At 43.3% G+C, this 111519-nt stretch overlaps 4 protein-coding genes across 12 annotated transcripts; 2 read left to right on the top strand and 2 right to left on the bottom strand.

The window, feature by feature from the left end:
* Positions 1-2974: 2974 nt before the first annotated feature.
* Positions 2975-53543, bottom strand: USP45 (ubiquitin specific peptidase 45). Of its 8 annotated transcripts, none has more exons than XM_064707232.1 (18): positions 53462-53543; positions 44692-44801; positions 42452-42621; positions 40234-40337; positions 39747-39847; positions 30935-31080; positions 29594-29689; positions 27359-27489; positions 17997-18084; positions 14613-14694; positions 13538-13629; positions 11493-11549; positions 10331-10474; positions 8393-9059; positions 6597-6694; positions 6119-6205; positions 5524-5677; positions 2975-4138 (listed from the first exon to the last, which is right to left on the bottom strand). In XM_064707232.1, exons 2-18 carry the CDS (start codon positions 44789-44791, stop codon positions 4005-4007), a joined length of 2451 nt encoding a protein of 816 aa, XP_064563302.1. In that variant the 5' UTR covers positions 44792-44801; positions 53462-53543; the 3' UTR covers positions 2975-4004. The 8 variants fall into 8 exon arrangements, with proteins under 8 accessions (XP_064563302.1, XP_064563304.1, XP_064563305.1 ...); XM_064707234.1 differs by lacking the exon at positions 53462-53543 and adding an exon at positions 53037-53059; XM_064707235.1 differs by lacking the exon at positions 53462-53543 and adding an exon at positions 52608-52619.
* Positions 53544-55721: 2178 nt separating this feature from the next.
* On the top strand, positions 55722-58262 carry TSTD3 (thiosulfate sulfurtransferase like domain containing 3). Its single transcript, XM_064710085.1, has 4 exons — positions 55722-55846; positions 55952-56107; positions 56328-56487; positions 57846-58262. Exons 1-4 carry the CDS (start codon positions 55768-55770, stop codon positions 57907-57909), a joined length of 459 nt encoding a protein of 152 aa, XP_064566155.1. The 5' UTR covers positions 55722-55767; the 3' UTR covers positions 57910-58262.
* A 2825-nt stretch (positions 58263-61087) lies between these two features.
* On the bottom strand, positions 61088-76778 carry CCNC (cyclin C). Of its 2 annotated transcripts, XM_064707229.1 has the most exons (12): positions 76645-76778; positions 75626-75732; positions 72056-72140; positions 71741-71810; positions 70241-70292; positions 67661-67716; positions 66357-66392; positions 64871-64962; positions 63671-63738; positions 63310-63389; positions 62273-62391; positions 61088-61616 (listed from the first exon to the last, which is right to left on the bottom strand). In XM_064707229.1, the coding sequence occupies exons 1-12, from the start codon at positions 76674-76676 to the stop codon at positions 61562-61564; spliced, it is 852 nt and encodes a 283-aa protein (XP_064563299.1). In that variant the 5' UTR covers positions 76677-76778; the 3' UTR covers positions 61088-61561. The 2 variants fall into 2 exon arrangements, with proteins under 2 accessions (XP_064563299.1, XP_064563300.1); XM_064707230.1 differs by lacking the exons at positions 72056-72140; positions 76645-76778 and having other exon boundaries at positions 61427-61616.
* An 18029-nt stretch (positions 76779-94807) lies between these two features.
* PRDM13 (PR/SET domain 13) lies at positions 94808-101832 on the top strand. Its single transcript, XM_064710084.1, has 4 exons — positions 94808-94948; positions 96593-96724; positions 96823-96943; positions 100367-101832. The coding sequence occupies exons 1-4, from the start codon at positions 94808-94810 to the stop codon at positions 101830-101832; spliced, it is 1860 nt and encodes a 619-aa protein (XP_064566154.1).
* Positions 101833-111519: the final 9687 nt, after the last annotated feature.

Genomic DNA, 111519 nt, shown 5'->3' with positions numbered 1-111519 from the left:
TAGTATAAAAAAGAAGGGTCCAGAGAAGCAAATGGTGAAGTTAAGACATTTCAGCCTTTTAATGGATTTATAAACCACTCTCACCTGCTACCACTTGAAATGCACAGGCAAGAGCACTTCATTGATGCACACAGAGGGTGCAGATGGGCAAGGGAGGAAGGTTTGGCAGACTGCATGGATTTAATTTTCTAAACAAAGGCGATTACAGCATGTATATTTTGGGCAGCAAAGTTCAGGGTTTGTTTTTCCTTCCCCTCCATTTGTAGCCATCTCTTAGGAGAACAGACTAATGCAAACATGATGTCTGTACACATATTGTAGACAGGTTAGCATAGTAAATCTCCACATCCTTTTTTGCCACTTTTGGTGTAAATGATGTATAAATCCAAAGATAACAAAGCTCTTTCTTATAATCTGTACTAACTCCTTAGCTGATAGAGCAGTCTTTGTTGAGGCCTCTATTCTAGGGAAACTTGTAGGGGGTTCCAGTTGTCCATATACGTAAATCAGGTGCTTCCCATAGGTGAGGTTTACTTACAGATGAGTGAGGAACTATTTAATTCAAATCCTTTGTAATTGTTTTATGGGCACTGTTGTGTGACTGCTCAGCAGAGCTGCTCAGGAGTCACAGCTTTGCTCAGAGGTTGTTATTGCAGCCTGCAGGCAGAGCCAGTGGGTGCTGGGGACAGACCAGACTGCAGCTGCAGCAGCTCTTGCAAGCTCACAGAATAAGGGATGAGATTGGGAACCACTACATCATGCTTAAGGATCAATGAAAGCAAAGACATTGACACGGAGGCTTATGGAGACCCCAAAAACATAAAGAACAAATGGAGCTGATGAAGAAAGCCGTGGTGCCCTTGTGACAAGGGTGGGATGAGGGGAAAGCCATTTTGGAGCTCTGCCACATGAAGACCCAGGCTACTGCACTTTCTCAGGGTGGGGGACCACAGAAGTGTGGTGAAGCTCTGTAAAGAGTACATGCTGTCAGCCTGAAGAGATTTTTGGTTGGTTGCCGGTTTTTCTGGTCTGTTTGAAGGGCCTGGAAAGGCCCGGAGTGGCCTTGGGGCAGCCCGCGTATCGAAGGACGAGAAGAGGCTTCAGTTCTTCTTTCGGTTTTTATGTTTATTAATTGTTTATCTAAAGATTTTCTTTCAGCCCGACAGAGGTCTGCTCAGCAGCCAGCATGAGCACACTGAGCCGTCCTCCGGGGCAGCACGTATCTTTATACCCATGGTTACGTGTACAATATTTATCATTTTCCCAATACCATTTATTCTTATTACTCGGTGCACTTTCAGTAATGACCAATCCCAAAGTGCCACCATCACCACAGAAGATGGAGGAAAGAAGAAGAAGAAGGAGGACAGGACACGCCCCAATTCCTCCATCTTACTTCTCTAAACCCCCTGTACAGAAATCCTAAACCCTGTGTCTCACCCTCTAATTAACCAATCCCTTCACCATTCACCCCAGTGAAACCCTCCTGTCCTCATACAGGTGTCGTCTCCTGTGTGGGACCAAAGTCCAGCCACCAGACACTTCTGGAACATTCCAGGACTCCCGAGCCCCCCAAGGGTGGTCTCGGTGGCTCGGCATCTCAGTCCTGAGATCCTGAGATCCGACAGTTGGTAACATAAGACATTTTAAGGAGAGTCTTAAACTTTCAAGCCCTTCACTAAAATTCTGAAAACATACAGCTTTTCAGTAGCATTCACACATCTGGTAGTTGCAGGAAACTGCCAGTTCCTTGACTCTAGAATCATGTTTAACATTGAGGATATACATATAGGATGTATATCTCTTATAGAGAGATGTATAGATATATATCTCTTGTTTTCCCAGAATGCTTTGAGCTTCTTTTCCAATTCCTGATAATTATAAGAAGTCTTCAGTATACACATTTATGTAGTTTCTTTAGAGCCAAACTTTACACAAAATAACTTTGGTCTGTGTAAAGGACACTGTGACTTGCATCTAAAATTTTGTGTGAAATCTTGCAATGGTCATCAGTTTGTTCATTTTGAAAGCATAACTTCACCTATTTCCTTCATTTTTAGAGAATGCTTCCTTCTATCATATTTTCATACCTGTTCCTGACTCAAGGCTTACAGAGTTCCTGCCAACATAGCTTTTTATTTCAGCTCAGCACACCTCATCCAGGAGCAACAGTGATGGCTATCCTGAATAAAGGCATTGACTCTTTTTCATGGCACTTTCTCTCCATGTTCTATAAAATATCTGTAAATAAATGTTTCCTGCCAACATCTTTTATGACATTCTAGGCAGTTACGTCCACTTGGGAAAATTTCAGCAAACAGCTTGTAAACTCCAGTTCAAAAGGAGTTTAAAGATTAAACTAGTTAAACAGTTAAAAAGATCACCCCAGAGGTTCTCTCCATTGTGACTATCAGTTTTATGGCCCAACAATCCCTAGTGGCTGCACAAGAATGTGCAAGTCATGTGGCTGTTAGATACACCTCAGCAGTTTGAGCAAATGCAATTCTAGCAGGTTGTGCCATTTTCCTATGCAAAAGAGGGAATGCAAGTGGATGAAGCTCTGAAACAGAAGTAGAGAACAGGAGAGTCAGGCAGGTAGGTGTGACAACATGTGGTACAGACAGTAATAGGGACAGCATGTCTTTTCATTTAAAAAACATTACCATAAATGACAACAGTAAGCATATATTAACATTTTTTCTCTACCAAAGAGCAAATCATACAGGATGGAACTGTTACAGAAGTAATTTGTATTTAAGTAACTGCTTATTAAATAATTTAATTACCACATAACTTCAAGCAGTCATCAGGCCTTGACCTTAGAATGTATCTGTTACTCTCTGGGATGGAAATGAGAAATCACCAAAGGAAGTAACACCTCAAAACAGGGCAGTCACTCAGTCTACAGAAACCAGTTCTGCCACTAGCACTCCTGCTGTCCCCCACTGCTGACAAAAGGGAGTCCAGACATGTATCAGTGGGTAAAAGTCATCATTTACTGTCCAACTCACACACACAGTGCAAAAATAATTTATAGTTTATTACTCCTGTGAGAAAAGTATTCAGGAACAGATAAACAAGTTCATGTTTGGAGCCAAAAGTTACAGAATTTACTGAATTACGCTTAAACTCTGTACATACACAAGCTTATATGCTGTACATTGTCATAATTGTGAAGTTGAAAAATTACTAAATACAGAAATTATTTGCAATTCTCTTCCCTAGAAGGTAAAATTACAATATCTATTGATGGATTTATGGTGTGTGCATATATCTCAGAGGATAGTTATGCACACCAAGTACATATTTCTATTGAAACAGGAGTACATTGCTATACCAGTGCCAGTTGGAGACAACTGGAAGGGTACTGGGTATCTGAGGATTCACTGTCACTATTCAGAAGCCCTGTTCTCCCAATCTCTTCCCAGCTCTTATCACAAAGTGCACTGCAGCACTGCCCACAGACAGCTGCTGTCACGCCATTCTGGAGGACTCTGCCTTCCAATTACTACACATGGAAGTGACACAATTTGACAGGCTCTTGTTTGCAGAAATCTTAACAGCTGACACCCAGCCCAGTGATAGGAAGGGTCTGGACTGGATCAGGAGAAGTTGAACACTTTGCATTGTTACTGTACACCAGCAAATCCAGGCACTTAGCTCTATCAGTATTTCTATTCTCAACTGTTCTAGAACTATGGGCGAAAGCTTATCTTTATTATAATCAAAAACAAACTCTCCCTAGACCTCAGCAGGATAGGACATCATCTTACATTCTAATGGTACAGCATTTTAATGAACCCAGGAATTTTACATGTTTGGCAAAGTGCATACTTTAAGAGAATCATTCAGATATTTATAATAGTTTAACTGAACTTCAGAGTCAAAATATGATAAATTCTCTACAAGATAAAGGCACAATATTTACAGGTACTCTTACCACTGCAGCTTTAAATAAGATAAACTAAATAACACTATCTTCTTTGAAATTAAACTGTTAAGAATTATAGTAATAATCTTTCATAAAAAAGTAGATATGCTTGTGCATTTAGTACTCTTGATTCTGGAACCATCTGAACATGGGCATCACTAACGTACACCCACTGTCCTCCTGATGCTCCCATGGCTTCTTTCAAACCTGAAATGCAGAAGCAAAAGAAATTTTTTTCTTGTCTTTCACAACATCATCAAGCAAATACAGCATCTATTTCAAAAAGCAAGAGAAGCTTCTCATGTACCAGAGTAATTCATTACTCAGATACAGTCTGCTACTCAGTTTGAAACTTACATATCAAAGAGCACTGTAAGAGAAATTGGTGGAAGACAATGCCTAGGAATGAATGCTGCCATGGTTTCATATTTTTTAAGAAAGCCTAAGATATTTCCAGTACAGTTTGCTGAGTTCCAACAGGAAGTTATACTAGCACACAACCAGTTCTGACATAGAAAAAAGGTCTTACTTTAAAAGCTGACCGGTGTGAAATTAAGAACATGAAAAGATCTAATCTGTTCTAATAATCATTGCAAGATAAACATAAGACTGAAGGAAACTTTGATTTCATGAATAATGTAAAATATTGTCTTTTTGAAAAATGAGCTTCAAATGCAAAGTGATACTACACAGCATAGAAAGGACAATGCTTGGTTCTCACCTTCCCCCAAGAAGGGAAACAGTAAATATATTTACCTAACTTTGACAGCTTAACATATTGCTGCTGCTGCAAATTCTTCACTAACAGATTCTGTCCTGGAAACTTATTTCACTCTTGTCCTAGGGTGACTTTATGATGCTTGTATCCCCAATCATCTGTTCTGCATATCCATCAAGTATTAATAAAAAAGAACTAGTGTGCTGTTCTCAAAATGCCAACAGAAACCCTACACCAAATCTTGTATCTTCCATGAAAAAGATTATTGCTGTTCACATTAAACCAGAGTATTCCAGATTTTTAAGTATTAAAAAATTCCCATCCTAAAATATCTAAGATACAAAAAATCCTCAAATATTCAGAAAATGTAATTTAATTTAATGTAATGGATTTGATTGGTGTACTAAAGCATTTTCAGATACCAAATATGCCAAATAATTAAATTTTACCAGGCACAACTATTCAACAGGATGTATTATTTTGAGTAGGAAAGAGAGGAAAGTTTTCCCTCAATTATCTGTTTAACAGCTGAATCAAAATTCCATTATTCCCTCAGTTCTATATGGCACTAATAGCAGAAGTAGGATATGCAACAACAAAAAAGAATAATTAATAGAATCACAGGTTGGTTTGGGTTGAAAGAAACTTCAAAGACCATCTAGTTCTAACAGCAGTGCCATGGGCAGGGACACCTCCCTTAGCCCAGGCTGCTCAGAGCTCCATCCAGCCTGGCCTGGAGCACATCCTGGGACAGGGTTCTACAACTTGTCTAAAAACCACAATTATTCTCAGCTAAAAAACTATTTGCTATAAATCCCTGTAGACAGTTACTTTTGGTTTACAGTAAAGGAAAGGAAGCTCTGTTTGTACGTACCCAGAACAGATTTAGTGGCAGAAATGTGCTCCAGCAGTTTCTTGGAGGATGTCCTGACTTTCACATACGCTGCATAATGACCCCCTCTCATTGAGCCACTGTGCTCCACTATTCCATACAGACTGTACAGCACTCTTGCACCGTCCATAACGTTCTGCATTCCCAGAAACACAAAACAAAGGTCAATTATTTCACAGTAAATTTTACAGGCATGTTAAGTAGCTGGCAGCAGTATGATTCCAAAAGAGGCAAACAGCCAGCCACAGCATTTCCAAAAGCAAAATACCTCTATTACAACTCAGTAGTCTTACTAATTTAGTTACCATAGAGATGGTAATACTTGTCCTTAATGCTGTTATGTACACCAACACCACCAGGGCACCACAGCTTAACTAACATCAGCTAACATCTATGATATTCTTGATATGAATGGGATTGTACACAGTTACAGTTCTGATATCAAGACACTATTTGAAAAATTCACTCTACAATTTAATTAAAAATCATCATTATCATAATCATCATCAATCCAATTTAACTTTGGTCAGGACACCAACTGCTGAAGTACAACAAAAATAAAGACTTGAAATTGTACCTTGCAAGATGCAGCACAGAATGGTGCCAAGTCTAAAATCAATGGGAAATCCACGTGCCTGTTTACTTTCCGTAGACTCAAACCAGCCTTCAAAAGAAAAAAAAAAAAAGCAAGAAAAACTGTAAAATGAATATTTTACAAGGTAGCTTTTTTAAGCTAAGCTGTATCATTATACTGTTAAAATTAACCAAATACAAGAGTAAGATTTTAACTAATTTAAACCTTCTTTGTTATGTTTCCAATACAGTGCTACATGTAACATGATGGACACACAAGGGGTTTCCCTGGATACATCAGGATGGCTAAATGTAGTCTGAAGGTGTTAGAATAATCACAACAAACATAGCATGTTTCAAACAGTGCTTCTACCAGGTCTCCATCTAAAAAGGCAGTATTGGGATCCACAATGACACTTGAAGAACCACCAGTTATCCACCAGTGGGGCAGAGGAATATACAAGAGGGGTCTGGCCCCTTACCTGGTGGAATCTTTTCAGGTGGAGAATAAGAATAGCAGGAACTGAAGAAATCAGCAGCTGTTTCCGAGCATTTGTGTAGACACCTTCCACCTTCTTTTCTGTATTTATGAATATCAAAATAATATGTAAAGTGAAGGCAGTCATACGGAATTTTTAAAGTACTTTCTAAACATCTGACAGAACAGACCTATGCTGTGATGGTTTTGTACTTGTTAAATAAAACACAAGGAAAATTTTGTGGAGTAACAAAAATATTTTCTCATTTTTCTAGTTATTAATAAACATAATCTGTGAAATCTGAGCATTATTTTAGTCATTCTTGTGCAAATCAGATCAGAAGCTGGAAGCCTGTCCACTATCTAGGTCAGCTTGCACACTGAAGAAGATGAGATAACTACATCTTCTGTTACTATAGCAGCCAACTTTCCTGTTAAAACCTAAAATAAATGGATGATCCCTGCATAAAAACTGGAAGGCACAAGTCTCTTTATCTGTTTTAATGCCCTAATCACTAAGAGTTGAGTTTTCCATTCTTCAGCTCTTTCTGCATGACTACATACTTTACACTTTTTAAGAGAAAGGTCTGAGGAGGGCTGTCTGCTTCAGGAAGCTTCAGAACCTGCTGGATTCAGCACTCAGGACTGGGATATGTGGCCTCCAAACCCCCTATGGTGCAGAAGGCACAGAACACAGGGTGCTTACCAAAAGTAGCACAGTGAAAACTCCACAGAAAAGCTCCACAGTAAAAGAGAACATACCACTAGAATTTGGTTTTGCTGAAAAAATTAATATACTGCTTTTACATATGTTCAAAAGGAAATAGTTCATATGAGGTATAATGGAGCACTTAATGGTTGATTGGGTGACCTCTTATGTCTTTTGTTTTAGAAGGAAAAAATAAATAATGAGTAGTTGTGAATTGATTTTGCTTTTCCATGGTGCCCATGGAACCAAAGTGTTATTTATATGGCACTTATAGTCCAATGATGATTAAAGGTATGGCTATAAAATACAAATAATTTTTCTGAATTTACTCATGCTTAAATTTTATCTCTCCAGGTATCTATAAATGCACAGCAAACAGGCAATTTTTTGTTATTATATGAACTCTCTTTATTGTATTGACAAATTATCAGAAGAGCTTAATTTTTTTATTCTTCTGAAATTCTATATATAAAGAAAGCCCCAATCCTCCAGTCCTTCTAAAGTGTTAAGTTTTCATTAAATTTAAGTTGTTTTTCTTATTCAGTGAACTCTAATGGTCTGCTTGGGCTATACAAGCATCGAGGAAAACATTGTCATAAGAAGGTGCTTCTCTCTCATCTCCATTCTTACAAATTTTTGGAATTTTATTTCTCTCTTCATTGCAACTCTCTTTTTTTGCCTCTTTTTCATACATAATTACATTACTTTCCTGAATATGTAAGCTACAGGAGCCGAATCTTACAGCATGTATTTCAAAGCTTTGAGGATTGTAAGGAACAGAAACAGCAGCAAAGATTAGCATTGAGCAATGCATATACTTGGTTTACAGTAATCTATAAATTCTTTATCTTGGATAGAATAAAGCTGAAAAATTAATTCTATGTTACCTCTACCATTATGTTCTAACATAAAAATTAGTCCTGTTGCCATTGCCTGGTGAAGTTTTAAGTTGTTACAATTTTTGTTTGGAGAGACATTTTCTATTTTCTATTTAACAGCGGGGAGGCCCATGCTGGAGCAATGGAAGAGCAGCCAGCACACAGGCTTTGGGAGGCAACGCTGGAAATCATCCAGAGGTACAAGCACTTTACCTGTGGAGTTGGTTTTCTTCTGATACTTCTGTTTCCTTTCTGTGCAGCTCTCACATAAAAGCTTGTTGTTCCCCATCAAGAGCTCTACAGAGGTGAACTGGTAAAGGCAGGACTGAACAGAACATTCCTTTGAGCTAGTTATGTAGCTTTGGGAAAGTGTCTGGAAAGCATTTTGAGGGTTTTGGGAAAGAGAGGATTTGCCTACTGAGAACATGGAATTATTTGATAAACCCAATGCTGGATCTCCACAACTTGATTTTTTATCTTCATTGACAGGATCGCAGAAGCTAAGCTTGGATATGGAACTGGAAATCATCTCTTCGGGGCTGTCGCTCGGCCTGTGCGGCGTTTTAGGGTTTAAGGGGTTCCCATGCCCACCAGACACGCTGCTGGGGGGGCTCAGAGCTGCTTGCTTGGAAGCACTTTCGCTTTCTGAGGCCTCACTGTCGGCATCAAAGCTGCTCTCGGAGCGGCTGGCTTCCTTCTCACTGCCCTCCGTCTGGCTCCCATTGACAGCCGCCTCTGCACAGGGCTCCTTGGAGAACAGCACACCAGAGCCACCCTCCAGCTCCAGCTTTTTGGCTTTTTCCTGCATGATAACAGGACTTCTTTCTTCTTCCTTTGAGGAAGCTTTTCTGGCAAGCCGTCTCTCATGGTTCAATTGATTCTGTAAATGATGGCATTATTATTTCAGTAATAGAGGGGAGAAACAGGAAGCAGAATTGTAAGCAAACCAATCTTTCACAACATGACAAATGCAAAGCAAATTATTGGGGGTTTATATTGTTCTATATTCTCCATCTCTCATGCCTAAGATAGCTGATTTCCTTAAGAAGCTTTTACACTAACTTAGGATTAGAAACCTACATCCCAGTCAGCTAAGTCAGCTTATACTTACTGTGAGATCAATACTTCTCACAACGAATTCATTTCACTTTGTGACAGCTGCAGATAGCACATCTGAAGTGGTATTCACTTAATCCAATTTAAGCTTCTAAAAGGTCCTCAAGTTTAAGTTACTCCCCTGACCTCCCATGAGAGGCCTTAGTTGACGAGCAGCTCCAGAAAAAATTCAACTTGCCTTATGGGCATTTGTCATAGAATTAACTAAGGCATCCCTAGGAGGATGTTTGCTGATTTCAATATCATCTGAAGTTGACTTTTTTTTCAATCAAGATTGCAAGAAGAAGTAAAAGATTGCTTCCACAGAAAACTACTCCTATAGATTTAGAAAACCAAACCCACAAAGCTGCTATAATTTTAGGTGATTTGCACATGTTCATGACTCCTTTCTTGCCTTCTTTTGTTTGGCTACTTCCCAAAGGAAACTAACAACTTTCCTTCCCCTTTTTTTTCCCTTTATTTGAATTGGATCAAAATTCCAGTGGTACCAATGGGAATCCTTCCATTAATCTCAATGGTTTGAGTTTTAGGCCTTTTCTTCTATAACAATCAGTTTCTGCACTACTTCTTTCCATCCTTCCCTTTGTTTCTACCTCATGTCCTTTTTCTACTTCTCTCTCATTCTCTTCTCCTATCATTCTTTTACATTTTGTGTTTTATATGTTGTATTTTATACACTGTATTTTTTCTTCACATGTGTTTAATGTGTTAGGACTTGATGCAGGAGGGTTTTTATGGTACTCAACAGAGCACAGACCTTGCAACAGTCCCAAAAGCAACATGAACTGAAACTAGCCTGCAGATTCTTTTTCCTTATAAACAAAACCCTGTAACTGAAAGCTAAATGGTTACCAATGACTGTCATTTTTCATGCTTCTAATGATGACCTAAATATTTTAAAACAAGTCCATGTCAGCTATATGCATACTAGAAAATCCCACTGACATGTATGAAAATTCCTTAGAAGTTCTCAGTCACCCTAGAAACCTGAGTTAACTCAGGATGACTGGTAAGTGTGAGTAGTTAAGTTCTTACCTTATCTTTTGTTAAAGTGTGTTTCTTGACAATTTTGGGTTGATTATTCAGAGTACTGATAGAAGAACAATTATACTGACCAAGATCTGCCTCCTGCACACTTTTACTTTTACCTGTTCTTCCCAAGGGCACAGGTTTTGCAACCTAAGAAATTAGACAGGAAATTAGGAAAGGCAACACGTCCATTTTGTATTCCTTTGCAACCTACAGAAAAGATGAATGCACGTGGATTTTTTCCAAGAGTGACCTACATAAAACCAATTAAATGGCCCCCTGAATTGTGATATAGGGCTACTTTCTAATTTTTTTTTTAATCATGAACTCACTGTCAGTGTCTCTGAAGGTTCAACTGAAAGCTACAAGAAATAGGAATGATACAGAATTTCTGTATGTAATATAACACAAAATAATCTATTCTACTATTGTGTAAGCACATCCATAGCTGTACAGGATGTGATGAAGAATTGGTTATGAAAGAAACTGGTGTCTGGAGAAAAATACATTTTGTACAGAAATAAATGTTACATTAATTACTCTCCCTTAAATGTAGATGAATATACACAGGATGGAGGAAGAACCACTCTCAACCCACACCCACTACTCTCAAATGAAAAGCACAAATCCTGAAAACATAGCTTATGCCTTCAAAGGAACACAGTTCCTCTGCAGCTAATGGAGGTGATCCATAAAATGCTGAGAACTCCAGAATAAATAAATTCAAATATCCATTTTTAAAGTGTCTCATTCTGTAGGTAAACATCAGCCCAAGGGACTCAGGTTCTCTAGATACAAACCAATAGGTTAGAATCTGACTCTCTGGACCTCCAAAAAGAAAAAAAAGGCTTATAATCATTCTATTTATATAAGTACATACTATTAAATTAAGCTAATCTTAGATCTATATATTCTGTGGGTTACTATAGGCATTTGATGCAAGTTTGGACTAATTTAAAGATATATGAACTTATGACATTGTATGCATATATATATAAAAAGAAAATCATATAATGAATAGATGGATAACAGTACATGTCTTTATGGACAAGGTTACATTTTTAGGCTTAAATCAAAACTATGTGTATACAGATAAGTATCTTCATAAGGCTATTAAAAACAATCCACTGGAAGCAACAGGTACTTTAATACATATTCTGTTTCTTACCCTCTCCTCTATTATAGGAAGTGAAAGATCAATGAAAGGTTCTTTTACTGTTGAAATCTTGAAGAAAAAGAGAAAATGCACTTAAACACAAAGAAGACTATATGGGTTTAGTACATAGCTCCCTTTATTTAATCAATTTGTTATCAAAAACTATACAACAAGCTAATTACTTACAAGATGTATGAAACTACAATGAAGAACTTCCCATTAACTTAAAAGAAAATTATTAAGTTAAGTCTAAATTTCTTTCTAACACCACACAAAACTTCAGCATGTAAGGTAAAGGGCAAGGCCATCAGTCTGGGCATGAACTGACTTGAAGCAGTGTGGTGCTCACTTTCTCTGAGCTCCAGATGGAGTTTCAAGTGGGCCCCTGTGGTACCCTTTTGCAGAAAGCTACCTTCTAGTGTCTCCTGATTCTGGACACTTCTGCACAGGTGCTCGAGCTGTTATGCAGCAAGGACTGGTTAATGACAGTTAAGTGACAGGTTCTAACCTCATGCTCTCAGTCAAGATTAAGTCAGCCTTATTGGTTACAGTCAAAAGCTTTGTTAAATTTTTTGACACCATGTACTAATTGGTAAAATAAATCCAATTACAGAGGAAAAGGGACTTGAAAAAAAACCAACCTCTTTTTTTGTACTGAGGTTTCATTTTGCCATATATGAGCTGGAAACATCTTACAAAGCATACCTAAAGACAATCTCTTCCAGCACTTTCCATCTGCCTTTATCACTAAGTTCCTCAGGCTCTCTCCCTTGCTGTTCTCGAATTCCTTCCAAAACTGACTTATCTTACCTCTGAAAAGACTGTGAAAAACAAAACCTTAAAAAAGGAAGTAAAAATCATGTTGTACATTTAAGTCACAGCCATGCCATCAGTTACTGTCACCATGTCCCTTCTCTTGTATTTGTGACCCCATCTTCCACCTGTGACACTTGGTATGGACTGCAAGCTTAATTTACCTGTTGTGCCAGGGACTGAGGAATGTTTAGGTTCCAGTAAAGCAATAAATGGGATCAAAAGCAGGCAGCTCTGGTGACTGCCTGCCTGCCTGCCTGGTGAGCGATGTTCAAACAGGGGCTCCTCTAAAGTGTCGCTTTGCATGAACAAACACATATCAAAAATATCTTGCCAGTGCAGGCAAAGGAAAATGAATGCTAAACTCTTCCTCAAAGGGCTACAGCTAGCATATTCTCAAGTCCTGTGCAGGCAGAATATAAGAAGCCAGCAAAAATAGATGAGACATGCAATATACATACAACCTCTATTTTTTATATGGTCAAAGTTCTTCATTGGTACTAGTAGCACATTGAAGAGTAATCTGCACATCACACACAGGGAAGTTTACCTGGCACTGCAGGACTGTGCTTAATTTTTCAGATTCATTAATTTACTTAATCTCTATAATATGAAATAGAATGTTTTAAACCAAACACAAATATAACATTCAATTTAAAAAGTCATGCAATTAAGATTTTTCTCTGTCAAACTTAAAAGAAAATTATAAGGATCATGGAAAGCATTTATGATGGAATGTCAGTAATATTAATTATGAAAGGAATATACTGTTCATTAGGGTTATTATGTTAATTATAAAAAATACTTCAAAGAAAAAGAAGTAATTTTAGCATTTTCCCACTCATTCTAATTCAATGTAAGTAATTTCCAATTATCAGGTGTATCCCAGAAGAGCAGGCAGGAGGATTTATGTTTTAAAATAGGTGTTTCAAAAATATCAAATAATACTGGTGTGTAACACACATGATTATAGAATTTGGAACCTCCAGCCTTAAGTCAGATGTAAAATCAAGCCCAGTACTTGAATCCTTTTTGAATTCAAAGGATCCCTCTTCTTACGTCAGGGAGGATAATGCTTTAAAGAAGGAATAAATAATTTCAAATGAGAAACTTTCAATAAAGTCTTGTTTTTACAAACAAACAAACAAGTATAAAATTGGCAGCACAATTTTATACTTTCAAGACAATGTAATCAAACCAGTATGTGATCTATTCCACATCAAACCAAATTCCAGAATACCTACATTTTCACATTCCTCACACATGACAGTGCTAGTCAATTCACCAACAAAGATCCTATCTATGAAGTTCATCTTCACACCCTCTCTTCCATATGCTGAAAAAACATTGCTTTTTTTAAATGTGAAAAATAACACATCCAATGCCACACTATAAGTACAACAAAATTCTTCCCAAGATATATTATGAAAGCACAATTTTAAACATATTCAAAATGTTTTGAACACAATACAGTAACCAATACATCATATACTGTGTTATCTCAACATTTAAAAATATTTTAGTGAGAAGGTTCCCTTTAATCCTTCCCTTCCCCACCTTCTGTAACAGAGTAATAATATTGCGTCTCTTAAGAAAAAGCTTTTTATATCTCAGTTTTCTTTTGAGTAAATAATATTGCATTGCTTTGATATAGACACTGGGGTAAGCAGAGAGATTCTCACCCTTTCAAAATGGTTTTTGCAACTATAAAGCTCTAAAACATAACAAAATCCTTTTCTAATACATCTTTATGCCTTAACTTTTGCAGATTTGGGAAGGATAACTTACAAAAGATCTTAATCATTAGGACTTTAATTAAAATAAAATCCCCCAAATTAGAACTACTGAATAAACAAACATGAAAAAAACCACAAAAACCTCTTCTTTTGAAAAAAAAAACCCTTCTTTAGAAACAGCTGCCTATCTTGACTTTGTAATTGTATTTAGAGTGCTCACAGTACCAGTCAACTGAGAGGAATCAGTTTAATTTATGGAAAGTGGCCTCTCTGAGTATAACGTAATTATGACTATGTAACAAATATAGAGCAGGCTATTTTAGAAAACAAAATTAAATACTACTTATTATTAAGAGTTGGCTTAACATTGGGGAGCCTTTCTCCTGGATACACAGATGCAAGCCAGCACACACTAAGCTCTCTGCACTTTAGGTCCGCACTAGGCGGCACTAGAGTAACACAGAACAAATAAAGCCTGGCCATCACAGCACTTCAGATCTCCTGCTCCCAACAGGCAGTTCAGAAAAAAATGGTATTTAAAGACTAGTGCAGTTTCAGAAGTTTTCAATAAAGCGTTGCATACCTTTGACTTTTCTTCTAGTTTCTTCATCTGCTGTCTTAGTAGTTGGGTTATTGAATGCCTTTAAGATACCAGTTTGTATACGCTAGAAGTAAAAATAAAACAAGGTATTTTAAGTGTAAACATTCTAAAAACTAGTCATATTTGATTAGACTATATCTTGTCTTATTTCCATAAAATAAATGTAATTTAATATTGTAAAACTATTGTTGTTATTCACCAACAATGTCAAAACTCGATGAGCTTAACTTCTGTAGATAATCACCCAAAAATTTCCTTCCCTTAAAAGGGAACCATCATAGGGCACCTCACAGGTTACCAAGAAACGATGAGATTTTCAGTGAACTAATGCTATCAATCTCTCCCACTGCAGATGGACTTACATTGATTGACAAGGATACAAAATACTTGGAAGGCAGTTAAGAGCCTTTCATTAGCCAAACTTCAGTGACTGTGTTTGGGCAGTATTTTTATCACTTCTGTTTATTTTCTAACACTGCCAATTCTAGAGGTATGTAAGAAATCCTTAGAAGAGAAAGAAAACTTCTTATGAATTCATGTAAATGTTACTAACTTTTGTTTAAAAAAAACCTCCTAAAAACTACAGTTTTGAAAGAAGGATGAGAAAGAAGCAAATTCATTAATGAGTTGTAGCTGCCCCTCCAGACAGGGGGTGCTTCTCCCTGTTATTTCTCAACTGCCTGGAAGTGAAGAGGCATTGTATTCCTGGCAGCAGAACTGCATGGGCGGGTAGAAAAGCCCAACCTCTGACATGCTGCAGAGAGGGAAGCAGGAGGATGAATCAGGTCCCCTGACTCCAGCTACTAGGCTTTCCCTTTTCCTGGCACATGTCCTGTCTCTCTGATCCACAGACTCTAGCAACATGTATGAGTCTCCCTTGTTGGTGTGCAAATGACATTTATAATTAAATACTGAAGTCACACTTAGGGTAAAGTACCATTCTAAGAGACAAACACCAAACCTTCTGCAAGCAACTCAAACCCTCTGTCCTAACAGGAAAAGATTAATAGATGGCTCTAGTTTCCAGGCAGCAAAGCACACTTCCAAGCAACATATCACTGTAGTGTGAGGATGACAGACAGTGTCAGAGGTTTGGTTTCCAGTTCAGGCACCCATCAGACCAAGTCATACTCCGACCTTATGAGTATGTGACCTGGCTTGTGAATTAACTCCCGCTGCCCCGAGCTCAGCTTTGTTCATCTTAAAGCCAACAATATACTAAAAGGATTAATCAATAGGTAATTCATGAAGTTGAGCACCATAAATGGGTTTAGGGCCATAAGCAACCCTTTTGTTGGGATTAGCGCGTTGAACCATTTATTTAGGTCAAAGAAAGACATAGTCTTTGAATGGGCAGGGTGCTGCGGACAATGGCAGCAGACATTAATCAATTAGCAGCAGGGTTCAGCCACTTCAGGCCCCGGTGTGAAACCATCTCCAGCCCACATTGCTGGGGACACAGACACTATGTCATCTTTATTGTTATATGGCCAAGCTTTTAGCTGAAAATCCACTTGTGTACACTTCCTAACTTTTTCCCTCAGGAATACGAAAAAGTTCAGCACTGGTGTCGGACACAAACACAAAACCACACAGAAGAGGCAAAAGTATAACAGGATTTTGGTTAGCTCCTATAACTAGTGTTATGTTATGTATTGTATGTATTTCTCATCAAAGCTAAAAGTTTAAAAACAACTAATCCTGGCAGGGATAGGGGAGCAGGGATGGCCGGGCTGCTGCCTGTGCCCAGCTGGTTGTCTGCCATCTACAGACCTGAAACATGGGATAATTAAAAAACAACAGAGAGAGGGAGAGGGAGAGAGCTTTTACCAGTACTGTCGGTGGCAGAGCACCCTGAGGTGATAAAGATGTGTTTGCAGTCATGCACCATTAGGGCAGCAGTGGGATGTAATTGCAGGGCAGGGTGGCACCCACAGCTCTCTGCCTGTTGATGGAGTGGCAGAAATACTACCCAAAAACCACTGTAAACTCTTACCATCTTCCATCACTCTTTTGAGTTAGGTAGTGTAGCTGTCACTGCTCTCCAATAATAAATGATTTAAAAGGCAAATGCTAATGCAGGTTATTGCAATGATGGCACATCCACTGGTGAAGCTGACAGGAGACTGACTTGAGGGGAAAGCACAAGCACCTCCTGGAGAAGCAGCTTAGTTGTTGCAATAATCCTGCTTTCTGTGATTCCTCCTTTGTCAAGAAAACATAGTTTTCACCTTTTATTACATGAAATAAAAAATAAAATAATAAAGTTTCTCTCTGCTGAAAAAATGTAACAACTGTTTTCCAATTGAAGTCAGCTGCTTCTGCTGTGTGCCGTGTTCAAGACATGATTTTCTAAGCATGAGAGTCAAGGTTTGACTGTTTCTTCTTGCACTTCAGTTCTGTTTATAGTCAAGAATGCTGACAAGACCAGTAAATATTCATATTCTGGCAGGATGGGGATTTGTTCAGCTCTACTGTAGTGTCAGGAACCAGGCTCAGACACAGCTTTACATCTTATCTGTGAGATAATTCAGCTCAGGATCACAACATTCATTGGGTTACTAAATGAAAGGGAAGAGGAAGTACTCTGGCCAGTACAAGATTTAAGGCCTTCCTTTAGGGGAGACCTAGAAAAGGCTATTTACCACAAAGCATCATCTGAAAAGAAGACTAAGTCAGACAGATTACATCTGATCTGGTCAAAATAGCAACCAAACACTCCCTTTCTTGCATGAACAATGCAGGAAGCACAAATAATTAAGGAAAATAAATAAACAAACAAAAAAACTACACAGGGACATTTTCAACATAACAAACTGCTTCTATACTTCACATACTTGGATGTAGATTTTAAGCAATGAAAAGCAGCACCTTATTGATAAAGCAAGGAGTTCTTCACACTTTCAAAAGATAAAAGAAACTTTGCAAGATTTTCCCCTCTCCCCCCACAATTTTCAGTGAAAATTTTTGGTTAAAATTATGGGCAGGCCCTTAGCTAAGAACTGCTAATTTTTGATCCAAAGCTTTAAAAATTCACTTTGTCAGCTAATGCAGAGGTCCTACCTTTACTTTCTTCATGTCTCAGACATCCTTTTTTTCATTTTTTAAAAGGCAAACAACTTGGATTTCTAAAGTTATCATGTTCTACTTACCATGTTCCTCCTACTAACTGAAACTTTGATTCCAATCAACTATTTTAACAAATCAACATGAACATAATTAAATATCTTTAAAAAAAATATTTTCTCAAGATAATGAAAATAGACACTCCTGCTTCAGGAAGTACATCTTTAAAACATTGGGAACATGAAGAACATTGAAGCAATGACTAGCAGTTCACTTTTAAAAGGCACACAAAGGCATTACTTTTGTCTCCTCGATCCTGATTGCATCCAACAGATAGTGCAGAAGCTCCTGGCTGTCCTGCTGCTGGAACCCCTTGAATCGAGGAGCCCTGTGAAAGAAACAGTGAAGAATTTTAAATTATCTTGGGAGATTCTTAACAAGACAATGTCAACATCAGACACTTTGCTGGGATACAAATAGATACAACCCCTGCAGAATCTCATGGGGCTTTAGGAAGCTCCTGGTGCAGTAGGCAATTTCTCAGCAAGGCTGCACTTTGACCTGGGTTGCAGTTTGATTCTATGGAGTAAAGCTTGACTAAAATACAGATTTGCCAGTAGTCTCATCCATGCTAGCAGCCCTTTCCTGACAGACTACACCAGTACTTCTGTACCACTACTCATTCATGACATTCCCAATGACATGGAAGAGAGAGAAAAAAGATTTTCCAAGTACTTAACCTCCTTTGTTATCCCACCCTTTTCTCAATCAAGGAGAAATCTCAAATGTGCATGAACAGTCCTTTTAGACCACCAGCAGCATCCACATCACCCCCAGAAGCCAGAAGAGGAAAAACATCAGTTTCTGACTACACTCCCATTTACACTGGTGATCTTCTTGGCAACTGCACAGGAGTGATATTGCATCAGTTCTGAGACAGCCACTCAGTAATATCAATCACTACTATTCAAGCACTGTTGAATTCTTTTTTACTATTCACAGCAGCTAAATGTACTCTAAATATCACATTTTTTAGGTGTAGATTACATAGAAATAAGAAAAAATAAACTTATGAGTACATGGACAGATCCTTCAGGTGATCCTTAAAGACAGATTCTTCTTACTACAGCCAGAAGGCTCCTAATTAACAGTTTGGATCTTCAGGAGTTTGCAACTCCACATGAATGAACAGTGTTCACTATTAACACATCTCTGTTCACACTGTGTAGCTGACTGGCCAAACTACACCTGGCCTTCCAGGCAGGTTACCCTTTAGATCTTTAATTACAGTCTTGAACTACTTAATCTAAAATGAGATTCCACAGAACCACAAGGGGTTGGAAGAGACCATTGGAGGTCACCTAACCCAACCTCCCTGCCCAAGCAGGGTCCTCTAGAGCAAGTTACTTAGGATTGCAATGGGTAGGTTCCTGAATTTCCAGTAATGCCACCAAAAGGCAGCTGTGACTCTTGCTGCAGTCTGAGGTGAGCACACACAGGTGTAACCTTGTGCACCCCTTCCCAAACCTAGCACAGGGAACAAGGGGATTTGTGGGATCTCAGCACCTCAGGACTGAGGTGCCGGGCCACCGAGACCACCCTTGGGGGGCTCGGGAGTCCTGGAATGTTCCAGAAGTGTCTGGTGGCTGGACTTTGATCCTACACAGGAGACGACACCTGTATGAGGATAGGAGGGTTTCACCGGGGTGAATGGTGAAGGGATTGGTTAATTAGAGAGTGAAAACACAGGGTTTAGGATTTATGTACAGGGGGGTTTAGAGAAGTAAGATGGAGGAATTGGGGCGTGTCCTGTCCTTCTTCTTCTTCTTCTTCTCTCCTCCATCTTCTTGGTGATGGTGGCACTTTGGGATTGGTCATTACTGAAAGTGCACCGGACAATAAAAATAAAAAGGATTGGGGAAAAATGATAAATATTGTACACGTAACTATGGGTATAAAGATAGGTGACTGTCCGGAGGGCAGCACAGTGTGCTCATGGCTGGCTGCTGAGCAGAGCTCTGTCGGACCGAGAGAAAATCTTTTAGATAAACAATTAATAAACATAAAGACTGAAAGAAGAACTGAAGCCTCTTCTCGTTCTTCGATACGCGGGCTGCCCCAAGGCCACTCCGGGCCTTTCCAGGCCCCTCAAACAGCTGAAAACCGGACAGGGATTAGCACAGCTCAAACAGGAATTTTATGCAACTGGCAGAGCAGGCACAAAAACCAACCGCTCACTCAGCTCCTCAACTTCATTAAACACACACTGAGCCACTTTTCACTCTGAGCTGGGGACTGCATGCTGTGGCCAGCCAGTACACAGAGCTGCAAATACCTATTGCTATTTCCCCTGGCACAATGATCTCCCTTGCCCAGCAGAGCTCTTCAGCTGCTCAGGGTTTTGAGGGTTGGTTAGAGAGGCTTCCATCCCACTCATACACTAAAGCTGCTCAGATCTGCCTTAGAAGTTTGTGCGCATGGACAGGAGAAATTACAGAAAACACCCCAGATGTGCAATGTGCCCACAACAGTAAAATGTAAAGCTGGGCAAGGTGTTGGGGCACACCTTGTTGGGCACAGGCAGGAGGTGATGCAGGGTCTCAGCTCTGAACTGCTCCCTGCAGGCACTGTGGGGTGTAACTGGAGAAGGACTGAAGGTGACAACTCAGATAGCTAAGGTCAATGCCTAAAATTAAGTGGAACAAATCTGGAGCTGCATATGCAAAACAACATGTTCACATTTACAAATAAGATACTTTTACATTTGCACTTTATATCTAGTTTTTGATACAAAGTTGACAATATTCCTAGTTAAAAATGATTTCATGATGCTACTGTACTGTGAGGCTCACTATAAAATCTGGATTCAGTAGAGTGGGTGACTTTTTAAGCGTTCTTTTGAAATTGAATTTTTTTTCATGAGCAAGTCAACATCAAAAATTAATTTCAAATTTTAAAAATTGAAATAATCTTTAAAATTAAATATTTTGCTTAATATCCCTAAAATACCATCTTTTCTTCTATTAAAATCACATGTTTGATTTCTAATAAATTTGATTATAAATTGCAAATACATTCTGAAAAGCACTGAAACTTTATTTTGGTTCCAATAAAACACTCAATATACATTAAAAAAATAAATAACATATGTAGCTGTGTGCACATTTGCATGCATGCACAGTTTCACTTTTCAATTTGCCAAAACAGTTTTCTCTCATTGAATGTCCAGGAATCTAAAAAAACCCAGATGCCAAAATCAGTTCAATTCTGAGAAATCTCGTTAGTTAGCCACAGTATTATTATGAATTTATGAGAAATTTCATGTTTTCCTGAGGCAGTGAGAACCAATGAGTATATTCAGCCCATCTCCTCCAGGACAGGCACATTAATAGCTCCACTATAGCAAGAAAACCTTCCACATATACATTTTCTGGATCCTGGTACTAATAGGGATTTTTTTTTTTTTTGGCAACAAAAGCAGGACCTCTTTCAAGAGATACTATAATAAAATGGAAGAAAAATTAATTATTACTTGACAAAGGAGCAAACAAAAATTCCATCACTGTTACAAGAAGGGTATTTTTCCACTGCAGAGACACCTCACAGAACTAAATCTTCAATGCAAATCAGGATAAGGCCCCACACATACTTCTTGTTACTGCAGTGTAACGTCCCACTGATGAGTATACAAAAACCATTTCAGGTGCAAATTAATTTACTAATTTGTATTTCAAAGTAAAATAATTTGCCTGCATGTTCCACACAGTTTTATTAGCTTAAATTAGAGAGGAGGAAATTAACTCAGCCATGGAAGTTTTTAATTTTGGTTTGGTTTGGGTTTTTTTTTTTTTTTCATTTTATTAGAACACAGTGCATTTACAAGTACAAGATTATTTAGGCTTCTCAGGGCCTGCACTAAATTTATATGCCTGATTTTAATGGATGATGGGAATGTAACAGCTACCTCTTTAAAGGTGAATTGGCAGGGAAAGCGACTTGTAAAGATTCCCTGTAAGGCTGAATCATTTACTTGGACTGACAAATTATGTCACTTTTAACACTGCTTAAAATATATTTAATCTGTCATTCACGTACAAAGCATGCTATGTAATGTTGCATATAATTCTAAATATCTCATGTTTTGGGTAAAAATATTTGAAATTAGTGCATTTGTTTGGGGGGGGGGGGGGAACCACAAGAGGAAATCAAAAAATAACAATAAAAAGAAAGGAAGGAATTTTACACTTCACAATGCATTTACTGAAAACTCCCTACACTTATAAACCAGTATGAGAGAAGAAAAAGGAATTAAACCATGCTGATACATAGAAATCTGACAACTAAAAGATGTGTGCTCTCGTCTCCTTGAAAATGTGCTTCAAGCAATATCCTTGGCGAAAGTGGGGACTTGGAGATGGTTGGTTGAGTTGACCGCTCACAGATGTGCTGACATATGGAAGCCAGTGCCAATGCAGTACAACCTGTTGTACAGTGTCAGCAGGATAATGACAGAACAGGTTGAACTCCTGCTAAGGGCCAGAAGTGGTGAAGGACAACTGTGACATCTCATCCACTAGCCTCTCGCTGCTCATCTGGAGACCAGTTAGAATTGCTTGACTGTCAGTTAAAGAAACGCTTTTCATGATGATCTACTTCCTAGAATGCCCTAATAACAAAAACTACATAGTAACATAGTATTTTAAAGAAAAAAGCTAATAGTTATGATTCCTATATTATATTCATTTGAGGGAAAATAAGCTATGCTTAAAAAGCAGAACTGGGATACAATTAAAGTCATTCAATCATACTGCACAGAGCTGACATTCTTTTACTGTTTTTAATAAAAATTTTCTCCAAACTCATCCTTTCAAGAATTACTTTGTGCAGAAGATAGCCTAATACCTTGGATAAATTTAGAAACAACAATAAGCACTTGGAAGCAGAAAACAGCAGATACTATTTGATTTTTGTCTGCACAGGAATCCTGTGATGCAGTACACACACTACAGAGTTCTGCTGGGTAGGAGGTGCCTGGGAGGAGCCCAGTCAAACAAGGGCTTGCCTCCACATGTAAGAAACAGATAACACCAGGCACAACTGTGCTATCTCAAGGGCATGGAGAGACAGCGCTTTGCTCTCCTATGGATGCACTGGCCAATTCATTTCATCTTTTTTGTCTCACCTTCCCCCAAAAGGGAAAATAAGATACATCTACTTGCACCAGATCTATTCTTTCTTCCTTTAAGTCCAGCTAAGATTTCCAACAGCACTCTGGTCTGACAGCAAGTTCCATAGGTTAGCCCCATAAAATACTAAAAAACTCTTTTTTCCCCTGGCTCTAAATCTGTTGCCTTTCAGTTTCACAGACAGCCCCCTGAACTCTTCTGAGGGCAATTAAAGAAGCACAGCTAATTTATCATTCATAGTCTTCTCTTGCTGTCATGTCTTCTTTTCATGTTCTCTCCTGCCTGAACTCCCAATGTTCCCAATGTCCCTGTTGGCATGAATGTTTCCTATTTTTGTTACCCCTCCCTAAATTCTGGTTAACCCAAATGGAGAATACACTGCCAATGTACCTAATAAAATTACTGGTTTTCTTCTTCATTTTGTCCATAAACTCTGTTTACACAGCTCACCAATACCACACACTGAAAATACTTGTGTTCTCCAAAATGCTGCACAGGTCTTCCTTCTGAGAGGAAGTGAACATAAAGCTCAGGAACATGTACAGATGATTGCTGCCAACACACACCTTTACATGCAATTTGTCTATTTTGCACTCATAAACTTGTTCCTAAATTAAGAAAACTCTGACAAAGTTTACTGAAAAAAAAAAAAAGGACATACAATCTCTCAACTGCTGCTGCCCAGAGAAGCTGTAATCTCCTCTGTCAGAGCTCCTCAACATGACACAGCACCACCAGCAAGGCACATGGAGGCATGACAAGGACACAAAATAATCCACAACTACTGGTAAAGGAAACAAAAATGTGTGTTCTGCTGCTATTATACTTACATAGTAAAAGTCAAATGGGAAAAATAAACAAGCAAAAAAATCTTTTCTATGAAAATTATTTTTTGGTATCTTCTTATACAGTTTTATTTAAAAAGAAAAGGCTCAAAAAGACTCCTTAATGAGAAAAATCCTCTTTCCTTTATCTCTTATCTCTTGTATAACATTACCTTAATTTTCCTTAGCATTTCCTCACAGAAGTGATAAAGGTGGAATTGTTTAGGTTTTTCCTCTGAAATTATCATTCTGTTAATATCAACAGTCCTAACCACACATGACCTTCATTCTGCCAGTCCCACCTCTGCCTTCAGTTCTACTTTCTGCAGATGAGAAGGAAGGATGAATAATGGTCTTTGGAGAATGAAGACTATGTAGATTTTGTGAACACCAATAAAATCTTTGTTAGGGAAGTATTTTTTCCTTGCATGGTAATGTAGCAATAAAATACTACTATTAATAATTATTTAATGGAGGTTTGAAGCACCTAAATTCTTGAACTCCTTTCTGGACTTATCACTTACATGCTTCAGCATTTACTTGCTACACAAACCTAAGAGTTCTTCCACCAATAAAATTACTCAATCATAAAAAATTAAGGTAAATAAAATTTATGTCCTCTTAATACATCAGTGTTGTGTTAGTCACTAAGTCTCCAGATAAGTCAGAAGTCTGCAGCCCTGATATTCAGCACAGTGGAAAACCAACAGAAGGGCCCTGTAGCTATGCTCACAATCTGTCCTTGCAAAACATCTGACAGCTGCAACACTAACAAAATTAACAGTGGATGAATTAGTACCAGACGCTAAACAGTTGCTATAGAAAGACTCATCCACTTCTTTCTTCTTCTCCCCTTCTTCAACCTGGCTACTCCACCACTTGATAAAATTAACACTTGGTATCATTTTTTTCTTTTATTATTTAATAAAAAAAAGAGCACCACAAATGTCCTTTCATACACAAGATTATGACCATCAAGCCATGATCTCTTCAGACACTTAAAGAAGCAGTTTGCAGCTGAAAATGACCGTGTTCCAGTTCTCTTACTGCTCTTGAGCAGTGAACATGTATCCACTTGCAGATTTTGGGATCCCACTCAGGGACAAGCCAGAGCTGCAGCTGAACAAGGCAGTGTTTGCACCCTTCTCTGTCCTACACTATCTGTACAATCTCCTTCATAAATTCTTTACTGAAGAAAGGTATGGTGACCTACTGTATACTTGCACTGAGACAGCAAGATCTGTGATGGGGAAAGAATGAATTTATAATAAAAAAAAAAAGAAAAAGAGTTTGTAACTGGAATCAGCAAACCTTTATGTAATCTCTATATAAACCCAAAACATTACTATCAGAATAATAGTGCCCTTCCCCATGTCCTTCTCCCTGGTAGCTGTGTCAGTGCAGTTCTTCCTTTTACACATTCATCCAGTCAACCCTTTAGGAAACTTGTTGTTTGAACTTTGCTTCTTGAATAAAAAGAGTTTGTGCTAATGCAATATGAAGACTACGGGTAGTGCCTGCCTCTAGGATTACTTCATTAACACAACCTCTTGGCAGCAGTCAAGAAGCAGTTTTACAGAGAAAGCTGCAGTAACACAGACTTCTTCCTAGCTGAAACTCCTGCAGTCTTGCCCTGCTCTCTCTTGCATTTCAACTTTGATGAAAAATAGAAAGCCAACTTTAAAACAAAAGAAAGAAAAAGGCTTTGTAAAAATGACATGACAGAACACTGCATTCATACTGTTAAAGCTAATAAATAGTAAATGTATTCAGTTTGCAAAGATAAAGATTTCTCATTCTCCTACTTTCACCACTGCACACTGCTGAATATTCTGAAACTCTCCCTTTATTACTTGTGTCACAAACAATAAGAAAACAATCCAAAGACCAAAACCTTCTGTCATACCTGTCCAGCCCCTTACTGGCCTTGAACATCTAACTTCTCACTAACAGGATGTGGCTGACACTTCTGCTGTTGATAGTAGAGCTATACTAGAGCTAGTAAAGGATTTGTATCTAAGTAGTGCTCTGCAAAGATAACGAAAGTAAGAAGTAGGGATGAAGGAGAGCGACGGTAGGAGCTAGCAGATATTTGTCTAAATAGCAAAAGTGTGCTGACCACATTAAAATGCTTCAATTTTAGCTGCTAGTTAAAGTGTATGCACATCTTAATGATCAAAAGACAACAACAGAACAACCAGATAGATGAGATTTAATACTGCCATCGCTCAATGACTACAGACACACAGAGCAGACACAAAATGCCTGTCACTTCTAAAAATAGCATCCCATCTGAACTGCACTGCATTGTGATTATTTCACAATCAATTTGCTAAGGTGGGCTTCAAAACATGTTTTACATCATTTTTTCCCTTCAATCCTTAATACTAACTGGGAAAAAACTACTAGTGTTATTTAATAATTTTCCTCCCATTTCTCAGCCAAATTTAATTCTTGCACTCACATTTTTTGAGAGAGCCTTGAAACACAAGGAGGAGTGAGAAAACAATATCGTTTTCTTCCCTATATATTTTTCTTCCAGGTAGATAATGCTAAACAAAGAACACTGCTGTTTGACTCAAAAATACTGTAAGGTAACTTTACACACATTTCCTTTTACAGTTCAAAGAATCAAAAGGAAGACAAGTACAACAGAAAAAATATAATATTAAATTTCTGAAGCTGAATTTTGAGGATAAATAAAAAGCAATGACTTGTTTCTTTACAGAATTAAATTGTGCCTGCTCTATTCTAAATGCCTTTGTTTCTTTTTACCATATTTTAAATCCATTCCTGCTCACTAAGGTTGTCCTGGAACTCCATGGTAGGAAGCTGCAACTTTCCTCCTAACTGCCATGCTGCAGAATGCTTTAAGTTTGACACAGCAATAAGGTAGGAAATAAATTATAACACAACATTGCTCTTTTTTAAATATGAGATTCATATTTACCATCTTCCAGCTACTCTGCTTCTACAGATTCTGTTACTAGTAAGTCAACATTTAAATACTTGTATCAACTTTTAAGTAGGTCTTCTACAGGTGTTTTTAAAAGCAAGGTTGCTTGCATCATAATTGTAAGTACCTACAAAGCACCACTGTAAACATTTTCCACACCAAGAAACAGGAGTTTCTTTAGGGCTTGTAAGCTCTTTGCAATCTGGAGCCATATGCCATTTCAGTACTGCTTCAAGTCCTTACTTGTTAGACCCTTTTTAATTTTGAATTAATGCCAAGGTTAGACATCATAGCAGAAGTTCCCCATTTAAAATCTTATTCTTTTTTACAAAATACCCACATACACTTCGTAGTGTTAGCACAGCTTTATGCTAACAAACAACAAAACCAGGAAGGTAGTCCATTTTCTTCAGTTTTACCATGCCCCCTTCTGCCCCTTCACACTCAGTTTGGAGCCCACTGAATGCCCATGGTTATGAACTGGGCCACACATGACACAGAGAGCAGGTACAACCCTGGTGTGCAACAAGGAGTCCTTCAACTTTAAAACATGAAGGAGCTGCTTTCTGGACTGCCTGGTTAAAATCTAACAGTTTCTTTAGAAAGGACAACAGACATTGCATGCTTAGGAACACATCACTGGAAACTAAAATTAAAAAAATAAGTGAAAGATAAGCTTGAGGACACAATACATACTTCTGACAAAGCTGGCTGAACAGCACTTTGGGAGACAGAGGACCTTTTCCAGCCTCTCTCATGCTGTGAAGGAACAAGAACATTGCTGAAGTCAAAGGTCCCGGGCTGGACAGGTTTACCACCAAAGGATCCTTCAAAAACAAAGGCAAATTACACATCAGATTTCAAAAGTAATGACACAAGCTTCTTTCAAGTTACTTGATACATGATAAAGAGCAATGTAACTTTCAGTCTTAAGAGTATTTCGGGGTGGTTTTTTTAAATGTTGATGTCAACCATTTGACTGAAATAATTTAAGAGCAGGCTTATTATTTAAGGAGTAATCGTTGCAAAACCAAACAATTATTGGTGGTAACCAATAACTTTGGTAACAAGCATGCCAATGAGCTGGTCTGGTTCTCACAAAAACAAGCAAACTTTGTACCACCTGCTTTACTCCAACCTCCACATGCACTGAAATTCATCTGGAGAGACAACCCAGGTGACCACCTCCATGGGCCAGTGTAAGATTGTGCTCAGTGGCTCTCTGCTACCCAGCCTTAGGAATGGGACATCCAGCTTCTCTGATCTGTGAGCCACACACTGCCATTTCCACACATCTGGCAGCCACAGAAACACAACCTGTTCCTCCACAAACCAGGTGCTGTGAAGGTACCAGCAGTGCTTCACAGCAAGAGCTGATGGCAGATCCCACAGCACCCTGTGGCACTGGGAGCCAGGCACAGGCTGCATCCTGCACAGCCCCTCTTGGTATGATGTTCAGCCCAGCCAGCAGGTTCTGGGTATGGAAGGTTCAAGCCAATCAAGCCAATTTTAAAGCAGAATTTTAAAATCCTGCACTGCTTACACACCACTTGTTAAAATGACCACAGATCCCAGCTCTCCCTAACATGCTCCAAGGCTCCTATGTGCCCCCAGTGCTCCCTACTAGCTGGCCTGACTCTCAGAAAAACAGATTACAAATGCCAGATAAACACTTGGAGAGGGCACCTTGTCCAGAAAGCAGATCCACACAAAACATAAGCGATATGGATACACACAAATATAAAGTATTTGCTTTATATGCACTATCAAAAAGTGGGAAAAGGCCCCTTACCAAACAAGAAGCTGCAGGTTTCTGCATTACTGTTAATTAGACTACTGCAGCCCTCTTATTCAATGCCAAGTTCTGCACTGGCATACACAGACCAGAAAACACAGTCTTTGCTCCAAAGACCTTATTTACATTGTAAGCATTGAAATTAAAAATAAATCTTTCAACCTTATGGCTGTGCAAGTTACACATCAAGCATAAGCCAACACCCCACTGGCTCACTAAGCCTTTGGGCAAAAACAAGCTCCAGCCCTCTGCTGTGGCTCAGGATAACTTTGTGAAGCATGTTGCTGCTCTGAACTGCCACTGGAGGAAATAAAGACAGCAATGCAGTGAATTGCACACTGTTCTTGCCTGGAGGAGCTATGAACATCACCTACAGCAACACAGTGAAATCATCATCATTTCAGAGGTATCTGAAACAGAATACCACTCCTCTACCCTCACTGCCACCAGAAAGCTCACAGCAAACAGCAGGGAAAAGAAAGGAAAAAACTAAGAAAAAAATCCTCTGTAAACTGTTTGCTTCAGCTAGCAGAGGGAAAGGGGTATTATCTTTATTGCCAACAACATATAATGAAACCCCAAGTCTCTAAGACATGACCAGAACAGCAGAATATTCTTTGGATAATAGCCACAGGAGACACTTTCCCATATGCCTACAATGAGTTTGAGGACAAATTTGTTCCTCACTGAAATTTCTCTTCTCTCATTTTAATCCCCTGGCCTGTGAAGCATGTAATAAACTTTACAGACCTTATCAATGAAGGGCAGGGATGGACTGGAATAAAACATTTCACAGACACTTTCTAGAGCCAAACAAACTATTTCCTGTATCATACATTCATACTGAAGAAATTAAATGGCAAGTAAAAATAAGCCAGCTGCTCTTTCTTAAGGTAAAGTATTATTTGATACTTCAATATCAAAAAATGTGAAAGGAAGTAATTCCTCCTCCTTCTCTAGGGCTGAGTAATGATTTCTGTAAAAGAAACCAGTTCACAGGTAGCACAAACCCACTAAGCAATTAAAATGCAAAAGAAATGGGAGAGTAACAGTGTGCTTTTAATGGAGATGTGATTTCCTGTCCTCCAGCTTCTTCCCACATTTTCCCAAATTTGTATTTCTCAGTGCACACTTACCAATTGAGAATCTGAAGTATGACAGATTTTTAACTTTGTTCCTTTCTCCTTTATCTCATACATCAGTTCATTTAGTACGTGAGTCTGTGCCAAGTTCTTAAAGAAAGAAAAAAACAAAAAAATGTGAGAAACATGCTGATCATTCAATTACAGAGTTTCTTTAGTTATATATTCTAGATTCAGGGGTAGACCAAACCAGATACACTTCATAACATGTAGCCGAGGTTTAGATACAACCACTAGAAAGAGCACTAAAAAATTCACTAACTTGACTGTTTCTAAAATTTTATTTATTTCCTTTTCTGTAATTTCGAAACAGTTCACTAGTAATAAGTTTTTAATTTATATTGAATAACAAGGTTTTTTTGTTTTTTTCTTTTTTGGATGAGGACATTATTATCAGAGACCAATTGCCTCTTTTAAACACTGCAGTCCCTCTCACCATGCCCCATGAAGCACAAAGGCTTTGGCACAATGAAAAGTATTATCCTTCTGAATTTAGGAAAGAAATCAACTCAGCATATCTCATCTTTGTTTCTTTATTTTTGGTCAACTCTGACAGCAGATCACTTAAGCTTCTGTGATGCCCTAAGTATGGACAGATAACAATTTGCAGTTTTACTCTCTGTTTGATTAATTTTGCAATCAACATCATAAACACAAGGTGAGGTGTGCCAGTGCAGAACACCTTTGCAGCAGTTTTCTTTCACTTGCTCACTCCTGCCTGCAGACACAGAGATGTATCTGCTCAGCTGACAAGCAACAGGATGGTGCAATATAAAACCCACTAAGGCTGCTGCTTTTTTTGAGGATGTTGGATTGGTTGTGCACTAAACATCAATAGATGTGTATTTGTATAGCTCATTCCTCTTATTGTAGTCAGAAAAAAACCATAATCGATGAAAATAATTTTATAACTGCATCCATAGCAGGGCTTTAAAATCATGCCAATGAATAGTGCAGACATTTACATTATGCACACAGTGCCACTATTCACATCACCAGTATGGCAGACAACCTGCATTAGTCATGACTAATAATGCTGAAGTTCAAATAAAACCATATGCTACAGTACAACCCACACACGTACGCAGTGTGTAAAACACTTGGCATTTTCACTTGTTTCATTACTGTGCAAAATGCCAGTGATCCAAGAATTCTTTTTTATTATAACAGGAAATACTCCTTGGATAGCACGGAGTAAAAACAATTTGAAAAGGACTTTCAGAAAGCAGAACGAAGACCTGTAATACACAAAACCTTTTCAGAAGCCCATAGATTATACAGACTTAGTATTTCTGAAATCTATTAAGAGAAAGTGGCATGATCTTTCCATCTTACCTGCATGACAGCATTAAAAAAGCAGGTGTTTCCTAAATTATTTATTCCTTTAACTGGAACTGATGCACCATTACCAGAACTTTTTCCTTTCAGTATTTCACTTGTTTCACTGTTTTCTTCACGAAGACGTATGATTTTTGATGAACCTATAATTAAATTATAGATTAATATGACCACAGAACTGCATAGTTTAATCAATTAAGTCCTTTCATTATTATGTTTATTAATTTTAACATATGTGGAAGATACCTTGATAATACTCCAAGCTGCTGTACGCAGTCTTAAAAACAAAAAAACCAAAAAAAACTAGACATAACAGATAAAGGCCTGGGGAGTAAAAAAATGCCCTCAACAACTTATATCCAACAAAACCTTCCATAATAATCATACTGTTCTATAAGACTGTAACTTCCACAATTAGACAAGCAGTAAGTAAAGTGAGTTATTTATTAACAATAGGCAGCTGAGATATATGTTCATTATAACCATCAGAAACACCACCTCAAGTCTGATTTTTGGTGCATTTGAAAGGAGGTAGCCCAAAGTTACCACTGAATGCTGCAAGTCTTTATCAACTCCAGTGTTCTGTTCCAACTGCCTTGTCAACAGCCCAAGGCTCATGATCCCTACATGTGCTACTCAACTCACCTCTCTTTGTCACAGCCTGAGGAATTACTAATACAATCCAAGTACATACAATGCTAGTGTTTTAATTTCAAGTAACAAAAAATTGCTAAAACTATGCTATAACATCCACATAATTCCTTGTTTCCCTTATTATTTAAATAGATGAGGGACAGCAAAGTTAGACAGTCATTAACTTGTAGCCTAGAGGTAATGGAAAGACTTGAGATAACAATATTTAGCCTTGAATTCTACTAGCAACTTTCATACTGTCATGGTTGCAGGACTAAATGTGAACATTACTGACATCTGCAGTGTCTTAAATATTGATTAACAATGCACGTCAATGTAAACGAGTTATGGACTTAATAGATGCCAAGAACTGTGATGCTACAATCTCTGTCTTGACATATGAATTCATGTATTTGTTCTAATGAGTTTCACATTGAAGTCTCATTAAAGTGTTCTTGAGAAATAACTAACAGACCTATTTACGTTAATGAAATTCTCATGCCAAAAGGTTCTTTTATGTACGCTCCTAAATACCTTTCTTGCTTAGAAAAATGAAAAAAAATATAATTAAATTAAAAAGAAGTTATTAAAATATCTATTGTATCTGGCAACAAGGTTCTAACGCAGTCTGCCTGCACCCTACAGTGCCACTGAGGCACAACTGTTCTTCCAAATTGTATCAGAGTTTTTCAAAACAGAGTTAGAGGTGCTTTGCTGTTTAAAAACATTTTAAAATGTTCTTGTTAACAGTGCTTACACAGCTTTAAATTACTCTCCTTTCCATTCAGGTGGAAAATTAAGATGGTACAAGGGCAAAGTAAAAGATGGAATTCTCCTTGAAAAAGCAGACAAAGTGGTTTTGAATATAATAAACAACAAGCAAGCTGCTCACACCCTAAAGAGTCACTGTTTTATGGGCTACATGAAGCAACACCTTTTAGCTGGCATGATTAGAAGGGGAATGCTACAGTGTCTGCAGCTCATCCACCCACAGAGCTTCAGAACAGCCACAGCATGGGAATGGGAGCTCCAAGTCATCTGCAATTCAAAGGCACAGCTCTCTCTCAGAAGTTTAATATTATCACTGGAGATGTTTTCCCCTCAGAGAAGTGGGCCATCCAGAGCAGTGCTGGGGAAAAGAGATGGTTAAAAAGAGAAAAAAAAAAAAAGATGGAAAAAAAAGCCAAAATTGTGGAAATAATTTGTGTATTAGTATACCACAGTTGTTGCATTTATCCATCGGCATTCAAAAACATCTGGGACAGCATCTTAAAGTAAACAATGTTCACAGGGCCATCTGGACAAAACTGCAGGCAAAAATTAAAGCATAAGCATATGGAAAAGCAGATTTTTCTCTTCCCTTTAGCAGTACAGGATGACAAATGTCAAACCTAGATCTGTCCACGCTTCACTGTGCTATGCTTTGCAGCACCACCTGGCTCTCCTTGCACAGCCACCAAATATGGACAGCACTGCCACAGCGGACCATATCTGCAGGGCAAACTCGATAAAAGCATTTCACTTCATGGTTAAATGGCAGCTTCACACAAGTAGCAAGGTTCCATTTGCTGAACCTTACATACAAATTATTTAAGGGAGGGAAAACAAAGCCAAGGCATCCAGCTTTGTGATGAGAGCTGGGTGAATACGCAATTACAAAACACAAGAAATGAGAACCAGACATCTGATTGCCATGAAGCTGGATAATTAGGAGGATATATAGGGATAAGGATATATGTATAGGGATAAGAAGAAGTAGTAACAAATTGGAAAAATGCCTGGATGTTGTATCAAAGTTAGGAACCTCATTTCATTCAGAAGGTTTTAATTACTGCCTTTTGATTTGTTAATAATTTTAAAAACACAATCCACATGACGTTTTACTGTGTTCTTTGTACCTGTGAAAAAGTCCTCACAGAAATGTGATGCTTTGCCATTACAAACATTACCTGCTGCCTTGCTTATAACACACAGATATTTTTAAGTACATATACAGAGCCAGAGGAAGGACAGCAGTTTTTAATTTAGCTCTGCTCAATGTCCCCAACTCAGTGATAAATGACAGACAGGCCTGAAGCTGAATGTTTACTTGACATGTGAAGAGTTGGTCAGTCTTAACAGAACATGCTGGTAATGACTGTGATAGCTAATACTTCTACAGACTGGGGCTGGAGGGTCCTTCTGCAAGATTAACCCAAGGCTACAAGCATGTTATTAATCAAAAAGCTAATATGTAATTTTTTAAAGTGCATTTGCACTGAACAACTGTTTCATGGACTCTTGCTGACTCAATCAACGGGCGTGCTTTTGGGTATGAAAAGTGACTTTTAAGCCAGTATATATACAAGGATCCCAGCTGAAGGATTCCATCAAAATGGCTGCCATCTGCAGCTGCCCACAAGGACCGTCAGCTCCTGGCCTAACAGAATAAAAGAAGTAGTCTGAGTTATTTGTCCACACGCAGTAATATTTGTTATAAAGGACCTTGTTCATATTAATGAGAGCAGGTTGGGTGAAAAGCACAGAAGTAATTAAATTCAGACAGATTTCTGTCATTAGTTAACTCTTTTAGAGTTAACTAATTAATTAATAATAATCAATTAATTATAATTAATTATAATAATTATAATATAATTATAATTAATAATAATTAATTCTTTTAGAGAATTGACATGGTAACCCTTAAGCTCTCTGCCTTTCCCAGGTAGTGTGGACATCGGCCCTAGGCAGGCTGTCCTTCCCCAGCAGGGACAGAGAACCCACTGTGCCTGGGGCTCACATTCAGACCCTGCCCCTCTGTCAGACTCTCCTGCTGTTCTGCTGCAGAGGTGACCTTTCTGATGCAGCCATACAAGGAAAACTCTCACCTAAGCTGTGCCTTGATCACCAGAACCTTCTCTTCCTTTGACAAAGTCCATCTGGCTACACAGACACTCTGCCAAAACCCCTTGCCCAGCTCTTCATCCAAATCATCAAGCCCTACTGATCATCTCTCCATAGGCAACAGGTCAGTGCCCACCTCTGGTGCCACCATGATATCCACCTCCAACCCTCAGACAGCTGCTTCTGTACACAGACACAGCCTCAAGTTTCTGTACACAGACACAGCCTCAAGCCTGGCAAAGCTTCCCAACACCACCCTGCTCTCCCCCATGCCAGAAAGCCCCCCTCCCACCAGAGCCCTGGGAAGAAGGGCAGCAGAATCTGCTCCTCTGCTACAGCTCCTGCCTGCAAAGGGAATTTCCCTTTCTTGCTGCTCTTTTCTTCAGCTTTTCTTGTGCCTGCTCCACTCACCTGTGGTCCCAAAAGCTCTCTGGAGGCAGGGAACACTGCTCTGTCCCACAGCTGCTCAGCACCAGCCTCTGAGCAGTGACTGAGACTCCTAAGCCAAACATTAGCATGGACAATGACTCATTCCACAAAGCAGAGCCACTTACTGCACCAGGTGTACAAAAACACACGGTGCTGACACATCCACTTGCAAAGGGAAACTTATTGTGGGTTCCCTATCAATTTGTTTTGCCAGCATTTCCAACATTTGCAGCACACATGGACTTCTGCACCGTCTCTGCTGAAACTGAGCTCTGCCTGGGGGTGCAGATGGCGTGAAAACAAGAAGATAAATGACATCAAGGTTTTTTTTCAGCCAGGGGAGCAGGGGAGTAAGCACTATTGCTCATCTTTTCAATGCAACTTTTTTTTAAATTAAAAATAAGGGTTCCAGGAATACACACTTTCATTCCAAGGTCAAGCCTTTTCTATTGAATACAACTCTGGTACTTCAGCTGAAGGTCTTCACAGTAAAAGCAAGGTTAACAGACTGTCTTTCTTTTACCAAGTTCTCATCACACTGTATTATAAAATCCTACTAAATTGTCTGGCACTCCTTTTTTATCTAAAAAATTTAGATTTTTTTTCAACACTGTACCACAATTAGAATCCAACCTTTAGAAAAACAGCCTGGTTTTCTTCTGAAATGGTCACTAGCTATACATTTTAAAAGTCAAATTTCGCCACTAGTGTTACAACCCTACAAATCAAAGATTCTAAACTGTAATTTCATTTCTCTGAGTCTTGCCACAATGTTATAAACTAGAAAAGACATCTGCACAGTGTGGAAAAGCAACCTATTCAAGGAGTGCTTTTGATCCTCTGTGCTCAGATGACTTGTGTTACACCTCACAAGCAAATAAGTACATGGACAGGAAAGGTGAGAATCTGTGGTTAAAACTGACAGAATGCCTAAAAATTTTTTTTGTCAATGATTCGATTTTCATTCCTTTGCAAGGAGCTTACTAGAAAGTAAGCAGATTTGAAAGAAAATTTCTGACCAATACCAAAAAATGTCTTTTTGCCAAAGTGTATTTTCAGATTCAGAGAATCAATACAATCTGTTTTATTTTGCTACTTCATTTCAAGTAGATAGAATGGTCTTCTATGACTCCAAACTACATGTAAAAGTCACTTAAGAAAAGAATGCCATTTTTTTCAATATGATCATTTGTCAATTGCTAATATCCACAACAGAACGCAAATCTGCAAAGTTATTCATCCCACTACCAGTTTTTCCATACAAGTCTACAACTCTCACATGTACTGTAAATTTGTATCTATTTTTATACATTAGTTACAGCCATCAAAACAAAAATCAAGCTGCTAACTTTCACTTACTGGCAAATCCAGGCAGCTGAACTTACCAGAAAAACCCCCTTCCTCTGCTTGCCCCTCCCAACAATAAATTTAACTACAACATTTGAGAATATATCTTCTCCCTTTCCATTCTATTGCCACACAAACCAATTTAATTAACTGCACTACAAAAAGTATGTGATCTTATGTTTCCACCAACATATAATTTGGCTTTTGTAAAGGAAAATACGCATAAGATTCACTTTTAAGACAGCAAAACAATTTGTTTTCTCCAGTAAATGAGCAGACACACAGATTGCAATGTCTCAGCATGGTTCCTGTGTACTACATGTGCATTATGCCCATGTGAAGCTCACAAGTGTGCCACACAGACAATACTGCACCTGCCTTTCTGCGGCAATCATCACGGCCTGCTAACCTTCTCCACAAAACAAATTTCTGGGTGGTACACCCTAGAAAGCAATCTTGCTTTTTTCTTCCAGCTTGTGCCCAACATGACCTCTTAACCAAACAGACTTCTTTAAAAAAAAAAGGGGGGGAAAAAAAAAGAAAAGAGCAGGCATTGCTGGGTACAACAAACCATAGGATCAGATGTGAAAATCACACAGCTGCAAGCATTCTTTTGGGAACCCAGCACTGGGATTTATCTCAATCGCTTAATGTAATTACAAAAGTCAGTCATGTAGTAGTAATGTAATTTGCACATTTTTACAGCTGAAGTGAAGTTGAATCTTTATGAGAGGCCGAGTGAAAAGCAGGGATCCTGCTGCCACACTATTCCACCACATTAGTACCAAATGACAAGCATTTTGCTTTTGTTTATTTTCCAAGATGCATTAATTAGGAAATCTATATAACCCTCTCTCACATGTTTCAACTGACCATTTTATCTTTAAATGAATCCTGCACTTTTGAGAACTGAAAAAAAATATCCTAGCAGCCTTGTGCATATTAGCAATTGACAATTCATGTTCATACTGCATTTCTACAGAAATTTCTACACAATGCTATTTGAATTTTAATGATGCACCATGCCAACTAGCTGTTACAACAGAAAGAAATGCAGACGTAAGATGAATTCTTGTTACAGTGCCACATTCTGCTATGAGAACTGTCTTCACTTTGACTGCTTTTTTAGAAAGAAATGGCAAAGCAATGGGGAAAAAAAGCACAAGATTGATTTTTAAGCGAAAATATTAATTAACTGTCAGTTTTACACTACTTTTTTTTTACAAGTTATTTATCATTTTCTTAAAATTAGCTTATGTTTTAAGGTGTGAATACACAAAATGAATTTTAAAAATCTACACCTACTAATAATTTAAAGAATGATAACAACACTGAAAATATCAATGGAACATGAAATAAAATGTTACACTAAAAAAAATTTAACCAAAACAAAAGTAGAGTTAATTTTCACAGTAATATATCATGTCCTTTTGTATTCTGGACAACAGCATGAACTACATTTCAATTTCAGATTTTATTTTTTCAGAATACCTAAAGGTAGCCTAATTTAAAGAAAAGAAAAAACCATAGATTTCTGTAGGGAAAGTACCAAGTCTGTCATTTATAAAAATGAACCAAGAGTGTCAATTCTGGTTGGGAGTTCCCTGTCATGCACACCAGTCATTTATAAACACATGGCTGTTTTCCAGCCTCTCCCAGCAAAGAGCCTGGCCTAAAGCAACAGTCCTGGGCAAAGAGATTTTCTGTCCTTTTCTTGCCACTCAGGAAAACCCAACAAATCATCTCTGGGCCAACATTCCCAGAGCTTTCAGGAATGCAATCCAAACTGCTCAACACAGACAGACTGGAGAGGGTGACAGACTTTCACCTTTAAAACATCACTGGAAGTACACACACACACTTAATGCATTAATCATGCACTGGAGCCTCAACCCTTTCCCAGAATGGAGCAGGAGACGTGGCTGCCCTGCAGGAGCGACCCTGGCACTCTCAGACCTCTTGCTGCCAAGGCAGGCACCCTGCAAGGCTATGTCTAAGCCCTAAACAAAAAAAAAAAAACCACAATTTTGGTACCAGTTACAGCAAAGTTTCCAGTTATATCCGCAAACATTTACATGAAATGTAAGCATCTTCGAAACAGAGCACCAAAATTAAACACAAATGCATATACAGCAGAAACATATGCTGCTCTGCTCTGCTATAAATATGCTTACTTTTCCTGAGTTAGTTTGGAATTTTAGTTGCTTAATTTAAGACATTTCACAGAAAACTTCTAAACTTCTTCATCTGAAAGCTTTAGATGCTTTGAAGTTTCACAAATTTAGAATTTAAACCATGAGGCACAGAGTTGTATCACTCAGAAAGCCTTATCCAGCAGTACAATAATGGAATAAAATTGCTTTCCTTACATTAACTGAAAAAAAACCACCACAGCATTTTCATCTGCAAGAAAGCTGCAACACATATTAATCACACATAAATTTGAAACTAAATCTGTGAATAAAAGTGAAACCACATGCTGTATATTCACTGCTCCAAGAAAAAAAGATGCAAAAGGCAGCAATATATCAATTCATTAAAATTGAATAATTCAATATACAACCCGTGACTAGATCAAAATACTGTATTTTTAAACAGACCTTCATTTTTTCCCTCAAAAAATATGTAACATCTCTTAAAACTGGTAGGTGCACATTTACCTAGAAGAATACTTAGTGTAATTCTGTATGGCAACTATTATCCTTTCTCACTTCTAACTGGTTGATTATCTCTGTTAAAGGATGCAACCAATTGTTTTAAAAGTTTACTTAAGGTGGGTTTTGAGAATCAAATGTGGAATTCAATGCACTCCCAAGTCCCAAGCCAGAAATGCTGCCAAGTGTGTTACAGCAGGGATGAATAACACCAACATTATCAAGAGTAGAGGGCCACACATATGAAGTTCTATCCACTGTCACATATATTGAGAAGGTGTAGAATGCTCCTAGTATAAGAAAATAATTTAATACTATCTTATTTTAATAGGAATGACAATTCTATCAATTAAAACCAAACAGTAAAAATGGACATTGCATCCAACAGCAGAGTACAACAGAAAATCCACTTAAATCTAGGAAACTGTGGAGAACAAGTTTAAATCAGAAAATTTTAAGCTGTTATACATCCATACCAAGAAAATTAAATTCATTTATAGTGAATGTAAAATGTACACTTTGATATATTATTATGTGTTAATTTGTGATTAATTTATTAATTTATATGGCCTTATCACATTTAAGAAAACAACTCCTCTAGGGTAAACTTTCTTTGTTAAATACAAAATTCAGAAAAACTACCCTATAGCATCCAAAATATTTTTAAAATGTAATCATACATTTTAAAAATAGAAAAAAAGGTGACATTATGTCTTGATAGGTATTACTTCCCCAAGAAGTTCTGCAGTTATAAATTACATCATGGTCACATTGTACACAATTTTTCAGCTGTATTTTTAACATGACTCAAAATCTGAAATGCTTATTATTATCTCCAGATAAAACTATTTGTGCAAACTTACTTGGTTCAGCCCTGGCACCATGTTTTTGAAGGAAGTCAACTATCTGAGCCAGAACCTTTTTGTTGCAATGCGTTGACAGCTCTTCATCACACTGATAACACCTAAACAAAAGAAGAAACAAACTGGAATTCAGGGCTATCTGCATGCACATCCCAGCTCTAGCAAACCTCCCAAACAACCTTACACAAATTACTTAAGCTCTCAGTTTCAATTTTTCCCACTAAGAAAATGGAATAGAATTGAATTCTCTCATCTCATATATGCTCTTCTATAGATCAGTCCCAATTCACTGTGGTCCTTATAGATTTAAATAATTTCAGAGAATACAAAGGACAAACACATATTGCCTCCAGAAAGCCTACCTTTCTTCTACAGAAAGCATTCATTTTATCTGTCAGAATCATTCTTTATTATGAGAAGACACTGCTTTCAGTTATGTGAAGTCCTAGGAACAGGCACACACAAACACCTGCACGCTGACTCTCACCATATGATCCATGTGCTGAGGTTGATAACGATGCAATGAGGCTCTGTGCGTGCAGTTTGGAAGTGTTTCAGAGAATGCTGGCCTTCTGAATTCTTACTACATCCCTAAAAATGGACACATCAACCCAGTAAGGGGCAGGAAAGGGAAAAAGAAAAGATGTATTATTAGTAAATACACTACAAAAACTCCACTTTTCAAAACTAGACATGAAGCTATTCTGCTCTACTTATTTATCATTTGTAAGGATTGATTTAACATTCTCATCTTTTCTACTTGGAAAATCACTTAAAAATATAGAGAATGTTTGCTCTAACTGAATAGAAATAATTCCTAGCTTTTGGATAAGTATTGATTAAATATCAACATACAAAAACTATAACATTCACAAAAGAAAGAATGCTCTAGTAATTGTGAATGAAACAACTATGTAGCATATTTGGTCCAGAATATCAAGGAAGACAACAGCATAGGTAACCCTCACTGCTCAAGAATGTCAAATGCATTCCAGACAGCAAATGAAAAAGGTACATAAAGTGCTTTGTACTACAAAGCTGCTCAGAACACACTATTTATGTACAGCAATTTCAGGAGAAAGCATTAAGCATTTGCAATGGTTCAAGAATGAAGAGAGTGGGACTTAGATTCAGCACCGGTCTCTGAACAGGCATTAAGTTTTAGAAGCTGTTAACAGCATGAACATGAAGAAGCACACAGAATTAACTCCTTTTAAAGGCCACCTTAACAGAAGTTTTTCAAGCAAGATATATGAGTCTTCCTCATATAGATCTAGTTAACTATCTTCTGAACCCTGTGAATAGCATGTTTCTTTGCAAAATCAAATCTCTTCATATTATACTGGTAGGAGCTGGTTTCTATAGTAAAACCTACTGAAAGTAGTTTTCTATAGTGAAATCTACTGAAATTCCAAGAAAATCATGACATGCTTTGTTCAGGCAACTATTGGCTGAACTGAGCCTGATACTGCCCATAAACTGAATTTTGCTGTATCAAGCAAATTTTTTTCTTTACTTCAAACCCAGGGCAGAAATCTGTGAAAGCCCTTGGGGTCAGGACCTGCCACTTTGAACTCTGAGGCCATGGTCTGATATTATAACTGATCCTTTCTAATGGCTAGTAGCCACAGGAGCAGCATTCTCACTCCAGCACAGTCCTTTCTCCCTGGCTTCAGTCAAATCTAGTAACTGAGTGTCCACAGCACAAGCTCATTCAGCAATATACATGTTTGGTTTCTCATTCATTCCTATTTATGGGAACTCCTGCCAGAGCAGCCAGCTGAACAGATGCATTTTGCAGCCACACAGCTCCCAGAGCCAATTCTCTGTAAGTGGCAAGAGGATGCAGATAAGAACAGAGAAAAGGCAGGGCCATCACTAATTGTGATGCCACACTGCACTGCTGTGGGAACCCAGAACACCCCTCTGGCTGTCCAGAATGGCCAGGACCCCTGCCAAGGGCCTCAGAAGCCCTGGCACAGAGTCCCAAACACCTGTGGTTTTGATTATGGCCCATGGAGCAAACTACCAACCTTATATGAAGCCATAACAGCTTAAGTAGAATATTAGTGAAGTTATCACAGGGTGGAAAATTAGATTTTAGGTTTTTGGTATGGGGGTTCAGGAGGCAAGATGGAGGGAACTGGGCGTGTCCAGCCTTTCTCCTTCTTCTTCTTGGCCTCCATCTTCTGCTGTGATGTTGGTACTTACAGTCTACTCACTGTCTAACACAGGTGATAGGTACTGGAAAGTAATTGTAAACATTGTATATGTAGTTTTTAGTATAAGGACATAACACTGCCCCAGGGGCAGGCAGTGTGCCTGGAACTGTCCTGCTGGACAGACCCCAGCAGGGCAGGAGAAAACTTTTTATAGATAAGACGCAATAAACAACCTTGAGACCGAGAAATGAAGAATTCCAACTCATTCGTCAAGCGCTCGGGATGGGAAAAGAGATTTTTAACGACTTGGGGTCACAGTGACCCAGAAAGGCCTCGTGTGACACATAAAGCTAACCCTAAACAGTGCCAAAAATTAACAGGAACATGAGGCCGCACCCCACTTCCCGAGGAAGCTGAAGCAGGGACTCTCACAACCAAGCACTTGCGTCACACTGTTCCTCTGTAATGAGATGCCAAACAGACAAGGATCCCCAACACATCCTTCAGAAACTGCACCTGTGCAAACCGAGCACACGTGCTCACCTGGAAGCCACATTTGAGACACAGCCAGATGTCTGAAGGCGCCGCGGGCTCGGCGTCGCTCAGCCTCCTCTCCCTGAGGCACTCGGCGCACACGGACCACACGCTCTGAGCCACCGCTCTCTTCACGTGGGGCACGTCCACGGCCTGGCTCACGTGCTGGCAGGTGAGCCCTGCAGGGAACAACACACACGCGCTTTTAGACATCCGAAATAATGGCTAGGGAAGAGAGCACGTGGACACTGAAAGACCGTGATCTTCAATTAATTCAGCACCAGGAAAAAAAAACAGCAAAGAATTAAAGTAGGAAAGATCAGCCAGCTGCGCCCCACATACTGAATTTTATGAAGGAATCTCTTTTAGTCTTTCCGTAATGGAAATTCTTTTCAAGTCAATAAATGCCACCTCTTAAAACCAGATAAACTTGTTCGTACAAAAGTACAAGGATTACTTTTGTACAAAACTAATTTCCCTGGTTTTTGACAATAAAATAATAGATAAATCTATTTTTGCATATAACAACACAGACCATTGACCTTTTTCCAACCCATAAAGAAAGATTTTTCAAACACCCATGCATCCGTACTACAACTGTTCATTCTGAATGCGAATATCAACCATTCTTCTCTGTCATAATTTTTTGCAAAAATTTCACTACATCACAGAATAAGCTAAGTTTGAAGTAACCTCTGAAGGCCATCTTGTCCAAGCCTTCACTTAAAGCACTGCCAAATATTAATTTAGATCTGTTTGCTCATGGTTTTGTTCAGCTGAATGTTGAATATCATCAAGGACTGAGGCTTCACCAACTCACAAGAAAATCAGGTTTCTGTCTGACCACCCTCAGAGTGAATATAAAATAAACTTCCTCACACCTAGTCAAATTTTCCATGCTCTAAATTTGATCTGTTGCCTTTAGTCCTCTCATTGTGGACTTCCTGCAAGAATCTGGTTCTGCCTTCTCTGTAACTACCATCAGGCAATCAATGAAAGAAATTATACTTTCACTCCTTTGGCTAAACAAAGACATTCCCCTCAGCCCCTCTTCCCACATCATGTTCTCAATCTCCTCAAAAATCTGGAGGGGGTGAACCACTGGCCTCATTGGCAAGCCAGCCTTTCTTGTAAGAGAGAGCCCACAACTGGGCACGGCTCTCCCAAGGAAGTCCCACAAGCGCTGAAAAGATGGAAAGAATCACCTGCCTGTCCTGCACTCTCATTTATACAATCCTGCCTACAGCAGGCACAAACAGCACAGCTTGGTTTTATTCAATGTGTGCACTAGGACCTTGAGGACCTTTTCTGCAAAGCTGCCTTAATCCCCACCCTGTAATGGCATGTGGTTATGCCCAGGTGCCAAACTCTCCACTTGCCATTGCTGAACCCTGAGAAGTTTCTGCCTGCCCATTTCTCCAGCCAGTCTAAGTCACTCTGAATGGCAGACCTATCCTCCTGCTTATCAGCTGGCCTCCTCAATTTGCTGCCGTGAAGAGATGGCAAAGCACAGCTTTACAATGACATCACGCAGTTTTCTCAGCAGTTCAGATGCATTCCATCTGACCCACGGACTTGTGTGCATTCAGTTTGTTGAACAGTTCTCAATCTTCTGCTCTGGACAGTGTTTATACCCTAGAGTCTGCCACTAAGGTCAGGAGCCAGGGAGGATCAGGTGCAGAGCTCACATGTGAAGACAGATGCAAAGGAAGAATTGAGTTCCTCAGCCTCTTCCCACATCCTGTGTCCCTAGAACCCCTGCCCCCTCATGCAGCAGGTTTGCACTCACCCTAGTCTTCATTTTACTGCCACTGTATCCATAAAGGCTCATCTTACTCTTTACACCCCTCACCAGACCCAATTCTAACTGAAGTTGCTTTACCTAATCCCTAATCCTGCACACTCCAGACCTCTGCAAAGGCAGCCCAAACCTGCCTCCACCCACTCTGCCATTCCTTCTTCCCTGTGAGCTCAGCTGGAAGCTCCTTGTTCAGCCACACAGCCTCCTGCCACACATGCCTGACCTCACATGGAGAGGTTGTCATCAAAGATCAAACAACTCTCCAGCCCTTCAGGGAAGTCCTTTAGTGTAACAACTGATCATGTCATAAACACTTGACTGGGGATATTTCTGTTATAAATTCAAGCAAGAAAAGTATTTCATGGTACCAATGATTTGTGGCTTTCCTTAGTCAACATGGAAGCTATTAGCCCTCAACCTCAGGACAAACATCCCCTTATGTACTTACCTGAAATATCATCTGAAGAGTCCTCATCCTGGGGCCTGTTGGGCCTTTTGCTTCTCTTCGGCTTCTCAGGGTTGGTTCTTGATGGATCTTTCACCCGCATCTGTTGCTTACTAGGAAAGACAAACAGAGGCAATGTTATTGGTTATTGAAATGTTTCACTGAATGCAGCAAGTTTGAACTCCAAAAGCACAAGATCCAATCACACATTCAAACATCACAAACACAGTTTTAGGCTTGGTCTAATGTCAGCTATTGTGTAACAAGGAGTGTTATGAATGTGTCAGGAATGAAGTCTTAGAAATGTCACAACACCAGTTAGACTACAGGACACACTGAACTGTAGCTGTAAGAAAAGGGGACACTCACTTCTAGGCAGAGGTGTTAAATATTTGAGATACTGAGATTTTCTTTATTTTTGTTATTGCAAAGTAAGTTATTACAACTACAACATACCAGGAAAACTTCATCAAAATAAATGTTTCTCCTCCTTAACATATATCCCTCATGAAAGGTTTCAGTCATTATTTACACTTGCACATTCCCTAAAGGTTTTTGAGCAATTTCAAACAGTGTAAGAAAATAAAAGTCTTCCAAATCTGATTAAAGTGTTCTATCCTACAATGGATGACTGACTAGAGAGCAAACTGATCCCTCTGTTAAACACTGGAGAATCCATAAAGATGAAGTCTCCCATAGGAAATTTGTGCCATTAATCAAGAAGTCCTATGAGGAACAGAATTAAAGCAAAGATATTTGCCAGTAAACGTTAAAAAAAATCATTAGAGATTTCAGCACACCAGTCATTTAATCAAAATTCAAATGTGAATCCACTGAAGGACTGTAGCTGTGCACCACAGAGACAGCTGCTGGGGCTTAGTTTACAGTTTGTCTTTTAATGGTGGGGTTCATAAAAACAGATTTTTGTTTCCACATACAAAGCATATGAATGAAAATAGTCAAATACACATACATTGCAAACATGTGAGTAAGCCATTCTGTTCAGAAATAAAATGACATCTTGTTGTGTACCAGAAACAGGCCAGTAATGTCACCAGAGCCACCAGGACCAAAGATTTTTAACTGTGCTACTGCATTTAGGTATAGGAAATTTCTAAAATGCCCTATATTTGGGAATTGCAAAAGGTGTACTCTTACTACAGATCAATCAGTTAAGTTTGCCAGAGTTCAGCAAGTTTGTCTATTTAAGATTTTTTAATCCTTTCTGTATATGTATTTAGACCTTTGTATTACTCAAGCTCTGAGAAACACAGGAATCAACCAGTATACTGAATTCAATATTCCCTCTCCTTACTTATCCACTAAGCCAATCACCAGAACAGTCATCAATATTGATATTAGAGCACCACCACCAGTGACACCTGAACAGCCTTCCCTGAAGGAAAGCAGGCAACCTGTACCAGCAAGCTCCTGTTTCAAGTTCTACACATTTGGATAGACATCCCTGCATCTGCCCTACATCCCTACATACTGTCAGTGCTGGAGGTTTTCTGCATCAACCTACCAGTGAGAGATTTGCTTTGGACAAGTCACATTTTTGTATAGTATAAAAGAAATCTTTACTCACTGCTTCCTTGCATCAACAGCTTCATGTTTCCTCAAGCCTTCAAAACAGCGCATTTTTTTTTACAAAATGCTACATTTACAGAGAAATTAGCTTATACTATATTAAATACCATGATGTTCTTAAATTACAGATTTCAATTTTTCCTATACTTATCGTTATAAAGCCTAGACATGCAAGTAAAAGGCACCACTGAATTCAGCTTTGCTGATTTCATGGGTTCACAATATTTAGACCTTTCTTACTGTTTATACAGTAAGAAATGTCTAACTATTCCAGCTCCTGACTATGTATGTTCAACAGATGTTAGCACACCTAATGTCCATCAACATGCCAGCCATGTCCATCAACCTGGCATCCCCAGAGCATGAGGAGGCTCAAACAACTTCAGCTGTGTCTTTCTGCCTTGGCAGCTTCTCATATATACCCAAGTTTCATGTGAAACTACCCATCACCTCTTGTCACACTGCCACTTAACTGAGCACAAGACTGATCAAGACATTCATCAAACAGTAGGGCCAACAGAGCTGCTGTGAGAAAACACAAGACATTACACTAAATTATGCAAAGAGTCAATAGCAAAGACAGCAAAAATGTCATCCCTAAAGGAACATAGCTGTGTTTAGGTGATTTAACATTGACATAAACTATCTATGAGTTCATTTCAGCATAACAATTTTGATCTCTTTGGGCAGATTATGTAAGACTGTCCAAAGCACAGACTTCACCCCAATGAAAGTCATCTTTGTATCAGCACACTTAGAGAGCTCCAATAAATAATTCCCTTGTGTGAAATCCTGTGGCTCACAGCACAGGTGACATGACCTGGATCAGGGCAAGCACAGCCCACTGCTGGACCCATCTCCTGGGGACCCTGAGGACATGGGGAACAGACAGTGCCAGCTGATAACCACAGTGACTGAAAGCATGGCACTTCAAGCCCAGGCTAATCAACATGGCATTAGAATGAACACTGCATAAGGAGCTGCACTCCCACTGCACAGCCCAGACACTTTCCAGTCTCCTCTCACTAAGAGCAGGCAGAGGAAAAGACAACACGGACCATTAGATTAATTACTCTCCATGGACATACCCACAGACGGACACCCATCAGACAATGGTTACTGACCTGTGAGCTCTTGGAAAAACCAGAGCACATCAAGGACTCAGACAGCCAGGGTTTGTGCCTGATTTTGAAAAGCACAGAAGTGTGATGGAAAGGTAACAGCAATTAGCTACTCCACGTGATCTACGATGCAAGTGTATGTGGAGTACTGCCCTTTTCCAGTACATTCAGAGACTGAAAACATTACAAATTAAAGACCCCATTTAATAAAAACAATCAATTTCAAAATCAGAATGCTTATGACAGGAATTTGATTATTATATTTAATTAAGTTAAACAAGGAAGAAACTTAGGATGCTTCAGAAATATTTCAGTTTGTGGGAAATAAAAGATTTGAGTTTTTGTTGGAATGGAAATCCTGAACAAACAGACTCAAGAAGGCATAAAATATAGCTAAGAAAAAACCAAAAGGGATGATCTACAGCTTATTGTTGGCCATAGGCACAAGCCATTCAGGACAAGCAGGCAAAAGAGAAAAGAACAATTTAGACAAAATTAACTTGACACACTGAAGATTAAAAACCATGGTAGTATTCCCATGATTTGCCTCTTTCCAACCCATTCTCATTTTATTAAATATGTCCAATGAGATTTTTCTGTCTACAGCCACCAACTATCCCAAAGGGGAAAGACTCTCCTCCTTTTCCTATGCAGAAAGAGGTCACCACAAATCTTCCCTTGAAGTTTTCTTTTGTGATGGAAAAACAAATATATTTAAGCTTTTCATTTTGTACACATAAAATCAAGTCATGGTGCACACGATATTTCACCAATGAATCTGACAAATAAAAAGAAATTGATTTTTGTGATAGAAAAACCTGAGTTGAGGGTATGTTAGTTCTACTCTCATCTCTACTTGGCACACAGTAAAAATCTTAAGTAGAAACTATGCAGTTTCCTTGAGAAAAAAAAAACAAAAATAGAAAAAGTTAGATTAAAAAACCGTAAGCTTTTTCCTTTTCAAAAATTATTTTGTACAAAACTAAGAACTAATCCTTTCCAAACACGTTCAGATTCTTTGAGCTCAGCATACAAGAGTTTGTAGTGCAATCATCACCATCACTAGCTATTCTCAGTTGACTTCTTACTTCTTAAAAGACTCCTAATGTCAATCTTGCTACAAAAAGCTGATTAAGATCAAAACCTCCTCACTCGACTGCTCATTTGCACCATTCTAGAAAGAACAAACCACTTCAAAAGCAGCAGAATGATCTGCCCATCTAATTTTAAAAGCTTCAGATTTGACAGAGTGCCAAAAATCAATCTGCTGAATTTGTTAAGTTAAATCTATGGTGTGCCTAGACTATTTTAAATTTAAGTTATGCTTGCTACAGTCTATATTTAACAGCATTAATATTCCTATATTTAGAAATTTACCCTCTTCATAAAGTATATATTTAGATACTTACAAGAGCTGAATGTTGTTCCTAAAATAAGAAACTGCTATTTTTTAAAAAATTACATTTTACAGTAATTCAGTAGAACTAAGACCAATAAAAGTTACAAGGCCAGCATGAACTAAAAATCACTTTTCCTTGGGAAACCAAACCAACCCAACCAACCAGGTTATTCCTCTTCACAACATTTTTATGCACGAGAGTTGGAGAAGCAAACTGCCTTCACTGTCTGCACTTCCCAAAACCTTCTCCTATCTTGACATCTTGCACTTCTGACTTGGAAGATGAGTCTCTCCTCCTAGAATGTCTACAGTTCACTTACTAAATGTTGAAATGTGTCACCTTAGTGAGTCTTCCCATGCTGCACCTTCACCATGATGCTTATAAGAAACACAGACCAGACCACCAGTATGTTAGAGAAATAACCTGCTGCACTGATTAATATCATATCACTGCTTCCATCTGCCTAGATCCACTTTTCCCCTCCTCTTATAATTCGGGTGCAAGCTCTTTCAGACAAGTGCCACATTTTCTTCTTATCTGTGCAATACCTATTACAGTATTTTTCTGATTCTTAATTAACTAGGATTACAGTTGCATTACTAGAATGCAAACAAGATAAAAATTATGCAAAACTCACCAGCCTATCTAAGCATACTGACCATATGAAATGTAGCCAAGTGAGTCTACAGAAAATCTCCAGGTACTATTTTGGATATGGGCAATACTCTCCCAGTAGGACTGCCCATTAGCTGTGAAACCAGTATTGTTAATTATTTCATCAGTGAGCTGGAATTCAAAGAAGCTGGGGCAAACACATTTACCTCAATCCCTTGATTCATCTGAGGTAGCCTAAATTCCAGCAGTGTCACTACTTGTTGTCAAACTTTCAAGTTAAAATTGTATCATTTTACGTTGCTAATGCAAAGAAAAATTTGGGTCACACTGAAAGGGCAGAGCACACACTGAATACTGGGGAAAATTAGCATTTTCATATGTGTCCTAGGGTGATGTTATGATGCTTGTATCCTCAGTCATCTGTTCTGTTTCTGCTGGATATTATGTTCTGTGCCTTCAAGATTGGCTCTGAAGAGTGAATGTTTTGGTTTGGTTTTACTATCAGCTGCACCCCATGGCTGGTGGGACACAGACAGGGCAGTACATAGTGCAGCTTTTGCTTTTTGCTTTGGCTTTTTGCTTTGCTCTTGCTCCTGCTTTGCTCTTGCTTTTTGATTCTGCTCATTAGTTAGTTTAGCTAATCAGTACAAATTTTTCCCTGGACTTTTTCCTTTCCCTTTTTTGGAACCACTCGAACCTGCTCCGGACTGGGACCTGGGAACACCGAGAGCTTGCACCTTGTGGCTGCAGCAGCTGCCCCAGCACTGGGGGAACTGATACAGAGCAACCACCCCCAAGAGAGACTTTCTGAATTTATCATCTTTTTCAGAGCGGTGAAAGAGTGGTGTCGTGTGCTGGGGGGTGCTGTGCCTGTTAAATAGACAGGTTCCTTCCACTTCTCTCTGAGGAATCCTTCCCAAACTGGTTGTGGGGAGGGGCCATGTGGGTTTGCTTTCTGGAGGGGCTCCCTTTGGAGGTTTTCTCCCAAATTTGCCCTAAACCAGAACAATATGACTTAACAGAACTGCCCAGCTGTAAACAGCAGCCTTACACCAAAGGGGAGAAGGAACACCACAGATGTGCAGATTAAGTCCAAAGATGCTTCGAAACACATCTGTGAAAGGTCCCTGCATGGATCAGTAATGCCAGACCCTCCGCAGAACTGCTACATGTTTTGATGTACACTGCAAATTGATACATTTCGGACATCTGTCTGAGCATTACCTGTGGCATTTCGCCTTGCTGGCCACTAGACCAAGTGTCAGGCAATCAAAAGAGGCACCACATCCATCACGGTGAGCAGCTGGGCAGTGTCACCCATCAGCAGGCCAGGCGGCTCAGCGCTCTGACAGCCACTGAAACCTCTGCAGAAAACAGGCCCCCGCTGCCTGTGAGAGCACTAAAAGGACCAGAACTGCTGACTGGTAGTGGCAGCAAAGCTTCTTCCCCTGGAAAATGTCATCTGAAATTCTGAAAGCATCATCTCCAAGATGTCCTAGCCCAAAGGCACATCACACATCCTACTCTGTCACTGGAGCTCCAACGCCAATCCTGACGTATTACGGTCCTAAAAAGGGTGAGACACTGATGTACTTTTGGAGCAAGGAGTGAGATGGAGGCTTTGGACTGCTAGACACAACTTTTCAAGTGACAGTAAAAATCTCACTTTCAATAATCCACTTCAGCCAGCTGCTCATGCTAAGCACGTTCTATCAACTTTCATGTTCATATCATCTACAATTCCCCTCGATTTCCTTCTAAAACCATCTGCCACAGAAAAATTACCTCTAAGGATGAACAGAAGCCAGATATGTACAGAAGCAAAACTGAAAAGACTCTGTACTGGGTTTATGACTAGAGTATTTTAAAGCTCTTAGTGGGTAAAAAAAATAGCACTTTGATGACATATTTTTTGCTAGTATCTTACAACAAAGTTTTATGGAAAATTTCAGGCAATATCCAGCCCCATAAAGCAAACTCCAACTTTGGTTTATGTTCTTTATCCCACATTAAATGTTTGGGGTTTTTTTATAACATACCAAAAGGGAAAAACATCTGGAAAAATGCATGTGTGGTCCAACATTGGTTTTTCTAGAAAATTAATCCTTTATTAAAAAACCCCACCTAAGTACCATTAAAAGAGCCATAGCTTGTAACTAATGATGTTGGCTTGCAAGGTAAAACTTTGTATGCAAAAAGGCAGTCAGATGACAGAGACTGTGCACTCCCATAATATAAACAACAACATCACTGCACCATCACCACAGAAAATCTGAGGGCATAAGAACTGAAACAACTGGAAAGTAACCAGGGAATTCACAGTACCTTGCTAGGATAACCATGTGGGCAAAAACTAGGGAAAAAGCACTCCAGAAAATAAATGGCAATATGAACAAAGGATGAACTTTGGAGAAATGCTCATTCTGTGAATTCAAAGAAATAAAAAAGGATCTGTGTTTGAAGCATGTGTGTGAGACAGAAGGCTGAAACCCACACAATACAATACTTTAAGCTTAGGCTCCTGCTGTACCTCCACCTAAAGGGCCAAGCTGGAGAAAATAAAGGAAAACGAAGTTCTCGCTGCCCATAACTTCCCATCTATTCTGGAAGGGTGTTGTGGCAGCTGGTTGATCAGTGAGAAGAGATAAAACAGTAAGTTACTACTAGTCTGAGCTCTTTGAAAGTCCAAGTCTTGCCATCAAGAACTAAAAATTTAATTCCATTTCCTTCGCCACACAGATTGCCCCAGTTTGCTTTGATGGCATGTGTGAAGCGGAACAACTTGTCCTCGATCTACAACTGATGCTCAAAACAGAACCCCTGAGACACTAGCTGCAGTTCTGTGAATCTCACAGAAATAAAGCTACAGAACACCAGTTCTTCAATATTTCATGAAGAAATCTGACAAAATATTTACAAATGTAGTAAACACGAGAACAATCTCACAAAGGCATAGTCTGCTTCAAGCTTGCACATGCTCGTGTCATTACTGTTTGTTTTACAAGCCAGAAAACGAGAGCAGAAAGAATCCTTTAAATACAGGTCTGTTCTTTATGCTTGTATGAGAGGGTTATTTCATGGAATTGGGAAATACCTGTAGTTAAAGATGACATACAACTAGAATACAGTGCTACACCTGCAGCTATTGCCATATGCTTCTAAGTTCTTGCTGTCATCATTCTACTGCACCTACGTTTAATAATCTGTTGTGCATATCCTGTTTAATAGTGCAAGCAGCAACACAGGTACAGCAAGGGCAGGACAAAGTCCTAAAGTAAAGGACAAATGACAGCAAAATAAAGAAAGAAAGGGGGAAAAAAACCCCCACAGGAATAAAAACAGAGAATCCCAATAATAAATAAAACGCGGAGAGTGGCAGCTATGGGTATGGAATACCACGTCTCAGGCTAACCGCGAGAACCGACACCGGGCTGTCCTTTACTTCCCGGGCACGGCGCTTGAGGCCGCGGCGGCCGCAGGCCGGCACACGCAGCGCGGAGCCGGGCGGCCACGGCAGCCCCGCGCCCCACGCCCAGGGACCGGGCCGTGTGCTCAGCCCGGCCACAGGCGCTGCCACCGACCGTGCTCAGTCCGACACACCGAGGGACGCGCTGCGGCTCACGGAGGCGGCCCGGCGCTGCCGCTCTCGCGTCTCGGCAGGGTTAACCCGCTCCACACCGACAGCGGGCGGTCGCCACCAGCAGCTCCTCGCCGGCGACCCAACAAGAGCCGCACGCACTTGGCCACCAGTCCGGCGGGAGAAACGCCGGACAGCGCTGCCGGCAGCGGGGAGGGGCGGCCCGCCCGGCCCGGGGCTACGGCGGGGCAGAGCCCCCTCCCACCGTCCCCAGCCCGCTCCCCACGCCCGACCGGCCCCCCGGGACGCGGCTCCGCAGGCCGCGGGCCCGGCCGCCGCCATGGCGGGGCCGATCGGCCCGGCCCGACCCTCGGACCGCGGCGGAGGCCCCGCGACCCCCCCGGCTGCGCAGGACGGGCCCGGCGCCCCCCGCCCGTGCCGCCCGCCCCCTCCCCGCGCCCCGCACTCACGGAGCGGCGGGCGGCGGCGGCGGGCGCGGCGGCGGCAGGAAGCGGCGGAGGAAGCTCCGCTCCGCTCCGCCCCCGGCCTCGCCGCGCCGCTCCCCGCCCCAGCCGCGGCCCGGGCGGCTCCGCACGAGCGGCAGCGGGGCTGGGGCTGGTTCCAGGGCACAACGCGTGTCCCGGGTGGGAAGGACGGGGGGAAGCGGGGCCGCGCGGGAGCGCACCGGGCCCGCTGAGAGGCAACAGGTAGCGACAGGTCTGGCTGCGAGGCACTCTGGAAACTCAGGGCAAAGGCTGGAGTGACCTTCACTTCTGAGTTTTGCTGAAAGAGCTGGAGATGCTGCGCTGGGTTTGTGCCCGTGGGCAGCGCGCTAAGAGGAGCTTTGGCAGCGCGCAGGGCTGTGGAAAGTCGTGCTCAGAGGTTATACAGCAGGGTCTGGGCCCTGAATTTTCGAGGCAGCCACAGTGGGAGGGTCTGGAAGGAGAACAGCATCAAATGTGCATGTCCCCACCGAGGGCACGCAGAGTAAAGGATGTCCAGCACTCGAGGGAGGAGCTACTGGAAACTGGGTTGAGTGCCGCTGGGTTTCAGTGTGGGAGGTTGTACAGAACTGGAAAGTCAAGTGAAGAAGAGGTGAAATGGAGGGAGAGTCCCAAGAGGTGAAATGAAGGAAGCTGCTGAGGAGTTGGCTGAATGCAGCCATAAAGACAAAAGGAGAATTGGATGTGCTGCTTCCCTCTTTTTCACCAAGCTGCGAGAACTTACTAAGCTTTATCTGTTCTGACCTCAAATTCTCTGAGTTTTTCACAAGCTGGCTAGTGAACGCTTCCTATTTCAGCAAAGTGTGTTCTCTCTTTGTGTACATAGTATGATCCAGGGTCAAATCAAAACCATGAAAATGCTTCTTCCTGTGAATAAGTATTTCATATGACAAGTGTTCTGGTGCTTCACATTGAACGCTTATGGTCCTTATGGTGATACATGCAATAAGTGGAGATTAACTGTGGTCATTATTTTACTACAGATAAAATATACAGCAAATTATACTTCAGAAGATAATTTCTAGACATAGTGTATTATATCCTTACCTTGTGGGAAATGGAAAATGCATTAAACCTGAATTCATATATAGATATACTGCTTCAGACAGACAATTTGCAAATGCCTGTCAAGGAGGCCATATGGAGAGGCTGGCAGAAGGGCAGCTAGTGAACCAGTTATATGTGCCAAGTTCAATTTGTCACACTTTACAGTACCAAGAAATATTTTGTTCTCCTTTTGAAAAGGAAAACTCCAATTAGTAAATATTCAACAACCTACTCCTCAAAGTGCATCTTTTATGAGAAGATCCAGCATGCCTGATTTTAAAGACTAGAATTGCTGGTATGTAACATAACTACAAAGGTATGCAGTAAATACAGAATACTGGTTTAAAATATGTAGAACAGAAGGACCCTCATTTCTCCACTCACATAAGTCTTGGCCATTACTCCTTGTGGCTAGAATACTGAGCTTCAAAGCTAAAACTAGGGTTTCAGTTCAAAACCGAAACATTCAAAACTGAAACCAGGGATCATCGACTTATAGAATATCCTGAGCTGGAGAGGACATACAAAGTTTGAGTCCAGCAAACTTTGTGTACAGTAGAGGAAAATTACACACCATGTGCCTCTGAGTATTGTCCAAACACTGCTTGAACTCTGGTGGGTCTGGGGCCATGACCACTTCCTTGAGGAGGCTGTTCCAGTGCCTGACCATCCCCTGGGTGAAGGTTTTCCTAATATCTAACCTAAACCTCCTCTGATGCAGCTTCATGCCCTTCCCTCATATCCACTCATTGGTCACCAGAAACGAGATAGTTGCCTGGACCACATCTCCTGCAGCTGTAAGGGGACAGTGACAGTGGTGTAAGTGATGCAGGCCAGTGCTAAAATCACCTTTTCTCCTCGACGTCACACTCAGAGCCTGGCATTTTTAAAATTTGATTTGGCTTCAAAATTCCTCATCTCTGTTTCATCGTCCAGCCCTTGGTATTTTCAGGCGTCTCCACAGTTTGGGTAGGCCGGCAGAATTTACCCTGCCCAGGCCATGCAGGGTAGATGCCGGATGTACCGAGGCCGGAGGCGGTGTCTGTGTGACCGGGCAGGTGCCACGCGTGCCCACCCCGGCGGTGCTCCCCTCAGGCGACCGAGGCTGCGGCCCCCGCCCCTGCGGAGAAGGCGGTGCCTCCTCCCCGCCGGCGGGGCTGGGCCGGGCCGTGCTGGGCTGGGCTGGGCTGGGCCGGCCGGGCAGCCGCCATCGCCAGGCAGCCGGCATGGGCCCCGGGGGCTGGTGGCGGGCGGCGCGGGCCCTGCGGGTGGCGGGCGGCGGCTGGAGGCGGGCGGCAGCGCCCGGTGAGCGGGGGCGGGCGGGGATGGGTCCGTGCGGGGATGGGCCGGCCCCCGGGGACGGCCCCTGCGGCTGCGTTCGGCCGGGCTGACCGGCTGTGCCTCCGCCAGGCCCCACCTGCCGCCGCCTCTGCGCCGCCTCTGCGCCGAGCCTGTCCTACCAGGAGCTCAAAGACCTGAAGAAGGCCAACGTGCTTCACATTGACGTGCGGGAGAGGTGGGAGATCGACAGGTTTGGAAAAATCCCCGAGTCCATCAACATACCGCGTAAGTTGTCAGCGCCGCTGTGTGCAGGCGCCGGGTGTTCCGTGTTCCTCCTGGCTGGAATGCTCAGGTGGTGGTGACTGAGCAAAGAGGAACGCTGCTAAAAAGCTGCTGGCATGTAATGAGGCTGAACTTTTCCTCCAGAGGGGTAGAAGTCTTGTAAACCATGTAAACCTGTCTTTGGATGGAGAATAAACAATAGCTTGTTTTCTGTATTTCCCAGTGGGTGAATTAACGGAAGCTCTACAAATGGACCCAACGGATTTCAAGGAGCAGTATAATCAAAAAATGCCATCCAAGTCAGACCCTGTGGTTTTCTCCTGTTTGGCAGGAACAAGAAGTAAACAAGCACTTGGTTTTGCCATGTCCTTGGGTTTCAGCAGGTATGACTTTGTGTGTAAATATGGGATTAATGCTGCTTCCCCCATGAAGCAGAACACGTACTCACCTTGTGTGCAAGGGTAAAAATTTACAAATGGAATATGAACAAAACAATTGGTATTTGAGTTAGACACCTCCTTTTGTCTCCACTGAACCTGGAGATGCCATTGGGTGTTGCAGCAAAGTGAGGTGTACCACCCTCTGAAACAACCCTTGAGCAGCTCTGCACATGTGCCACTGGTGACACAAACTGCAGCAAGACCACACTGCCACTGAAGGGTCCTTCTGCCTCTTAGGGCTCCCTTGCTGAGATGTTTCTTCCTTAAAGAGCTCCATAAGCACTAGTCCTGAGATGCAGGAAGGTTGTAAGGGCAGAGAACTGCTTGCTTTGGTAGTAGTACAGTCTTAAATAATAGTTTGAGAAACCACACCCTTTGTTGGATTGCAGTTCCACCTTTACAGGTCACTGTTGCCAAAGGATGCCTTCACTTCCTGTAAAGCTTTGGATTATTTGCCAGGAGTAAAGCAGTGAAGGCAATAGCTGACAAAACAATGAGATGATGATAAAGTGAAATGCAGGATTTGGTTTGCAGAATTGTTAAACCTATCTTTGGAAGGTGTCTCTCTGTCTTGAAGAATGCATATAAAATTTAAGACATTGGTTATTTGCTCATGTTTTCACTGAACTGCAATTCAGGAACAAGAACACTTACATTAATTCTAGTCAAAAGTATGGAAGCATGTTCTTGTTTCAGAGTGAAAAATATCCTCCATTACCTGTTTTTCATGATGCCCAGTTGAAGGAGTCAATATTGTTTTGCATAGTGGATTTTTGTTTTACAGAGTTTAGTTTTGCACAGGTTGATGTCAGACCTATAGAGCATGTAGGTTTGCAAGGAAGTAAAGATCAGTGTGCAGGGTTTATTTGGTGACAAGTGAAGTATTAGACATAATAAATAGATGTGTACATCTCCCACTGCTAAGACTCTCTTCTCACTCTTTTAAAAAAGAACTGGCAACTGTTTCATTGATCCAGCTACTATTTCTTTCTTGATGTTTGAATTCCAACATTGTAGTATGGAAGAAAAGAGTTACAGAACTCACTGCATGAAAGCAGTCTTAGAGTAAAAGGAATGTCATTCTGGCTCATTGAAGCTAGGTACAAATGTATATGGTTGCAGAGAATTTTTGTGTCTTCTCTTTATTTTCATCTGGGTTTTGTAGGGGTTTGTTTGTTTGTGGGGTTTTGAGTGTTTAGTTTTTACTTTTGGTTTTGGGTTTTTTTTTTTTTGCTATGTTCCTCTTTAAGAGACAATATTGAGGACTCTCCTTGAGAAAGGTATCTTCTGCATGTTTTCAGAGCTCAGCATTATGGTGGTGGCTTTGATGACTGGGTAAAACATGAACCTCCAGAAAAGAAATGAAGATGACAGCCCCACCCCTTACCCAGTCAAGGCTTCAGGATGGTTTGGAGGTTTTAGTAAACCACATGCATTCTGCTTCCATAATAAAGCTCACTCCTGGCTCCTTGTGTAAATGGACATTCACCTTCAAACAGCCATGCATAGCAACTGCTTGGTTTGAATTATACCCAAAGACTATGACACAAACAGAGGACATTAAATTGCTCAACCTTTCAGCCTTTATTCAGGTTATGGTTTTGGTGAATGCATGTGAAGAGAACCTAAGTGCAAATTGTGTTTACTTTTTTGTATAATGTAGTTTATGACTGTTTAAACTAAGGATGATAAGGCAAATAAAATTATTATTTCTCAAATCCCTGTGTTGGGAAGTTGGTTTAGAATAGTCAAACTGCAGATATTCTAGTATCAAGGGGTCAGGGGGACAACAGAAACCTGCTGCTGGCTCTGTTGTGCCAGGCCTCACCAGGACTAACAATGCCTTTTGAAGATCATTAGGGTCAGAGTGTCTAGAGGATTTCATGATTTAGTTAAATGTACAATTCATCATGCTTAGCTGTATTGATAAGCCACCAGACTTCAGCATACAAATGAATAAAGCCAGGCACTCCAATCAACTTAGTCAGTACTTAGTCATGAGCAGCCAATGCTTCCTTTTGTAGCTAAATTAATGTTTCTTGGGAACACCTAAAACTACATAACCACAAAAAAATAAACAAGTTATTCTGTGTTACCCCAAGATCTATCTAGCCCATTATTTTCTGTTTGGCAGCAACCGGTAATAAACATCTGAGGAAAAGTATAAAAGCAGGATTAGTATGTAGTGGTACAATCTCCAGATTACTCTCATTTACAACTCAGAGTGCTCCAGGCTTTGCATGTCTCAGTATATTTGGGTATTTGTAAGTTTTCAACAGAAACTCCCATCAGACATAGCAGTGGTGAGAAATCTTTCCTTTTGTTGCTTCCCAACTTGTCATGTATTCATCAGCTGCTCTGGCTCCTTCTGTCTGAAGTGAGCAGTTGTCACCTATCAGTCTTCTCACCACCTGTGATTTTTCTACACCTATTGTCTATTCTGAACTGAGTAGCTGTGGGTTGTTTTTTTTAATAATTGGAAAATTACTGTATCCCTCTTTTTTATTTTCCCTTTTTATTAATCATGGTAGTTTTTATGCAAGATGTTTCTCAAACTATTTGTAGCTTTTGAAATTAGATGATCCTTTCTAATTTGCTTTCCAAATGATTGGGTTTGAGTTAAATACCTTGTCTGATCCAGTTTCTTTCCTTTGGGATTTTTCTTTAAGTCTTTTTGGCATAGATGGCTTGTGTTTGCTTTGACACTTCAGAGTCACCTGTTGCCATATAATCTGTGAAGAGTTTCAGCTACCTGTCTTTCCACATTTTTATGCACCTCTCCTTTGAAGTGAAGCACAAGAAAGGTGATTTTTATTCTGCATGCTTAGTAGCAAGACTGTTGAATTCACATTATGTTCCATTTCCTGCTGTTCAAAACTACATCTTTTTAAAACTCTCTTCACTGAATCCAGCTCTTTTGACTGCACTTTGTTGCCTTTCACTGTTTTTACTGGAATCAAAGCCTCATCATCCCAGTAGAGAATTGCTTTAAGAAACTTCTAGGTACCATCAAGAAGTGCCTGACATTTTAGCTCTGAGATTTAGGTCCCATTGTGCTTTAGGTGTGAAGTAAAGTCTGCAAAGACTCTTCAGCAGCAAGAAAATATTTAATCACTCTAGCCAGAATTCTTAATTAATTCCCCAATTCCAAAACATGAACTTTCCTGGCAGATTACACGGTATATGTGAGAAGACTGATGCTTACCTAAAGAACAGTTCCTGTTTAATTACTCCACACAACAAAGGTCAAGTTGCTGTGATTTATTTCTGTTCCCCAAGTCCACATTACAAATCGCACATTTTAGACTTCAAGAAATGAAAGCAAAATAGCCAAATTCCACTTCATCAATCAAGTGTCTATAAAAAGTATGGATCAAATGGAAACCAAGTAGCAAAGACCAAAATGTATATTTTTTCCACCTCACCAAAGTATCTGGGGTTGGTTCACATAATGGTTTATGGAAATAACCTGAACAGAAATAAATGCTAGTAGCCTAATGGGCTACATAGAAGAACACTTCAGTTATATTTCACTGGATGGCCAGTCAATTACAAAGACAGGTATTTGCAAAAACAGCTGGGGATTTTTTTAAGGGGCCAGTTTTTTGAACCAAGACACATCACAGAGCACACATTTTTCATCTCCCTCCAGGATTTCAAAGCAGTGAAATGTGTTGTTCCAGGAAAACAAAAAAAAACAAAAAAAACAAAAAAAAAACCCCAAAAAAAAAAGAAAAAACCAACCAAACAAACAAAAAAAACCCCACAAACCAAAAAAAACCAAAAGAGAACAATGTTACTGAACTTTACTGAACTTTATCATTCAACTTTTATACTTGGGCAAGTTGGCATCATCATTCAAAATAAAGTTGTACAGAACTTAGTTAGAAACAAAGTTATCTAAAATATCAAGTAATCAATTAAGGCCCATTCCTGTCTTCAGTGGGATATCTTCCTGAGTGAGGAATGCAGGATATGGCCTTCTGTTTGAAGAAATCTCATTTTCTCCAGCACAAAGGTAACCAAGGAATCCCATTTCAGTTATTCTAGAGTTGCTCCTAACATCCCAATTAAAATTAGCCAGTATGAAGCTCACCAAACACTTGATCCTCTTAAATAAACTCTCTAATGAACCACACAAATTCACACTAACAGTGAAGGCAGACTAACAGTGTATATCTTTTCTACAAAAAAAATCCACCATAAAAAATAGCAATAATATCCAGATTTGTACTTGATTGTGAAATATTCTGATTGTACCATATAGGACATTTATTTGAAAAAAAAATCCTAGTATGTTGGGTTGTCTTAATTTCTAACACTTGAAATGTTTCAGAAAACTGCAGAATCACTATACATATTGCACTTCTCTGGCAAGCTGGGCTACTGTATCATGGCAAAAACAACCAAGTAGATCTACTGAGGAATACAGCTTTTTTAAACCCAAAAATAGCAACTGACTTTCTTTCCTGCAGTTTTCATTAGAACTGTAACAATATTCTTTACAGGCTTTTCTAGGCATTTGTTTCTGAAGGACTGTGTTACTTGTTGCGGAATCTGTATTTATTTTTTTTTTTAATCAACAAAACTGAAGGTAATGGATAGATTCAACACAGAGTGCACGATCTTCCTTCAGTCACAAGCAAAATGAAGACAACACAAGTCATTAATACAGTTACACTTAGGCCTCAGGTTACTGTCGCTCTAAAACAGTTCACTTCAACACAAAACCAATAATAAACTATTTGTTTTGAGTGAAAAACATTAATCTTTTGCAGCTTGGTTTAAAGTTTGATTCCTTACACTGAAAAAATCTTAGCACATTTGTTCCAGCGTCAGAGAAAACGATGTAGTTTTAGAGAAAAAGCTTTCAAAATGCTTGACACAAACAAGCTATTTATTCTTCGAGTTCTTTGTCAAAGATGTTACTAAAACCTTCTGTCCATTTCATGAACACAGGAAATATCCCAGGATGTCTTGAGTCAAAGTGGTCCATAAAGAAATTCTTTGGAATGCCTTAAGATTGGCTATAACTAGAGTTCTGGCTACCATTTGGACCCTGTTCTCCTTCACTGTTGAATAAAACAAAAACATGTATCTTCAAAAAGAAGCACCACATTACATTTTTGTCTTTTTTTAAATTAAAAAATACAGTATTCTGAAAGTAATAACAATCTTTGGAAAGAAAATACTTCAACATATACATAAATAGGTCAAAATATTCTGCTCAGTTTCATAAAAAAATGCAAAGGTTATTCTCAGCATGCATAAATAACTTCACCATATTTATGTGAATAATAAATTCAATATATGCCCATGAAGCTGCCTGCTGAATCTACTTCTGAAGTCAACACTGCAAAGTTCACATTCCATGAGCATGTGCACAGGAATGTGCATGTGCAGATTTAATCACAGTGATATTTAATCACAGTAATTAGGTACGACACCAAGCAGGCCCGGTTCCATTGAATCTGGCCCAGCCATGGAGCCTCTCACTGGGGTTCCTTAATCTGCTGAGCTGCATTGATCACATTCTAATCACATGAACACTCTCTCTAAGATAATGAATGTTATGCTTCCCACTGGCTCCTGAACAAACAGGCTGGTTTTGTATCAGAAACATCTGGGCTGTAAAAACAGACACTACACCTTGAATTAAACATTTGCACATTCTTAAGATCACAGTGTAGTTTTTCCATGGGAAAGGTGCAATAAGGAAGTACCATACCTGTTTGGAGGTGGTTTTGGTTTAGGCATTTTACTAAGAATAGTAGCCATCTCTTTTCTCTCATCAAAGTTCTTCCACTGCTCATACAGCTTCAGAATAACCCTGATTATTTCTAAAATCTGTATTAGAAAGAAAAGAGAGCCTAAGGTCAGCCACAACAGTGATTTCACCTTTGTCATAGCCCGTTTAATTGTGCTATTAACTAAACAGGCCCCAAGCTGAAACTAAGCAACACAATTTTCATATTATAAACAGAGCTGTCTCACACTTAATCTGGTCCAAAAAGCATTTAATTAGCTTTTTGATTAGTGTGATAAGGAGTATGACTACTACTTCAATTTGCTTGCTGGAGCTAAATAAAGGTTAAAGAAGCCAACCTGAAAAGTAAAAGAAACTAGTGAGGATTAAGAGCACTGCTAGTATAGGGACAACTGCACCCTGAAATAACCTAATAAACCTAATAAATTACTGAAGGGGATTATTTGACACAGAATTTGCATTAGCAGGGAACTCAACTGAATGATCTTGGTGTCTCCCTGCTTAGCACTGATTGAAGTCACAGTGCTGGGCATCCTCAAAGCGTCAAAAATGTTCTACACAATGCTATACTCTGCACAGGTACAGGGAGGAAATGAGAATGGTGTGCTGGCGTGATGCTGAAAAGTGAATCAGAACATCACATGCATATGAACTTAAAAGTCAAACTCATACTGACAATCTTGTGTGACAGAAAAACACTGGGAATCCTTTTTCTGGCAAACAATGTAAAAGATATTGGGTTTATATTTTGGTCTGGAAAATGGCAGTACCAGCAATGCTCTTCTGTTATGCAGTGGTTTTGTCTTGACTTTCAGAGCAGGGTGATAACCAAATGACCTGACATTGTCTCCCTTCCAAAGAGATTTGCCTAAGTGCAACAGCATCTAACAATAGCACTGAATTTTAAGTTCAAATCAGTATTGCAGATATGTAAGACAACCATGACTACCATTTCTGGTCAGTCCATAACAAGTGGTGGGAATAAAAAACAAGAGTACCTTTTCCATATCAACAGACAGCTCAGCAAACCATTGCCTTGCATCCTTCTGCTGGACAACACAGGCCACATGTAGGCAAGCTGCAAAGATCAGGTGACATGGATACTGAATAAAGATGCACTCCCAATACAGTTAGAAACATTCCATTTTTTATAAACCCTATACAGTTCAACAAAGAAAACTCGGGATTAATTATCTGACTTTTCTTTAAGGCTTTTAAAGTTGCAAGGCTGCAGTGTCAGTGCTGAATGAGACACAACCTGAAGCACCTTATGAGGGCACTCTGAGGGATGCTTGTGATGAGGCAGTGCACAGAATACATCCAGGTAAACATGACCAGGAGACATTACTTGTTACTTACCTAGAGCTATCATGAAAGGAGGGTACAGCAGACAAAGATCAGTTCTGTATGTGTCATTCACTATCCTCCTGTGCAAAAAAGAACTTGTAAGTATCTTCCTATTCACCATTAGACTATATTCCTTCAAAAACTGCTGTTGGTTTACAAATATTTTGTCAGTTTTCCAGATGGTCAAAGCAATGAGGCTGCAGGGCAAAATATCAAGGAAAGATCTTTTCCCTTGTAAAAATCTCTTAAAGCCTTTTTTTTTCCCCTTATAGTCACAGCAGAAGTTTATTTGGAAACATTTTTTTAGTACATAAATGTCTTTCTGCAGTGGATGTGTATGTATACCACCAAATAATTATCTGTTTCACAAATAAGTAAAGACTAGCATAAAAGTAGTACTTCTACTGTCTTTCTGTATTTGAAACAGTTGAAGAATAAGAGTTCTGCTAACACAGCTAAAAAACCCTATATATTTCCTTCTACCTCTATTGTAAAGCAGGGCAACCCCCAACATCTGGGAGAAATGATGCATCTGACTCCATGGATATAAAAGGGCTAATTAATTACTTTATTATACTATATTACATTACATCTAAACTGAACCTGCACAAGCACTCCCTCAACTCAACTGCCCAGAATCTCGTGACTGTCAGTCAACAGTCCCCACACACATGTGGATTCAATTGGTCAGTGAATCAAAACACACCAGAATCCAATTACAAATTCCCTTCAGATAAACAATCTTCCACAATGAATTCCACTTGTGAACAACAAGAGGAGCAGCAATTGAGATAAGAATTGTTTTTTTCTTTCTCTGAGGTTGAGAGAATGTGAATCCCAGCAATATCCCTGGGAAGTTGTGCCTTGCTTTTCTCTGGGAAGAGAAATGCAGCTACAAACCTCCTATGACAATGTTGACAGAAAGAAACTTCCTCTACTTGTAGTCACCATTCACTAATGTTGAAACTCTGCCATTAGAGCTAATCTAACAAAATAAAAATTAGACCACTGCAAAGTAAAATAATTATAGGGCTAAAGAGAGAATAAGCTAATTCAGGGACATATACCTGCACAGGTTAACTAGGGCACCCTTTCTATTCAAATATGGCTAAGCCTGCTTGGTTCAGCAAAAGCTTAACCACCTTTGAAGCATAACTGCTAAGCACTTGCTTTCTTGATGAAAGGAGGAACTACTCCCATTGTCTTCATTACCATGCAAGAGGTAGCAGCATGTCTTCTTGGCCCATATCTTGCACATATTGGAGCAAAGGTCTATAAGGATGATATACTATCAAACAGCAGTCCTAGGAAAAATGTCACCAGGACAGAAGTTAGATTTCAATACAGAGCATGTTGTCAGTTCATATTAAAACATTTGGTTTACAAGTCAATTACTGATTTTAAAGTAGCATTCTAACACCTAGCCCTGCTCTAATGAGGGCAGTGCTCTCTCTAGAATACCATTACACAGCACAGTTGCCAGTCTGTCAATGTCCGTCCCCAAAGAGACACAGAGAGTCACATCTGCAGCACACTGAAACCTCATTTGCTTACAAACCCGTAATTCCCACTTGGAAACACAAAATGCTGCCAGGAAACAGTCTGCTACTAAATACCATACATGGAGAGCATGCCAAAATCATTGATGCTGGTTTGGAAAGAAAGGAAAGAAAAATTCCACTGCTCACAAATTCCCTCATTTCAGGTCCAGGTAAACAACAAGGAATAATCCTCTTGCTAAAAGCAGCCAAATGTGTGGATACTACAGAGAAAAGCCACATTAAGTTACATGTGCTGAGCACTTACATGAAACATCATTACTGCACACACTATATACTGCATAGTGTACAGGAAAAATAAGTGAATGCCCAAAACATAACTTCTTGTAAATGCAACTGCTTGTGCTAAAACTCCTGTATACAAAACTCAAGAGTTACTCTGCCATGTATAGCAAAGGTATCAAGGACTAAATCTAAACAGGAATCTAAAAACTGTATTAAAATTACTTGTAGGTACAAACAATTCCTCTGTGTTCAATTCCCAAAACATTCTCTCATCTGCTGCTTAACTCACTAAGCTGCTCCCTGGTTTCTCACTCCTTTTCTCTGCACTTGAGCAGAACTACTCTAGTACAGCAGTACTAGAGTTCAGTGCTTAACCCTTCCAAGTCCAAGCCATATGCAGAAATCAGGCACCTCTTTATCCAAGCCCTGTAAGAAGCCTGGGTTGCCTCCTTTCAGCTACCAAACACAGCAATGGCATAGCGACTCTCACAAAAATCAGGTATGGCTCCTTTATTTGAAAGGGTCTGGAAGAAAATGTCCCACTGTGCTCCTTTCATCCAAAAGCCTGATAGTTACAGCACCACCTCAGAAAATGGGACGCCTGAATTCAGTTTCTTCCTCACAGGATTTAAGCCACATCTCACTTCCTAGAAGATTACTCTAATTACTAGGTTCCTATAGACTAGCCTGAATAGGACAGTACCCACACCTTCTGCTAGAACACGTATATGCAGCCCCAGATTCTTTCTGGCAAAAAGAAGAGGGCATAGTAAGAATACAACTCTTCATGGTCATAACTGGCCATTACATTTAGGGAAAAAGGGACACTGACATCCCAGTCTCTGCATCAGGACTTAGATCCAGTTACCTCTCTCACAAAAACAAAAGCAGATCCATCAAAAAACCCAACCTACCATTAATTCTAAGAGATAGAATTCACATTCTAGTATCTGTAAAGAAGCAAAATCACAGTTAATAAGCAGTATGTTTCAGGCAGCAGAAAGAATTAACTGACACAGAGTTTAACATCAAAAATGCCCAAGAATTCTCAACAACTATTTCCAACAGTCCTAAATGCATTTTATCTGAAACTACAAAACCAAACAAAAATAAAACTATTATTGGTCATTGCCTTATCACTATTATAACTCAACTCCAGTCATAATAACAAATAAGTTGAATATTTTGCATCAAGTTTGCTATGAAAGACTGCTTCATTGGCAGCCCTTGCCTGATTTGTTTCAACACCTGGTAGCAGCAAATTGTTCTCAGTGCATTAAAAACTTCACAGCAATAGAGAAGTTGTTTTGTAGAATTAGAGCATCTTCATCAGCTCACTACCTTGTCAAATAGCCTTTCAAAACATTTTCAGATTTAATTTCATATGAAATATTCTGTGCAATTGTAACAATTAAATCAGCTCTCACTCTCAATACAGAAGGTGATGCATTGATGAGATGAAGGAATAGACTGGACTACTTTTGCTATATGAAAGCAGTACTCCAAAATGTATTTCCATTTGCCTTTATCTATAATATAGCACTGCAGTTTTATTATAAGATCTTAGGTATTTTATATTCTGATGCATCATTTGGCTTTCTAGATTGGGTGAAAAGGAAACCAACAAAAAAGTAGTATTTGTTACAGCCAATCTAAAACTATTTAGATGTTTAGCTTTCCAAATTCTACAGCACAGGTCAAAATTCATTTTAAGAAAAACTGCAAAACTTCTCAGTATTGTGACTAAGAATACTTTGAAAACCACTGGTAAATTTAAAGTACTAATTAAAAACTATTTTTCAAGAGTCATTAAATTTTACAGACAAAAATAAAACTGCCTTCTGTAAGCCAACTGCTCATGTGTGCAGGCTTGGAAGCATTCCAGGTGCAAAGGCCATTTACTTTCCCTGGAGCAATGTATTTGTAATCAAGAATATTCAAAAAAAACCTAAATCTTTCTTATCATGCTATAGAAAAACTACCATTTCAGTCACCCTACCACATCACTTGTGTTTCCTGACAACAATTTAAGGAAAGGAGGTTATGTAAGACTTTTATTATTTTTAAAAAGTAACTTTCCCAATATTCTATACAAAACTAATCATGAACAAACCTGACATATGAGTATGAAAATATTTCTTTCTTAGTATTTAAAAGAAAGAATTTTCTGCTAATAATTATTTATTTGATCAAGTTGTATTTCAAATAGCATACTTACATGGTTCATCCTATAAGGAAACTCCTTTGGAAAGGCATATGAAAATCTAGTTTTCACTACAGTAAACAGAAAAAAGTATGTTAAAAATAATGTAATTAGTACTTCTTTCCCTTTCTATTCATTCATCTGTATATAGCCCTTCAAATCTACCTGGCAGCACAACTTTCACTTTGTGGCTTTCTGTACAAAAGGCTTGTATTTCAAAGGGAAGAGGTAAGTTACAATATTTAAGATCCTGAAAAGGAAAGAGAAATACATCTAAAACCCAGATTTGCACAGATACTCAGCCAGACATTTAACTGCTGCTTTGGACACTATCAAGTCTTCTGGTTAACCACCAAGTAGCTCAGGGACAGCTAACTTCCCACAAGTTATCATTCACAGAGCTCTCCAGCTACTGATGTTCAAGATCTCAGTAAAACACTAAATCCAAATGGAATTTTCATGTGGGATTTTTTACATAGGTTTGATCCTTCAACATGCAAGATTTTAAAGGAACTAATGAAGTCTTAGAAAAGCAAGCCCAAGGGCAGGGTAAGGGAGCTCAGCCAGACTTCTTACAGGTCCATAATATAATGATTATCTCCAATTGAGATATTTAAGTAATCTTTGTGTATTTTACAAGGAGAATGAGTACAGTCAGTACACTGGTAAGAAGCATGCTAATATGCAAAACCAGAGTGATTTCATGTATGAAATGCTGAACAAGAAAAACAAGAACACTTGAAGATGTGGATTTGATTTTTGTACACATAAAACATTTAAAAAGCTATTTTAAGTCCTTATCGTCCAAGGAAAACAAGTAACATTTGACATCCTGGAAGCGGACAATATTCCTTATATTAATGACAGACAGTATATTATTAAATTATACTATTGCTATTACTTCCAGAAAATCAGTATGACATTCAGTTCAAAGACAGCATCAGTCCTCTGGACCAAAGAATTCACCATTTAGACCTAGGGTGAACTTCGCTAGAAAATTTGTTGTAGGACACAAAGACTGGGCTACTGGTTGGAAATTTTAATTACTTCAAGAAAGAGAAGAATAAGAGAGTTTCTCAAGATGTATGCAAACTGAAGGTGTACATGGTAAAAAAAAATACCAATTTGAGAAAGAAGCTAGGGAGAAAAAGCATTTTTCCCACAAAGCAAGCTGCAGACACAACCACTACACGGAGCTGTCATTTTAGTGAGATGTGTTAACACATGAAAACTTCTTGAAGAGGTTGTTGAAAACCAGACTAAGATCATCTTCCTTACAAAGGAAGCAAGTGTTATTAACTTCATGTTGCTACTGAGCTAAAAGCAAACAAACCTCTTAAACCAGCCACATTAGTCACCCCTTTTGTTAGCTGGTTTTTGGTTTTACTTGTCTCATCTTTTCTTGCCTTAGGTATTAAGATCTCCCAAAAACTGCTGTGTTCTACTGAAGCAACTCTGGTAAAGACCAGGTAGAATAAAAGAATAAATGCTTGGAGAAAGCCTGTTGCCTGCTCCCACTTCCATGAAATGCACAGTACTGACAGGACTTCTAGGTGTGAAGGAAGAGCTGTGAGGAAAATCTTCTATAGGGTCCTAAGACTGGAATTCTGAGAAACAGCACAGCTAAGAATCAGATGTCTAAGTAAAATCAGCTGCCACATATATACCAAAATCCATCTAACCATGTCACTTATGCATCAAAACTTCCAGACAATGGTGCTTCTGATGTAAAAATAACAACTCTCAGAGCTAAACCCAGTACTGGTCTTGGTCATGCTGGCACCAAAGATGTGTTTCAGCTCCTGGTGGCAGAACTGTCACAGGGCCAGCCCCATGGACTGATACACTGCGTGCATCTGGAGGCTGCAGATGCAGCCAGTCACCTGTCCCCTCAGCAGCTGACCTACATTTGGCAGAGCACAGCCAGGAAGTGCCCATTGAGAGCAGCTGCATGTTCTGGGTCAGATAACAGCATTCAGCTAAGGAACACATCACTTCAAGAGTTTGATGGATGACATGTAGGTTACATGAACTGGGAAATACAAAGGCAAGTGGGAAAGATAGAGGATTAAGTCATTACAGTGTAATTTTATTGAATTTATTGCGAATAATTGGTCATAAAATGTATTTTTAGAAATAAATACCATGTGCAAAGACTAATTTTATGATGTAGAAAAAAGGATTTTAAAAAATCTGAAGGTATACAGCCTACCAAAAATTCTTAAAACGAGTTCTTTCACAGAGCCATACCTTTTACTAAACAGGCAAAGCTGTAAATTTCCAATTCTATCTTTGAGTAGTTCAGAATTCAATTTACTACTCAAGGTTGTTTATAAATTTCAATAGTTTTATTTTATTACTTTATTTTCACTTATGCTTGGCATAAGTTCCAACCAAAATCAACCAAAACTAACACAGAACGGATCCTTCTGTCTGTATTTGGAAACAGAAGCTATTTATTCTAAATGGTTTTAACTGGCTCTTTAAGTCCTCCATGATTTGACAAAAAGCTACCTTTCAAAAAAGGCAAAGAAACCAACTGATCTCCCTACAGAGATACTTAATTAGAGTGTAATGAAAATTACTGATACTTACATACAGAAGTAGCAGCAGAAATCAATCTTGTATTTGAAACAACACCAAATTCCTGAAGAAAAAGAATGGTAAATGAGGTGAACCACCCGAAACACCATATACTGACATTGTTATCAAATTAAAAATAATGGCTTCTTATTAAGTTGGGCTTCCTTTTGCAGTATTGTAGTATTTGGCTTTTTCCCCCACCCCTCTTTTTTCTTTCCTTAAGGTAAACAGGGCTAAACTCTACCTAAGAGTTATTTCATTGATTAGTTTCTTGGTTGTTTGTGAGGAACAGTAAAGATTTATGAAAGGTACAAAAGCACCAAAAGCTCAGCTGGCTAACATTCTTTCTATAAAATAGAGAGGAAGGGTTCAAGGAGGTTATTTTTTCCTTATCCCATTTGGAGAGAAAACTGTCTTTAGAAGCCTGCCATTAACTACTCTTTTTAGTCATGTTTTTGTGAAGTCTTAGCTCCTGTGCTGAGACAGTCAGCAATCTGAAAATTTTTTTGTATAGAGTGTTCTTTCAGAGAAGTCCATAGCTGAATCAAGAGTGCTGCCCTCTAAAGTTGCAGAAGCTTTAGGAAGGCTACAAAGGAAGGAAGGCTGCACAGACTTCTAACTTAAGGTATATCTACCTATATACACTCTATGTCTGTGCCTGCTTAAATGCTCATTTAACAGGTTGATAAAAAAGCACTCTCTCCAACACTCTCTTTCCCTTGATGTCTTCCAAACACTGAAGAGTGGCACAGTACTTGCACAGACAACAGTATCACATGTCACCACTAGTTTAGTAGAACTGTTTCTACCATCCATAAAGTATTTGAGCTCCTTCTGTAAAACACCTTAGTGCTGACATATCATAAAGTGGCCAATTTGATTTTTTTCCATTACACAGACACTTCTCAACCAGCTGTAAACTTGCTGCATTACAGAGGACTCACACGAACTCTTGGCCACATTCAAAGGGGAGCACTGATGGTGAAGGCATGGAGCTTTTTCAATATGACTCCTAATGGGTCAGTACATTATAATTTCTCAAGGAGAGAGCATGAGCTACAACATACTTTTAATCCAAGTAATGAAAGTGTGGTAAACTCTGAGGATCCCTTGCTATATGAAATAGAACAAGATAATTAGGGGAAAAAAAATCCCATTATGTTTTAAAGTTTGAGTGAACATAAATAAGGAGAAACACACCAGAAAGGAGACACTGATTAAGATATACACAATTAAGATACAGTGTATGTAAATATTTAAACACTGTGTGACAGTGAAACAGCCATTTAAAATATTTTTTTCAGTTTTCAGAGGCACTTCAAGCTTAGTAATTTAGACAAATTTTGAAGGCCTTCTCTGTCTCCTTTTCTTAAATGCTATAGAAATCTATGCAAAAAAGAGAAGGTTTAACCCCCAAAGCATGAAGAAAGACAAAAAATTTGAAAGTCCTAAACGTTTTCTTTCTCTCATACATCACATAATGTTACATTAAAAAATTGTAATACTTCATACCTCTACTTTGGATGCCAAAAACACACACGTAGGAGCCATTAATACTGGATCTATACTTTTTAGGGAATATCTGAAATGTTACAACAAAATTATAATATGTTGTTTCATACATGTAGAACGATTAATCTATTAAGAGCACCACACTTCCTTTTGAAAAAGCAAAGCTTAAGTTAACTTTATTAAAGCATAAAAGCTTTACACCATCCAGAAAACAAAAGTGGCACTGTTTTTAATACAGAACTGCATTTTTAAAGGGCTACCAAAATGTGCCTAGCAAATGTTTTATTCTTGTACCATCATAGTAAACAGTCCTACCTGGCATAGAATCTCTTGAAGTAGACTGTAGCAGTGGCAATAACTTGTTGTCTTAATTTAAGATGTTCACCTAAAGCCTGGATAACTTAAAAAAAAATGAACAAAAGCTTGAGTTGAGTTTTTTTAAACAATTTGACACCAAATAGCAAAGGGTCTCAAAACACAGCTAGTGCTGGGGATTCTAAGGAGCAGCACCACAGTCTTCTCCCTCTGTTGCTCTAGAGAGACAACACGCTGCTGCAAACCTACGGACCTGCAGGTGAAGAACCGCTGCCTCCTGAAGCTTGGGGACACCTTCAAAAGGAAAAGGAACTTTGATTCATTGTGTACAAAGTGAGTGTGACCTTTAAGAAGATGACAACACAAACCTCAGAAGGGTAAAGCTCCGGTACTCCATATTAGAGCAAAACAAATTCAGACACAGGAAATATAAATCCTCAGCTCTTCAGTGCCACACAAAATGGATGGTATTTTTTCAAATATGTAAAACTGCCAACACAAACACGGTCATTACATTTGGCAGAGGCAGCAGGTGTTAAAAAAATGACATATTTAGTCTAGGGAGAGGGGGTGGGAGACCAGAGGATGCAGTCAGCTGCTCCATCACGGTGGTCCTCTGCCAGTTGGCCAAGAAACAACCCTGGTGTCATCTGTGCAGGTAGCTCTTGTTTGGCCTCCCAGGCAGAGGAAAGGTGCCAAGCAAATTAGATGCATCAAGCTGGGATTAAGAGCAGGGGTTGATGTAAAGAATGGCACAGTGAAACATAAGGTTGTTACTTGTTATTTTTCCCATACTTCTGCGCCGCCATTATTCTGAGAAAGGCTCGGCTCTGTGAAGACTCCCTCTTCTTTTTTTCCTCCCTCATGAGAAATGTCAAAAACAATATTTTAAAATACACTTAAGTAGATACTTAAAATATGTACAGCAAGACCATGACGGTGACCACTGGTGGGAAAAGCAAACAATTCTGTTGTCAATCACCACTAAATTCTTAGTCTCTACTTAAACACTCAAGTTGAGAGGTTTTGCCCATGCTGTTATCATGTATCCCCTGTGAACAGCCAGGGTACACATTTGTCACCCACTGGCAAGGCCCAAAGCAACACTAAATCCCTGCCTGTGTCACATTCTTTTTCTAGAGAAGAATACCAAACTGGGACTAGTTTGACAGTGACAGTAGGACAAGCAATACTTCCAAAAAGGATGTTAAACCCCGTCTGCAATGTCTGTACAAATATTAAACATTTGACCAGCATATCTTGGGAGCTTGGAAAGAATTTTTGCCTTTAATTTGACCATGGGGCTAAAAAGCTGTCCTACTACTAGGGCATCAGAAAAATTCAAGTATTAGGCTAAACAGAATTCTCCAAATATGTCTCATACTCCCATGGGATTTTCAGGAATGGTTAGGCCATCTGCTGTCAGAGAAAAATCAAGTGTGGTTTAGAAGAAAAAAATGGACAAGAGCCTAGAGAGACTTAATGAAATGGAAGCTTGTATATGCTGGGAAAAAGTCCAATGCTTAAAATTATTTTAATATTTGAAAATATTAAAATTTGAAAAGAAACTGTAAGATCATTTATTCCTGTATGTTTAGAAAGTAAGCAGTTTTGGTAGTTTGGGGTTTTTTAATAAAGGTTATTTTAAATCTGAATCTTTTGAGTAGCCTCTAACACAAACATTACTGCTTCTGCCCAAAACCAAAAAGGGAAAACAACTAATACACTTCTCAACCAAAACCAGTTAAGGCTTGGTGATCCAAACAGAGAAATCAACATCAGTTTATTTTTTCCAACTACTTTAGAAGATGATCTTTCCTTCTCTTCATGGCTGCAGGGAGCCATACAATCATTTAGTGATCTACTGTACTTGTTTTCCAATGAGAAAGCAGCAGGAAATTGCCCCTCTCCATGCAGATTTTACTTGCTTTAGGGAACAACCATCTCCTGGGCTGACACACTGAATGTGACATGCTGGGGCCGGGCCTCAGCTGCTCTCAGGTAGTGCAGATGGGAGACAAGGGGGGACCCAAAGCAGGGTCTCTGTTCAGAGGCAGTGAGGACACAACACATGGGGGGTTTGAACGCAGGGAGCTCTGCCTGAGCACAGAGCAGCCCTGCCCTCGGTCCTGCCCTCTCTGCTAGCCAGGGGAGAAAGCCCAGCACCACTCACTCCTGCAGAGCAGGCTGTGTTTGTCCAGGCACAGGGGAGATCCTGGCAGAGCTGCTCTCCAGCTGCCCTCAGTCACTCACCTACCTTCAGGGGAGGCAAGCAGTGCCAAGGAAAAGGACCCTGGGAACCACAAACCATAACAAACTAACTTATTTACTTTGTAAAGCTTTGTTTACCCAAGAAAAACAAGTGAAGTGAAACACTTAAAAAGCTTATTTCACAGTTCAAATTAATACTAGTGAAAATTAGCAAAGAAATACAGTTTTAGAAATATCCATAACCCTCCTTCTGTCTCTTTTTGTATTAAGAAGTTAGTTTTAACCTCAAGAAATTTCAGGAATGGATCAAATGGGTAAATCATTGCTAGCTTGATTTCCTGATGCCCTACAAGCAATAACACAGAGGTATCCATAGTGATCGTGTTTATAGCATATGCAATTGTTACAAAAATAGCTGAGCCAAGAGAGAAGCAATGGTATCTTTCACAGATACCATTCCAGCACTGACATAAGATCTTCCAGTGGCTCTGGGAAAGTCACTTCACTTCTCTGTCACAAGTCTGGCCAGACAGCTGAAAAAAATAAGCATTCTCTACTTTAAAGGACTGCTGCAATAAATATATAAAGAGCTGCTTGCAAACAGGTTACTAGTTAGCAATACCTTTTGTGTAAGGAGATTTTTTAAACTACTGAACAATTGCACAGAGAAAATTTTAAGTGCCTTTGTAATCTGATATACTCAGGTGTGGCCATTCATATGGATACCTAATGCTTTGCAAGATCAAGTGAATCTCAGACAACTTCACACACAGGTCCCAAATTCTTTGGGAGAACAGGCTGCTTGCCAACAGCTCTCAGAAACTTGTTGACAATTTGAGAGCCACCTGGTACTGTGAAATCAGTCAGAAGACAAAACATGGGCTGTGTTGCAGGCTTCAGAGAATCTAAGTGAACACAAATAACAAGATTCCAAACTCTGCTGTTTAACAGGATGGCACAGATCACCTAAAATATTTACCCCACCCTAAGAACCCTCCAAAAGCCCAGGCTGAGTAGTAATGCTGGACACTGAGCCTTTAATACACAAGCTTAGAAGTTTCTGCTTGCTTCTCCTCCTTTTATGTTTTGATAAGAACCTCTTGAAAATACGAAAATTTACTGTTTCATCCTATCACAGGTTAAAATGTCATATATGCAGCTAATTAGCCTGCAAGGTCTCCTAGAATTGTGTTAGTACAACTAACAAATTATTTATACTCCACGTCTTTGTTAAAACAGGCTGTGAAAGTATATGTAATACAACAATGAAAACATTTCATTCTCTAAGCAATTCAAACCTCCATTTAGACATGGCACACATTGCACAGATTTTATGGCAGAAATTAAAAAAAGCTTTACCATTAGTAAAAAATATCTGTAGCTTCCAATATTCTTCTTCAGTCAGAAATTTCAAGTCTTTCTGGCGTTCTTTCAATAGATCTTGTTTATCCAAAATCCATTGTAAGCTAGAGGAATGGAAAATAATTTCAGCAACTCTTTTATCAACATTATACTGTATCTCCTGTACAAACAGACTATGAATTAAGGCTTGGGGATAAAGAGCTTGTGGCCTTAAACAACGCCACAAACAATCTTCTCAAGCAACTGTTCTTCGGGATTTTTGAAAGTTAGACAACTGAAAACAAAGCAACAAAAAAACAGAAACCAAACAACAAAACATGAGCTACCAGGGGCTGAGATCAGCCTCTCCCAGTAAGATGGCTGTACGGATCTCAGACCCTGACAATCACTAACAAGGTTTATGCTGCAGCCATTTCATCACGGCACCATTCAAACCTTGACCATGCGCTCAGCATGAAGCGTTCCGGGGCAGAATCACAGAATCAATCAGGCTGGAAAAGACCTCTGAGATCCAGTCCAACCCCTGACTGAACACCACCCCGTCAACTACACAGAGTGCCACGTCCAATCTTTCCTTAAACACCTCCAGGGACGGTGACTCCACCGCCTCCCTGGGCAGCCTGTCCCAGCATCAATCCACTAACAACTTCCTGATGTCCACCCAAGCCGCCGGGGCCCGGCTGCCCCAGAGCTGGGGACCGGCGTGTCAGGGACCCGAGCTCCCGCACTCCTCCGCCGGAGCCCGGGGAGCCGCGGGCACCCACACCGGGACACGATCCCTGTCCCGGAGCGCCCAAACGCGTCCCGAGCGGCGGCTGAGCGGGGCCGGCCCGGGCCGCTCCCGCACCCAGCCCGGCTCCCGCCAGGGTCCCGCGGCGAGCAGGCCCCGCCGCCCGCCCGGCGCTCCCGGGCCTCCCTCCAGCGCCGTGCCCGCCGCCCGGCCCGGCAATGAATGGCCAGAGCGCGGCGGCGGCCCGCAGCACCCGTGCCCCGCGCCCCGCGGCCGCGGCACCCACTAGTGAGAGCTCTGCCAGAAGTTCCCGGCCATGGGAAGGAGCGGAGCGGAGCGGGGAGGAGGCGCCCGGGCCCGCGATGCCCCGGCCCCGCCGCCACAGCGCCGCCGCCCCCGCGCCGGCAGCAGGAAGGAGGAGGCGGCCGCCGCCGCCGCCGGCCGGCAACACGCGGCACTGGGAACCGTTCCCCCGCGCGCGGGTTCCGCCCGCCCCGCCGGCCCCCGCAGCCCCCCTGGCCCCGCAGAGCCCCGCTGGCTGCCACAGGGACACGGACCGCGATGGGTCCGGAGGGAGGCACCTTCCCAACCACCCGGTCCGGCCCCCGCCATGTGCAGGGACACCTTCCCCTAGGCCAGGTTGCTTCGCGCACCGTCCAACACGGCCTTGAGCACTGCCAGGGATGGGGCAGCCACAGCTGCTCTGGGCAGCCTGTTCAGTGCCTCACCACCTTCACATGGAAAGAATTTCATCCATATTTCCAGCCCAAACCTGCCCTCTGTCAGTGCAAAACTGGCTGCTTCTCCCAATAAGGTACCTACTGTGAGCAGCCCGGAAGATTCAGAGCTTATTTGTTCTGCCTCCACCTCACCTAAATTTCCCTTTAACTTACCTGTTCCCAAGTTTTCATGGCTCAGGTTGCTCTGTGCTGGAATTTTCCTCATCAGAGAGAGCCTCTGGAGGTATTTACTTAATAATTCTAGATTTAAACTACAAACAGGACGTACATGGGCCTGCTTTCTTTCCATGCTCTTTCCTGTGGTGCCTCTCAGCTTCTTAGTGGGATCTGAGATGTATCAACACATGTATTGAGATGTATCAATATCATGCTCTTGAAAACTTGGGAACTGGGAAGTTAAAGGGAAATTTAGGTTCTGTTTAGGAGCTATGAAGGAGAGAGGGAAGATGCACAGAGGGTAAAGTGGTGTCATGGTTTAGAAATTATATTTTCAAGTGTTGTGTTCACAGTGAAACTGCTCCAGACCTCACATGACTCACACACTTCCTTGTCCCTTTGTCCCCTCATCTTCCTCCCAGCCAACTTCCCCGGGGGTGGCTGGAGAGCAGAACTGGAGGCACAAAAGGTGAAGACTATGGACTAAGAGGAGAACAATTTACTGGAAACAGCAATGAGATAAGAAACGAACACTAACAGCAACAACATTAATGACAGAGTGTAGGAGAAAACAAAAGTTGTCACTCACCCTGTGGAAACCCCCATCAATGCCCAACCACTCCCTCTGCAGTGCTATCCCAGCCTGCAAGCCAGCCTTTTTTCTGCCCTGTCCTTGGAAAATGGCATGAGGTGGCGTAGAATAACCTCTAGGTCCTGGCCCTGGCCCTCATGGCTACAGCAGAAATTAAGCCTGGCTGGAAACAGGACAGATGGAGCCAGAGGTGTTTCTAAATGCCTTTGCTGGCAGAATGAGACACTGTTCTGGCGTGCCAGAGAGACTCTAGGTCTGAGACCCTGTTTATACATAAGAATGTGGAGGAGGGAGGTAGAGAAAAATATTTTGCAAACCCTTTACCTTTCTTTTCTCAGTGCAAGGAGACACAATGGAAACCACAGGCTGAGTTTGTGGGGAGTCTGTGGGGACTCTCTGCCCTGACACCTTTCTCTAGAAAATATCCAGACTTTGCAGGGTATGGGAAAAGGAATTTACTCTGCTGTGTCAGTGTCACAAAGAGGTGAACCAAATTGCCAGCAAATGCCCTGGATCACAGTGACCCACAACCACAAACACATCACATACAGCATAGCACAGCGCCAAGGAATCAGCAGAGGCTGCTGTGTAACAGAGAAGCTTGTCATTGCCTCACTGAACATACCACAGCAACCAAAATAGCAGCAAAGCTCATGCTTCTGGTTATCACATCAAGTGAGCACCTCTGGTTTTTTCACCATCTTTCTCTACCTGACCTCTATCTTTCTCTTGCTCTGATTTAGTGTTTTGTTCCCTCATGGTGGTGATTTGTGCTTCTGCACAGTCAACAGCTGGATGAATATGAGATATCTTTGTGTCCAGGTGGACAAGAAGGCCAATGGCATCCTGGCCTATATCAGAAATAGTGTGGCCAGCAGGACTAGGGCAGTGATGATCCCCTTGTACTCAGCACTGGAGAGGGTGCACCTCAAGTGCTGGTCAAGTTCTGGGACACTGAGGGGCTGCAACTTATCCAAAGAGGAGTAACGGAGCTGGTGAAGGGTCTAGAGCACAAGTCTCATGATGAACAGCTGAGAGAGCTGGAATTGTTTCACCAGGGCAAAAGGAGGCTCAGGGAAGACCTTATCACTCTACAGCTTCCCCAAAAGGAGGTTGTAGCAAGGTGGTGCCTGTTTCTTCTCCCAACAAACAAAAGATAGAACAAGAGGAAATGGCCTCAAGTTGCAGCAGGGAATTTTTAGATAAGCTTTCTTTACCAAAAGTGTTGTCAAGTGTTGGAACAGGCTTCCCAGGGAAGTGGTGGTCTTACTATCTCTAGAGGTACTTAAAAGAGATGGGGATGTGGCACTTGGAGACATGGTTTGGTGGTGGACTTGGCAGTGCTGGGTTAACTTGATGATCTCCAAGATCTTTTCCAACTTCAACAATTCTATGATTTTACACTGCAGGATGGCAGGAAATAATTAGTGGGAACTGGGCAGGATATTTGCCATAGCCATGATAAGTGCTGCACTGGGCATAGGAAACAGCTCTGCTGGCCCTGTATCTGGCACCATAGGGGCTGTCTAATCCTGCCGAAATGGGAGCACTTGGCACCACAGATTCTTGCCAGCTCTGCTCCCAGACTGTCTCTTTCCCATCAGGACACACCTCATATTGCATGACCCATTTCTGGCAGCAGATCACACCAGACCAGAGCTATGGAGAGAGAAACTCTCCCTGCTCCACAGACCTAAAACCAGAGAGAAACAAAGACCCTTTGGGGTACATATTGCCCTGCAGTGGGAAACCCTGCCATGCTGGAGATCCTCCCTGCAGAATGGCACCCAGGGGGCTCCCAGTGCTTTAGGGGGGTCATTCTCAGCCCTGCAGCATCTCTTGAGCAAAAAAAGCAAAGGTTCCTCTAGACTGGGCCATGCTGGGGATGCCCATTGCCTGCCCAGAAGGCCAGCAGCTGGTGTGGACCCACAGTGCGGGGGGGCTGATGGCCATGTGGGGATGCCACTGTGGCTCCATCTCCCTGGAGGCGCAGCTGGGAGGTGCTTTCTTGGGCAGGGGCATGGCAGGGGGCAGACAGGACCGAGCTTTTTCCCCTTGACATTGCTTTTGAACCTTTCTTTTCCAGGAGCTGTGTGGAGGATCCCTTTATTTACCATGTCCTCTGAGTGTGTGTGTCAAAACAAGCAGACAAAGATTTCATGAAACAGATGTTCAGTGCTGCTGTGTGTGCTGATGTCTCCTGCTCAGCCTCAGACCTGGCTGCTGCTCTGAGGGACATCCAGATATAGGATGAAAAAATCGCAGGCAAGAACCTGCAGGTAAAATTATACTTTGTCATATTTGTGAGATGAAAATATCTGTCAGCTCTTGCTGATCTCTTCCCCCTCTGCCCCCCTAATAAAAACCATCACAAACATATTGAATATACTTCTTAGTCCATTGCTAGATATAAATATACACAGGATAGTTAGATAAATTTTTTCCCCCCCAAAATATGTTTCTTCCAATCCACATCTTATAAATAGCATAATAAATAGGATGATACATGGTCAGTTTTTTGTTCATGGGTCCTCCCCCACAATTGGAAATACAATATTTTCTTTATCTCTTTCCCTTGGATGCACACAAAAACAGTCTTTGCCGATACTCTCAGGTTTTTCACATGTTTACATATTCATCTAATAACTGAAAACAGTACATATCTTTTCACAGATCTGACAATAAGCATTCTTGTTTGCCCTCTGCTGTTTAATATCCCCTCAGGAAATGAATGAGTGGTACGAAACCAGATTTACTGACTTTAATCAAGCTTCCACAAAACATGCTGAGAATGTGAGACATTTCAGGGAAGGAACAGGGAAAAGAAGTGTAAGTGGAATTGAAAACCCCTTCCAGCTTATGTTATGTCACTTCCAATGGAAGCCTTTGTTATGATTTCACTAAGTTAGGTAATGTGACAGTTGTCCGATATTTTTCCCAATAATGGTGGTCTTTTAGGCTATATTCTGCAACAAGCGAGGTGGATTGGAGGAGTGGTGACCCTGGATGTGACTCCATGTGTCAAACCAGCAGCAAGTAGCCACAAATAATATTTATACATACGAAATGAAAGTTCAGCTGCTCAGTAATGCATGTATCTGAACGTAAGGATCCTGTTGTTTTGAATGACAATGTCAGGGGAAAGGGATTTATATGGGAGAAATTTTATTTGAAGCACCACTTCCACTTCCACACAAAAAGCAGACTCTTGCAGAAGCAACCATTTAATATTTTATGTTGAAGACATTCAGGATAATTTCATTAGATGGGGGAAAGACCTTAGAATAATGAGGGTTTGGTTTACAGCATGAGGATAAATAACAAGGGACAGAAGTGTTATTAAAACCATCAGGTTGTGAAAACCTCTTGATGAGGATAGATGGTTCAGCCACCTCCTACTGACCTTTGCTTAAAACAAATTTTAAAAATCAGCATTCCCATATAGTAGCCTGTTATTTCAAAGGGTTTTCCATTCTGGATCACAGACACTGGCATTTAACCCCACCTCCTCTCAGTAAAACATGCAGCAGGAGCATACACAGGGTGGAGTATCATATCAATGTTGTGTTGTTTTGATTTTTTTTTCCTCCTCTGGCCAGCTTGAAATGTATCCTCTGCTCCGATGGCTCAGGCTTTCCATGCAGGGAGTAGCCTGTGGGTCTGGATCCTGAGCAGCTCACCCTGTCCAGGCTGAGGTGGTTACTCAGGCTGTCCTTCAAACCCTGGAGGTCACACAGATCAACCTGCAGGCCAGCCACCCATTCACATGGGCCATGTGTTCCATCAGGGAGGGCTTTGCCTCTGGGGTCTTTCCCAGAGTTGCCAGGGTCACTCCACTGGGAATCTGTGCTGGGACATGAATAATGGACTGAGGGTCTCTTAGGTAGCCTGCACCTCACAAGGAGAGTTTGCCTCTCTCACCTCTTCCCAAGCATTCAGTTAAACAAGCATTAAGCTTGGATAATGAAAGACTTCCTGAGTAGTCAGGAGGCTGACCACAGCTGCTTTCCAGCCAGGACAGGAGACTTCTCTATCCTACCTGCATCCCTGGGTGCCTCTCTGCACCCTAAACAACTTTTCATAGAGTCATTAAGATTGCAAATGACCTCCAAGATCATTGAGTCCAAGCTTTGACCAAACACCACCATGTCAACAAAACCATAGCACAAACTGCCACATCCAGTTGTTTTTTGAACAGTTCCAGAGATGATGACTCCACCATTTCCCTGGGCAGTCTGTTGCAATGCTTAACCACCCTTTCAATGAAAAAACTCTTTTTGATGTCCAACCTCAACGTCTCCTAGAGCAGCTTGAGGCCGTTTCCCTTTATCATGTCATTAGTCGCCTGGGAGAAGAGACCAACCCCCACCTTACTTCTACCACCTTTCAGGCAGTTATTAGGAGTTATAAGGTCTCTCCTAAACCTCCTTTTTTCCCAGGCTGCACATCAACCTCTCCTCAAGATTTACTCTCGGGTTCCTTCACCACCTCTGTTGCCTTCTCTGAACATACCCCAACACCTCAATGTCCTTCTTGTCATGAAGGGCCCAGAACTGATCAAGGACTTGAGGTGTGGCCACACCAGTGTTGAGTACAGGGGGACAATCACTTTTCTGCTCCTGCTGGCCACACTATTGCTGATACAGGCCAGGATGCCTTTGACCTTCTTGGCCACCTGGGCACAGCTGGATCATGTTCATCCAGCTGTTGAGTAGCACCCACAGTTCCTTTTCCACTGGGCAGCTTTCCAGTCACTCTGCCCCCAGGCTGTGGTGCTGCTTGGGGTTTTTGTGACCCAAGTACAGGGCCCAGCACTTTGCCTTATTGCACTCCATAGAGTTGGCCTTGACCCATCAATCCAGCCTATCCAGAGTCTTCCTACACTCCAGCAGATCAACACTCTCACCCAATTTAGGGTCATCCACAAACTTACTGAAGGTACACTTGATCCCCTTGTACAAGTAATTGATAAAAAATATTAAATGGGACTGGCCCCAAAACTGAGCCTTGAGGAAACCCCACTACTGACTGGCCACCAACTGGATGCAACACCATTCACCACCACTCTCTGTGCCCAGCCAGTTCTTAACCCATCAAAGCACCTGCCTAAGCCACCTGGCCAGATCCTCCAGGAGAGTGCTGTGGGAGACAGTATTGAAATCTTCACTGAAGTCTAGGCAGACAACATCCACAGCTTTTCCCTCATCCAGTAGATGGGTCACCTGGTCATAGAAGAAGATCAGGTAGGTGAAGCAGGGCCTGCCTTTCCTAAACCTGTGCTGACTGGGTCTGATGTCCTGCTTGTCCTGTATGTGCCAAGTGATGGCACTGAGGATAATCTGTTTCATAACCTTCCCTGGAACGAGGCCAGGCTAACAGACCTGGAGTTCCCTGGATCCCCCTTATGACCCTTGTTGTAAATGAGCAACCCTCAGGTGTTTGGGACCTCTCCAGTTATGCAGGACTGATAATAAATGATGGAGAATGCCTTGTTGAGAAAAGAAGGAGAAAGAGAGTCTGCCTCAAGGGTGTAGATTTTTGCACTGAGCTCTTGGCCCTTCCAGAGGATATGATACTGCTGTGAAATGGAAGTGGATCACAGCCCATCCACCCAAAACAGCAGGGATGCTCCCTTTGCTGCTTCAGGCTTGCACAGGGGCTTTGCCCACTTCCTCTCATTCTTTTCTCACTAGTCCTCCAGGTTTTCACTCAAAAACCTGCATTTTCCCCTGGAGAGCAGCTCCTCCACCTTCAACCCGAGCCTCCCACTATTGCAGCAGTTGTGTCGCTTTTATTAACTCGAATAAAATGAGGAACACTAATTTTCTTGCTTGACTCGGTCCTGTGGGACCTCGGGAGCCGGATTTTCTGCACGACTTCGCGAAGGTATCGGGTAACCTTGAAGCAACCCGGCAGGCAGGCGGGAGGGGGTTGCGGCTCCTGGTGAGCACGGCAGAGCCTGGCCCGAGGAGAAACCCACCCCCTTCCTCAAGAAGCCTCTGACATTACAGGAGAGAAATGAGCGGAAAACAGAGAAGCGAGTTAATTAGCTGCATCTTCCCCGCATCACGCTTGAGAGATGCTTTCACAAGGGCAGGCTTCTCTGCCTTGCTCTATCTGGTAACGAACGGTTTCTCTCCAAGCCAGAAACTCAGAGGGGATTTCTGGATCTATATAAGTAAAGAAAAACTGTACAACCGAAGAGAGAAAATGTATCCCTGTCCTATTATATAATTCTGTCTCTGTATTCCCCTGGACAGATTTCATATGCGAGAAACACACACACATATATATATATATATATATATATCTTATGCATGTCTGTTCCACCTGGTTTTGCGGGCTCCCAAAGGGAATTTGAGAGATTTGAGAGACTGCTGTCTTCTCGCCCCAGGTTCAAATGGCCTCCAACACAAGCTGCCTGTGGGGCGGGCCCGGCGGGGCCGCAGGGCAGGGATACCGCAGCCTGCCCCCGCAGCATCCATCCCGCAGCCTCTCGCACAACATGCGCGGCTGCGCTGCGGATCCCGCGGCTCCGGGCCGGCTTCTCCTCCCACGGACAGACCGCGGGGGCAGCGCCGATAAGGCTGATATTGATAGGAGTTGAGAGACACGGAGAGAGGGGCTCGCTTTGGCCACTGGCACAACGGGGCGGGGTGACAGCTTCAGGTGGGCTGTGATGAAAATCCAGATATTTCCTCTCCTGGTAGCTCATCCCAGGTGATATGCATATTTTTGATTTCCCTAATTTCGAAAAAAAACCTTTTTTTCTTTGCAAGGTTAAGTAATGGAAAATCTCAGCGCACCGGCTACGGGGCACCCAGACTGTAGAAGGGGCTGTCTTTTCTCAGATAAAACTTGTCGGGAGTTGCAGGGTTTTGCACAGGTCGGGCAGGGCAGGGACCACAAGCCGCAGTGCCAGCGGGTGCGGACAGCTCGGTGTGGCCGTGGCAGCTCCGTGCCCGGGGATGCGGCCACTTCGGGGCTGCCTGGAAGGCTCAAAGGGATGAGTGGAAGTCAAGTGTTCCTTCTGTGCGGGCAGGCGTTTGCAGAAGGTCCAATCCCGCGCTCATCCGAAAGCTGTTTCTGTACCTGGGGGTGAGCCCTAAAGCCCGGGGGCTGCTCTGGCTCGCTCGGGCTGCTGAAAACCTTTGCTCAGCGGCAACCCGGTGTGCGCAGTCGATTTTTCTTTTGTTTTGGTTTTGGTTTTGTTTTTTGTTTTTCAAATAACTCGGGCACGAGTTTAGAAACAATAGTGGCAAGTCCTTTCTCAGGCAGAATACCTATACGGTGGGCATCCTAATTCAGCTTTAAAAACGATGACACAAAAGAAAGGATTAGTTCGACTCTGATATTTTGAGCCCAGCAAAGCTTGATTCAAACCCGGTTTTAAGTGTTCATTCCACAAATAATTTAAGGAGGTCATCTTATTAAAAGACCCCCACGCCAAATACCAAGCTGTGATGGAAATATTCAAAGATAAATGGGATTTTTCCCTCCCAGCTGTGGAAGAGCTAACCCTTCTGTATGCCTGTGCCCGAAGTGTGCCCTTGTTTTACCGTGTGAGAGATGCAGAGTGAGACAGAAACTTTGAGGTTAATCTGTCTTCTTCTTCTAAATGCATATTTGAATATTTAGACTGAAAGATGATGACATTGGGGAAGCTGAAGGCAACGGTCTACAGGCAAAAAATACTGAATAAATTTTATTTAGATTTTATTTAGTTTTAATAGCACAAACAATGAACAGAAAGAACAACATTACATCTGCAGGCTGTTATGAAAAATTGTTTTTGACAGGTGACACCTACAAGTTTCTTTGGTCTTATAACTCCAAATCTGTCAGAAATGATGCATATTTCAGCGTCGGAATGTACAATGGCAAAATAAACAGAAGAAAAAGAGCTGTTCTTCGTCATGTACTTGATAAGCCCTAGATAATCTGGGTTTAACCTGCTGTATTCAGCATATGTAAATCAAATCTAGTATCTTTATTTGGGTTTAAAAAAAAAAAAAGATAAAAGTAAAAAGAAAAATAAAGAAAAAAAGAAAAAGGAAAAAAAGAAAAAAAAGAAAGTCAAGTCACAGGGACCAGAGAAAGACCTTTCAGTTTGTCAAATTCATTAATTAGAGCTGCACATACTAGAAGATGCGTTTTCCTGCTCTGCTTCCCGCCCCCACCAACAATTTTACCATGAGGGAATGTTTACCAGAGTGTAACGAACAGTTTCCGATGGCTGCATTTTTGCTAAAGTTCTATTTTTTTTTTCTTCTTGCTGATAGTCGTGTCTTGAAAAGTCGTATCTCCAGCACAAAACGCTGAAGCCCTTAACAACATTATATGCGCTCATTAGGAAGTCAGCTCTCCTATAGCCCCTTCTCCTACTCGCTGGCAAAACCGATCTCTTTCTCCATTTACACTGTTACCAGCCAGCCAGCAAGCTCTGCCCTGCTCCCTGGTGCCGCTGCACTGAGAGATCTTCCTTCCAGCAGCTACCATTTTTGCATCCCTTTCTTTCTTCCGTGCCAGTGATTTATTTCCCCTGCCTGTCCTCAGATCAAGCGCTGGGTTCGGCGGGAGCCCGACAGGCGAAAGCGCCTCCGTTTGCGCCTCCCGACTGCCGAACCGAGGGCATCCGCCGTGGGAGCGGGCAGGGCGCCTTGCCCCGCTCCTGTCCCGGCACTGATGGCACTTGCTTCTCCCGAGGTCTTTGGCATCCGCCTAGGAAACAAGCTCCAGCCATGTCGCTGCTGTTACCGTGCTATAACTTGCCCCTCGAGGAGAATATTTACAGAAATTAAGTGCCTTGTTTTACAGCTGCAATTCTTCTGTTAACACAGAGCTGATTTTAAAAGAGTTGAACCCCCCTCACCCCCCATAAGCTCTTCAGGAAAATGCAACAAATTCACATAAATTCTTTTTTTGCCTTGAGCTGAGCTGAGCACAGCAGAGAAGTCCTCTGAGGATGAGGAGGGGAGCTCTGCGGGATGGGCTCTCTGCCTGCGTGCTTTGGCTTCTCCTGTCGCTGCACAATTTCATCCCTGGAAGAGATTCAGGGTCTGGCTGGAATCTATCAAGCTGTCAGAACGGATAGAGACAGTCTGTGGAAATGCTCAGAGAAGGGTACTCCCACTGTATATTTAAAAACCCCAAACAATTAAAGCCTAGGCTGAAATAAAAAGTCAATACTAGGTTGTCTGCCTACAGGTGGAGGGAACCTGATTTAATTGTTACAACCGCTGTCTTTACAAAGCCTGACTCAAAGAGAGCTCAGATCAGAATACAGCTCCATGAATTGGATTCCAGGGGATATTTGATGCTGGAGGACGGGGACGGAGGGAAGCATCCCCTGTTTCCTCACCCCGCTGCTCCCCGGAGTGCAGGAACAGCTCGGTGCCACGCAGATTTTTGCGGGTGTTCCCTAAGACATCGGTCCTGTATACTTTCGGTAACCTTTGGCTTTTCCACCTGTTTTTCACTAAATAACAGCCCTGTCTCTCAGGGACGGTCAGGAAGGAGATGAAAGGCCTTCATCCCTATGCTCTTATCACGAAAATCATAGGGAAAAAAGGATCACAGTGACTCGAGCATATCAATTTATTAATAAATCCCTGGGTGTGTTTTCACATGAACATCCTCGGGTGCGGTGCGTGTGTACGGACTCACAAGCAAACCCGCATCCTTGCTGCCTCTCAGGTGCCTGTGACACGGCTACTCTAGCTGTACACAGTGGCGCACAGCTCTGCCTATAGCCGGAGGAGCCGCCTCCAGGCAGTGGCGCCTCCTGGACATCCCTTCTGCGGCACCTCGGGGGTACCGGGCAGCCGGGGCAGAGCCCCTGTTCCCCCGCCCTGGCCCTGGGCCGCCTTTCTCTCCTCAGGGAGGGGTCAAGATTTGGCTCGGCAGGGGTAAACACGGGTTTGCCAGTGCTGGCAAACCTGCCCGGTCCCCCGCTCCGAAAGCTGGAGCAGCTCTGCCGGCTGGCGCGGGGATGCCCTTTCCTTTTTTATTTAAATATCGTGGCTCTCTCGGGGCGGAGGCACGTCAGGCCTGGGCTTTTCCCTTTTCCTCCGGCCCTTAGCCGACCGTCGTTGCTGCGAAATTATGTCAGGGCCTTTTACCGGCCTCAGCGGCGGCCACTCGGCACCGCTGCAGTGCCCGTGCCCCGCACAGCGCCACGCACCACCGGGCCCACCGCTCTTTGTCCTGCGAATACGAACGTCGGGCACCCGGCGCTGCGGGAGGAGACTGGGAACAGAGACTGGGAACAGAGGGCTCTGTCAATGTCCTCTAAACCTGATCTTCCACTTTCCAGGAGCGGTATGCAGGGGCAAACCCGCCCTAGAGAACCGACTTCAGTTCTGATCTGAGACTTCAGCAATATCTGGTGTTAAGAATCATAGCGCTGCTTTCCAGGCCAGCCGAGCCTCGCATGTCGCGCACCGAGCCCTGTTCAAAGCTGGAAATGGGGCACCATGCCCAGCAGCCTTCGAGGACACTCCCCATTTCCCCTCCCCACCCGGGCAGCCCCACGGCGTGTGGAAGGTGCCGGTATAAGTGACCAGCGCGATCAGGTGGCGGGAGCAGGACCTTTCCCACCGCCACGCAGAAGCCTACAGGTATCGCCAGGGCATTTCGCGCACGGAGGGGACACCCAGCTCAGCATCACTGTACAGATACAGTCGTGTCTGTACCGCCCTGGGGCTGCCGAGCTCTGCTGGGCGCCTCTGCGGGCACACGGGCTGTGCCTCCGGCCGGGTATTTTGGCAAACCCGCTCCGTCGGGACCATGGCTGCTTTGCAGGGGAGAGTGGAGAGGGTGAGAGCAGCAGGCGGTCACCGACCAGCTCTCCATCATCATTGGCACAGAGCAGCCTCTGCAAACAAAGGCCGGTAGCGGTACAGGCTCTTTTCTGTCTGTCTGAGATGGGATTAAACATCGTCTTTCTGATAACTGACCGCAGAGTTTAGAAATTGCTCACCTGATTGTTCATTTTCTCACCACGTTTTGGGCTACTGCCCCCCGACGGCCTCACACACGGGACAGTCACAGTGTGGAGGCCAGGCCGGAGCTTTGAGGTTGCCTCTCGCTGTGGCCCCACAAGCACAGAGTCCGCAGCACTGGCAGGATGCTCTGCGGTGCACGGCTGACATACAGACGGACAGACAGACGAACAGGCAGGGCAACAGGTGGTTATGGACGTGAAGCAGCTTTGGTTAAAAACACGGACTGACAGCGTGGTTTGTGTTGGAAGGAGCCTTTAAAGAGCATCCAGTCTGGGCAGTGGGATATTCTACTAGATCAGGCAGGCCCAAGTAGGAGGTACAGCCCTCGGCCATCCCTGTTGCAGCAGGACGGCATCCCAAAAAACCCTAATTTCCCAGATGTCAGCCTGGCCTGAGCAGGCAGTGGTGTCTGCCTGAGACTTGCATTTCCTCTCTCTGCCTCCCTTTCCCTCCGGGAGCCCGTTCATTCGGCTAGAATCACCCAAGGAAGATTTTTCATGGGGTTTTTCACTCCCGTGTAACCCGCAGTGTTTCCAAACCCGAAAGCAAGCCGGGCACGAGAAACTGAGGCTTGCTGCCCTTGCCTCCGAAGGGAAAGCCGGGGCCAGGGCTCTCGCCACTGCCCACCACTGCCAGCCCTTGTCCCCGGCAGTTGCCACGCTGGCAGCCCCACAGTGACACATTAGACTGGTCATTTTCTGAGTCTCCTTTATTTCCTCAGTTTCTCCCTGAAATCTTTATAAATCCCCCTTTTCCAGGGGGAGTGTCCAGGCGGGTGGAAGTCTGAGCACAATGAAACCTGAGAATTTCTGTCACTCTCTGCATATGGTCCGAAGTGCTTTAATCCCAATTAGGGGCGGCTGACACACGGTCCTATTCATCCCAATCAGCTCTTGAATACATTTGCCTAGAAATGAACTTCACAAATAGACTTTCTCCTAAATGTGCCCAACAGCAAGGAAAATCGAATTGAGGCAGGGGCTCATTCTGAGGCGATCGAGGGAGAAAAGGTATGAATTTATAAGGTACACCGAAACATTGCAATTCAGCAACAAGTTTACTGACTTTTATTTGCACCATGTCAACCGAAAGAACCAAGAGATACGGTGGGGGTTGCGGGAGAAGGGGAGTACGGTTAAAAGGCAACTTTAGACAGACTTTGAATACTTTATGCGGCAAGCTTCGCCTCCAATTGAAGTTGGGCTAAAAAGAAAAAAAAATCTCAGCCCCTACACTGGATTTTTTAACGAGCACAAAACGTGTTTGGATCCGATCTGGGCTGACGCTCGCGATTAACAATACGAATACCAAATCGAGCTCCTGTCATCTGCCCGGATTCCCATAGAACCTGAATTACTATTCAAAAGCTGCTTTAATATCCCACCCGCATCTCGTCTGCACCGCACAGCTGGTTGGGGGCCGCTCGGCCCCGCCGGTCGGCACCGCCCGCCCGCAGCACCGGGCACCGAGCACCGGGCACAGGGCACCGGGTACCGATCACGGCACCCGAACACCGCCCGAGCACCGGCAGACCGGAAGCGGGCAAGGGCAGCGGGTGGGACGAGTCACGGGGGAGAAACGAAGGCAGGGAAACGGAGAACGTCGAGCAGGGTCGGAGGGAAGTGGGCGGTTTCGAAAAGAGGCGAGAGAAAGAAGTGAGGGAAAGGGAAAGGTAGGAAAAGGGGGAAGAGAAGGAAGGGAAGAGAAGGGAAGGGAAAAGGGAAGGGAAGGAAGGAGAGGGAAGGGAAGGAAAAGGAAGGGAAGAAGGGAAGGAGGGAACAAGGGAAGGGAAGGGAAGGGAAAGGGAAGGGAAGGGAAGGGAAGGGAAGGGAAGGGAAGGGAAGGGAAGGGAAGGGAAGGGAAGGGAAGGGAAGGGAAGGAAGGGAAGGGAAGGAAGGGAAGGGAGGGAAGGGAAGGGAAGGGAAGGGAAGGAAGGAAGGGAAGGGAAGGGAAGGAAGGGAAGAGAAGAAGAGAAAAGGGGAGAAAGAGAAAAGGGGAAGAAGAAGAGAAAAGGGGAAGAAGAAGAGAAAAGGGGAGTAAGAGAAAAGGGGAGAAAGAGAAACAGAGAAAAGTGTAAAAATTTTATTTAAAAATAAAAGAAAGAAAAACAGAAGAAAAAAAAAGCGAAAAGAAAGAGACGTTCAGACCATATTGGTCCCTTCAGTTTGAAGTGGATTTCCGTGTTTCAGGGTCTCAGCAAGCCTCCTGCCCTCTGCCCCGTGCCTTGCATCCCTATCCACCTGCCGCGGAGCTCGGGCCTGCTCGGGCAGGGCCGGGAGCCTCGGACCGTCCCGTCCCGCGGCCCGGGAAGGGCAGCGCTGTCGGGGCAAAGCCATTTGGGAAAAGGTCACCCCGGGAGCCGCCGGCTGGGCCGCCCCGCCGGAGTATGGCCTGCTGAATGAACTTGCAGCATTTTGTTCCAGCCTCCGCTGCGATGCTCTGCGGCATAATGAGCCGGGCCCTGTATACAGGCATTCATGCTGGTCTGAATGTGGTGTTGAACCTTCTCTGTGCCGGAGCGGTTTGATGGTTTGAATGGAGCTCCCTGGTGGGACATTGCTCTCTGCAACTGTGCCTCTTTGGATGACTGTTGTTCCTTAACATTCATGCCTCATTATGGGGCAACCTGTTAAATCAGGGAGAACAGTGTGCCAAAGTGTTACTCAGGGGCACCGGCAGTTCAGCGGTGGGCATAAATAAGGGCCGCCGAGGAAAATAACTTTCATCGCATCTCTGGGCAAAAGTGATCTCTCTTTAATGGTGCCTCTAGTAGCCCGGTTTAAGTATATAAAGAGCGATAGTGGAATGTTTTGATTGAGTCTAAACATTGTCTTTGAATAAAGCTGAAACCATGTAATTAATGTGTCTTTTTAATAAGGGACAATACGGTCGTTCAAGCTATTTAATTTCATTTAATTTTCCATCCCATTTGCTCCAAAGGCTGCTTTTACTTTTAACACCCGGCCTTTCATGCTGCATCTTGCTCCAGTGGGCACATTAGATCGGTTTCACCCTTCCTTTTTAGGGAAGGAAAAATAAAAGAAAATGTGGTTCCTTTCCTCTTTTGTGGACAATTTATTTCACTTGGGGAACTTCAACTTTGAGCCACAGGACAGAATAAAAATTGGAGAACTGGTGTGAATGCTTCCAGAGCAAGGGCTTTTCTTTTCTGAGTGGATGGGAACCAGCCACAATCGGCTATATTAATAAATAACTTTCCTCACAGTCGGCCTTTACATGGTCCTATTGATAAAATTGTTCGCGTGTCGTTCACGCTTTTTGACTCATTAAGGCTGGGAGGGAGCGGCTCCCGAGGCGGAGCAGTAGGGTACCTTGGTCGCCTTAAAGGCCCTCTCTCTACCTCTGCGGCTCGCGGAATTTCAAGCCGGTCTCATCCTCGAGTGGCCAGGCCAGAGGTTACAGGGACATGTTCATGGCTTAAATTTATTGCTCTCAACTTCTTGTTTATCCTTTTTCCCCCATTCATGCCGCTGATCAAAGGGGTCATCTTCAGTTCCCCACATCCTCTCCCCCCTCCTCTTCCCAGCGCTGCCGGAGTGAGAACGACCCCATCCCTGCAGCCGGGACAGTCCCTGGCGTTGCACCCCGGAGAGAGGCGATCGATGGTCGCTGATGCTGCAGGGGGAAGGCGCGGGGTGGGGCGGGCGCGACATTTATCTCCCGCGCTCACCAATACGGACCAGCACTGAAAATCCACTCACAGCCTGCGCGGACTCGGTGCCGGCCGGCAGCCCCCGGAGCGGGCGGTGGCCGCGCCCGTCCCGTCCCTGTCCGCGTCCCTTCCCGGTGCCGCCCGTCCCGGGGAGCTCCGCGGGCAGCGCCCAGGGCGGGACGGGCCGCCCCGAACATCCCTCGGGAGCCCCGAGCTCCGGCGCTCTGCAGCGGCGCTGGCACTCCAGGGCTCGCCCCGGCCCCCGGTGTCCCGGGAAGGCGGCGGCACCGGGCGGGCTGGCAGCGAGCGGGGCCAGCCAGGGCAAATATCGTCGCAGCAGCCGCGGTGACTTGCCAGGCTGAGCTCTCAGTGCTCTCCGGCGCAGGGTGAAGGGTAGGGAGAGAGGAAAGAAGAATTTTGCGGCCGCCAGCTGATGAGAGGAGCCGGTTCAAAATCGCTCTCGCTCCCCGTGCGCATCCCCGTGGCCTTTGCTCTCACGGTGCCACTCGTGACGGCGGCGAACAAACCCAGAGTAAAGCTCCCACACAACCACATCGAAAGCGACGTGCCAAGGCTTATCTTGCAGAAAGAGGGTTACTTGAGAAGAGCCCGCTCAGTTACCTGGCATCTGTTGGCAGATGTACCTCTAAGCGTAGCTTTTTGGCTTTCCTCTTGAAATTTATTAGGGCTGACTACTACAAAAACGCCACGGGGGAAAAAACAAAAAGGAAAAAAAAAAAAAAGAAAAAAGAAGTAAAAAAAGGGGGGGGGCTCCATCTCTGCCATTGTTTCCGAAAGCAGTGGATAAAATCTCATGTGCAACTTTGCAACTTCTCCAAAGGAGAAAGGTTTAGAAATCTTTTTAGAGTGTTATGAGGCATGGAGCAGAGAAAACCCACCAGCAAGAATTAGATGGGAGTATAAAAGTGAAAGACTGAATTTGTTAGTGTCCCTCTTGGTCTGACACGCACATCTGAACTGTTGTATGCACTTAAGGAAAAAAGTCGCACACTTTTCATTGTCAGCTCCCGGAACATTCCTGGGACATTTATCCAGCCTGAATTATAAGATGACTTAATCCTAGCACTTCGTTGTATCTTAATTAAAATATTTGTGCGAAGAGGAGGGACATAGGCGCACACTGTTCAAATATCTTCATTCTGACTTTATTTACAGTTGCTTTTTGCAGGTACCACCTCCTAAAGTGGTTTCGGTGCAAGAGATTTAGCGTGTGGCAAGGAAGTTGTGGATGTAATAAAGGAGGAATCCAGCTGCACATTGTTTGCTAGATATCTGTGTTATCGGCTGTCCGTGCCTGCCTGTTTGCTGGTGGCTGTATGTCTCTATTTCCTCCTGTCTCTATTTCTTAATCGCACGAACTACAGACACAGCTTCCCCAGCGCTCGCAGGTGCAGCGGTTTGTGTTTTACAGGGGCTACGGCGGCTCATATTTTGTGCTATTCATCCTCCTTAAGGATCAAAGCTCTTCTGAAACAGATTACTGGCCTGAAACCAAACCACTGAAATGGTAATATGGTCGTTCTTAAAAAAAAGTGTAGGTATTTTCTGGTGTTTTCCCATCAAGTACCTGCCCAATTTCTGTATGGCACACGCCGGGAATCAATAGAAGTTAACAAGTCCTCAAAACATTCCCCATCTCTTTGTTTAATCTCCTTTACAATAAAGCCAAGGGAAGAGAATTAAAAATCTTTGAAGTATATTAAACCTCAAAAGGCTCAGCCAAGTAGACTTAAAATAGTCACTTATTTTCCAAAACTGGTTTGTCGAGGAACAATAAAAGGAAGTAAAATTTATGGAGAAATTATACAGTGGATTTGTCACTTAAAATATCGTAACTGTCTCGGGGACAATACCCCATGCTGAGGATTAATGGTCCCTCCAGACCTTTGATTCACCAGCGCCTTTTCTTTGCCCTTGACAAATTGGATTTTTAGGAATGGGAAGGTCGCCTGGCCCATTGTCTGCCAGCCATTCACTCCGCCTGATTATGCAGGAGGGTTAGGGAAAGGCTCCATGTGACCCTCTTGGATGGGACTCCGCAGCTGCTCGAGGAGCCAAACTCTCTCACCAAACTCTGCGCCCCAGAGCATCCCCCTGCCAAGGGGTACCCCTCCTGCTCCCGTTGAAAAGCCGGCGTCCTCGCAGCGCCGCGTCACTCTGCGGGCGGAGATACGCCTGTGCTCATCCTCCCGCCGCCTGCCGCTGTCACTCCGGCCCCCTTAAGTATTGGGGTTCCCGAGCGCTCGCAGCCAGCGGCAGCGATGCAAAGCAGCAGGGCTCCGGCCATCAGCGTCAGCGCGGAGAGCTGCATCCCGGCCGGGCTGCGCCTGGGTCCTGTGCCGGGCACCTTCAAACTGGGCAAGTACCTGTCAGACCGCAAGGAGCCAGGACCCAAAAAAAAGGTATTTTCCTACGGTGGCTCCTGCACCGCTGGACTTTGATTATTCGTTGACTCGGGGAAAGCCGGCTTTGGGAGAAGAGGCTGCTCTTCCCCCTTCTCTCTTCAATCCTTCCTTCTTAGAGAGAGCCAGGAAAGCAAAGGGAAGCGTTTCCAGAACGTCCTGAGATGTCTCCCCGTGGTTTTGCCAGGAGAGCCTGCCCGCTCGTGCCCTCTCCGCCTCCTCCCCAGCGCCGGGGCCCCAGCCCGGCCGACTGCGGGGCGAGGCCAGAGGACACGGGGGCCCTCCCGGAGGAGCGGGCGCTCCCCCGCCTTGGACACAGACGTGCTGGAAGCGTCGCCTGAGCTCCGTGCCCGATGTCGGAGGGCCCTGGTCCCGCACCCAGCCCCCGCCCCCCGGGGCTCCACTCGCTGGGGCTTTGCCCCTTTCCCCGGCCGAGCCGGGACATGCCACGGCCGGCTCCTCGCTCCTGGAGCCCCGGCGAGGCGAGGGCACGAGGCTGTCACAGCCCCCGAGCAGGGCAGGGCAAATGCACCGATTTATTTCTGCCTTTGGCTCGGGTTCGTGTCCCCCCAGTCCGTCTTCCCGGCCGCGAGTCCTTTGGCTTGGGCCTGAAGGGAGCGTGGGGCGAGAGGACGGACCGGGGCTGCCCCGGAGACGGCGCCGGGGTGCGGGTCGCAGGTGTCGGGGCAGCCCAGGGCAGCTCGACCTTCCCGCAGAGCCTCGGGGGTTCTCCTGCCCTGGAGCCGCAATCAGCCGGGGATGGCACAGCCGGGCACACGGCTCCGGGCTCAGCCCGTGCCCGAGCGAAGGAGCGAGCAGGAGGCGGCCAAGGGCTCTCGCCCCGTCCATCAGGCTCTTCAGGGGGCTGCGGATGAGACCCCTCCTTTCCCCCCCGGGCAGCCGCGGCTCACGCGTTCCGCTCTGATTTTTAATGCACTTTAATTGTTTTTAAACGCTCTGCCAGCCCACTCAAATTTATTTCTCATCTGGCTCCCTTGGTTTCTCGCTTTAGACTGCTTTGTTCCGATGACTTTTATTGCACGGTCATTCAGGGAATGGGCACTTCATTTTCTCTTTGTATGGGCAAGCAGATTATGAAGTATGGGGCTACAGGGACTTTGTAGCCAAGCAGAATCTTCCCCCCTTTCCCCCTCCCCATCTCCCGACAAGTCCTGCATGTCGCAATGGTTTTGCACGGACTTAGATACAAAAAGAAAATTAAAATCGTACCTGGGTATTTAATATAGCTTTAAGCGAAATGTAACAGCTGCAACTGGACAAGGTGCGTTTGGATCAATGCTACCCAAGGGGAAAATCCCGTTTTCCCTCTCCGGGCACGGGTTCTTCCATCCTTATGCTGCAGAGCTGCAACCCCCGCTAGGGCAGCCGCATCTCTCCCAAGGCACCTGCGAGCCGGGGCACGTCCTACCCAAAGAGGGGTGAGGATGGAAGCGTTAAACAGGCGGCAAAAGGAGATGCTCTCGCCGCTGCTTTCAGCTGCGATGCTCAGCCCCCTGCCTGGTGCGGGGAAGCAGCTCGACGGGCCAGGCAGAGCGGGCAGGCAGGCAGGGGGACGGATAAGCTTTTTGCTCTTTTTGTGTTTCGTTTCACGTGAAAATGACAGCAGTGCCGCCTGTTTTCCAGGTGCGGATGGTCAGAGGGGAATTAGTGGATGAAGCCGGGAGCTCGGCTCTGGAATGGATAGGGTTAATCCGAGCTGCCCGAAACTCCCAAGAACAGACACTGGAGGCTGTTGCGGATCTGCCAGGAGGACAGGTACCCCACTCGCGGCTCCGGGCTGGCATGGCACCTCTCTCCGCCACCTGCCTCCCCTCTCAAGCCTCCTGAAGAAGTTTCCTTTCTTCCCTCTCCAGATTTTCTACCGGGCGCTGCGAGATGTCCAGCCGGGAGAGGAGCTCACCGTCTGGTACTCCAACCCTCTGGCGCAGTGGTTTGACATCCCCGTCACGGCCACGCCGACGCACGACGAGAAAGGTACAGATGCGGGCACTTATTTCAGAGCAACCAAATTAAATGAAACAAAACAAACCCTCTTTAGCTGACACCTTTGACGAGATCCCAAACTGCGGTAGGCAAACGTGGGCCTTCGGAAAAATAAATGCCAGTACAGCTGCCGTGAATTTACCCACCACCCTTTAAACTAAGGCTCCATCTGCTTACATTTAAAGGGTGATCTATTAACTCGGTAGCGTATGGAAAGGCCCCCGTGCGTCGAGTTGTTCCGTCATCGGGCCGATTTAATGATTCTTTGATAGGCAAATGGGGTTTCTGTGTAACATCGCTATAGTTGGTATGCGAGGCAGCAAATTGGCTCAGCTCAGCTCACCCGATGCTGTTCCTAAAACATCGGGTTTACCTTCCGTTCTCAGAGTTTCAGAGACTCTTTGGGGGTTCTCTTGCGGGTAGACTCACATAGTAAAGTCAAGACTGGGCAGTCCTGGGCAGTCCCTGTAAATTAGAACACATTAGGAAAAAGGTTAAGTCGGCCTCAAATCACCCTGAGATCAGGATATGCAAAGATGTTGGGAAGCGGAAGACACCGGTCTGGGATGGCTTGCTTCAATCCGCAAACCTATTCTTAGCTGGAATTACACCGGTGTTAACAAAATGATAAGGTGGCATCGCATTAAGAAAAAAAAAAAAAAAAGACCAGGGAAAGAAAGACGGAACACTTCAGCGTTCACTTGTCGGGTTTCTCTGTCGGCGGCCACCCCCTTCCGCTGCTCCCGGCCCGGGCGCTCCCTGGGCCGTCGGTGGCGGCCGCTGCCCGTGGGCGCGCCCCTCGGGCTGAGCCCGCTCTGCGGGAGATGGGGGAACCCCAGCCGCTCCTGCTTGAAGACCCTTCAGCTGGGCAGTGTCCCCGGGAAGGGAGCGAGCGCACGGTCCGGGCAGGAGCTGCCCCCTCCCCTGTCACGCTGGCCACTCCGCAAGGTGACCAGGGTCCGGCCCCAAGGGACGGCTGCGGGAGGGCCAGGCTCTGGCTATTGTATCACATCGTGCAAGAGCCCAAGTCCCTCCTTGTACGAAAACTACACCCGGAAAAGAAACTCTTGGTCACATTTCTGTCCCCGCCACGTCGAAGGGCAGTGAGGCCATGGATCTGCCGAGGGTCGCCCCCTCGAAAAGCCTCACGAAGGTTCGGTAGCAAGGAGGACTCGCGGCTGTGTTGAGCCCCACTCCTCTCCAGCAGCCCTTGCTGCGGATGGGTGCCAGTGCTGCTCGGGGGAAAAATGAAGAGAAATCAGGTCTGCAAGAGGCTCCCAGAGTGCGGCGTCTTCCTTGCCCCGTCGAAACAAGGCTGATTTGCAAAGTAACCCTACGGATCTGCTGTGTCTTCCGTCCCACAGTTTCCAGACTGATTAATACAGACTCAGAAAAAGTGTATCAGCGTGCTGAAGTGCTCTTCTTTTAATGATCACATGCTGAAAAAAAAGCCGAAAAATCAACCTAAACTCCCAAACCCCCACCAACCGAAAAATGACAACGGAAGAAACTCGGAGAATTTTTTTTTTTTTAAGCACAAAACGAAAAAACCATAACCAAATCAAAATTTTTGAATTCTTCTGTGTTTGACTCCTTTAATTTGGGTCACCGTGGTGAGAAAGAAGTGGGTTTTGGTGTGATAATTTTATTTTTTTTAATCTTTTCCCTGGAGCCCTTCTTGTTGAACGGGAGCTGAGCCGGGGAAGCGCCGAGCCGGGCTCGGTGGCGGTCGGGAGCCGGTCCCGACCATCTTTCTCCGAGGACACCAGGGCCGACCCGCACCGCTGAACAGACCCGCGTAGGCAAACGAAGATAGCGGAGGCGAATCCGTGGGGTCCGTGGCCGTATTCCTCTCCATCCGTGCCGCTCCTTTACCCCTTTTCCCGCGCACGGCAGTGGGATTGCCACCGTGGTTCCTCCTCCCGGGGCCTCTGCTTCTCTGGGGCCCGGGCAGACACAGTCCTGTCTCTTCCTCTCCTCGACGGGGCGAAAAACAGCGCCCGACGCCTTCGCAATGCTGCAGATCCCGAGGCTGCCCACGACTAGCGAGGAAAGGCTGCCCATGGAGGCGAGCACACACACGGCGAGATACACGCAACGGCGTGCGATGCTTCCACGCGAGTTGGCACACGGGTTTCCCGCACAGAGTGAAGATTCCGTTTTCCACCCGCAGCGGACATCGACTGATCCCTGTCAGAAGCCAGTGACAGGGAGGCTGGTCACGGCCATCGCAGCCACCCCGGCGACCCGCCCTCCCCAGGTGCCCTGACAGACGAGGGGCATGATGCAAGGTCTCACCCGTGTCCTCCCCCACGGGATTCCCTGAAACGTGAGGAGCTGCCCCAGGCCTGGAGCGGGCTCTCATCTCCGTGCGGTGCTTGGCTTCACCTTAGGTGTATGAAACTGAGGGGTGAGGGTCAGCTGGGGACGGTCAGGGCGGGCGAGAGTTGAAAGGGAAATTCAGGGGCTTATCAGCATAGTATGGTGACTGGGAGAAATGAGAGAGAAGAGAAAGATGGGTACAAACAGACAGAAAGAGAAGAAAAGAGGGGAGAGAATGAGGTGGGGAAGAGAAAAGGAAAGGGGAAAGTGGGGGAAGGAAGGAAGGAAGGAAGGAAGGAAGGAAGGAAGGAAGGAAGGAAGGAAGGAAGGAAGGAAGGAAGGAAGGAAGGAAGGAAGGAAGGAGGAAGGAAGGAAGGAAGGAAGGAAGGAAGGAAGGAAGGAAGGAAGGAAGGAAGGAAGGAAGGAAGGAAGGAAGGAAGGAAGGAAGGAAGGAAGGAAGGAAGGAAGGAAGGAAGGAAGGAAGGAAGGAAGGAAGGAAGGAAGGAAGGAAAAGGAAAAGATTACTAGACAGACAGGTGGCCACAGAGGCGGCGTTTCACCGTCGGGGCTGGGGAGATGCTCCTCCTTGGGAGTACCCTCCTGGCAAGCCAGGCCAGGAGGGGGAAAGCGGAGTCTGAGCCTCTGCGGTGTCGGGCAGCCACCACAGCCGCGGCCACCGAGGTCTGTTCCGCTTGAGAGAAGTCGAAATGGGACGGGGTACAAAGGGCATTGTCCTCTGAAAGGGAACGATTACATATGGCCCATACATATCGGATATTGTCTCGCCGCTTAATGAGGGGCTCACGATCATTAGATTGGCCTTTGTTCGGTGCAGCCGACTCCCTGACATACGCTACCTCCTCTGCAAACGCCAACAGATGGGCCCTCCGACAGACGACTCGCGGCAGCAGCTGCTCCCCCCGGCCCTACGGCGCCCCGCTCGCGGGAGCTCAGCCCGGACCGCGCAGCGCCCGCTCCGCTCCGCGGCGCAGCATGGCGGGGGCGGGACGAGGCGGAGGGAGCGCGGGGATGCGCGGGGAGGCGCGGGGATGCGCGGCCGCCGCTGACGGGTCCCTCCGCTTGCCTCCGCAGGGGAGGAGAGGTACATCTGCTGGTACTGCTGGAGGACCTTCAAATACCCCAACAGCCTCAAGGCCCACGTCCACTTCCACTGCGCTCTAAGCCACGGCCGGCCCTTCCTCCATCACGACCACGGCCGGCCCGCTGCCACCGCCTTCGGCCTGCCCCCCAAGGAGCTGCCGGCCGCCTCGCTGCGCGGCCACCCGCCGCCCGGCTGCGGCCCTCGGGAGCCCGTCAAGCGGGAGGCCGTCGTCGCGTCCCCGCCGCTCGCCAAGGCGGCGCTGCCCAAGCGGGCGGCGGGCAAGGAGGAACAGGAGCGCGCCCTGGACATGAGCGTGGGGGCCGCCCGCGGGCCGGGGCCGCTGCTGGGGCCGGCGGGCGGCAACGGGCTGGCGCTGTGCCCCGGAGCGCGCTCGGCCTTCCGCCCCGCCGGGTCGCTGCGGGAAGAGGCGCGGGGCGCCGCCGCCCTCGGCTTCTCCAAACTGCTGGGGGGACTGAAGGCGGGACGCGCCGCCGCCGAGGCGCCGCCGAAGTGCGGAGCGCTGCCGGGCGAGGCCGCCCCGCAGGCGGCGGCGGCGGGGCTGGCTTGCGGCGGCGGGCTGCGAGCCTTCCCGCTGCTGTCGCCGCTGGAGGAGGCCTCGGCCTTCCGGCAGGTGGAGCGGGGGCTGCCCGCGGCCGCGCTGCCGCCCGCCCGCTACCCACCGCTGCCCGGCGGGGCCCTGGAGCGCTTCGCGCTGCCGCCCTTCGAGGGGCTGAAGGCGTACGCGGGGGAGTGCGGGCTGCCGGTGATGCCGCTCACCGTCTACAACGGGGAGCTGCTCTACGGGGCCGCGCCCTACTACCCGCTGAAGCTGCACCTCGGCGGCCTCCTGAAGTACCCCGAGTCGGTGTCGTACTTCGCGGGGCCGGCGGCGGGTCTGCACGCCGCAGAGCTGGGCTCGCTGGCCAGCATCGACCGGGAGATCGCCATGCACACGCAGCAGCTCTCCGAGCTGGCGGCCGAGAAAGGCCGGGGGAGGTTGGAGACGCTGCCGGCGGGCGCGGCCGGGGCGGCCGGAGGGAAGCCCAAGACCGGGCACCTGTGCCTGTACTGCGGGAAGCTGTACTCCCGCAAGTACGGGCTGAAGATTCACATGCGGACTCACACCGGCTACAAGCCGCTCAAGTGCAAGGTCTGCCTGCGGCCCTTCGGGGACCCCAGCAACCTCAACAAACACATCCGCCTGCACGCCGAGGGCAACACGCCCTACCGCTGCGAATACTGCGGCAAGGTGCTGGTGCGACGCCGCGACCTGGAGCGGCACGTCAAATCCCGGCACCCGGGACAGAGCCTCGGCAAGGCGGCCGAGGACAAGAGTGACTCTGGCTATGCGCAGCCCGAGCAGGAGCAAAAGACTGATAACGAGAGCGATGTGGATGTCTGCTTCACCGACGACCAGAGCGACGCGGAGAGCGGCAGCCGGCACCGCGAGCAGTGATGCGGGAGGCGGCCGGGGCGGGGCGGGGTGAGGGCAGCGCTGCTGCCCCCCTCGCACTACTCCGGGCTCCCGGGGCGGTCCCACGCGAGGCCGTGCCGCAGAAGAGCGCGGGCTGGCGGGCAGAGCCGCCGCCGGGGCGGGCAGGGGTGCGCGGGCGTCCCCGGGGTCCCTCCACGGCGTCGCCCCCGGCGCTGCAGCTGCGGTGCCGGGACAGAGGCGGGAGGGCGAAACCCTGGCGGGCCCGGGATCCCGCTGGGCAGGCACCGCATCCCCATAGGAGCCCGCATTTCAGTGGCCATATATATTTTTATTGTACCTTTGTGTCGAGAAAATTGTGCCTTTTGGAAACGATTTTTTTTCTATGCGCTCTCCCATCACTTGCTCCAGCGGTCTGAGCCGTGGGGCTCAGCAGCAGACCCGGGTCTGCAAGCGCCTCTGGCACCTGTACACTTTATTTGACACCTCACCTGTGCTTGCTCGGGTCCTAATAAAGCAATACCAACAGCTTTTTGGAAAGACAGAAAAAAAAATAAACAAAAACCAGGCAACAAAAGGCTGCTCTTGCAGCATGGAAGAGGTTCCCATAACAGGTGCACCATTTGATCAAGTTGCAATTATTTATAGCAGATAATATTTGAGTAACAAATGTAAAATAAATATTGAAAAGCATGACTCTAAAAGCACGCACTATATAATTTTAAAGGAAATACACTCTCTGTTTGGTAGAATACAAATGTGGTGTATGTTTGTTTTCTAATGAACGATGTACAGTGGATACAGTATTTTGGTCTTGGTTCCAGTTTGTCATGCGATTTTTTAAAAAAAGAAATAAAGTTACTGACAAGCTACTGTTTGCCTAGTTGTTCGTTGAGGTGCTGTCAGCAGGATCTCGTGTTTCTTCGCAGTGCTTCTGATGATTGGAAGCTCAGACCCATCTATATACAGCGTCTTTGGGTCAAGCTCTAAACAATCTGCCTCTGAATAATATGTTGTCCGAGCATTTTCCTTCTCTCACTTAGCAAAACCAAAGGCCAAAAGTCCCATATCCCATTTGTTCTTCTTCATGCCTAGGATTTTTGAATTTTTTTTTTTTTTTTTTGCTATTTCGTTTTGCACAGGGCGAAGGCAGAGCCGTTAGAGTTTGGACATTGTTAGTCTCTTTTTATCCGTTTGCACTCGGTCAAACGTGCCACTTTTGCAAACACACTTCTTTAGAATCATTACTTTTATTTGAGGGAAAAACCTTCTTATTCTTTGGTATGAAAAACCTGAAACGAGTTCAACTTAGAAAAAAAGACTGTCAGAAAATTCTGTTTCCCCTGGCAGCTCCTCCAACTCACCAGGCAAAAGGATGCAGCGCTGCCGACAGCGACCCGCCAGCTATGACCCGCCAGCTGTGCGGGTCTGCCCGCTCAGGTCCGAGCTGCGGCTCTCCGTGTGCCCTGGGGCAGGCGGAGTCAGGAGGGAGCCCCACTTTTTGGTTCGGCGTAGCTCACAACCCTGAAGCAGAGGGTAAATCTCTTTGATTGCTCGATACACTTAGAAGACTGTGAGGATCGAGCCCTGTTTCAGTCCGGGGTGTAGGCGATGCAATGTAAAACACAAACGAATTACTTTCAGTATCTGCGAGAATTTCAGACACAAAACAGATCCTTCGTTTGCTCACTTAAGGCTGTACCGTGCTTGACAGCAATAGGGAGCAGGAATTCAAATGCCAGTCTTGAATTTCCTTCAAAGGTTTGACGCTGTAGCGTTGTTTGTTTGTCGGCTTTTTTTATTCCTTTTTTTTTTCTTTTTGTCCCCCTCCCCCCGCCCCACCCCCTTATTAGGGCTTGTGCACCCACTTATTCGATTCATTTTACCCCAAGACAGAAATTGTCTTTCTGACATGAAAATAAATGGAAACCCCTTTCCTGCAAATAGGGGGATCTTTTTAATCTCTTGGCGGAGTTGGAAATCCTGTTGCCATTCATAGCACCGTCAGCAGGACCTGCCTGTTCTTTATTTCAATACATTTGTCTGCTGCTTTCCCAAAGGAAGGCACCCACCGCGGAGCTGCTGTCGGGGAGGGATGCACCGTGTGTGCTGTGAGGTCGTGGAAAGGATATAATAATTCAACTGTGATACAGGAAATATTTTAATACCTGTAGAGTTTGTGAGTTTTAATAGAAAGATTCCATCAAATCGTAATACTTGGGCCACCGTCACAAAAAAAAAAGGAAAAAAAAAAGAAAAAAAAAGGTACTCCAGAGAGTCGGTTTGTGGGAATTAATGGATTAATGGTCTGTATATATAATAATCAGTATTAGAGTTCAGAAAAAAACCCAAAACTGAACTGAACTAAATGTAACCAACCTCAAATAACCAAAGCCGAGGGAAAAAAAAGAAAAGAGTATATGGTTTATCTATTTTGGTTGTGGGTTTTTTTTTTTTTTTTTTTTTTTTTTTTTAATCGCTATGCAGCGGTTAAATCGAAATACAAAGTACAGGCGGAGACACACGGAGAAATTCTGCCACATTCACTTTTAGGACCCTATTCCTGAGAGGTTCCTAGCGGAGCCGCACCCTCCGGCACGGGTCCGCGGGCGAGCCCCGGTGCCCGGCCCGGGGTGCAGGGTCCCGGGGTGCAGGGCTCGAGGTGCAGCGGCTCGGGATGCTCGGCCCGGTGTGCAGGGCCCGGGATGCAGGGTCCGGTGTGCAGGGGCCGGGGTGCAGGGCCCGTGTGCAGGGATCGGGGTGCCGGCCCGGGGTGCAGGGCCCGGGGTGCTCGGCCCGGGGTGCAGGGCTCGGGATGCTCGGCCCGGTGTGCAGGGGCCGGGGTGCAGGGCTCGGGATGCTCGGCCCGGTGTGCAGGGATCGGGGTGCCCGGCCCGGGGTGCAGGGCCCGGGATGCTCGGCCCGGTGTGCAGGGCCCAGTGTGCAGGGGCTCGGGGTGCCCGGCCCGGTGTGCAGGGGCCGGGGCGCAGAGATCGGGGTGCAGGGCCCGCCGGAGCTCCCGCCGCCCCGAGAGGCCTCCGACCGAGGAGCGCTGCCTGCTTGGAGTGATGGTTATTATCCCTCCGCATTAAAATTTATTTTATTAAATTCTACCACGTTTTGGGTAATTTTATTCAATTTGGATTTATTTTGTTTCACTGTCCCTGTCAGGTCAGGCATGAGGCGGCAACGTTCTCCCGAAACCTCAGTGCCCTGGAAGCCCGGGGTGCAAGCAGCGCCAGGGAAAGCAGCGTTTCAGGCGGGTCAGCAGCCGCAGCCCCGGGGTTCCGGCGGGCCCCTCGCTCCTCGGGACGGAGCTCCTGGATCGGCGGGGGCAGATCTCCGGCTCCCGCTGCTGTCCCGCTCCTCTGGGGCGGGCTGAGGGTCCCGGCCGCCGCCGCTTCCTTCGCCGCCGCTCCCTCCCGCAGCCCCGACCCGCGCTGCCAACGCGGGCGCTGATTGGCTGAGCTCCGCGGCGGCCCGCGCTCCTATTGGCCGGCCTGCGCGGCGCGGCCCCGCCCCCCGTGGTGGTGGCGTTGAGGGGGGTGCGGGCGCCGCGTCGGGAGCGGCTGCGGGAAGGGTCGGGATCTCCCCGTGGCTGCGGGAAGGGTCGGGAGCGGCTGCGGGAAGCGCCCCCCGGGGGCTCGTGGGCCTGAGGCCAGGCCGGTTGCAGCGCCTGGGCCCATTGACTCATGTGCCGGTCATGGCGGTTCCCGCGTCCTTGGGTCTCCCTGCGGTCAAATTTGGGTCTGGAGGGTGGTGAGAAAAGTTCAGGTCGCAGGGTTGGTGCGGATCTGGTGCCAGCCAGCCTGGGCACGATACCCGCTGGATTTTGTGTTCTTAGCATCTCTAGGTCCACCTACCATTGCTTCTGGCTGGCTGCCATTTGAAGCTAGGGAAAACACCCAAAGCCCCACAGGTTTTATCTTCTGAAATTGTAATTATTGATAGCTTCAGTAAAGCTGGTATGCCCTCTCCATTTTTATAATAAAGGATAAAATAATTAACGACATTTGCATGAAAAAATGTGGAAAGTGTAGGCAAAAAGAATGGTGCTAAGACTGAAGAAGGATTAACTCCTTTAAAATATTATTCATTGAGATGCTTGTCAAGGGCCATAGACATTAAATGACAAGATTTCTCTATTTTATTTTCTATGGGAGGACTCAGGTTTTTTGAATCAAGTTGAACAGGGAATAATGAAGGGTGCATTTTGTGAGTGAAGAATGGAACATTATTTGCTGGTTGGAAGTCAAGAGCCAAGAAGAATAAATAAATAAATTGAGATGGCTTTTGGACATTATCAGAAACTAGTCTAGGCATTTTGCAGACTGGTCTTTCAGTTTCCAAAGATTCACACTTGACCTCAGGTATTATTGCAAAAGCAATTGATTCAGTATCATCCTATTTTTAAAATTTGGAAAGCAGTTTTGATGATTATTGTCTTGCCCTGTATTAGCTTCTTCTTAGAATCACCCTCAAGAAATCTGGATGCATCTGGCAGGGGGTGCAAAGAATTGCCAAGAAGAAGATTGTAAGGATCTTGAAGATAATTTTGGTTTTCAAGCAAACTTGGCACAAAGCTCTGCCATGTATCTTACTAGTTAATGCTGTAATTACTGTTTTATCCATTTTCTGAGGACGCACATGGGAGATGAATGGTGCCCTGAATGACCAAGATGTAGGGCAGGGTCTCACAGACCAGGGATCTAGGTCTTACTCTTCTGAACTTGCTAAATAGGTTTGAACACAGCCTTGAGTTTACAGCTTTAAACAACCCCTAAAATTATCTGATTTTGCAAAGGTTTTGAACAACTGCCCTCCCCAGTGAAGTTAGTGGGACTGATTTAAAATCTGCCAGGCTCTTTGACATGCAAGTGAGATAGATGTAGTCTGCAGTAATGGAAGTGAGTTTAGATTTTGAACTGGTTGACAGTAAAAAACTTAGGGAGTTCTTGATCACTTTAAACAAGGAAATGGCTCTATACATTTAGAGGAATATAGTTTCAAAAATTTTTGTTTTGAACTCGTATTTTAAATCCATACACATGATTTAATCAGAAAGCTCAGCTTAGGTATGAAAACATCTGTGTTCTTAAGGGTCCCTTTCTACAGCTGCATCTCTGGTGTTGCAAATAAAGGATTTATTGATCCAGAAAAGCCTATGAGTTTGTTTGGGTACATTCATGCTGAAGATATTTCTAGGGAATAAATTTTTTCACTAGAAGTTATGTGCTTGGAAGTACATTTTGAAATGGCCACTGTGTTTTTAAGCTGTACTTTCAGTATAGAAAAGAATCCCCACACCTGCATCCTAGGAAGTGAGCAGCAAGGCTTGGATTTATATTTCTTATGTGCCAGGGAGACGTGAGGATGGAAGAAAAGCTAACTGCACTTGGCTTCAGGTCAGGGAATGGTGCAGATCAAGAATTCTGTCTGAAAAGAGCAATTCTGCACTTGACTGTGAGCAGTTACTTTCTGAATTTTCACCTGAAGGTAAAGTTCAGCATGTCAAGGTCATGTTCAACTCACTGCAGTTCATTGGACCATAACAGATAAAATCTACAAGAAACAAAAATGCTTTCAGGTATATTCAAAGTCAATCCAATGAGAAAAGATTCCCTACAGCATGTGTAACGCTATAAACTTGTATTTTACAAGACTCAGGAGAAAGTTTCTTAACAACTGAAAAAATCTGTAGCTGAGGAAACAGGTTGCTAGATCTGAGGTCTATATTAATCTATGTTTAGAGCTGAAATGTTATGGAAAACTATGAGCAAAATTCATAAAATTCTACATTTTTATGTAGAAAATTCTACATTTTAATGTAGATTTGCATATGTGTGTGGCTTTTTGATGTTTAAGTTTTGATTTTTTAATCTGTTCTGTTTGGAATGCATTATCCTGTTTCAAGGGTAATGAAAGGGCTTATATTTATATTCTTTTTTAGAAATTGTAGACTGCTTGCTTCCAATGAGAGTGATTTAGTAGCAGGTGATTTGAAGTCCTGATCTGAAATGGAGTGTCATTTAAAAAGACAACATCAGTTAGGTGAGGTTCAGAGTGCTAAGGAAACATTCATCACTGTTCTGCTGTTTGCGTCAGTTCAGTTTCATTGCTGATGCCTAAGCAGCTGCAATGAGAAAACTTAGGAAGAATGGGAAGAGGTGAAGTCTTTGTACTCCTTTGTAGTTTTTAAAACCTGCGGGTGAGTCAGAGCAGCAGAGGCTTGTATTTTAGCTTTGGAGCATATAACTGGTTCTTGCAGCATGAACAATGTTTTTTTGCTCTATTCAGAAAATTGGAGGACTAAAAATATGTTTCAGCTCTCAGTCCTGTTTTTCTGTGCACTGTTTTTTCTTGCACTTACCTGTTTTTCAGTAGTCTAAGCTATGCAGTAGCTCACCAAAACAAAAACCCAAAAAAGCAGACAGTGTACTTTTTTAGCATACTTCTTGAAAAATCAAAGAGGCTGAATACTCTGGGGTTTTCAGAGGTGCTCCACCAAAGATCCTGCTAGCAGCAGCATGGGGCTAAAGAGTCCTGTTGGGAATGCACGTTTGCAGCTAAGCAGCAACGCAGAATTGTGTCGGAGTAGCTGCATGGCTGATGGTTGGCCTCCGGTTTGTGCTTGTTATTTCTCCAGAGAGCCCCTCCCTCCTTGTAGAAACAAGCAAAACTGACATTTTTGATGGAAACAAAGAACTATGGGGACCTTCAGCCTCTGGTGTGAGTTGAGGCAGGATTCTGGTTGCAGCTCACAGTGCCTGTGGCTCACAGTGACAGTTGTCTTTGTCAGTGCCCATAAGGAAAGCTGCTTCAGCTTTGCACAGGCCAGAATTCACTGCAACAACAAGCTGAAATTTTGTGGGTTTTTTTTTTTCCCCTTTCTGTTTATAAAGCAGAAACTTAATTTATCATCACTTTGTTTTGTGTTGCTGACAGGCAGCTAGCTAAGAATTATGCCTTTTGGACAAAGGGAGGAAGCAAATAATTTTTTCACTGCTTTAGTCTAAGAGATCTGAATTGTAAACAAGTTTGTTATATTAAATTACTTCAGTGGTTCTGTAACATTGTATGCTAATATCAAAAAAGGCAGCTTAATTATTGAAGAAATGAATGACAGTTAAATTCCTGAATCAGTTAATTTTAGTTTCATGTGGGGCAACAAAGTTGCTTAACCTTAATTTCCTGAGGTAGCCTTTTTAGGTCGCTATGCTTTGCCATGATCTTCCAAAACATTTAAAAATAGGTAGAGAACCTTAGAATTTCAGAAGGATACATTTTTTTTTAAAATAAAGGAATAAATAGGAAAGAGTTATATGAATGCATAACTTTTGTTCCTGGATGAAATTTGTTGTGAGTAATATCTCATGCTTTTGTTAAAGCTAATGAAAAAACCCCAAACCTGTTTTAAGGGGATATATAAAACAGTTGAAAAATGTAATTATCAAAATAAAACCCTTCACAATGATGCAGACAATTATTTGTCTCAAATATTACATTCAATATTTATCTTAAATGAGAAGAATTTACATTAAAACCATAACCCTTATCTCTGATTATATCTGATTATATCTCTTCCATAAAGGTCTGATTCACCACACTTCAGATGAGACCTTCCTGCTTCTTGCTCTCAGCTTAACGTTTTGGAAATAAAGGAATTTTAATGTGGTGCAGAAACTAATAGCAAATGAGAATCCATAGTTAGAAGGATTTCCTCAAATTATTATTGTAAAATGCTTGTCATATTTAAGGTCAAGTTGCACATTTATGAAACAAGGAATACATTTCACTGATTGAGATGTATCATGCAAGAAAACAAACAGATCCTTTGCTTTTAAAATGCCTTCTTCCTTTCCGCAGCAGATGGTGCTAGATTGTGAATATATGTCAATTTGATTTATTTATAGTCTGAAGAATGTACGGTGAAAGACATGGCATGTACAATGTTCAGATAGACTACACAGCAAACTGATCTTTATAAACTCATTTGTTTTGGCACAGTCTTCTGTGGCGTGCATGCTTTTCCTGATGTCTCCTCTGCACCCTTCCAAGACTTTCAGAATTGCTATTGTGCTTATGAAAGATGTCAAACCTAACGAGCCACTGAGTGACAGAACTACAGTCAGCTCTAAAAGGTACCTTCTAGCTAAAGAATAGGTAGGGTAGAGGTAATAGTAGTTTAGACCAACTTCATTTATCTTTTGTACTAGAGCTTGTAGTGTCAGCAGCATCCCAAAAGCCTGGCAATGTTCCCAATCCAGGTGTGTATGTTAGCACTCCTGGACTCAGTCATACCAGGTACAGCTATGCTGCTGAAAAGACAAACATCTACAGAAGAGTGCATGTTTAGACCTGCGCTTAGACTACCCCCCAACAGGTCTTTGGGCTCACCTAGAGTGCCTGTCTGCAGCCTGGCATCTAGAGCTGCCAGAGGTGAGAGAGCTGCAGGATGTCAGTGCACACTCTCAAAGCACAGAATGCCACATGGCTTCTGATGTTATTCTGCCCTGTGCTCTCCTGCCCCCATCCAGCATGAGCCACTGTCAGAGCACAGTCAGCTCCAGTCACATCACCTGTACCTCAGCATAATTGGATTTGTTGGCTGGAGCATTACTCAAGGAGCTTGGTGTCTCACTCTTGAGGGATTACAATGGACATTTGGTGTCTAAGTTTTCAGGGCTCTTTGGAATATTCCAGATGCAACAGTAGGCAAAATAGGTGGTTTTGTCCCTTGGTAGTGGGAACCTTTGTTAGAGTCTGTTAGCTTAGATCCTGACTTCTCTTTTAGGAAGTGATAGATCAAGAAATATGCAAAGTTAGAGCTTATTTGCCTCATCCAAGACCTTGAGGATGAAAGAGACAATGTTATTGCAGCCTTTCCTGGACTGGAGAAATACCCTTTTGGGATCCTTCAGGTGCTGATTAGAAATTCAACAGAGAATAAAAGCTTGCTCAAACACAGAGAAAATCTAGTACATATTCACTAAGACATTCTCAAATGTCATCCCAGAAGTCAGGTTCTGAGGTCAGTACATTGGTAAGTATGAAGAATTGTTATTACTGAATTAATGCATTAGTAATGCAGTTTCCAAAAGAGTGAGAGAATGTTCAATCCTATCTATCCTTCACTAGAAGTGGTTACTAAAGCAACTGCAGGAAGTTTCATCACTAAACCAGAGCTAGTGTCAGTATAACCAGATGTTGCTATAATTCCTAATAAGTGAGGCTTCAACACAACAATGGCATAATTATTTAGTGACTCCACAGATGGGGAAAACAATATGGAAAATAGTCCAGAGTGTTGGATTGCCTGAGTAATTTTCTCAGAAAGACAATTAAAGTGTTGCTCAAATTCATATCTTATTAAGGCTTTTAAATATCATTGGCTCAGTTTGAATGTTTATGGAAAAAATTCCTTGTACTATAGCTTCCCACATATAGTTCAGACTCCTTGCTTCAAGGTCTTGCACAAATTACTTCCCATCTGTCTTTTCCCCCTATCTTCTGGCCCATTTCTTGCCTGCCTTGTCTGGCTCAAACCTACCCCTTTTCCTACTTCCCACCTCTGATTTCTGTGCTGGTAATAAAAAAATATGTATTTTTTTAATTTTGCAAGTTGCTTTACTGGACCACAGGCATCTTGTTTTCCCTTTTGAAGATTAAAGTGTAAAAACAAAAAAATAATAAAAGAATATGTGTGTTCTG

The sequence above is a fragment of the Zonotrichia leucophrys genome, chromosome 3 (genome assembly GCF_028769735.1).
Source record: "Zonotrichia leucophrys gambelii isolate GWCS_2022_RI chromosome 3, RI_Zleu_2.0, whole genome shotgun sequence".
Classification (NCBI taxonomy): Eukaryota; Metazoa; Chordata; class Aves; order Passeriformes; family Passerellidae; genus Zonotrichia; species Zonotrichia leucophrys.
This window is presented reverse-complemented; position numbering and strand designations above follow the sequence as displayed.

What these genes read in the sequence shown, in the direction of transcription:
- TSTD3 (XM_064710085.1), top strand. Translation starts at nt 55,768, where the DNA reads ATGGGCCCCGGGGGCTGGTGGCGGGCGGCGCGGGCCCTGCGGGTGGCG. An exon ending in GAGGCGGGCGGCAGCGCCCG is followed by an intron (nt 55,847 to 55,951) that starts GTGAGCGGGGGC and finishes TGCCTCCGCCAG; the next exon opens with GCCCCACCTGCCGCCGCCTC. An exon ending in CGAGTCCATCAACATACCGC is followed by an intron (nt 56,108 to 56,327) that starts GTAAGTTGTCAG and finishes TGTATTTCCCAG; the next exon opens with TGGGTGAATTAACGGAAGCT.
- USP45 (XM_064707232.1), bottom strand. Translation starts at nt 44,791, where the DNA reads ATGCGGGTGAAAGATCCATCAAGAACCAACCCTGAGAAGCCGAAGAGA. An exon ending in TCAGGATCGAGGAGACAAAA is followed by an intron (nt 14,695 to 17,996) that starts GTAATGCCTTTG and finishes TTTTACTTCTAG; the next exon opens with CGTATACAAACTGGTATCTT. An exon ending in ACCTGAAAAGATTCCACCAG is followed by an intron (nt 6,206 to 6,596) that starts GTAAGGGGCCAG and finishes TTTCTTTTGAAG; the next exon opens with GCTGGTTTGAGTCTACGGAA.
- PRDM13 (XM_064710084.1), top strand. Translation starts at nt 94,808, where the DNA reads ATGCAAAGCAGCAGGGCTCCGGCCATCAGCGTCAGCGCGGAGAGCTGC. An exon ending in AGCCAGGACCCAAAAAAAAG is followed by an intron (nt 94,949 to 96,592) that starts GTATTTTCCTAC and finishes CCTGTTTTCCAG; the next exon opens with GTGCGGATGGTCAGAGGGGA. An exon ending in CGGATCTGCCAGGAGGACAG is followed by an intron (nt 96,725 to 96,822) that starts GTACCCCACTCG and finishes TTCCCTCTCCAG; the next exon opens with ATTTTCTACCGGGCGCTGCG.
- CCNC (XM_064707229.1), bottom strand. Translation starts at nt 76,676, where the DNA reads ATGGCCGGGAACTTCTGGCAGAGCTCTCACTA. An exon ending in TTCTGGCAGAGCTCTCACTA is followed by an intron (nt 75,733 to 76,644) that starts GTGGGTGCCGCG and finishes CCATTCCTCTAG; the next exon opens with CTTACAATGGATTTTGGATA. An exon ending in ATGCTGCTACCTCTTGCATG is followed by an intron (nt 63,739 to 64,870) that starts GTAATGAAGACA and finishes TTTTTTGCACAG; the next exon opens with GAGGATAGTGAATGACACAT.